General features: G+C 42.9%; 2 protein-coding genes across 7 annotated transcripts; one reads left to right on the top strand and one right to left on the bottom strand.

Annotated features, from left to right (window-relative positions):
- Nucleotides 1-43,625: 43,625 nt before the first annotated feature.
- Nucleotides 43,626-119,363, bottom strand: LOC140464453 (uncharacterized). 4 transcript variants are annotated; one of them, XM_072559517.1, is made up of 12 exons: nt 119,271-119,363; nt 113,655-113,730; nt 98,325-98,789; nt 70,633-70,764; nt 67,092-67,242; nt 66,533-66,678; nt 65,375-65,523; nt 59,718-59,865; nt 58,701-58,791; nt 57,634-57,712; nt 57,212-57,288; nt 43,626-45,242 (listed from the first exon to the last, which is right to left on the bottom strand). In XM_072559517.1, the coding sequence occupies exons 4-12, from the start codon at nt 70,688-70,690 to the stop codon at nt 44,198-44,200; spliced, it is 1,944 nt and encodes a 647-aa protein (XP_072415618.1). In that variant the 5' UTR covers nt 70,691-70,764; nt 98,325-98,789; nt 113,655-113,730; nt 119,271-119,363; the 3' UTR covers nt 43,626-44,197. The 4 variants fall into 4 exon arrangements, with proteins under 4 accessions (XP_072415618.1, XP_072415617.1, XP_072415619.1 ...); XM_072559516.1 differs by lacking the exon at nt 98,325-98,789; XM_072559518.1 differs by lacking the exons at nt 98,325-98,789; nt 113,655-113,730; nt 119,271-119,363 and adding an exon at nt 100,220-100,296.
- nsmce1 (NSE1 homolog, SMC5-SMC6 complex component) lies at nt 119,277-143,379 on the top strand. Of its 3 annotated transcripts, none has more exons than XM_072559522.1 (8): nt 119,277-119,391; nt 121,178-121,312; nt 135,890-136,011; nt 138,101-138,178; nt 140,048-140,194; nt 140,306-140,422; nt 141,835-141,955; nt 143,185-143,379. In XM_072559522.1, the coding sequence occupies exons 2-8, from the start codon at nt 121,195-121,197 to the stop codon at nt 143,244-143,246; spliced, it is 765 nt and encodes a 254-aa protein (XP_072415623.1). In that variant the 5' UTR covers nt 119,277-119,391; nt 121,178-121,194; the 3' UTR covers nt 143,247-143,379. The 3 variants fall into 3 exon arrangements, with proteins under 3 accessions (XP_072415623.1, XP_072415622.1, XP_072415620.1); XM_072559521.1 differs by having other exon boundaries at nt 119,378-119,471; XM_072559519.1 differs by lacking the exon at nt 119,277-119,391 and adding an exon at nt 120,821-120,996.
- The last annotated feature ends 800 nt before the right edge of the window (nt 143,380-144,179 follow it).

Genomic DNA, 144,179 nt, shown 5'->3' with positions numbered 1-144,179 from the left:
AATGGTAGGGCCCTGGGAAGTGTAATAGAACACAGAGATCTAGGGGTGTGGGTTCATAACTCCTTAAAAGTGGAGTCACAGATAGACAGGACGGTGAAGAAGGCTTTCAGCATGCTAGCTTTCATTGACCACAGCATTGAGTATAGGAGTTGGGACATATTGTTGCAGCTGCACAAGACGTTGGTAAGGCCACATTTGGAGTACAGTGTGCAGTTCTGGTTGCCCTACTATAGAAAGGGTATTATTAAAATAGAAAACATACAGAAAGGATTTACTAGCATGCTACCAGGATTGGAAGGTTTGAGTTATAAGGAGAGGCTGGATAGGCTGAGTCTTTTGTCCCTGGAGCATAGGAGGTTGAGGGGTGACCTTATAAAGGTCTATAAAATCATGAGAAGCATAGATAAGGTAGATAGACAACAGCTTTTCCCCATGGTAGGGGAGCCTAAAACTAGAGGGCAGAGATTTAAGGTGAGAGAGGAGAGATACAAAAGGGTCCAGAGGGGCAATCTTTCACATAGAACTTGGAACATAGAATATAGGACAACACAGCGCAGAACAGGCCCTTCGGCCCTCAATGTTGCGCCGACCTGTGAACTATTTTTAGCTTGACCCTTACACTATCCCAAAATCAACCATGCGCTTATCTATGGATTGTTTAAATCTCCCTAATGTGGCTGAGTTGACTACATTAGCAGGTAGGGCATTCCACGCCCTTACCATTCTCTGCGTAAAAAAGGGGGGTGAGTGCCTGGAATGGGTTGCTGGAGATACTGGTAGACCCGAGTACAATTTCAATATTTAAATATATTTAAGAAACATTTGGACAGGTACATGGATTGAATGAGTATGGAGGGATGACCAAACACAGGCAATTGGGACTATATTAATTGTGAAAACTGGGTGAATGGACAAGTTGGGCCAAAGGGTCTGTTTCCATGCTGTAAACCTCTGAGAGTAAACTTGAGGCATAGTAAGGCAGCTTGGCTGGGTGCAATACCCATTCTACGGCTTTTGATGAGTTGTGGCTGCTTCACATGGCCTAGAGAAAAACACATACCAGCTGCAGAAACTTGAACTTCAGGTTTCGGAATTCGAGCAATGGCCTGAGTCATTGTGGTGCATCCACATAGCTGGCAACTGTTTAAGAAAGTGGTCACATCACAGGATTAGGAACATGCAGGCAGGGAGCAAATGGGTGACTGCCAGGCTAGCGAGGCAGGAGCCCTCTGAGTGCATCCCAGTCACTTATCGGTTTTCCATTTTGGATTGTGATAAGGGTTGATGGTTCCTCGGAAGAATGTAACCACAGCCAGATTAATGAGACCCTCAGCTATGGGTGGAAGGGGGCTGGGGAAGAGTAGAAGGGCAATAATATTAGGAGATCTGATAGTTAGGAGAACAGATTAGTACTGATTTGGTTGTAGATCTGACTGAGGCATGTTATGTTACTTTCCTGATGTAGCAGGTGGAAGTGGGCACTGCAGCTGCTGGAGATTAGAGTCAAGATTAGAGTGGTGCTGGAAAAGCACAGCAGGTCAGGCAGCTTCCGAGGAGCAGAAAAATCAACGTTTCGCGCAAATGCCCTTCATCAGAGATTCCTGTTGTGCTTTTCCAGCACTACTCAAATCTTGACTCTTTCCTGACGTCAATGTCAAGGATATCACCAAAGAGCTGCAGAATAGTCATTTAGGAGACAGTGAACAGTCAGAGTTTAAAGTCCACACTATTACAACATGGATAGAATGAGGGATGAGTTCCTAAAGGAAAAGTTCAGAGAGTTGGAAAGACATTGAAAAGCATGACCCCCTAATATAACTCCAAAGTGTTTCCATCACCACGTGCTCATGGATATAGAAATAAGAAGATTGAATGAATGAACAACTGACTGAAAAAATGATGTAGGAGGAAAGATTTAGATAGATGGGTCATTGGGACTGGTCCTGAAGTAAATAGGACCTATAAAAACAAGGCAAGTTATATTTTAGCGGGACTGGGACTAATAACAGGACCTGGTGAGAGAAATAGTGTTCATCCATCGTACATAAACATACACAGACACAGAAACACAAAACATATCCATGAACACACAGACACATGAAACAGACATGAACATACAGCTACACAGACACATTAAAATCTATAGGCTGGAGACCTGGACAGAGAAATGGCAGAAAGAGTGTAATCTGGACAAATGCAGGGTGTTGCATTTGGGAGATCTAATGCAGGAGGGAAATATATGGTGAATAGCAGAAACGTAGTAGCATCAACATACAGAGGAGTCTAGGCATACTGGTTCGCAATTTGCTGAAAGTGGCAACACAAGCAGATAAGGTGATCAAGAAAGCACGTGGTATACTGTACATGCCTTCATCAGTGGGGCACAGTATGAACATGGGCAAGTCATATTGCATCTGTATAGAACTTCAGTTAGGCTACATTTGGAATATTGTGTATAGTTCTGTTTGCTGCACTATTTGAAGGATGTGGAGGCTTTGGAGAGGATGCAGAGAGGGTTGACCAGGATGTTGCCCGGTTTGGAGGGTATTAGCTATGAGGAGAGATTGGACAAACTTGGTTTATTTCCACTTGAACGTTGAAGGATGAAGTTCAAGGTAAAAGGGGGTAAGTTTAAAGGAGATGTGAGAAGCAAGTTTTCTGGGTGGTAAATGTCTGGAATGCACTGCCAGAAGATGTGGTGGAGGCAGATACATTGGAAACGTTAAAGAGGTATCTTGGCAGATGTATGAATAGGCAGGAAACGGGGATACCGACCATCGAGGAAAAATGTCTTTAGAAAGGCTACAAGGCGTGTTCTGTGCTGCACTGTTTTTTATACACAGGAATACACACGGACAAAACACGAATCGTTACACAACAAGGACTCGGGTCAACGACTAGTCTGACTTTGAATTCACAAAGTAAAGCTTACTGAGTGCCCTCATCTGAAGTAAATGGGTTAGATCCATCTGCTCTGTGGACACACATTACAGCGCGCCTTTGTATTTGGGAAATATCGAATGTTTGTTGAAAGATTAATCGGGCTGGTGAATCAGCTCAGACCTTTCAGTGTTTTTTGTATATCTGTGCGTGGGCAACTGTTCAAACTGAGTCACACTCAGAGTCCCTGCCTCCGCGCTTCACACCCGCACTGACGCTGTTCAATGGCTACGCATCGCCTTCCCTCGGCACTGGAAGGGGGTTTCTTGCGGTGCAGAATACCAACCCGAGACGGTTAGGACACTGTTTCCGAAACTGCAACACAACCCAACTCTAAAACACGGAACAGAGTGGCGACACCAGAACTCCGGTATGCGCGTGTGCGAGCGCTTCCTTTGAACATAGAACATAGAACATAGAACAATAAAGCACAGAACAGGCCCTTCGGTCCACGATGTTGTGCCGAACTTCTATCCTAGATTAAGCACCCATCCATGTACCTATCCAAATGCCGCTTAAAGGTCGCCAATGATTCTGACTCTACCACTCCCACGGGCAGCACATTCCATGCCTCCACCACTCTCTGGGTAAAGAACCCACCCCTGACATCTCCCCTATACCTTCCACCCTTCACCTTAAATTTATGTCCCCTTGTAACACGCTGTTGTACCCGGGGAAAAAGTTTCTGACTGTCTACACTATCTATTCCTCTGATCATCTTATAAACCTCTATCAAGTCACCCCTCATCCTTCGCCGTTCCAACGAGAAAAGGCCGAGAACTCTCAACCTATCCTCGTACGACCTATTCTCCATTCCAGGCAACATCCTGGTAAATCTTCTCTGCACCCTCTCCAAAGCTTCCACATCTTTCCTAAAGTGAGACGACCAGAACTGCACACAGTACTCCAAATGTGGCCTAACCAAAGTCCTGTACAGCTGCAACATCACTTCACGACTCTTGAATTCAATCCCTCTGCTAATGAACGATAATACACCATAGGCCTTCTTACAAACTCTATCCACCTGAGTGGCAACTTTTAAAGATCTATGTACATAGACCCCAAGATCCCTCTGTTCCTCCACCTGACTAAGAACCCTACCATTAACCCTGTATTCCGCATTCTTATTTGTTCTTCCAAAATGGACAACCTCACACTTGGCAGGGTTGAACTCCATCTGCCACTCCTCAGCCCAGCTCTGCATCATATCTAAATCCCTTTGCAAACGACAAATGCCCTCCCCACTGTCCACAACTCCACCTATCTTCGTATCATCTGCAAATTTACTGACCCACCCTTCGACTCCCTCATCCAAGTCATTAATAAAAATTACAAACAGCAGAGGACCCAGAACTGATCCCTGCGGAACTCCACTTGTAACCGGGCTCCAGGCTGAATATTTACCATCTACCACTACTCTCTGACTTTGACCGGTTAGCCAGTTTTCTATCCAATTGGCCAAATTTCCCTCTATCCCATGCCTCCTGACTTTCCGCATAAGCCTACCATGGGGAACCTTATCAAATGCCTTACTAAAATCCATGTACACTACATCCACTGCTCTACCCTCATCCACATGCTTGGTCACCTCCTTGAAGAATTCAATAAGACTTGTAAGGCAAGACCTACCCTTCACAAATCCGTGCTTTTCTCGGCCTTTGGAAATACACTATACAATACGGGCAAAGTTACAACTCACACAACACCAGGTTATAGTCCAACAGGTTTAATTGGAAGCACTAGCTTTCCAAGCGCTGCTCCTTCATCGGGTGGTTCATCAGGTGACAACCACCTGGTGAAGGAGCAGCGCTCTGAAAGCTAGTGCTTCCAATTAAACTTGTTGGACTATAACTTGGTGTTTTGTAATTTGAAACTTTGTACACCCCAGTTCAACACTGGCATCTCCAAATCATTACAATACGGGCACAGTTGTGTTCCCTGAAATGGGTGCTGCCCCTTGGCTGAGTTATCTCAAAATCAAACTACCATTGTCCCTCCCCACACCAGGGCCTGCGCAAGGACATGCCGCAGGGCTGCGGATAACACTGGACTATTAATTAATGCAGTGGTCCAGACTGATCTTCCAAATCTAGGGGTGCGGGTCACAATCCATCATGGTAACTGAGGCAACTTGAATTCAATTAATTAAATCTGGAATTAAACATCATGTTTCAGTGACAGTGCCATGAAGTTATCATTTATAAAACACTTGCAATTCACTGACATCCTTTAGGAAAGGAAACCTGCAGTCATTCTCTGGAGATCAGCTCACTGCTTAAAAATGTGTCGCTGGAAAAGCGCAGCAGGTCAGGCAGCATCCAAGGAGCAGGAGAATCGACGTTTCGGGCATAAGCCCTTCTTCAGGAATGAGGAGGGTGTGCCAAGCAGCCTAAGATAAAAGATAGGGAGGAGGGACTTGAGGTGGAAGGAGGTTAAGGTGAGGGTGATAGGCCGGAGAGGGGGTGGGGGCGGAGAGGTCGGGAAGAAGATTGCAGGTCAAGAAGGCAGTGCTGATGACCTAGGGGGTGCAGTGAGAGAGGGACTCACTGAGATCTTTGTAGAGGTAGGAGGAGAGCTTCTTCAAGGAAGGCATCCTTGCAAGAGGATTCACAGTAGGTTAAGATCAACTAGGAGAAAGTGAGGACTGCAGATGCTGGCGATTCTCCTTCTCCTTTGATGCTCTGGCCTCCAGCATCTGCAGTCCTCACTTTCTCCTAGTTGATCTTAACCTACTGTGAATCCTCTTGCAAGGATGCCTTCCTTGAAGAAGCTCTCCTCCTACCTCTACAAAGATCTCAGTGAGTCCCTCTCTCACTGCACCCCCTAGGTCATCAGCACTGCCTTCTTGACCTGCAATCTTCTTCCCGACATCTCCGCCCCCACCCCCTCTCCGGCCTATCACCCTCACCTTAACCTCCTTCCACCTCAAGTCCCTCCTCCCTATCTTTTATCTTAGGCTGCTTGGCTAGGAGAATCAACTAGGAGAAAGTGAGGACTGCAGATGCTGGAGGCCAGAGCATCAAAGGAGAATGAGAATCACCAGCATCTGCAGTCCTCACTTTCTCCTAGTTGATTTTAACCTACTGCGAATTCTCTTGCAAGGATTCCCAAGTATTCCCAATGCTCCTTCCCCAAGTCCCTCCTCCCTACCTTTTATCTTAGCCTGTTTGGCACACCCTCCTCATTCCTGAAGAAGGGCTTTTGCCCAAAATGTCGATTCTCCTTCTCCTTTGATGTTGCCTGACCTGCTGCGCTTTTCCAGCAACACATTTTTAAGCTCTGATCTCCAGATCAGCTCACTCTCAAACTCAGCTCACTGAATCCGGTGCTCCCGATGTGACCTTCACAACACTAGTGAGACACAATGTAGACTAGGTGACCATCTTCGCCGGGCCCGAAACAGCCAGTTTGACTTCCCGGTCACCACCCATTTCAATTCCCCCTCTGACATGTCCATCCTTGGCTTCCTCCCTTGCCACAGAGAATCAGACTGCAAATTGGAGGGACAACACCTCATCTGCCTGGGCAGGCTACAGCCCAGAGAATTCAACAGTGAGGTCTCCAATTTCAAATAACCTCCACTTCCCTTCCCTGACCCCCTTTCCAGCCCTGTCTCCTCCCTTCCCTTCCATTCCACTAACTAACAGTTCCTTCTAGCTACCAATCGGATTCATCCCTGCCATTGGCCAACAAGGTTGTATCCACCATCTGTGTTCACCTATCACTATCTCATCCTTCTGCTATTTTCCCCAATCCACACCCTCTCTCTCTCTTGATCTGTAGCTCCCTCACCCCTACATCTAGTCCCGAAGAAGGTTTATATCTAAAACATTGACTTCTCCACTTACTGATACTGCCTGGCTAGCTGTGTTCTTCCAGCCTCCTGTTTGTCTACACTCTGGGGTCAGCTCACTCTCTCTAGAGGTCAGTTTACTTTCTGGAGGTCAGCTCTTTTGTCCATGTTTAGACCAAGACTGTAGTGATGTCTAAAGCCAAATGATCGTGGCGGAACAAAAATTGAGAATCAGGGAGCAAATTTTTCCTGGAGTTACTGTTTAATATCTTCCATCACTCAAACTTTAGATGGGGCAGTACTTGGCCAGATCAATTTTTGGATGGAATATCTGGATGATTTTTCACATTGCTGAGTAGATGTCAGTGTTGTAATTGTACAGCAGCAACATGTCTAGAGGCCTGTCTGGTTCTGGAGCCCAAGTCTTGAGTATCACTTCTTGAGTATCAGTAGACTTTTGAAAGGGCCCATGGCATTTGCTGTGTTCAGTGCCTTCCACCACTTCTTGATATTGTGTGCTGTGAATCAAGTTGGCTGAAAGCTGGCATCTGTAATGTTGGGGAATTCAGGGAATACTCAGGAACATCTGGCTGAAAGTGGTTATAAATGCTTAAGCTTGGCTTTTGCACCGATGTGCATTATTGAGCATGGGGATGTTTGTGGAACTGCCTCCATCAATTAGTTGCTTAAACTTACCACTAGTATTCACAGCTGATTGCGGCAAGACTGCAAACCATAGATCTGATTTGTTGGTTGTGAGATCACTTAGCTCTGCCTATAGCATGCTGCTTCTGCTATTTTGCACGCACATCGACCTGTGTTGCAGGCTTGCCAGATTGGCACCTCATATGCTTGGTGCTAGTTCTGGTAAGTTTTCCTATAAACTCCTCAACAAACTAGCATTGATCCCCAAGTTTGACAATAATGGTAGTGTGAGGGATATGTCTGGTCATAAGGTTACAAATTGTGGTTGAATACATTTCTACAGCTGCTGATAGCTAATAACCCCTTGTGCACATTCAGCTTTGAACTGATAGACCTATTTTGAATCTATCCCTATGTATAAACAAGTGGCTAGATTACACAACACAATGGTATGTGATTTCAGTGTGAAGCTGGGACCCTGCTTCCATGTACGTTGTAGGATGGTCACTCCAAGCAGTACTATATTATATAAATGCCTCTTTGATAGGTAGATTGCTGAGGATCAGTCAAGTTGTTTTTTACCCAATTGCTGATCCTCTCACTGCCTGCCAGTTGCTCAGTCTGGCCATTATGCCCTTCAACTCAGTTAGCTTGGCCATGGTGTTATCAAAGTGCAGCAGGTCAGGTAGCATCCAAGGAGCAGGAGAATCGACGTTTCAGGCATAAGCCCTTCCTCAGGAATGAGGAGGGTGTGCCAAGCAGGCTAAGACAAAAGATAGGGAGGAGGGACTTGGGGGAGGGGTGTTGGGAATGCGATAGGTGGAAGGAGGTTAAGGTGAGGGTGATAGGCCAGAGTGGGGGTGGGGGCGGAGAGGTTGGGAAGAAGATTGCAGGTCAAGAAGGCAGTGCTGATGACCTAGGGGGTGCAGTGAGAGAGGGACTCACTGAGATCTTTGTAGAGGTAGGAGGAGAGCTTCTTCAAGGAAGGCATCCTTGCAAGAGGATTCACAGTAGGTTAAGATCAACTAGGAGAAAGTGAGGACTGCAGATGCTGGAGGCCAGAGCATCAAAGGAGAAGGAGAATCGCCAGCATCTGCAGTCCTCACTTTCTCCTAGTTGATTTTAACCTACTGCGAATTCTCTTGCAAGGATTCCCAAGCATTCCCAATGCTCCTTCCTCAAGTCCCTTCTCCCTACCTTTTATCTTAGCCTGCTTGGCACACCCTCCTCATTCCTGAAGAAGGGCTTTTGCCCGAAATGTCAATTCTCCTTCTCCTTTGATGTTGCCTGACCTGCTGCGCTCTTCCAGCAACACATTTTTAAGCTCTGATCTCCAGATCAGCTCACTCTCAAACTCAGCTCACTGAATCCGGTGCTCCCGATGTGATCTTCTCAACACCAGTGAGACACAATGAAGACTAGGTGACCATCTTCGCCGGGCCCGAAACAGCCAGTTTGACTTCCCGGTCACCACCCATTTCAATTCCCCCTCTGACATGTCCATCCTTGGCTTCCTCCCTTGCCACAGAGAATTAGACTGCAAATTGGAGGAACAACACTCTTCTGCCTGGGCAGGCTACAGCCCAGAGAATTCAACAGTGAGGTCTCCAATTTCAAATAACCTCCACTTCCCTTCCCTGACCCCCTTTCCAGCCCTGTCTCCTCCCTTCCCTTCCATTCCACTAACTAACAGTTCCTTCTAGCTACCAATCGGATTCATCCCTGCCATTGGCCAACAAGGTTGTATCCACCATCTGTGTTCACCTATCACTATCTCATCCTTCTGCTATTTTCCCCAATCCACACCCTCTCTCTCTCTTGATCTGTAGCTCCCTCACCCCTACATCTAGTCCCGAAGAAGGTTTATATCTAAAACATTGACTTCTCCACTTACTGATACTGCCTGGCTAGCTGTGTTCTTCCAGCCTCCTGTTTGTCTACTCTCTGGGGTCAGCTCACTCTCTCTAGAGGTCAGTTTACTTTCTGGAGGTCAGCTCTTTTGTCCATGTTTAGACCAAGACTGTAGTGATGTCTAAAGCCAAATGATCATGGCGGAACAAAAATTGAGAATCAGGGAGCAAATTTTTCCTGGAGTTACTGTTTAATATCTTCCATCACTCAAACTTTAGATGGGGCAGTACTTGGCCAGATCAATTTTTGGATGGAATATCTGGATGATTTTTCACATTGCTGAGTAGATGTCAGTGTTGTAATTGTACAGCAGCAACATGTCTAGAGGCCTGTCTGGTTCTGGAGCCCAAGTCTTGAGTATCACTTCTTGAGTATCAGTAGACTTTTGAAAGGGCCCATGGCATTTGCTGTGTTCAGTGCCTTCCACCACTTCTTGATATTGTGTGCTGTGAATCAAGTTGGCTGAAAGCTGGCATCTGTAATGTTGGGGAATTCAGGGAATACTCAGGAACATCTGGCTGAAAGTGGTTATAAATGCTTAAGCTTGGCTTTTGCACTGATGTGCATTATTGAGCATGGGGATGTTTGTGGAACTGCCTCCATCAATTAGTTGCTTAAACTTACCACTAGTATTCACAGCTGATTGCGGCAAGACTGCAAACCATAGATCTGATTTGTTGGTTGTGAGATCACTTAGCTCTGCCTATAGCATGCTGCTTCTGCTATTTTGCACGCACATCGACCTGTGTTGCAGGCTTGCCAGATTGGCACCTCATATGCTTGGTGCTAGTTCTGGTAAGTTTTCCTATAAACTCCTCAACAAACTAGCATTGATCCCCAAGTTTGACAATAATGGTAGTGTGAGGGATATGTCTGGTCATAAGGTTACAAATTGTGGTTGAATACAATTCTACAGCTGCTGATAGCTAATAACCCCTTGTGCACATTCAGCTTTGAACTGATAGACCTATTTTGAATCTATCCCTATGTATAAGCAAGTGGCTAGATTACACAACACAATGGTATGTGATTTCAGTGTGAAGCTGGGACCCTGCTTCCATGTACGTTGTAGGATGGTCACTCCAAGCAGTACTATATTATATAAATGCCTCTCTGATAGGTAGATTGCTGAGGATCAGTCAAGTTGTTTTTTTACCCAATTGCTGATCCTCTCACTGCCTGCCAGTTGCTCAGTCTGGCCATTATGCCCTTCAACTCAGTTAGCTTGGCCATGGTGTTATCAAAGTGCAGCAGGTCAGGTAGCATCCAAGGAGCAGGAGAATCGACGTTTCGGGCATGAGCCCTTCTTCAGGAAGGGCTCCTGCCCGAAACCTCGATTTTCCTGCTCCTTGGATGCTGCCTGACCTGCTGCATGTTTCCAGCAACACATTTTCTCCTCTGATCTCCAGCATCTGCAGTCCTCACTTTCTCCATGGTATCAAGCCAGTGCTGGTACTGAACACTGAAATCCCCCAAACAGAGACCATCTCTGTCCTTGACCCTCTCAATATTTCTTCCAAATGGTGTTCAACATGGCTGAGGGCTGATTCATCAGCTAGAAGAGTGGTATATGGTTTTCGTTTCTTTGCATTTAATTTGATGTCATTAAACTTCATGAGATCTGGAGTTAATGTTGAGGAATCGCAAACAGAAACAGAAATTGCTGGAAAAGCTCAGCAAATCTAGCAGCATCTGTGGAGAGAAATCAGAGTTAATGCTTCAGGTCGAGTGACCCTTTCTTAGCTCTGAATGAAGGGTCATTTGACTTGAAACGTTAACTCTGATTTTTCTCCATAGATGCTACCAGACCTGCTTAGCTTTTCCAGCAATTTCTGTTTTTGTTTCCAACTTATGTCATCCACAGTTCTTTTGGTTTTCATTGAGGAATCTCAAAGCCATTTCCAACCAACTGTATCCACTGCACCACCACCTCTGTTGAGTCAGTGCTGATGGTGAGATGGCACATAACCATGGATGGTGATGAAGAAGCCTGATATGGTATGAAGAAAGATTGTTTAGACTGGGTTTGTTTTCACTGGAATGCAGGAGATTGAGGGGCGCCCTAATAGAAGTTTATAAGATTCTCTGAATGGCATGGATAAAATGGAAAGCATGAGTCTTTTTCCCAGGGTGAAGGGGTCAATTACTAGGGGACACAGGTTTAAGGTGCAAGGGGGGATGTTTAAAGGAGATGTGTGAGACTTGTTTTTCACACAAAGGGTAGTGAGTGTCTGGAAAGTGCTGCCAGAGGAAGTGGTGCAAGTAGCAGCATTCAAGATACACCTGGATGAATACATGAATTGGAAGGGAATAGAGGGATATGGATCCTGTAAGTGAAGACAGTTCTAGTGTGGGAGGAAAACAATGTGTTGACGGAGGGCTTGGAGGGCTGAAGGGCCTGTTCCTGTACTATATTGTTCTTTGTTCCTTGGGTTTGAGACTGCAACCAGAGCAGTTGGGATCTTCTCTAAATGGTGGACCAGACTTGTTCAGCTGAATGCCTGACTCCTATTCCTAAGTTCAATGATCCAATGCTCAGCTTGTTACCTCAGCCACTGATAATCTCTTCTTTTTGACTTTACATTTAAACTAAGCTTTCTTTCAAGAATCCTTCTTGTTGTAGTTCATATGTATCATTTGACCATGTAAAAGAAGCCAGATTTTGACTTTCTACGTGACTGACCAAAGAATGGTTGCTTAGTAATCTGTGGGGTAGTCCAGTAACCAAATGAGTTTACTTCCTATCGGTAAAACAGTCAAACTACATTCAATGAACCTGGTGATCCGTGAGATGGCACCAGAAGCAATGAAATTGATCGCTGTTGGATTGGTGTTAAAACCCACTCAGTTCATTAGTGTCCTTGAGGAGAGGAAAGCTGCCAGTTTTATGTAGTCTGGTCTGCCTGTCCTTGTACATGATTGACACTTATTGCCTTTAGGCACACCAAGTATGGACAATATATTTTGCTTTACAAGTGTTACCCACAGTGGAACAATTTTTTTCAAAGTCATTTATTTCACGACGCTTGATGCAGTGTTGTGAAACTTGTTTAGTTCCTCATTTACACTCAGATCCAACAAGTTGAGGGAGAGTAAGATTTGAAGTATTGAAGCAAAATAACACTGGTAATTTCACCAATACAGAATTACAACGTTTACTTTTTCTTTTAACATAAAACTTTTACATTGCACTGAAACCAGTTCAACGGGTGAATAGAGGAAAACTAAAAAAGATTGGAATAGAATGATACGAAGCCAAGCTAGTGCTAAAAACAATCCCTAAATCTCATGTAGCAGTGGCCCTTTCACCCATACAAAACCAGCGAAGAAAACAGTACGTTTTCCTTCAGACGAGTATTCTAGAAACAATGTGTAAATATTTATGCAGAGAATAGTTCTGTCTAAACCTGCTTGGGATTACTGAGAAACATTTGTGGTTTTCTACATCTGGTAATTGTCCAACTATAAACCAAACACACACAGAAGTGGACATCATGAGACTTACAGAAATAGTCAGGCCAGTTATGTCCTCCACAAACCCATAATGAAGAGTGATGGAAAAAATCACCAAATTCGAATAGTTTATCTCTTTGAGTGGAACCAACTGAGGCAGTCAGCAGGTGGCTCACATTAACGGTAACAGCACAGGGTTCAACTAATGTTGTGGCTGAGACAGATTCAGGGCTTGCCTCTTCACTGTACACAATAAAACATCATGGCATGTCATGTGGTTAGGCAAATAGTCATCAAACAGTCTTCCTTTGAATAGAGAACTCAAGAGAGCAGAAGTAGAATTAGTTGGTGATGGCGTTCCCTTGCATTTGCAGCCTTTGTCCTTTTTGTTAGTAGTGATTACAAAGAGGGGAGTTAAGGTGACCTGATCTTGGGGAGTTGCTGCAATCCGTTCTGTGGATTGTAAACTCTGAAACTGTGGTGTGTCAGTGTGGGAGGGCAATACAGATTAGGCTGAATCTTATTTTTTATGGCTAATTGTCTGTTGTGTCAAGTTTTGTAGAGGGTTTAACGCTGCAAGGCCCAGTGAGATTTCTCACCATATCTTGTCAGACCCACCTCATTAACTACCAAACCCAACCCTCGAATTCAATTCTAGCCCCATCTGACCACATACTAATCCCAGAACAACTCAGCGAGTATCTGTCGAAAGAACAGCATCCCTGGTATCCGTTCCTCATTTAAAAGGTTGCTGTGCACCAGGACAAGCACTGGCATTCCAAAGCTGTTGTGCTCAGTGAGGAACATTCATTCAGAAGATGTCTAAGAAGGGGAAGATAGCAATATAATTCTCTGACAGTGACGCGTGTGGGAAATCATGTCTCACAAACCTGATTGAGTTTTTTGAAGAAGTAACAAAGAAGATTGATGAGGGCAGAGTGGTAGATGTGATTTATATGGACTTCAGTAAGGTGTTCAACAAGGTTTCCCATGGGAGAGTGGTTAGCAAGGTTAGATCTCATGGAATAAAGGGAGAACTAGCCATGTGGCTACAGAACTGGCTCAAAGGTGACAGAGGGTGGTGGTGGAGGGTTGTTTTTCAGACTGGAGGCCTGTGACCAGTGGAGTGCAGCAAGGATCAGTGCTGGGTCCTCTACTTTTTGTCATTTACATAAATGATTTGGCTACAATCGTAAGAGGTACAGTTAGTAAGTTTGCAGATGACACCAAAATTGGAGGTGTAGTGTACAGCGAAGAAGGTTACCTCAGATTTCAACAGGATCTTGATCTGATGGGCCAATGGGCCGAGAAGTGGCAGATGGAGTTTAATTCAGATAAATGTGTGGTGCTGCATTTTGAGAAAGCAAATCTTAGCAGGACTTATACACTTAATGGTAAGGTCCTAAAGAGTGTTGCTGAACAAAGAGACCTTGGAGTGCAGGTTCTAGCTCCTTGAAAGTGGACTCGCAGGTAGATAGGATAGTGAAGAAGGTAGGCTTTCTTTTATTGGTCAGAGTATTGAGTTCAGGAGTTGGGACGTCATGTTGCGGCTGTAGAGGACATTGGATAGGCCACTGTTGAAATATTGTGTGCAATTCTGATCTCCTTCCTATCGGAAAGATGTTGTGAAAATTGAAAGGGTTCAGAAAAGATTTACAAGGATGTTGCCAGGGTTGGAGGATTTGAGCTATGGGGAGAGGCTGAACAGGCTGGGGCTGTTTTCCCTGGAGCGTCGGAGGCTGAGGGGTGACCTTCTAGAGGTTTACAAAATTATGAGGGGCAGGAATAGGATAAATAGGCAAAGTTTTTTTCTCTGGAGTGGGGGACTCCAGAACTAGAGGGTGTAGGTTTAGGGTGAGAGGGGAAAGATATAAAAGGGACCAAAGGGGCAACTTTTTCACACAGAGGGTGGTACGTGTATGGAATGAGCTGTCAGAGGATGTGGTGGAGGCTGGTACAGTTGCAACATTTAAAAGGCATTTGGATGGGTATATGAATAGGAAGGGTTTGGAGGGATATGGGCTGGGTGCTGGCAGGTGGAACTAGATTGGGTTGGGATATCTGGTCAGCATGGATGGGTTGGACCGAAGGGTCTGTTTCCATGCTGTACATCTCTATGACTCTATGACCTGGAGGTTCTGGTTGAGGTGAATACATAGGAAGGCCGCCCCCTTTCTGGCAGAGGACTGACAGAGGAGCCCATGATACTAGATTTGGGCAGCCACCTGGATCAGTGCAGTCTCCACAGAGAAGAGGAAGGGGCTGCGGTGTCACAAGAAGGTGATGGACCTTCTGCACTCTCCCAAGGTAAGTGCCATACTCTTCTCTCTGCTACCACTCACTCACTCTGTTCCTGCACCCACCTCTCACTGAGCCACATGCTCTGCAACTCTCACTAACACTCACAATATCTTCGTTCATTCACTGTCAGTCGAGCCTTTTCACCCCAGCATCCCTCACCACTAACCCTGCACTGCCTACTCAGTCACTCAGAACCTCACTCCAACAGCAATAGCATTACCAGCTATAACACCCACTTCCAGCTTACTCAATCCTTTCCTTTTGCTCATTCAAGAAGAAGCCATCCCACAATAGGGCTGACAGGGTCCAGACACATGCAAGGTTGCCAACATCAGTATCCTCACCCTCTTTGAGGAGAGACTGCTGTCCCTCACAGGACAAGACCAGAATCACTCCTTTAGGGATGCCAAGACACCCAGGTCCCATTAACTGACATAGCACTGTTCTTCATTCCATTGCAACTCTCAAAGTGACCCTGCTGTCAGTGTGATTCATTGCACACCATCTATAGCCATTAGTCTCGTTGCCTCCTCTCCCTGTGTCGTGCAGGTACCAGTGGAATGCCCACACTCTTGGTGGCCCTGCCAGAAACCACCTCCTCCACCACTGAGGTCAGGAATACTGAGGTTACGCTGCCTCCTGCATCCCCACCCAATCAGATACTGGCACCGCGGTGAGAATGTCAGGCTGGAACAATTTAGGAGCACCTCACTATGACGGCTTCTCAGGTGGCTAATGTCCCAGGCCGGTGGCACTCAGAAAACTGCAGGAGACAAGGCACCTGCTCAGCCCTGACAGAAGAGGATCCTGGTGTATTGCCAATGTGTTCACATCAACAGGGCAAACAGGAGCAGCAGATAGGATGTGGGATACAATGGCCCTCCTTGCCCAGAGGTTGCAGGAGTGCAGCTACACTACACAACTTTGCAATCACCTGGCTATCTCCATGGACAGGCTGGCAGCTCCAGTACCTTTAGGTCTGCTGGAGAGGACCATCCACCTGCACTCCATTACTCTAGCCACTCCCGGTGTCCTTCCACACCAGGAATCAAGGTGGTGGCCTGAGATACCCAGCCAGACGAAGAGCGACACACAGCCCCCTCAAAAGTCTCCTCTCAGGCTACTTGAAAGATGGCTGGGTCCTGCACCTCCACATTTCCTCCACCCCTTCTGAACCTTGCAAGCTGAAACCAAGAGGGTCCACTTGCCTCTGGAAGAAGAACCTCAGTATGTCAAACCTGTCCAGGCACTAATGCCTCCAGGGTCGCTAACCAAACCTTCAGGCCCAATGAGCTTCTAGCCTCAGGCAGGCTCCCTCTAACCCAGCTGCAGAACCTGGGGCAACATTGAAACCTAATGAGAGGGAAAGGAAGAAAAAAAAACCTTTTGAGGATGTTTTATGGCACAGGTGACAGTATGTTATACATAAAGTTTCATATTTGTATAAGTTTGATTGGGTTTGTACTGCATCTGTTTTTTGTTTTTGTGTAGCTTTGTGTGCCAGCATGATGCCTAACTTCATGTCCATGCAGGATAAAGCATGGATCGATGTTTGTGTTGAGATCCTGCTCAAGCATGTGGAAACAAGGCATATACAAGGCATGGTTCTACTGACACCATTGTCTCTCATGTTCAAACATCCTTATTATTTCCCTGAACTTTGTGTCCAAAAGTGGGGTTGTGTGAATAAAGTTGTCAGCTATGTCAGGATCATGGAAATGCAGACAAAGAGCCAATTTCTGAGGATCACCAGGGATTAGGGACCCTGTAGGTCTGTATCTAGTCCAATGCTGTATCTGTGAGTAATGTTCATACAATGCCAACAATGTGGAAACATGCCCTGCGGCCCAACAAGTCCACACCAACCTTCCGAAGAGTAAATCCACCTAAACACAATCCCCTACCTTATTATCCTGTATTTACCCCTGACTAATACACCTATCTTACACATTCCTGAACACAATGGGCAATTTAGCATGGCCAATCCACCTAACCTTCTCAAATGTGAATTGTGGGAGGAAACCGGAGCATCCAGATGAAACTCACACAGACCCGGAGAGAATGTGCAAACTCCACACAAACAGTTGCCCAAGGCTGGAATCAAACTTGGGTCCCTGGTGCTATGAGGCAGCAGTGCTAATCACTGAGCTACCACCATGCCATGGTTGTTATCCCTAAAGGGCTTCACATCCATAGGTCTTGCAGCGCCTTCCCTCACAGTTCAAGTCACTGACTCTGTCCTCTCTGGCTGTACCTGCAGCCATTTGCTTCCCCCCTTGTGTACTTTCAATTTCCAACACAATGAAAACTGATAGTGAACGACCTTCAGATAGTTGAATCTAGCTTCTGCATTGGTGACGCCCTAAACATTCAGATCCCTTTCTCGATAACCTCCAATCCCTGTCACGTGAGGTGATTATACCAAATGTCACCCCCATTCACCCTCTGGAGTTAAAGTCCTCCTGACTATACAGGAATCCCACCTCCTGCATTACACTGTAGCACTCATGCTTTTCCATATCCCCTCTGAACAAATACAGTGCCCCCCCCCCCCCCAAACTCACACACACACTTCATAACTGGGAGAAAGTGAGGACTGCAGATGCTGGAGATCAGAGTCAAAAGTGTGCCGCTGGAAAAGAACAGGGGTCAGGCAACACCCAAGGAGCAAGAGAGTCGATATTTCAAGCATAAGCTCTTCATTCCTGATGAAGGGCTTAGGCTTGAACCGTCGACTGTCCTGCTCCTCGGATGCTGCTTGACTGGCTGTGCTTTTCCAGTGCCAGACTTTCTGACTGCACTTCATAGCTGCCAACCCGACAGGCTACAGCTCCCAATCACTATGAGTAGTATTACTGTCACATGTACTCACGTGAGTACAGTGAAAAACAAGTTACCACTTATGGCCCCATCATAGGTACAAGGTACCCTGGTACAGATTCTTAAACATAAATTCTTAGGAAAAATTAGAAAAATAAAGTAATAAAAAGTCCTGCATTACAGACCTTTGTGTCATTTTTGTACAAAGTCACAGGAATAAATTGGCTCAGGGATGGACAGGATGGCAGCTTAATGTTCCAGGATACAAATGAGACAGAAAGGACAGAAAGGGAGGCAAGAGAGGAGGGGGAGTGGCATTTTTTTAGATTAGATTAGATTAGATTAGATTAGATTAGATTACTTACAGTGTGGAAATAGGCCCTTCGGCCCAACAAGTCCACACCGCCCCGCCGAAGCGCAACCCACCCATACCCCTACGTCTATCCCTTACCTACACTACGGGCTACGTTTTGATAAGGGGTAGCACTACAGCTGTACTGAGGGAGGATATTCTTGGAAATACATCCAGGGACGTTATTTGGGTAGAACTGAGAAATAAGAAAGGGATGATCACCTTATTGGTTGTATTATAGACACCCTAGTAGTCAGAGGGTAATTGAGAAACAAATTTGTAAGGAGATCTCAGTTACCTGTAAGAAGAATAGGGTGGTTATGGTCGGGGATTTTAAACTTCCAAACATAGACTGGGACTGCCATAAGGGTTTAGATGGAAAGGAATTTGTTAAGTGTGTACAAGACAATTTTCTGATTCGGTGTGTGGATGCACCTACTAGAGAAGGTTCTTGCTAATATCATCAAAATTGGCCTTTCTCCAATTTAAAACTTCACCTTTTAGATCTGGTCTATCCTTTTCCATCACTACTTTAAAACTAATAGAATTATGGTCACTCACCCCAAAGTGCTCCCCCACTGATACTTCAGTCACTTGCCCTGCCTTATTTTCCAAGAGTAGGTCAAGTATCCGTGGGGGAGCATTTTGGGGTGAGTGACCATAATTCTATTAGTTTTAAAGTAGTGATGGAAAAGGATAGACCAGATCTAAAAGTTGAAGTTCTAAATTGGAGAAAGGCCAATTTTGATGATATTAGCAAGAACATTCAAAAACTGATTGGGGGAAGATGTTTGCAGGTAAAGGGACGGCTGGAAAATGGGAAGCCTTCAGAAATGGGATAACGAGAGTCCAGAGAAAGTATATTCCTGTCAGGGTGAAAGGAAAGGCTGGTAGGTGTAGGGAATGCTGGATGACTAAAGAAATTGCGGTTTTGGTTAAAAAAAAGAAGGAAGCGTATGCTAGGTATAGACAGGATAGATCGAGTGATTCCTTAGAAGAGTATAAAGGCAGGAGGAGTACTTAAAAGGGAAATCAGGAGGGCAAAAAGGGGACATGAGATAGCTTTGGAAAATAGAGTTATGGAGAATCCAAAGGGTTTTTACAAATACATCAAGGACAAGAGGGTAACTAGGGAGAGAATAGGGTCCCTCAAAGATCAGCAAGGCGGCCTTTGTGTGGAACCACAGAAGATGGGGGTGGTACTGAACAAGTATTTTACATCTGTATTTACTGTGGAAAATGACATGAAAGACGTAGAATGTGCGAAAATGGATGGTGACATCTTGAACAATATCCATATCACAGAAGAGGAAGTGCTGGATATCTTGAAACACATAAAAGTGGATAAATCCCCAGGACCTGATCAGGTGCACCCTAGAATTCTGTGGAAAGCTACGGAAGTGATTGCTGGGCCTCTTGCTTAGATATTTGTATCATTGATAGTCACAGGTGAGGTGCTGGAAGACTGGAGGGTGGCTAACGTGGTGCCACTGTTTAAGAAGGGTGATAAAGACAAGCCAGGGAACTATAGACCAGTGAGCCTGATGTCGGTGGTGAGCAAATCATTGGAGGGAATCCTGAGGGACAGGATGTACATGTATTTGGAAAGGCAAGGACAGATTAAGAACAGTCAACATGGCTTTGTGTGTGAGAAATCGTGTCTTTTGAAAAGGTAACAAAGAGGATTGATAAGGGCAGAGCAGTAGATGTGATCTATATGGACTTCAGTAAGGCTTTCAACAAGGTTCCCCATGGGAGACTGGTTAGCAAGGTTAGATCTCATGGAATACAGGGAGAACTAGCCATTTGGATACAGAACTGGCTCAAACGTAGAAGACAGAGGGTGGTGTTGGAGGATTATTTTTTAGACTGGAGGCCTGTGACCAGTGGAGTGCAGCAAGGATCGGTGTTGGGTCCTCTACTTTTCATCATTTATATAAAGGATTTGGATGTGAGAATAAGAGGTATAGTTAGTAAGTTACCAAAATTGGAGGTGTAGTGGCGGGCGAAGAAGGTTATCTTAGATTATGATGGGATCTTGATCTGATGGGCCATTAGACTGAGAAGTGGCAGATGGAGTTTAATTTAGATAAATGTGAGGTGCTGCATTTTGGGACAGCAAATCTTAGCAGGACTTATACACTTAATGGTAAGGTCCTAGGGAGTGTTACTGAATAAAGAGACCTTGGAGTGCAGGTTCATAGTTCCTTGAACGTGGAGTCACAGGTAGATAGGATAGTGAAGTAGGTATTTGGTATGCTTTCCTTTATTGGCCAGAGTATTGAGTACAAGAGTTGGGAGGTCGTGTTGTGGCTGTACAGGACATTGGTTAGGCCACTGTTGGAAGACTGCATTCAGTTCTCATCTCCCTGCTATCAGAAGGATGTTGTGAAACTTGAAAGGGTTCAGAAAAGATTTACAAGGATGTTGCCAGGATTAGAGGATTTGAGCTTTAGGGAGAGGCTGAATACGCTGAGGCTGTTTTCCCTGGAGCATTGGGTGCTAAGGAGTCACCTTATAGAAGTTTACAAAATCATGAGGGGCATGGATAGGATGAATAGACAAAGTCTTTTCCCTGGTGTGGGGGAGTCCTGAACTAGAGGGCATAGGTTTAGGGTGAGAGGGGAAAGATATAAAAGACCAAAGGAGCAACTTTATCATGCAGAGGGTGGTACGTGTGTGGAGTGAGCTGCCAGAGGAAATGGTGGATGCTGGTACAATTGCAACATTTAAAAGGCATCTGGATGGGTATGTGAATAGGAAAGGTTTGGAGGGATATGGGCTGGGTACTGGCAGGTGGGATTTGATTAGGTTAGGATAACTGGTCAGCACGGACAAGTCGGACCGAATGGTCTGTTTCCATGCTGTACATCTCTATGACTCTATAATAAGAGAAATAAAGAAATAAAAAGTTCAGAATAGGCTCCTTTGTCTCCCTCCTGAAGCAGTAGCCCCACCTTATCATCGCCAGCCCTCTTTCCCCTTAGTTTCTGTGGAGTGACCTGATGGACTGACCGTGTCCCACCTCCTTGAGCGAACTAACTAGTCAGCCCTGAGTGAAAAGTTCCCAGACCCCCAAATGATGCCTATACATCTCCTGAGCTCTATAAAACCTACCCCACTGCCTCCCCACCAACCACACCCCCGCAACCCCCTCCACTACCACCACCACGCAACTGGTCAGTAGGGACCTACAGGACTGACCATGACCCATACTTGTTTGATAGCACACAGAGGCACACAGACTGTGGCAATTCCCCTGGAAGCATTTAGGGATTTGACTGATTGAACCAAGATCCCTGACTGATGGATGCCTTTGTGAACTTTGGTGATGACTACTCCCCTAAGAACATGAGACATGGCTGCTTGCTTGCTGCACATGCAGTGTGTTTGCACATAAGCTGATGTCTGGAGAAAGTGAGGACTGCAGATGCTGGAGATCAGAGTCGAAAAGTGTGGCACTGAAAAAGCACAGCAGGTCAGGTAGCATCTGAGAAGCAGAAGAGTTGATGTTTTGGGCATAAGCCCTTTTTCAGAAATTCCTTGGATGCTGCCTGACCTGCTGAGCTTTTCCAGCACCACACTTTTCAACATAAGCTGATGGCTCATGGTGCAGGAGTGAGTTTGACATAGCATAGTGCCATGCAGTGAGATGTGCCCCCGCTAACCGCTTCCCCTAACTCCCAACTGATTAGCAAGATGCCTGGATGTTTAACTGTCCTATCTAGTAAAGCAGGGCAAGGTATGGACACTGAGAGCATGCAGGTAGGCATTAAGGCCGCCAGTGTGTGGAATCGCAGAAGATAGGGGATGTACTAAATGAGTATTTTGCATCTGTGTTTATTATGGGGAAGGATATGGAAGTTAGAGAACTTGGGGAAATAAATAGCGACACTTTGAAAAGTGTCCATATTACAGAGGTACTGGTGCTGGGTGGCTTAAAATGCTTGAAGGTAGATAAATCCACAGGACCTGATTGTATAATTGTGGGAAGTTAGGGAAGTTATTGCTGAGTCCCTTGCTAAGATATTTGTATCATTGATCACCACGGATGAGGTGCTGGAAGACTGGAGGTTGGCTAATGTGCTACCACTATTTAAGAAAGCTGGCAAGAAATCCCAGGAAACCATAGAGTGGTGAGCCTGACATCGGTATTGGACAAGTTTTTGGAGGGGATCCTGAGGGACAGGATTTATATGCATTTGGAAAGGCAAGGACTGATCAAGGATAGTCACCATGGTATTGTGTGTCAGAAATCTGTCAGACTAACTTAATTGAGTTTTTTGAAGAAGTATCAAAAAGGATTGATGAAGCAGACTGGTTGATGTGATCTATATGGGCTTCAGTAAGGCATTTGACAAGGTTTCCCATGGGAGACGGGTTAGCAAGGTCAGATATCGTGGATTACAAAGAGAACTAGCCATTTAAATACAGAACTGGCTCGTAGGTAGAAGACAGAGGGTGGTGGTGGAGGGTTGCTTTTCAGACTGGAGGCCTGTGACCAGCGATGTGCCACAAGGATCGGTGCTGGGTCCACTGCTTTTCATCATTTATATAAATGATTTGGATGTGAGCATAAGAGGTATGGTTAGTAAGTTTGCAGATGACACTGAAATTGGAGGTGTATTGGACAGCAAAGGAGGTTACCTCAGATTACAAGGGACCTTGAACAGGTGGGCCAATGGGCTGAGGAGTGGCAAATGGAATTTAATTTAGAAAAGTGTGTGGTGCTGCATTTTTGAAAGGCAAATCAGGGCAGGACTTTTACACTTAATGATCAGGTCCTGGGGAGTGTTGCCGAACAAAGAGACCTTGAAGTGCAGGTCACAGTTTCTTGAAAGTGGAGTCACAGGTAGACAGGATAGTGTAGAAGGCATTTGGTATGCTTGCCTTTATTGTTCAGTGCATTGAGTATAGGAGTTGGGAGGTCATGTTGTAGCTGTAGGACATTGGTTATACCACTTTTGGAATACTGCATTCAATTCTGGTCTCCCTGCTATCAGAAGGATGTTGTGAAACTTCAAAGTGTTCAGAAAAGATTTACAAGGATATTGCCAAAGTTGGAGGGTTTAAGCTGTAGGGAGAGACTGAATAGGCTGGGGCTATTTTCCCTGGAGCATCAGAGGCTGAGGGGTGACCTTATAACAGTTTGTAAAATCATGAGGGGCATGGAGAGGGTGAATAGCCAATGTCTTTCCTCCAGGGTAGTGGAGGGTGGTATAATTGCAGCATTTAAAAGGCATCTGGATAGGTATATGAATAGGAAGGGTTTAAAGGAATATGAGCCAAATGCTGGCAAATAGGACTAGATTAATTCAGGATACAGTAAGGACTGCAGATGCTGGAAGTCAGAGTCGATAAAATGTGGAGCTGCAAAGGCACAGCAGGTCAGGCAGCATCGGAGGAGCAGTGTTTTTATAAATGACCTGGATGAGGGTGTAGAAGGATGGGTTAGTAAATTTTCGGATGACACTAAGTTCAGTAGAGTTGTGGATAGTGCAGAATGATGTTGCAGGTTACAGAACTGCAGAGCTGGGAGGTGGCAAATGGAGTTTAATGTGGAAAAGTGTAAGGTGATTCACTTTGGAAGGAGTAACAGGAATACAGAGTACTGGACCAATGGTAAGATCTTTGGTAGTGTAGATGAGCAGAGAGATCTTGGTGTCCATCTGCATAGATCCCTGAAAGTTTCCACTTAGGTTGATTTACGGTTGTTAAAAGGGGGTATGGTGTGTTAGCTTTTATTGGTAGAGGGATTAAAGTTTGGAGCCAAGAGGTCATGTTTCAGCTGTACAAAACTTTGGTGTGGCCGCACTTGGAGTATAGCATATAGTTCTGGTTGCCGCATTATAGGAAGGATGAGGAAACATTGGAAAGGGTGCAGAGGAGATTGACCAGGATGTTGCCTGGTATGGAGGGAAGGTCTTATGAGGAAAGGCTGAGGCTGTTTTTGTTAAAAAGAAGATAAAGAGGTGATTTAATAGAGGCATACAGGATGATCAGAGGATTAGATAGGGTAGACAGTGAGAGCCTTTTTCCTTGGATGATGATGGCTGGCATGAGGAGACATAACTTTAAATTGAGAAATGATATATATAGGACAGATTTTTTTACTCAGAGAGTAGTAAGGGTGTGGAATGACCTGCCTGCAACAGTAGTGGATTCGCCAACATTAAGGGCATTTAAATGGTCATTGGATAAACATATAGATGATAAAGGAATAGTGTGGGTTACATGGGCTTTGGTTTGGTTTCACAGTTTGGTGCAACATCAACAGCCAAAGTGCCTGTACTGCACTGTAATGTTCTATGTTCTATGAAAGTCGATGTTTCATGTCAGGACCCTTCATCAGGATAATTTAGGATATCTGATTGGCATGGATGAGTTGGACATAAAGGGTCTGTTCTGTTTTGTACAGCTCAATGACTCTATGACTGTAAGTGACCACGAACTAAGAGAGTAAGCAAGCAGCCCAGTGCTGCAGCCTGAGGTGGGTCTGTTTCAACAGGTTTTTAATGCTAATTGCCAGTATGCCTTGCAATGCATATCTCTCTCACACACACACACACACGCACACACGCACACACACACAGACACACACACACACAATGAGGTTTACAACATTGCACACATGTCAGGGGCAGGTTGGTTTTTATATTCCATTCTCTCTTCAAACCTGCTGTTGGGGAATATAAAATCCAGTCCATTTTGAGTTTTTGTCTTTGAGTGTAATAATTCTTTGTGTGTGTGTGTGTGTGTGTGTGTGTGTGTATGTATTTCAGAGTCAGTCAGTCTTAGGACAGTACATTACCCCAATATTTCTCCAGTGCAGACAATGATCTCCTCTTATCAATAATAAAACATTCACTTTGAAACTCATTTCTTTTGTGTAGATGAAGAAATCATTTTAAATAAATTGATGCTGGGAAGTGATACAAACAGCCAATTTATGTCTAGGCAGAAGTTCTTGGGAACTTGGAGTTCCCCCGTGAGCTGAACTCGTACGCTGAGTGCAGTAAACAGGGGATAGATAGGTACACACCAAACTGGCCATACCTCCATTGTCTAACAGCTGAATTGTCGGGATAAAAGTTTTGTCACCACTTTATAATATCTGCATTGCCAACTTTAAAAATATTTTAAAAGTTTTGAGTTGCGTTGGTAGTTACAGGGAGAGAATTTTCTTTATGAATACTATAGTTTGTAGGAGGAATAGAGAAGAGGGAGGCACAGTTGTAAGGTCACAGGAAAAAATGAGTTAAATAGAGACAGAGTCATGAGTCAATTCCAACCCAGTCAGGATACAGTGAGGGGAGCATGTGTAGGAACGAGGGACGAGACGTATAGAAGAGTTGTGGCCACATAAGTAATGTAGAAAAAGACAATTGCTGCAACAGTGCCTGAGAAACAGTAGACTGTATGCAACTGCAGACAGTGAGACAAATGTATTTGTGTAGTTGTTAAACAATTGGCTGTGGTATAATTGTGCTTTCCACAGTCTAAGTAATGCATTCGGTTGATGACCGGTTTGTGTTATAATGCAGCACGCAGTTATCAAGCCATACAGAAGCAGGGGATTTCCAGTTGCACCAGGCAAGCAATTTCAAATCCTGGGGACCGTGTGGTGCTAGATAATTAAACCCCAGATCTTGCTCTGCGTAAAAAAGAGAACCATTTTTTGGATGATTCTTGGAACAGGTCAAGGAAAATCCCCATTCAATAGAAGCTGTACCAGCAGAGGAAGTGCTGACCCTATCAAAATGAAGCCAGTTAATTTTAATATTGATGATGAGTGTATTTTGCTGGAGAGATAGGTGTTTGGGAAGAAAATGAGAAATTTGACATCTGAAAGGTTTATCTAAAATACACCAGAATGTGCACTGGAAGTCTTTTATTAATTGCTCCTCAAGTTTAAAACTCCTCTTAGCTTGCTTTTATGCTGAGGAAATTTATACTGAGCACCAAGAGCCTAGACTTGTGTGTGAGGGTTAATTGCCTTCCAGGGTCTCCATCCTAGCCATCAGTACCCCATTGTTCTTCCCAGACTCAATGATATTCTCAGAGTAAAGCTTAGGGCAAGTAAAAACGTAAATGATTCTCCACTCCCTTTTAACAGCTCCACAACAAACTTCACCTTGGTTTGAGTCAGCTGGGGCATTGTAAGGTTGAGTATCTGTTGAAATCACTTTGTCTGCATGCATTTATCGTTCAATCTGTGTTTGACTGTAGATGTCTCATTCTCTCTCATTCTCTGAATGACTGTCTCTTTGTCCCTGTGTTTCTCCTAATGACTTCCTTAATAGGTTGATTCAGATATGACTGTATGCCTCCAAAATGTATTATTCTTTCCATGTGGGTGTGCATCTGACCCTCACCTGCTGGGTTGTATTTGCATTTTGCTGAGAGAGTAACTCTAATGGCTGTGACAGCTTTTGCACCCAGCTTCTTTCCTATGCTAAGTGACAGGGCACACTGTGGAATGCAGACATTCACTCACAGAATGAGGGCTTCTCTGGCTCGGTCAGCATTTATTGCTCATCCCTAATTGCTCAGAGAGCAGGTATGAGCCAACCACGTTGCTGTGGGTCTGGAGTCACATGTAGGCCAGACCAAGTAAGGATGGCAAATTTCCTCCTGAAAGGACATTAGTGAACCAGATGCAGTTTTCATTACACTTTTAATTCCATATTCTTTATTGAAAATTGTTTATTGAGTCTCCAGAGTACGCTGAAGCTACCTCTACACTGTCCTATCAAATATTTTCTCAAACAAACCATAGACCTTGTAATTCTTTTGCTTTTAATCAGAGTGCAATGATTTCAGGGGTGATGCCTATGGTGATTAAAGATCTTGACTTTGAAACCGAAGGAAATAAAAATGTGGGGGTTCAAAACAAGCTGCCAACACACTGCTGCCTATTTTACACTATTGCAAAAACCAAAACATCTTAATATAAATCCTCAATTTCTACTCCTTAATTTGACCATGAGTTGAATGATCTAAACATGAGTTGCTATCTTGCTTTGGAAAATTTGTAATGAAGTATATGAACAATTTGGTGATCTTTGCTTCATTTAGCTTACTGGTTACATAACAACAAAGTGTTTTTTGGAAATTTGGGGAATTTTAGGTGATGAACAGAAATAGAGGAGTGATTCCCCCTTGTGGTGGAATAGAAATCTTTATCATTGCCTTTAGTCTGTATATAGTATGACTATGGTCCTGGCAGTATGTGAAATGGCAGTACAGAGACATGATGTACACACTTTTCATAATAGTATGGGGATCACAGCATTACAGATAAATATACTCAAATTTATTAAGTATTTGATAACTATTATGGATTATAAATTTTCATGCACTTAGCAGCATTTACATGTTTTAAACCAGTTAACATATGAACTGGGAAAAGATCAACTGATCACACTTCATTGAACTCCAAAGGCTTGGTGCCCACAATAATGAACATGATTTAATCGAGGTGAGTCAAGGCAGATTTGTTAAGGGAAGGTTGTGTCTCTAGTAATTGTAACCAGGTGGATCTTGTTGACTACAAGGTCCTTGAATGGGATTGTTCACATGGGCCAATCAAGAATGCCAGGCTGATCAATACCAAAGAGGTGATTGGCTGCATTCGAGCCCGGATGTCCCTGGAGAAGGAACATGTGGTGTCTACCAACACCCTCGAGCTGTTCAGGTAGAGGTGAACACCGCAGGGAGTGGAGTGTTTTATTTTGATTTAACCCCTGCTCTCCCCTTCACTGTTTGATCACACAGCATTGCCTTTTGATGTGAAGGGCACTGCTTATCACTGGCCACTTGGGTGTTTCTTTTCTTCCTGGTGGTGGAAATTGAATAAAGATTTGTGCACCTTGAGTCTTTCACTGTGTCTCACACCTGCACACACACACCATGGGTGTGGGGGAAAAAATAAGCACTACCGCAGTTAGGCGGTAGTGTGGGGGGAAAGAATGAAGAAATTTTTAAAAATACAAACAGGTGATTTTTTTTTCTTATATCTCCTCCCCACACTACTGCCAAATAGCAGTCGTGCTTATTTCTCCCCAGTATCCATTATGTCTGCATGTCGGTGTAGGACACAGTGAAGAAATATTAAATGCAGAAAGCTTTATTTGTAAACCACTGCCAGGAAGAAGAAGGAAAAAAAACCCAAAAAATATAAAGAGGGGATTTAGAATCTCCTCAGTTCATGGGACTGATTCTGAGGTGGCTAACCACAAGTAAATAAAGGGTGACTTGGTGATGTGATACCAACTTCTGTGCAGTTATTTCAGTGTCTAATGAACCTTTTTGAAGATGTAAAAGAAGAAAAAGAATAGCTACAGAGAGAATAGGACTCCTCAAGTACAAAAGTGGACATGTATGTGTAGGACCACAGGAGATGGGCGAGGTCCTCAATAAATATTTCTCCTCTGTGTTTACCATGGAGAAAGACATGAAGAGGGGAACTTGGGGAAGTTAGTGGTCACGTGTTAGGGCCAGTAGAGGAGGTGTTGGATGTATTAGAATGTATGAAGGTGGATAAATCTCCTGGACCTGACCAAATATGTCCAAGTGGCTAGAGAAGGAATTGCAGGGGCCCTGGCTGATATTTTTGTATCATCATTAGCCACGGCTGAGGTCCCTGAAGACTGGAGGGCAGCGAATGTTGTGCCCTTATTCAAGAAGGGCTGCAAAGAGAAACCTAGGGACTATAGACCTGTAAGCCTAACATCTGTGGTAGATAAGAGATAAATTATACATGCATTTTGAAAGGTAGGGTTTGATTAGAAATAGGAGAAAGTGAGTACTGCAGATACTGGAGATCAGAGCTGAAAAATGTGTTGCTGGAAAAGCTGAAGAAGGGCTTATGCCCGAAACGTTGATTCTCCTGCTCCTTGGATGCTGCCTGACCTGCTGCGCTTTTCCAGCAACACATTTTTCAGCTTTGATTAGAAATAGCATGGCTTTGTGAATGAGAGAACATGCCTCACAAGCTTATTAGAATTCTTTGATGAAGTGACCAGGAAGGTTAACGAGGGCCGGGCAGTAGACATAGTCTGTATGGATTTCAGTAAAGCCTTTGATAAGGTTCCACATTGTAGGCTGCTCTGGAAGATTAGAGTGCAAGGAATCCAGGGGGAGCTGGCAAATTGAATACACAATTGGCTTGGTGGTAGGAAGCAGAGGGTAATAGTGGAAGGATGCTTGTTGGACTGGAGACCTGTCACTAGTGGAGTCGGTGCTGGGCCCATTCCTTTTTGTTGTCTACATTAATTATTTGGATGAGAGTGTCCAAGGCATGATTAATAAGTTTGCAGTTGACACTAAAATAAGAGGTATCGTGGATAGTGAGGAAGGTTGTCAGAAATTGCAGCTGGATCTTGGTCAGCTGGGGAAGTGGGCCACGAAATGGCAAATGGAGTTTAATATAGACAAGTGGAGTTTAATATAGACCTTGCGTTTATAAAGTCAAATCAAGTTAGGAGTTTTGTGGTGAATTGTACGGCCTTAAGGAGTGCAGTGGAACAGACGGACCTTGGAATGCAGGTTCACAGTTCTCTGAAAGTGGAGTCACAGGTAAACAGGGCAGTGAAGAAGACTTTTAACATACTGGCCTTCATCAGTCAGGGCGCTGAGTATAAAAGTTGGGAAGTTATGTTGCAACTGTACAGGATGTTGGTGATGCTGCATTTGGAGTATTTTGGAAGGATGTTTTTAAACTGGAAAGAATGCAGAAGAAATTTACAAGGATGTTGCCTGGACTCAGTGGTGTGAATTATAGGGAGAAGTTGGACAAGTTAGAACTTCCTTCTTGACAGTGTAGGAGACTGAGGGGTGACCTTATAGAGGTGTATAAGATCATGAGAGGCATGGACAGGGTGAATGCACTCAGTCTTTTCCCAGGGTTGGGGATTCAAGGATTAGAGGGCATCAGTTTAAGGTTAGAGGGGAAAGAATAAAAGGGATCCTGACGGGCAAGTTTTTTTACACAGAGGGCATATGCAATGAGCTGCCAGTGGAAGTGGTTGAAGCGGATGCATTAACAACATTTAAAAGACATTTGGACAAATACATGGATAGGAAAGGTTTGGAAGTATATTGGCCAAGTGCAGGGAAATGGACATTTTGGTCAGCATGGATCAGTTTAGGCCATAGGGCCTACCTCTGTGCTGTAGGACTCTATGATGCTTAGATTAGATTACTTACAGTGTGGAAACAGGCCCTTCGGCCCAACAAGTCCACACCGCCCCGCCGAAGCGCAACCCACCCATACCCTTACATCTACCCCTTACCTAACACTACAGGCAATTTAGCATGGCCAATTCACCTGACCTGCACATCTTTGGAGTGTGGGAGGAAACCCACGCAGACACGGGGAGAACGTGCAAACTCCACACAGAGAGTCGCCTGAGGCGGGAATTGAACCCGGATCTCTGGCGCTGTGAGGCAGCAGTGCTAACCACTGTGCCACCGTGCCGCCCACAATGCTATGACTGTATGACTCTAAGCAAGGAAAGTTAATGAAGGTAGTGTGTTTGATTCTGTTATGATTGCAGCTGATATTATTACTGGATAAATCAGATCATAAAATTTGACGGTAGATCATATTTTGTTTCGAAAAAGCAAACGATGAACTGCAGATGCTGGAAATCAGAAATGAAAATAGAAATTGTTGGAGAACCTCAGCAGGTCTGGCAGCATCTGTGGAGAGGAAGCAGAGTTAACATTTCGGGTCCAGTGACCCTTCTTCAGAATTATTTTGTTTTGATCAGGTTTAAACGAGATGGTATCTCACTGAGACAGAACCATCCAATGTTGCAATTATTGTGTTAAAAAGGCATAAGTTTATTCAACAAGCAATGAGATAAAATAGAACAAACCAATCTATTCATTTATCACATAAATTCAAAGAGCTTTAAATGCATGTCGTAAGTATAAATCTATTAATCCTAAAACACTCCATTACTTGATTGAAAAGAACCCAAAAAAACTTATAAAAGAACTGTTATACAGTACCAGAGTCACTTTCTTTAGAAGCTAGCCTTGAAATTCTCCACCATAGGGAGTTATTTAGACCATAAGACCGTGAGACATAGGAGTAGAAATTAGGCCATTCACCTTATGATTTTATAAACCTCTGTAAGGTCACCTCTCAACCTCCTATGCTGTAGTGAAAGAAGTCCCGGCCTATCCAGCGTCTCCTTATAACTCAAGCCCATCATTCCTGGAAACAACCTGGTAAGTCTCTTCTGAACCCTCTCCAGCTTAACATTATCCTTCCTGTAATAGGGCAATCAGAGCTGGACACAGTACTCCAGAAGATGCCTCACCAATGCCCTGTACAACCTCAACATGATGTCGCAACGTCTATTCTTAAAGGTTAGAGCAATGAAGGCAAGTGTGCCCTTTCTATATGTGATGCAAACTTCAAAGAATTATGTACCTGAACCCCTAGGTCTCTCTGTTCTACAACAAGGCCCTACCAAAATGCAGCACCTTGCATTTATCCATTGGGTCAATGGGCTGAGGACTGGCAGGTGGAGTTTAATTTGGACAAGTACATGAAAGGGAAAGGTTTGGAGGGATATGTGGGCAAGTGGGACGAGTTTGGGAACATGGTCAGCATGGACTAGTTAGACCAAACGGTCTGTTTCCATTATATAAATCAGACAGTTTACATCAGACAGTCTACATGGATTTTATTGATACTTTAGACAAGGTCCCACATGATAGACTGACCAGAAATTTTGTGTTCATGAAGCTGGGTAAAAGTAGCAAGTTGGATCTAAAATTGACTGAATGGTAGGAAGTAAAGATTGATGGACAGAATGAGAAATCGAAGAGAGAGAAGTATCGGCACAGCAGTTGTTTAGACCATAAGACCGTGAGACAGGAGTAGAAATTAGGCCATTCAGCCCATTGAGTTTGCTCTGCCATTCAATCATGGCTGATAGGTTTCTCAGCCCCATTCTCCTGTTTTCTCCCTGTAACCCTTGATCCCTTTGATACTCAACAGCCCCTCTCTCTCTATCTCTCTCTCTGTCATAAATATACTCAATGACCTGGCCTCCACAGCCTTTTGTGGTAATGATTCCATAGATTCACCACTCTCTGGCTGAAGAAGTTTCTCCTTACCTCTGTTCCAAAAGGTCTTCCTTTTACTCTAAGGCTGTGCCCTTGGGTCCTAATCTTTCCTACCAATGGAAACATCTTCCCAACATCCACTCTGTCCAGGCCAATCAGTATTCTGTATGTTTCAATTAGATCCCTCCTCGTCCTTCTAAATTCCATCAAGTATAGACCCAGAGTCCTCAAACATTTTGTCATATGTTAAGCTTTTCATTCTTGGGACCATTCTCGTGAATCTCCTCTGAACACACTCCAAGGCCAGTACATCCTTCCTGAGATATGGGGCCCAAAACTGCACACAATACTTCAAATATGGTCTGATCAGAGCATTATAGAGCTTAAGAAGTATATCCCTGCTTTTATTTTCAAACCCTCTCAAAATAAATGCCATCATCGTATTTGCCTTCCTAACTACTGACTCAACCTGCAAGCTTACCTGGAGAGAATCCTGGACTAGAACTCCCAAGTCTGTTTGCACTTCAGATTTCTGAATTTTCACCCTATTTAGATATAATTCATGCCTCTATTCTTCCTAGCAAACTGCATGACCGTCCCACGTTGTACTCTATCTGCCACTTTTTTGCCCACTCTCCTAACCTGTCTAAATCCTTCTGCAGCCTCCCCGCCTCCTCAATGCTACCTGTCCCTCTACCTATCTTTGTCTCATCTGCAAACCTAGCCAGAAAATCCTCAGTTCCTTCATCTGGATCAGAAACATATAAAGTGAGAAGTTGTGATCCCAACACTGAGCATTGTGGAACACCACTTGTCACCAGCTGCTATCCTGAGAAGGGTCCTTTTATCCCCACTCTTTGTTTTCTGCCAGACAGCCAAGCTTCTGTCCATGCTAGCACCTTGCCTCTGACATCATGGATCTTTATCTACTCAGTTGCTTCCTGGACAGCACCATGTCAAAGGTCTTCTTGAAGTCCAGGAAGATAACATCCATTGGCTCTCCTCGGTCTAATCTGCTTGCTACTTCCTCAAAGAATTCTAGCAGCTTTGTCAGGTATGAGCTCCCCTTGATGAAATCATGCTGACTTTGCCCTATTTTACCATATACTCCCAAGTATTCAATAGACTCCAAAATATTACATACGACTGAGCTTAGGCTAATCGGTCTTAGATTAGATTCCCTACAGTTTGGAAGCAGGCCCTTCGGCTCAACAATGTCACACTGCTCCTCCAAAGAGTAAGCCACCCAGATCCATTTCCCTCTGACTTATGCAACTAACACTGTGGGCAATTTAGCATGGCCAATTTACCTGACCTGTACATCTTTGGACTATGGAGGAAACTTGAGCACCTGGAGGAAACCCATGCAGACACGGGGAGAATGTGCAAACTCCATCCTGACATTCACCTGAGGCTGGAATCGAACCTGGGTCCCTTGTGCTGTGAGGCAGCAGTGCTAACCACCAAGCCACTGTGCCACCCTACAATCTATAATTTTCTATCTTTTGCCATTCTCCCTCTTTAAACTGGGGTATCATGGTAGTGATTTTTAGTCCTCTGGGACCCTTCCTAATTCTAGTGATTCCTGAAAGATCACCACTAACGCCTCCACTATCTCTTCAGCTATCTCCCTTGGAACTCTGGAGTGTAGTCCATCTGGTCCAGGAGATTTATCCACCTTCAGGTTATTTGGTTTTTTCAGCACTTTCTTCTTGGTGCCAGCTAACAGATTCAGCTCTGTCCCCTCACTTCCTTGAATTTTTGGGATATTACTTGTGTCTTCCACCCAAGACTGACGCAAAGTAATTATTCAGTTTCCCAGCCATTTCCTTGTTCCCCACTACAATCTCTCCAGCATCATTTTCCAGCAGCCCAATGTCTGCTTTTGCCCCTCTTTTGCCCTTTATGTATCTAAAGAAACTTTACAGTCTTCCTTTATATTACTGGCTAGCTTACTCTTAAATTTAATCTTTTCCCTCCTTATTTCTTTCTTCATTGCCATCTGTTGATCTTTGTAAGCTTCCCAATGTCCTTTCTCTTTTGCTTTTATGCTATCCCTGACTTATCTATCAGCAATGGTTGCCTCATCCTCTCTGTACCAAGCTTCTTTCCCCTCAGGATGAATCTCTGCTGTGTCTCCTGAATTACTCCCAGAAAGTCCTACCATTGGTGGTCCATTGTCTTTCCTGCTAGGCTCCTCTCCCAGTCAATTCTACCCAGCTCCTCCCTCATGTCTCTGTAGTTGCCTTTATTTAGCTGTAATACTATTACCTCTGATTCTATCTTCTCCATCTCAAATTGCATAGAAAATTCAATCATTTTATGATCACTGCCTCATTGCACAACACTAAATCCAGTATTGCCTGTTCACTAGTGGTCTCCCCACAGACTCCAAAAAGCCATCTTTAGGCATTCCATAAATTCCTTTTCTTGCAATCTGATTTTCCCAGTCCACTGCGTATTGAAATCCCCCATGATCACTGTAACTTTGCCTTTGCTACATATCTTTTCTATCTCCTAGTGTATCTTGCGCCCCAGGGACTGATGACTGTTTGGAAGCCTGTACATAACTCCAACTATGGCTTTGTTTCCCTTTGCTCCTCAATTCTACCCACACAGATTCTACACCATCTGACCCTACTTTGTTTCTTACTATTGATTTAGTTTCATTTCTTATTAATAAGACAACCCCATCCTCTCTGCCCACCTATTTGGGTGATTTTACAACAAAAGAGTTGCAGTCTCACTGCAAGGCTGGGATTATTATTTACTCTTCCAACAGTACTTTGATTTAGCTCCCTCCCTTGTTTCCCCACATTAATGGAGTTTTGTTATTGTCACAGTGCCATGGGTGGGCTGTGTTTGCAATTTCAGTGTCTTTGTTAATTTGATGGTGGGTTAGTAAATCAAAGAGGAGCTGTGTTCAATGTTTGTAATGGTTATTTGTAAATTTGGTGTTTATTATACAATGGAGCTGGTTTCTTTCCCAGTAGGGAGCTGGCTTCTGGACAGGAAGGGATTCAGAATGGAAAGGTTGAAGCTGGTTCTTTGTGCTAAACTACAAATTTATGACAAAACACTTGTAATCTCTGAGTCTTTTGCTGCCCAATTCAATGTGCAGATATCAGACTGTTAAACATGGTCATGGAGGTTTAACCATGATCTCTTCAGATGACAAAAAAGCAGAAGGAACTTCCTGTTTGACCAGTATTTTAGCTCACAGTTTGTTTTTAAGATTAAATGGCTGAGTCATCCAGCAGGATTACAAATTATGATTCCTCGCCCATGTTTTGTAATTGGGACATACAAACAAAGGACGAATGAGGGGGAGATGTGGACTTGGCTCATTTCTCTAACCAAGAAGAAACAAAGTTTGGTTTCAGCTTTACCTTTACCAGGAAACAGTAAGATTAGAAATAAAATATTTTGGAACAGAATGTTACAAACTTGGATAATAAAGAGGGATTGTAGATTCTAAAATGAAACAAAGAACTGCAGATGCTGGAAATCTGAAACAAAAAGAGAAATTGCTGTAGAAACTCAGCAGTTCTGAAGCATCTGTGAAGGGAGAGCAAACTTTAAACTTCAGGCCCAGTGACTTCTTCAGAACTGATGGTAGCTAGGAAAATGTAGTAAAAATGCTAAAGACAGGAGTTGGGGTAAAGGAGTAAGTGATAGGTGGTGACAAAGCCCAGAGGGAGAGTAACACAGTTAGGTAGACAAAGGAGTAGATCATGGTAAACCAGGGAGAAAGAGGTGCTGCTAACAGGGATCATTATTAGGTGAAAATGAGTTGGTTGTGCTGTAAGCAGTTGAGAGTGTGGTGCTGGAAAAGCACAGCAGGTCAGGCAGCATCTGAGAAGCAGGAGAATCGACGTTTCGGACAAAAGCCCAAAAGCCTCACTTTTGCCCTGTGCATAAGCAGCCCATGTGATGACAGGGCCTGTGGTGTGGAGGTGGTAAAGGACATGGAAGGGGGTCTTCAGGCTCTAAAATTATTGAACTCGACATTGAGTCCTGAAAGTTGTAAGGTCCCCAAGCAGAAGTTGACATGCTGTTTCAGCATATGCTGAACTTTGCTGGAGCTCTGCAACAGGCCCAAGATGGAAATGTTCGCTGGGGAGCATGGTGGTGTGTTGAAGTAGAAGGCAATCAGAAGCTTGGAGTCATTTTTACAGATGCAATGTAGGATTTCCACAAAGCGGTCACCCAGTCTGCATTTTGTTTCTGTGTTTTGTCAATGTGGAGGAGACCACATTGTGAGCAGTGAATACAGTAATCCTGATTGAGTGAAGTGCAGGTAAATCATTGCTTCTACTTCTCCTGGAAGGTGTATGTCTGGGGCCTTGGATTGTGAGGAAGGAGGAAGAGGTAAATGGGCAGGTTTTGCACTTTCTGGGATTTCAGGGAGGGTGCTGTGGCAAGGATTTGAGCATGAAGGAGGAGTGAACCAGAGTGTCTCAAAGGGCACAATCCATGCAAAATGCTGACAAGGGAGGAATGGGGAATATGTGTGGTAGTGGCATCCCATTGGAGAAGATGGAAATGGTCATTCATGATCCTTCAGATGCAGATGCTTGTGGGGTGGGAGGTGGGGACCTGGGTTATGCAATTTGTGTTGTGGGACGGAAGCGGAGGGGTGAAAATACATTTGGACATGGAGAATGATAAAACATTTGTACTCAGTAAAGTGATTTGCAATTTGCGGGATCAGGGCATTATTGCATTCTGTTGAGGGAAATGGTCGAAGAAGTATTATTGGCTGTTGCAGATAGGAGTCTGATTAAAAGAGGATTATATGGAAACTGCTGAATACTCCTCTAAATAATTAAAGCTGCTTTTAATGGATGCTGGTGACATGGATAAAGAATATGAACCCCTTGTTGTAGAGTCATGATGTTCTACACCATGGAAGCAGGCCCTTTGGTCCAACTTGTCCATGCCACCCATTTGCCAGTGTTTGGTCCATCTACCTCCATTCCAATCCCAGCAATGTTCCTGTCCAAATGTTTTTTAAATAACAAAATTTTACTTGCCTGCACTACTACCTCTAGCAGGCTGTTCCAGACACTCACCACCTTCTGTGTGAAAAAACGGCCTCTCTGGATCCTTTTGTATCTCTCCTCCCTCACCTTAAACCTATGATTTTTAGTTTTAGACTCCCCTACCATAGGGAAAAGCTGTTAGGCAAAAGTGAGGAATCCAGATGCTGGAAACCAGGGTCTAGATTAGAGTGGTGCTGGAAAAGCACAGCAGTTCAGGCAGCATCCGAGGTGCAGGAAAATCAACGTTTTGGGCAAAAGCCCTTCATCAGGAATCGAGGCAGGGAGCGTCCAGGGGGGAGAGATAAAAGGGGGAGGGCGGGGCTTGGGAGAAGGTAGCAAAGAGTACAATAGGTGAATGGGGGTGGGGATGGAGGTGATAGGTCAGAGAGGAGGGTGGGGGAAGATAGCAAAGACTATAATGGGTGGATGGAGGTGGGGATGAAGGTGATAGGTCAGAGAGGAGGGTGGAGCGGGTAGGTGGGAAGGGAGATTGGCAGGTAGGACAGGTCATGAGGGCGGTGCTGAGCTGGAAGTTAGGAACTGGGGTGAGGTGGGGGAAGGGGAAATGAGGAAACTGGTGAAGTCTACACCAATGCCCTGGGGTTGAAGTGTTCTGAGGCGGAAGATGAGGCGTTCTTCCTCCAGGCATCGGGTGGTGAGAGACCGGTGATGGAGGAGGCCCAGGACCTGCATGTCCTCGGCAGAGTGGGAGGGGGAATTGAACTGTTGGGCCACGGGATGGTGGGGTTGATTGGTGCGGGTGTCCTGGAGATGTTCCCTAAAGCACTCTGTGAGGAGGCATCCGGTCTCCCCAATGTAGAGGAGTCTGCAATGGGAGCAATGGATACAATAAATGACATTGGTGAATGTGCTATGAATCTATGACCCAATGTAAATTGTAATGAGCATTTAAAAGTCAACCACATTGCTGTGGGACTGGAATTACATATAGGCCAGACCAGGTAAGGGTGGGGGTTTCCTTCTTTAAAGGACATTAGTGAACCAAATGGGTTTTTCTTCTAACAATCAACTATGGTTTTGTGGTCACCATTAGGCTCTTAATTCCAGATTATTTTTCAATTGATTTCAAATTCCACTATCTATCATGGCAGGATTTGAACCAGAGTACCCAGAACATTACCTGGGTCTCTGGGTTGATAGTCAAAGAATAATATTACTAGGCCATTGCCTCCTCTTTTTGCCATCATTGCAATTTATGTATCCCTCAGTTATAGCATCATAGATTTCCAGCATGGAAAAAGGCCCTTCCACCCATTGTTCTTTCCATCCCCATGTGTCCTTCATGTAGCTGGGAAGGCTATCTTGACAAAGTCCCCTGACTCTGTAGGCAGAACACCACAGTACTCTTACAGTTGTCATGTCTGATATGGATTTTGATACAGCAGGGTATTTTTCTTGATGTGGTAATGCTTCTGTAACATAAAAAACTAGGTGTGTATATTGTGACAATGAAGCATCCAGCAGATGTTTATTACAGCTAGCCAATATGTAAAGGAATATTACATATTCAAGCAACATCAGTGTCTAGGCTAATACTAAACTATTAGATTACAACCAAGGAAAATGCTCCAAGTAATGCATCATGCTTCAAGTGAGCCAAATTAAATGGGAGTCAGAGGTTTTATACCTTTAAGTTACATGCTGTGATGCAGCAATGATGCAATGAGCATGATTATTAAAAGCATACTGACATACCGACTATAACACAACAATGACCACCTGGCCTGTCCATCACATGGATGGTCTGTCAATAGATTGCTTGTGAAGGCCTCTTTTTAATTTGTATGTTTCAAGTCAAAGTAGAGCAGAAACCAGATTTTGTTTAAAGTTTAAAGATTAGTTTATTAAAATAAATTATGATTGAAGGTTCCTCATAGATAAAGAAATAAAGCAATGGAAAATAAATTGCAGATACTAAGTTTCAAACAGTTACAAATAAGATACTATTAAGGCCAGTAGCTTGAATTTCTTGTTGCTGAAGTGAAGAGGTTAACATTACAAATTAGAACAAGCAGAACTGTTGGTTTCAATAATTCAATTGGTGGTATTTTCTGGTACAGGTATGTTTCTCATAACAGCAGATTTTGGGGGAGAGAGAGAGAGAAGTTTCCTCATTCTTCAATAGTTTGTGGTTTTGAGGCTTTCTGGTTGACTTCCCTGTCCTGACTTGGATTTCTGTAAATCCTTTAGCTTTGTTCACTCTTTTTGGTCAGAACTGCTTCCTCTGAAAGATGTTTACCTCAGGGCCTTCTTCTCAAAGTCCTAAACCCTAAGAAAGTGATGCAGATTTGGCCTACAAAAATGTCTCATTCAAACTGATGAGTAACCCTTTCAAATGTGAAGAGTTGATTTTTCCACAGTTGGGACCGGACTCATGTATTGCTTTTTAGCAGAAGCAAGCAGGATTGCAAATGATATAGTTATTAATTTAAATGGTTTCCATTTTGATATCAGTTTGTGCAGGAATCACTGTTTTGCATCTCAGAAAGAACAATGTTACTCTGACTGAGGTGCATTGTAATTGTCTCCTTTTCGTGATTGAAGACTCAGACATGGCTCAATAGGCTTTGAAATGTTGCACTGTAATAGACATGACCTGCTGTGGCCTTCACCTTGAAGAAACTTTAAAACTTAATTTCCAACTTATAAATCTTTTAAAGCTGAAATGTTCTTTTAACATGCTTTCCTTGGATGGCAGGTCTATAATACAAGTCAGATGTGTCGTCACAGCCTTCCATTGACCATTATATGTATACACTATATTATTATTTGTTGTATGATTAGGTGGTGTGTATGATAAACAGAAGTGCACAACATTGTAGCAGCAGTAATAGAGATGTGTGAAGGTTTAACAGATATGTACAAGCCTCAATATTTTCACATGCAATAGTGGAATAATGCGAAAGTTTAGGGGGAGGTGGTGACATAGTGGTAATGTCACTAATGTCCAGAAGCCCAGGCTATAGTATAAGGGAGACAGGTTTGAATGGTGAAATTTGAATTCAATAAAAGCTAAATCGAATAGGAACCATATTAATTGTCATAAACATCCATCTGGTTCACTGATGCTCTTTCGGGAAGGAAATCTGCCTGGTTTAGCCTACACGTGACTCCATTCCCACAGAAATCTGGTCGACTCTAGCCAGCAAGCACCAAGTCCAAGTTAGATTGTTGAAAACTGGGCAAACGTGACAGTTTAAATCTATCTATTGCTAAGACTTGTGCAGAAACACCTACCATATAACCATCTCTAGAGGACTGACCGTGGTGGCAAAGCTCTACAGACAGAACAATCCATTGGTGCTGCAGGCCTTATCTTCAGGAGGTTGGATGAGGATGATAAGCACTTTGGACTAGGCTAAAAAAGATTCCATCCAGTGACAGCTCCCAAATGGTCCTGACAGTTTGTAGAAGACTGTGGGACCTCAATTATTCAAATGATTTATTAACAACTTGCAAAACGGCATTGAAAATCAAATATCCAAATTTACTGATGACACTTCAAAGGCATTGTAGATGATAGCATAAAATTACAAAGAGATGTGGACAGAATAGGTAGGTGGGCAAAACTGTGGTAGATAGATTTCAATGTAAGTAAGTATGAGATTATCCACTGAAAAATACTGGATTCCTAAGGGGCTTGACTGGGTGAATGATGAGAGGATGTTTCCCCTCATGGGAGTGTCTATGACCAGAGGTCACAGTCTCAGAATAAAGGGGGTGGCAATTTAAAACTGAGATAAGGAGGAATTTCTTCCCTCAGAGAAGTGAAAGTCTTTGGAACTCTTTGCCACAGAGAGCGGCACAGTGGCACAGTGGTTAGTACTGCTGCCTTACAGCGCCAGAGACCCGGGTTCAATTCCCGCCTTAGGTGACTAACTGTGTTACGTTTGCACGTTCTCCATGTGTCTGCGTGGGTTTTCTCCGGGTGCTCCGGTTTCCGTCCACAGATGTGCAGGTCAGGTGAATTGGCCATGCTAAAATTGCCCGTAGGGGTGGGTTGCGGGTCGGTGTGGACCTGTTGGGTTGAAGGGCCTGTTTCCACGCTGTAAGAGAGCTAAGGGGATAGACACTTTGTGTATATTTATGGCTGAGAATGGATAGATTCTTCTTAAGTAGGGGAATCAAGGAATTGCATGGAAAAGACAGGAATATGGACATGAGCAATGACAGATCAGCCATGATTCTATTGAATGGTGGAACAGGCTTGAGGGGCTGAACAGCCTCCTGCTGTCCCTATTTCTTATGGTCTCATCTATCTCCACAGGAGCATTCCAAGGAGACAACTTGGGCCATCCAAAGTTTACAGCATTAAACAAACCTCGGGTTAAAATAAAGTAGGGTCTATTTCTACATTAAAAAGGGATAGTTTGCAACATATTTATACACATTTGTGTCTCAGAAGGAAGGAAAAGAATAAGGAGAGAAGTTACAAATTACAGATTGCTTAAAATAAAAAATATTGCAATCAGTCCAAGTGAATTTGAGTTCAGTAAGTCAATGTCCACTGGAGGTTTGTTCAGTTGGTTGTGCACAGAAGTCCCTTTTGCAGGAGAGCAGATGAGGTCAAATGCTGCTGAAGGTACTGTTATAAGCTATGAATTGGTTTACTTTGCAGCTGAAATACAGGTTTCTTTCCATACATCATAATTTAAAGAATTTGAATTCAAAGGCAGGCATAAGCTTGGACTTGTGGACTCTGTTCTATTCTGCTCTTATGAGCAGACTAATTTAAGAAGTCAAATCTCTATAATTAAAGGGATTTTTAAAAAATCAGTAATTTCAGTCATCTTACTGATGGTTCTTCTGACTTAGCCACTGAGCTAAGAAGGTGTCATTTGATGTCCTGCCCAAAACATATTGTGTTTTGTACAGATAACCATGGAGTCATTAGTACTAAGTCAAGTAATGATGGTTTCTTATGGCCTCCTGTTTACAGAAGTCCAAGGTAGACATCTCATCTATCGTTCCTTTGTTTTAGGATGTCTACCCATTGCAAGGAGTCTCACATTCCAGGAAGTGATTCACTTGTTTTTATTCTGTAATCCTCCCCCCACATTCCTGATGAAGGCCTTATGCCCGAAACGTCGATTCTCTTATTCTTCGGTGTGCTGACCTAGTGTGCTTTTCCAGTGCCACACTTTTCAACATTTTTAAAAGCAGTCAACTTGATCATTTTGCGCTCATTAGCAGCCATTTTAAAATCCAGCAAAAGTCCATTCAAAAGAAAATAATTTGAACAAGATGTTTTTTCTAAAAAAAAACCTCTCCTTTCCTACCCTCTGGGCATTCTATATGTATAGTTATATCCTCAAAGAAAGCACCACATTATTGTTTCATCAGTCCTTGTTGTATGATTGTCTCAAAGTAAGTCTAGATGGTTCTTCTGAATCATAGACTGACAATGATTTGATCAGACAAAGAAAAATTATTACACGGTCAAGAGAAAATGGAAATCACTGGAACAAACATTTGCTTCTCTGCAATTCGGCAGAAAGTCAGAATAAACACTTCACAAAGTGAGGATATGGGTTCTTTGTGGAAGTGTGAAAGATCTTTAATGAGCTGTTGTCATGAGAGGCTTACCCATAACAGAATCAGAAATCACACAACACCTGAAGTCACCTGATGAAGGAGCAATGCTCTGAAAGCTTGTGATTTCAAATAAACCTGTTCGACTATAACCTGGTTTTGTGTGACTTCTGACTTTGTCCAACACCGACACCTCCATATCATGGCTATCATAACAGAATAACCTTAAGGGGGAAAAGATGTCAACTGTAAGCATCGGATCTAATACCCCTGAAGCACCACTAGAAGTGCATGTTCAAGTCCTGAAAGTGAAGTTAAGGACGGTGCCACACATAACACTCAAATGAAGATCATTGTCAATCTATACCCATGAATTAAGATAAAAGTTATTTTTTCTTCTTTATTCTTTCACGGAAGGTGGGCTTTTCTGGCAATGCCATCATTTGTTGTTCATCCTATTTGCCCATGAATTGGTTAGCTAGACTATTTCAAAGTGTGCTTAACAGTCAACCATGCTGCCAAGCGTTGCTCTACACGTAGACCAGATTGGGTAAGTATGACATATTTTCTTTTGTTAAGTGAATCAGATGGATTTTTACAACAATTAGCAATAGTTTCATGATTTACCAGGTCAGGTCAAATCAGCAGAATAATTGTTAATACATACTTTTCAAATTATGTACATATCTTATAATTTGTGTTTTCTAATTTAAAGAAAAAACACTTATTGCATTTAGAACATATATTTCAATATACCAACTAACATACCATTGAAAATGTAAATGGTGTGGTACACTTCATTACATTAAGTGAAGTAAGATAACATTAAAAAGTAATCACAGCAGTGTTGATCAGCATATTTGTGTATGAACAGCTCTCCTGGAATTCTATTACTCTTCAATAAAGGACCCTTCATTGGATTACTAATCATTATAATAATGTTTGGACGTGTATATTAAGAGCAAATAACACACCAATATTCAGCACTTTTTCCTTTCTCATTGAGCTAGATGTACAGCACTAATCAAGACATTTTCCTGTACATATTTGAGGAACTCTTCACATCACCTTGCCTTTAACTCTATTCCCTAATCTTCTTGTTTTTATTAGTGTATTTTCTGCAAAGTATGTATTGTCCTGTGTTGTATTTGCCTTTTTGAAACTTTGAGATATTTGATGAATAAAGTAAAAAGAATTGAAGCATGCTACTATTACTGCTATACTTTGTCCGTAGATGTGTGTCTTTATCTTTCTCAAGATTTAGAAGTGTTCAGTAAAGCCCAACTATTCATCCTTTCAACCCTCGAGTATGTTGTCCCTTTGTATAACTGTGACATTATCATTAACATATGCATGCTTGGTTAGGGGATGGATTGACTCCACTCCCTGTATCTTATCTTTTGCTTGCACATTTAGTAACGACAGTTTCATATAGGGTGTCAACTCATTCAGAGCCAGCTCAGAGTCCTCTGGGACCACAATGTATTTCATCTGGGTCTTTTCCAATGTATTTCCTGGATAGACTGACTCTGCTTGACCAACATCCCCCTGGTTCATTGTGCCCAAGACTGGCTCCTGTTTCAGGCAGCAGTCCTGTGAGGTCATGAGATGTGGGTTGAAGTCAGACTCCGTTGTGCTGGACATCCTGTGAATTGAGACTGGATGCCACCACTGTGTCTGTGCATTCAAATGCAAGGCTGAAGACTGGAGGCTTTCAGGGAACATCGGGAAGGGGTCTATTGGGAAGTGAGTCCCAGCATCCAGTGTGAAATCACATGATGTGTTGTGAACTTTATCCCATTCGCAATCTGGCATCATGTTGTTGCTTGACTTGAATGTAAGTTTATCAGAAGACAGATAGTCAGATGACTCAATTTCACCAGACTCCAGTTGGGTCTCTGAGTTCTGTTTCTCTCCAGTTTGTGTTACTTTGGTCCAGGGTGCAGAGACACAATTGCTGAAAGATTTATAACCAACTTCATCAGAAGATCCAGTTGCCATACTGTCAGCATCTGGGCAAACTGAGTAGGTACTTAGTTTGAGTGGGGAGTCTCTGTCTTCATTTACAGTGAAGGGGTGGTACTTGTCTTCTTCTTGGTCTTTCGTGACACTTTTGAACAAGGAGTAATCCGGACCTTCGGAGGTAGAAAAAGGCAAATCCTCAAAGGGCAACGAGAAAGAGGTCAAGGGGCTTTTCAGGACTGGGAAATTGAAACCTGGAAAATGAGGGAAGGGGAATTTTTCATTGGAATCAGAGACCTCCATCAAGGGTTGAAAGACTGGGATGTTCATGGTGCAAAGCTTGACATCAACACTTTCAATCCTGTTCTTCTCTCCAAAACTAGATCAAGGAAAAAACAAAGATGTAAAATTTCTAACACAAAAGTGTATTTTGACATTAAACTATTTGATTAATTTCCTAGATTATGAGATATAGTTCTCTCCCTTACCTGGCAGGTACAGGAATGATTGTATAACTCCAAGCTCTCCAAACCTTTCCAACTAGGTATAGGAATTGAACTGCTCACTAATCCAGCACCTCACTGAATCAACATCTGTACTTCTCCTAATTTGACAAATCACTTTGCCAAAGTTATTGTTGAAGCCTTTTTAAAAATTCTTTCATGGGATATGGATGTCACTGCAAGGCTATCAACTATTGTCCATTTCTAATTGCCCCCAACAAAGTGACGAGCTATCTGCTGTGGATATTCCACATGATATTAGTAAGAGACTTCCAGGAATTTGAGTCAGTGCCACTGAAGTGATGATACATGACTTGCAATGGAAATTGCAGGGCATGATGTTCCTATATCTCAGCCAATTCTACAAGGTGGAGATCACAGGTTTAGATTAGATTAGATTATATTCCCTCCACTATCGAAACAGGCCCTTCGGCCTAACAAGTCCACGCCATCCCTCCAAAGAGTAACCCAACCAGACCCATTCCCCTAACTAATACAACTAACACTATGGGTAATTTAGCATGGCCAATTCACCTAATCTGCACATCTTTGGATTGTGGGAGGAAACCGGAGCACCCAGAGGAAACCCACACAGACATGGGGAGAATGTGCAAACTCCACACAGACAGTCGCCCAAGGGAGAAATGAACACATGTCTCTGGCTCTGAGGCAACAATGCTAACTACTGAGCTACCGTGCCGCCCCTTTGCTGTTGATGGACCCTTGGTGAGTAGTTACAGAACATTTGCATATAGAAGCATACTGGGTGTTGCTGTGCATCAGTGGTGGAGAGAATGAATTTGTAGATAAGTGGATGGTATGTCAATCGAGCATTGCCCTGGATGCTATTGAGCATTTGAGTGTTATTGTTGAGACTAAACTCTTTCAAATAAAGGAGAAAGTTCCATTACACTCCTGACTTGTGCATTGCAGATGGTGAACAGACTTTGGGGAGACAGGAAATTAGTTACTCATGAAAGGATTCGTAGCCTTTGACCCAATATTTATTTAAGCTATGGTACTTATATGGCTCATGTAGTTGAGTTTTTGGTCAATGGTAATCCCCAGCGTGTTGATAAATGAGGAACTCAGCTACAGCACTGACTATCAAGGGGCTGTGGCTATGTTTACTGTTGTTGGAGGAGACCATTGCTTGTTCCTTGCATGGTATGAATGTACCTTGCTACTTTTCAGCCTAAGTTTGGGTTTAGCACAAGTCTTGCAGCACGTGGACACACAATGCTTCAGTATGCGAGGAGCTGCAAATTTATTTATTTTTATTCATTAATGGAATTTGGGTATTGCAGGCTGGCCAGCATTTATTGCCCATCCCTAGTTTCCAATGAGAAGATGGAACTAAGCTGCTTTCATGAACTGCTGGAGTTCATTTGCTATTAGTAGACCCATAATACCATTACAAAGTTCTAGCATTCTGACCCAGGCACAGTGAAGGATTGGTGATATATTTCCAGAGTAGAATGGTGAGTGGCTTGGAGGGGAACTTGCAGTTGGTGGTGTTCCAATGTATTTGCTGCCCTTGTCCTTCTAAATGTTTGTGGTTCTGAACTTTGTTCAATCTTCAGCCAACAACCAAACTTCTGACCATATGATGCAAGAAAGGTATTGATGAAGTAGATGAAGATGGTTGGGTGTAGGACATTCCTGTGAGGAACTCTTGCAATGATGTCATGTGATCAAGGGGAGTAATCTCTAACAACCACAAAATTTTTATTTGTGCTAGGTATGACTCCAACTAGTGGAGAATCTTTGCCCTGTTGGAGTAAAGACCTCTTCCAGGTTGCGTTGGTAAGGTGCTCCAAATAAAGATCAATTTATGCTGCTGAACACAGGACTCAGACTTCTCTTTAAAATCTCTCTCCAACAATCCAATTCACATTGACTTCACTTTTGCCAAGACTGCTTGATACGAGCAAAGAACAAGAATGGGCCATTCAGCCCTTTGAGCCTGCTCCACCATTCAAGCTGATATGATTTCAACCTCAACTTTACGTTCCTACATATCCCCAAGAAGTTTTCCTCCCCTTGGTATCAGAATCTACCTACTTCTGTGTATTGATTGTAATGAGGTCAGCCAGCTGGACTGCATAACACTTCAGATCCCTGATTGGACCAGATTAACTGCCCAATCAGGGAGTCCTGACTGAGAGATAACAAGAGGAGTGTTGGGAGGCAATGGCCTAGTGGTATTATCATTGGACTGTTGATCCAGAGACCCATGTTCGAATCCTGCCTCAGCAGGTGCTGAATTTTGAATTCAATAAATAACTTGAGCTAAGGGCATAATGGTGACCGTGAATCAGGAAAAGTCCATTTGGATCACTAATGTCTTTTAAAAGCAGGGAGTGGAGTGTATTATTTACCCCTCCAATTCTATTTTGATTGAACCCCTTCCCTCCCCTTCACTGTTTGATCATGCAGCATTGCCCTTTGATGTGAAGGGCACTGCTTGTCACTGGCTACTTGGCTGTTTCTTTTCTTCCTGGTGGTGGAAACTGAATAAAGATTTGTACACCTTGTGTCTTTCACTGTGTCCCACACGTGCACACACACAACATGGGTGCGGGGGAAAAATAAGCACTACCGCAGTTAGGTGGTAGTGTGGGGGTGTAAAAGAAGGAAAAGACAAAAAGAAAAAAAACCAAGAGTGTCAGACATCCTGCTCACTCAGCGAGCTGGCTCTGAGGGAACTGGATCAGTGCCAAAGACTTTCTGCGACTTGGTGACAGAATGCCAGTCTCTGTGGAGTTATTTCAGTGGCAACAAGACTAAAGCATGCTCCTGAAGAAATTTGCTGGTAACAGTTGTCTTTGAGTTGGGGTGAGCATTTCTGGCATCATGCTGTTATTTGGGAAGCTTGACTCATTCAATCTGGCCATTGAGGAATGGTCTCAGTATGTGGAAAGGACGCATTACTTTTTCTGGGCAAATGGCATTGGGGCAGATGAAAAGCAGTTAGCAATTCTCATTGTGGACCCACAGATTTTTCAGTTATTAGGAGGCCAACATTCTCTGAAGTACCAAATACTAAAGCTTAAATTCATGTATAGTGCCATCAGGTTCAAGAACAGCTTGAATGGACCTGTCAAATTTCAAATATAATGTTGATCTTGCTTTTCTCTTTCCAGCTGTAACTTTCTATTCCTTGCTGTGTTCCATCAACCTATGATCTTTGTACGTTATGATCTGCCTATACTGTACACAAAATGAAAAACTTTCACTGTACCTAAGTATATGTGACAATAATAAATCAAATCAAAAAAACCTTTCAAGAGTTGACAGACTTAGTTAAGGAATATTATGACCTCAAGACTCCTCTAATGCTGAGATGCCATTGGTTTTACTTGGAAATCCAAAATCCATATTGGGATTTTTGACTAGATTAAGAGGACTGGCAGACACGTGTGACTTTAGTTTAATCCTTAATCAGATGCTGTGAAACCGTTTGGTATGTGGAATTAATGATGTAACCATGCAAAAGTGCTGACAAGTTGAAGCCCAACTGGACTTCAAACTGGCACTACAATTGTTTTTATCATTGGAAAATAGAGCAAGTGGAGCGTATGAGTTGCAGGGAATTCTGATCGAAGTGGATATCATTGCCAGTCCAACTGAGCTTTGGGAACACCACTTGAGTGAAGACACTTGCATAGCCTCACTCCAGACATATCCTGAACAGAGGGACTCTATCAGCCAACAGCAACATAAAATCCCAAAACAAAACCAAGCCTTAGCCAAATGATTAAAAGTTTCTTCAGGATCCAGGCCAGTAAGCCATTGTAGTTGCTGCTGGTATGCGGTCTTGAGACAGCAAAACAGTCCCACTAGACCTAAATTTGAGTAAGGGAACTTATAAGCCAGTATCAAGGGAATGTCCACCCTGGAAAATGTGTGGTTTGGAACAGTTATATTGCTTAGCAACATCCAAATCAGAATTAATCAAAATAAACGTCTGGTTAAATGGTCATCCAGTTCTAATCGAGGTTGATACTGGCATGGCAATTCCAGTGATTGCAGACCAGTCTTTAACAAAATTCACTCATGACTCTAACCCTTAGGTTTGCACAAGATCCCGGTTAGACTGTGAACCTATACTGGGGAATCTTTACAGATTAAGGGTATATCTTCAATTCTGGTCCCTTATGAGAAGCAGTTACCACTCATTGTCGTAAAAGGGCCAGGCACAAGTTTGATGGGGTGAAATTGGTTGAGAAAGATTCACCGAGATTGGTTCAACATTTGTCAATTAGGAAATGGTTGTCTGAGTGAAGTCCTAATTAAATACCTGGATGTTCTCCAGGAAGGTCTGGGGACTATCAAAAGAACGGAAACCACTTTGCATGTTGACCAAGCATTTCCACAATTCTGCAAGGCCCACTCAGTGCCATTTTCCCTATTGTCAGAAGTAGAGACAGACATCAGAAGGTTGGAAGATGAAGGAATCGTCAAACCAGTCCAGTTTGTGGAATGGACAGCACTTATTTGTCTGAACTTGTTCGACTAGTTCATCTGTTTTGTTTTGAATGCTATCTGCATTCAAATACTGCGGCTTAGATTTTATTCTTTTATTAATTTTTTAACCTCTGGTCTGCTGATTTGTTCTTATATTCCCTGTAAGCTTTGAGTGCTTATCTTAAGCTTAAAAAAGATCTCCCTAAGAAGAGAAAGGATATGAGGGGTAACGTTTTTAAAGAGTGGGTTGCATGTGAAATGGTCTGCCAGAGGAAGTGGTAGATGCAGGTACGGTTACAACGTTTGGATAAGTCAATGAATAGGAAAGGTTTGGATATGGGCCAAACGCAGGCAAACAAGACTAGTTTAGTTTGGAATGGTCGTTGTGGACTAGTTGGACCAAAGGATCTATTCCCATACTGTATGATTCTATGACTATTTGCATTCGGTTGTGATTGTTTATCATTTCTCACATTAATTCCTTCCTCTGTTGCATTTTCCCTACTCTTTGTTTCATCACAACTTCCCAAATTTGGGCCCTTCTCCCATATCAGTCTTTCAGCCACGCATTTCTCTCTCTAATCTTGTTTACCCTATGCCAGTTTGCACATGGTTCAGGAAGTAATTAAGAGATTATTACCTTAAAGGTACCACTTCTTGATTGGGCACCTCACTCCTTATACTGATGATACAGAACAACTTCCCTGTTCTACCTACGTCATTGCTGTCCATATTTGATCCTGACAACTGGATCCTCCTCCTCCCCCCCCCCCCCCCCCCCCCCACTGCAACGGCTTCTCCAGCACAGAGAAGATATCCTGAACCCTGGCACTGGGCAGAAATGTAGCTATCTGGACTCACAATGCCTCTTGCTGAGATAATTGTATCATTGATAGCCATGGATGAGGCGCTGGAAGACTGGAGGGTTGCTAATATGATGCCATTATTTAAGACAGGTGGTAAGAAAAAGCCAGGGAACTATAGACCAGTGAGCTTGATGTCAATGGTGAATAAACTGTAGGAGAGGATTCTGAGGGACAGGACTTACATGCATTTGGAAGGCAAGGACTGATTAGGGACTGTCAACATGGTTTTGTGTGTGGGAAATCATGTTTCATGTAACTTGATTGAGTTTTTTGAAGAAGTGACGAAGAAGATTGGTGAAAGCAGAGCAGTGGATGTTGTCTATATGGACTTCAGTAAGAAGTTTTGCCATCTATTCCAATTGTGTGATGATATCAAGGGATGTTACTTCCACTTTCACACTCAGTTGTTTTCTCAATGTTGGACCAAGAATGTAATCTGATCAGGAAAAAGCAGTCCTTGCTAAACACAAGCCCTGCATCAATGAGCAGATTACTGCTGTGTAGGCACAACTTAATACCACTATCAACGTATCCTTCCATCACTTTACTGATGATTGGCAGAAGACTGATGGGTAGATAATTGACCAGATTAGATTCCTTCTGTATTTCTGTGAAATGGCCATAACAATGCACTTTCCACATTGTTTGGTAGATGCCAGTGTTGAAGCTGTATTAGAACAGCTTGGTTAGGGGTGTGGCTAGTTCTAGAGCATAAGTCTTCAGTAAAACTGATGGAATGTTGTCAAGGTCTATAGCCTTTGCATTGCTTGTGCTATCAGCCATTCCTTGATATCATGAGAACTGAATCAAATTGGCTGTAATGTTGGGAACCTCAGGAAGAGTCCAAAGTGGATTATTCACCAGCACGTCTGGCTGAAGATGGTTGCAATTGTTTCAGCCTTGACTCTTGCACAAGTCTGCCAGGTACTGTCTTCATTGAGGACGAGGATGTTTGTGGAGTCTTCTCCTCCTGCAAATTGTTTCATTTGCCCACCATCATTCACAGAATATGTGGCAAGATTTCAGAGCTCTAAGCTCATCCTTTACTTATGGAAATGTTTAGCTCTGCAGATTGTAATTTGTTTCCACCATTTGGCAAACAAATAGTCTTGTTCTATAGCTTTATTAGGTTGATCCCTCCTTCTTAAGTATGCTAATGATACTCCTGGCACACCCTCCATTGAACCTGTATTTGATCATAATGATAAAGTGAGGGATATGCTGGGGCATGAGGTTACAGATTATGGCTGGTTATACATACTGAGTGTTTGCACCTAACATGATTTATTTCAATTAGAGTGCTTCAGTCTAGAAAGGAAGGAATTATTCATCCTTAGTTGGATTGAACCCAAAGGTGAAAGGACAAAAAGGTGAAAGAACTAGACCAATTTGCGATTAGAGCTGAAGGTCTAAACTTTTTATGGGTTGTTCTCATTTGCTGACAAACAGATTGATTCATATCTACAGAACCTGCCAAATGCAGGACCTCTACCAGAAAGACAAGAGCAGAACGTGTATTGGGAAGACCACTATTCTCAGGCCCACCTGCATGTCACACTCCATTTTGACTTGGAACTATATTGCCTATTGCCTTCATTTACTATCATGGGTCAAAATACTGGAATTTCTTCCCTAACGACGTTATATGTGTACCTACAGTTCATGGACTGCAGCAGTTCAAGAAGGCTGTTCACTATCTCACTACCACCTTCTGAAGGGCGACCAGGTATGGGCAATACATGCTGGCCTGGCTGTAGCATACACATTACAGGAATGAAGATGAAAGAATAGCACATGAGAGATGTAAAGCTCTAACCTTCAGCTCTGTTCTTCCCCCACAGCTCCTGAACAAAGTTTTAGCAGAAAACATTTGCATGCAGACAATGTCTCTATATTTATCGAGGAACTGTTATGCAAAGCTTATGATGCTTGTGTACACTCAGTGTCATAGTCAAATAATATCCACAAGATTAGGTGATAGCTATCCAAAAATAGATGCACCCCACAGACTGAAGTCTAATGAAATGGAAATAAGACCTCAGCTTCTAATTGTTACTTTTTCACAAACTGAGGATAAAGAACAAAGAACAAAGACAATTACAGCACAGGAACAGGCCCTTCAGCCCTCCAAGCCAGTGTTGATCCAGATCCTTTGACTAAACATGCTGCCTATTTTCTAAAGATCTGTATCTCTTTGCTCCCTGCGCATTCATGTATCTGTCTAGGTACATCTTAAATGACGCTATTGTTCCCGCCTCTGCCACCTCCGCTGGCAACGCATTCCAGGTCCCCACCACACTCTGTGTAAAGAGCTTTCCACACATATCTCCCCTAAACCTCTCTTACTTTGAACTCATGATCCCTAGTAATTAAGTTCTGCAGTCAGGGAATAAGCTGTAGACCTCAATCAGGTCCCCCCTCCACCTTCGTCTTTCTAATGAAACTAATCCTAATCTATTCAACCTCTCTTCATAGCTTGAGCCCTCCATACCAGGCAACATCCTGGTGAACCTCCTCTGCACCTTCTCCAAAGCATCCACATTCTTCTGGCAATGTGCTGACCAGAACTGTACACAGTATTCCAAATGGGGCTGAACCAAAGTCCTATACAACTATAACATGACCTGCCAACTCCTGTACTCAATACCTATCTGATGAAAGAAAGCATGCCGTATGTCTTCTTGACCATTTTACTGACCTGCATTGCCACCTTCAATGGACCTGAAAACCCAGATCTCTCTGTACATCAATTTTCCCCAGGACTTTTCCATTTACTGTATAGTTCACTCTTGAATTGCATCTTCCAAAATGCATCACGTCGCATTTGCCTGAATTGAAGTCCCTCTGCCATTTCTCTGCCCATCTCTCCAATCTATTTATACTCTGTTGTATTCTCAGATAGTTCCCTTCTCTATATGTTACACCACCAATCTTAGTGTTATCTGCAAATTTCTTAATCAGGCAACTGATGCCTTCCTCCAAGTCATTTATATATATCACAAACAGCAGAGTTCCCAGCACGGATCCCTGTGGAACACCACTGGTCAAAGTCTCCATTTTGAGAAACTCTCTTCCACTATTACTCTCTGTCTCCTGTTGCCCAGCCAGTTCTCTATCCATCTAGCTAGAACACCCTGCACCCCATGAAACTTCACCTTCTCCATCAGCCTGCCATGGGGAACCTTGTGAAATGCCTTACTAAAGTCCATGTATATGACATCTACAAGTCTTCCCTCATCAATCAACTTTGTCACCTCTTCAAAGAGTTCTATTAGGTTTATAAGACACGACATTCCCCTAACAAAACCATGCTGCCCATTACTGATAAGCCCATTTTCTCCTAAATGGAAATAAATCCTATCCCACAGTATCTTCTCCAGTAGTTTCCCAACCACTGACACCAGGCTCACTGATCTGTAATTACCTGGTGTATCCCTGCTGCCCTTCTTGAACAAGGGGACAACATTAGCAATTCTCCAGTCCTCCGGGACTTCACCTTGTTCAAGGATGCTGCAAAGATATCTGTTAAAGCCCCAGCTATTTCCTCTCTCACTTCCCTCAGCAACCTGGGGTAGATCACATCTGGACCTGGGGACTTGTCCACCTTAATGCCTTTTAGAAGACGTAAAGCTTCCTCCCTCTTTATGCTGACTTGACCTAGAGTACTCAAAGATCTATCCCTAACCTCAACATCCGTCACGTCCCTCTCCTCAGTGAATACCAATGCAAAGTACTCGTTAGGAATCTCACCCATTTGCTCTGACTCCATGCATACCTTTCCTCCTTTGTCCTTGAGTGGGCCAACCCTTTCTCTAGTTACCCTTTGCTCCTTCTATATGAAAAAAAGCTTTGGGATTTTCCTTAACCCTATTTGCTAAAGATATCTCATGACCCCTTTTAGCCCTCTTAATTCCGCACTTCAGATTGGTCCTACATTCCCGATATTCTTCCAAAGCTTTGTCTGTCTTCAGTTGCCTAGACCTTATGTATGCATCCTTTTTTCCTCTTAGCCAGTCTCCCAATTTCACCTGTCATCCATGGTTCCTTAACCTTGCCATTTCGATCCCTCATTTTCACAGGAACATATCTCTCCTGAACTCTAATCAACCTCTCTTTAAAAGCCTCCCACATATCAAATGTGAATTTACCTTCAAACAGCTGCTCCCAATCTACATTCCCCAGCTCCTGCTGAATGTTGGTATCATTGGCCTTCCCCCAATTTAGCACTCTTCCTTTAGGACCACTCTCAACTTTGTCCAAAGGTATTCTAAAACTCATGGAATTGTGATCACTATTCCCAAAGTAATCCCCTATTGAAACATTAACCACCTGGCCAGGCTCATTTCCCAACATAAGGTCCAGTATGACCCCTTCCCAAGTTGGTCTATATACATACTCCTCTAGAAAACCCTTCTGGATACTCCTTACAAATTCTGCTCCATCTCGACCTCTAACACTGAGTGAATCCCAGTCAATGTTAGGAAAATTAAGATCTCCTATCACTGCCACCCTGCTGCTCCTACATCCTTCCATGATCTGTTTACATGTTTGCACCTCTACCTCATGTTCACTGTTGGGAGGCCTGTAGTACAGCCCCAACACTGTTACCGCACCCTTCCTATTTCTGAACTCTGCCCGTATTGCCTCACTACTCAAGTCTTCCATAATGCCCTCCTTCAGCACAGCTGTGATATCCTCTCTGACCAGGAGTGCAACTCCTCCACCCCTCTTAGCTCCCACTCTTTCCCGCCTGAAACATCGATATCCTGGGACATTAGTTGCCAATTATGCCCTTCCCTCAACCAAGTGTCAGTAATAGCAATAACATCATGCTCCCAGGTACTGGTCCAAGCCCTAAGTTCATTCGCCTTACCTACTATACTTCCTGCATTAAAACAAATACACCCTAGACCACTATCCCTTTGAATTCATCATCAGCTCCCTGCCTCCTCTTCCCCTTAGTCACGCTGACTTTACTATCTAGTTCCTTATGGGCTTTAGTTACTGCTTCCTTTCTGTCTTCTAACCTCATTTGGTACCCAACCCCTGCCACGTTAGTTTAAACCCTCCCCAACAGTGTTAGCGAAAGCACCCCCGAAGGACATCTTTAAGTGCTTTATCACTGGTGAGGTAGTTCTGAAAATGTTATCATTGTTTTAATGTAGGAGACACAGTAGCAGATGGCTAGATCTTACAAACAGGTAAAGTCATCATAGTCTTACCAAACTATATATATAGAGAGAGAGATGATTGCTGCTGGTTTAACCTAATGGTCACCGTACCTCCATCAAGGGGAGAGGCTAATAGAATCATGGACTCCCTGCTGCGCAGATAGAGGCCATTCAGCACATCATGTCTGCCCCAACTCTCTGAAGAGCATCCCACCCAGACTGCACTCTATCCCCATATTTACCATGACTAAGCCACCTAACCTGCTTATCTTTGGACTGTGGAAGGAAACTGGAGCACCTGGTGGAAACCCATGCAGACATGGGGAGAAACTCCACACAGGCAGTCACCCAATGCTGGAATCAAACCTGGTTCCCTGGTAGTCTGAGGCAGTAGTGCTAACCACCCAAGGACATTCCTTCATGGTCACCTCAGCCAATGCAAGAATTGAACTCATGACGTTGCATCCCTTTGCCGTGCAAACCAGCCATTCAGCCAACTGGGCTAACTGCCCAGCTGTTTGACAATGACCAGGTACTCTGTTTTAGTGATGTTGCTCAAGGGACAAATATTTGACTAGGACTGTAGGAGAACTCTGTGGCTCTTGTATGATAACATGGATTCCTTTGCATCCCTCATGAAAGAGCAGACATGTCCTCGGTTTGTCAGTTCAGCAAAAAAAAAGCATCTCCAATAGTGCATACTTCCCAAATACTGCTAAGTATTATCAGTCCAGATTATATAGTCAAATCTGCAACATGGGTTGTTACCCTATAGCTTTCTAACTCAGGGCTGAGTGTTACCATTGAAAGACAGCTGACACCAACAACAAGGGAAAAATAAGTTTGTAAAGAGTACGAGGGAAGGCTAAGTAAATCAGTGATCTTGATGTTAAGAGTCTGTGGATTGAACTTCGAAGAAATGATTGAAAGAGGAGAAGGCATTTGTAATTCTGAGATTCAGAATAAAATTAATTTAAACAGCAGGTAACGTGATGAATCTTGATTTCAATGCAGGGAAAAAGGATAGTGTGTCAAACAGGAAAACTTACACCCAAAAAAAATGCTCTAAAGAGGATTTCAGAGGGATGCTATCAATAGCAAGATCAATAAGAATGACGGTGATGGCAAGTGTGAAATTAGAAGTGCCAAACAGATCACTAACTGGACAAGCCTTTAATGCTTCCTGGGATAATCCAACTCAAAGCCATTTTGATGAGTTAAGTGATGTACATCAGATACCAATTTATAAGAATCTTCATGTGATTCTATTAAGGTAATTTGAATAGATTGCAAACTCAACAGCAGTTTGATTAATCACATAAAGCTAACCCTACTCACCATGGGAGTTCATTGGTGCACGAAACCTTCTCCACTTTGCAGTCATCAAGCATGTTATCGCTGAAAACATGTCCATTCTTCAGTTTTAGAAAAGAAAATCTGTTTAATCTCAAAGATTGCAATAATTGGAGAAGATACAAATTCAAACTATACTGCATTTATCTCTTATCATTTAACAGCAAATACATTATTTTGTTATTAATCTCATTATTTCGTTATTAAATTATGGCCGAGAGTACACAGAATGTTCCTCTCATTGATTCTAAGCTCTAAAGAGCTGTTCTTTAATTCTTCCTCACTAATGCATTCAAAGTAATGTTAGTGAAGGAAGGGTTGGAGGTGTTGTATGTATAGTGATTGTGTGTCTAATGAGAAGAACTGGCATTTCATAGTAAGAAAACGTAAATATATTATTTTAATACCTGCAACATGTCAAAGTTTTCTTTAGATAGAGCACTCTTTTGAGGTCTGGGAATATTCTCCCACCAATTCTTCTTTACACTGTGGAAAACAGAAAAGACATTTATCAGGAAATCTCTGTGCAACAGCCACGATCTCATACTTCATTGCACAGTGCATAGTTTGTCTCATCCAGTACCCACAGACAAAACCGAATGTCATAATGATGTCCAACATGAAAGGACATGGAGAATGAGGATGAACCAATGATATCCTGCCCTTTAGCACTTCTTGGTACCCATGGCTGAAGTGGCATTAGTGAAAGCCAATTTGCATAACAGTGAACTGAAATCAACACTTACAAACTAATGCTTTAAACATTTCCACACAGATAAAGCAATTTCCGTTGGGGATAGTGAGCACAAGGATTGGGAGGCAAACTGATTTGTCCACATTTGCCAAGCAATCCATCAGGGCTAATGGTAATTTCCCCTGACTTAGATCAGTTCATGGAGAAAGTGAGTACTGCAGATACTGGAGATCAGAATCAAAATGTGTTGTGCTGGAAAAGCACAGCCAGTCAGGCAGCATCCGAGGAGCATCCGAGGAGCAGAAGAGTCGACATTTCAAGCCTAAGCTCTTCATAAGGAATGTGACGAAGAGCTTATGCTCGAAACATTGACTGTCTTGCACATTGGATGCTGCCTGACCTGCTGTGTTTTTCCAGCACTGCACTTTTTGACTTAGATCAGTTTGTGCTGTAGTCAGAATCTGCCAGATCCAGTGGACATTGTGAAGGACTAATCTATCTTATATCTGCTGTGGGGTGGTTGAAAGGACAGTGTAGAGGGTTACTCTGTATCTAATGTTTGACGTCGCTGTTCTATGATTGTTTGACAGGGGCGGTGTAGAGCAAGATTTACTCTGTATTTAACCCCATCATGTGTCTGCATGGGAGTCTTTCATGGGACAATATGGAGAGAATTTTATTCTGGATCTAAGCCCTTCTATAGTTGCTCTGGGAGTGTTTGTTGGGACCGTGTAGAGACAACATTATTTTGTATACTTAGTTTGAAAAAGGTGGACTTACAATTTGAAACCGAAGAAGCAGATAGCCGCAGGTAGAAGGACGATGATACACACGAAGACAATTAATGCAGTTGAAATTAAGTCAGAGGAATCTGAATGGTAAAGAAAATAACTAAAATGTAGTCAAAAAATTCACTGTGAAGGATTTGGTTCTGAAAAATACTGAGAAAATGAAAATAAAACCGACTTGTAACCTGGCTTTCTCACACCACCTAACTCCACTGCTGTACAAAAGAGAGTCTTGTTCTTTCTTATTTGCCTTGACAAGTCAGGAAATGCATTATCTCGACTGTTTTCAAGGAATTGATAGCAGTTATTGGAAATTGTTTAACATTTTCCTCTGTGACTCACAGCCTGCATTTTCAAACAGGTTTGCGCAGGTCTGAAAATTTCTCCGATTACAACTGAAAACATTATTCCTTGATAATGCCCTGGAACAAGAAGGTGGTGCTGCTGACGTTGTTGTGTACCCCCATGGGATTGGAGTAGCATGTTTGTGCTGCTGAGGTGTGCTAATCCCTTACTGTCCCTTTCACAACCTTCTGCTCAACTTGTTCTGAAATGTCAAAACATGCCCAGGATATGCTGTGCTCTTCATTTGCAGGTGGATTTGTGATCCTGTCAAAATTGACCTCTGATTCCACCTTGAAGGAAAATTTTGCAATTTACTAGGAAAAGGATAACTTGGCAAGTTTAATCCTGTTGGTGGCTGAGGCCTGCACAAATTTCTCAAACTGATATACATCCGCCAACGAGTCAACAGTTCAAGTGCTAAGCTATTTCCTGCACCATGAGACAGAGAGGGGAAAAAATCAGTCATGATACCTGCTCCTGAGTTTGAATCAGTGAATGGAACTTTCTGCAAAATACTATATCTTAAAAGAAGATGAATATGGGTTTCTGTGTAGCCTTAGAGGCAGAATATATGAGGGTTAATCGATATCCCTTTTAGCAGAAACAGAGAATGGGCACAAATGGACAGAAAGTAAAATCTGTATATCTTATTTTTACCACTTACCATAAGGCCACTCATACTCAGAGCTCCAGTCACTCCATGCCCCATTATATCCTGCTATTGGTTTGGAGCGAACCTTCATACGGTAGGTGTATCCAGGATCCAACACCGATTGGACGGCCAGCATTTTCTGATTTGTTACATTAATCATCTATATCAAATCCAAGAATAGCAAAAACTAAGTAAAACTCAAACTTCCTACACGGTTCAAAGTAAGGCCTATTTTATCCTCAACTTCAGCATGTCAATCCAATTACACTAATTACCTTTCTTTCCCCTTTCATAGAGTCATAGAGATATACAGCACGGAAACAGACCCTTCAGTTCAACCTGTCCATACCGACCAGATATCCCAACCCAATCTAGTCCCATCTGCCCGCACATGTCCTAACTTCCCCAGGATCTCAACCCAGTGAAGTTCCTCGCCTCCCTCAATCTTCCTTACCTTATACAATCAAAATTATAACATTACAATCCAATTTAGACTTCCAAACTTGGAGCTCCAAACCACCGCTCATAAATTTACCTTTGGACAGTGAATTTCCTAGTCATCACATCAGTCTATGTTAATTTCACCAAGATGCAGTAACAAATGGGAGGACACTTGAGGAAATTCACTGTGCATCTTTCTTTTAAGGGTGATGCTATGGTTCACTTATGCTGGTCTACTCCTGCTCCTATTTTGTATGTTCAACCCTATTGCTGGCCCAGAGCAAAGGGAAAAAAAGGACACAGATATATTTGGATTACTTCTACTCTAGATATTCCAGAATAGGAGCCTTCTGTTATGAAACAGTGAGACCAGTTCAGGAATCTTTACAACCAGCAGGAGGAAAGATCATCATTCAACCCATGATCCCTTTAGCAACAGTAACACTGTGCTCTTCAATTTAACTTTGATAATTACCATGAAAGGGTAAATATGCAAGATAGGTGTGGGGCTAGGATGACAGTGAGTGGGGACAGATGGTGGAGGACCATGTGGGTAAGTGGATAGGGTGCAAAGTGAGTGAGGAGGTAGGAATAGGATATTAAGTTGGGTCCAGGTTGCTGTTGAAATGGCTATCTCGCCATCAGAATGTCTGGACCATTGTCTATCATAGCATTGTAATTTGTAAATGGTTGCTATTATGCAATAAACTGTATCTTGCTTAAGACAAGGTGTCTTCTTATTAAACTACAAAGTGGTTTACTTTTACCATACTAGATCAAGCAGGCAATATACCTGCCAATTCCTGCCAGGAAAGAGGATAGTGGCAGCAAATCTACCAAATAGTTCCATGTCATGATGAACAGTGGTGAGAATTCATCTTACAACAGGGTTTTTAAAAATGTGGGCATCATTAGCATTTATTGGCCATTTCTTGTTGCCCTCAGGAAGGAGGTGGTGAGTTGTCTTCTAGAACCACTGCAATCCATTTGATGTAGGAAAATTGCCAATGCCATTAAGGAGGGTGTTCCAGGATTTAAACTGAGCGAAACCAAGGAATAACAACGTATTTCAAAGTCAGGATGGTGAGTGGCTTGGAGGGGAGCTTGCAAGAGGTAGTGTTTCCATGTATTTGCTGCTCTTATCCTTCTAGCCAGTAGTGACTATGGGTTTAGAATGTGCTGTCTCAGGACCCTTGCATTTTGTCAGTGGTACATATTGCTGCTACTGAGCATCACTGATGGGGAAAGTAAATGTTTATTGTGGGGTGCCAATCAAGCAGGCTGCTTTGTCTTGGATTGTATCAAATTTCTTGAGTGCCATTGGAGATGCACATAATCAAAACAAATTCCATCACATTCCTGACTTGTTCCTTGTAAAGCATGGATAGGCTTTGAAGAGTCAGGTGGTGATTTACTCACTGCAAAATTCTTCACCTTTGTAACCACAGTCTTTTCAGGCTAGTCTACTTCAGTTTCTAGTCAACCATAACCCCCAGAATGTTAATAGTGTGGCATTCATTGTCAAGAGATGATGGTTTTGTTGAAGATGGTCATTGCCTGGCACTTGTGTGGCATGAATTTACTTGCCATTTTTCAGCCCAAGCCTGAATATTGTCTAGGCCTTGTTGCATTTGGACACGGACTGCTTCAGTATCTAAGGAGTCATGAATGATGCTGAACATTGTGCAATCATCAGTGAATATCTCCACTTCTGACTCTATTATGGACAGAAGTTCCTGGATGCAGCAGCTGAAGATACTTGGGGCTAGCACATTCCCCTGAGAAACCCTACATAGATATCCTAGAACTGAGATGAATGACGTCTAACAATCATAACCATCTTTGTTTGTGTCAGATATGACTCTAATCAGTGCAGAGTTTGCCCCACTTCCCAGTTTTGCCAGGGATTCTTGATACCACACTCAGTCAAATGTGACCTAATGATGTCAAAGGCAATCGCTTTTATCTTATCTTTGATTAAGGTGCTCACCGGGATACATTCCACTAACAATTACATGTTTCATTTCAGATAGTTGTCAGAAAGTATACCCTCCTCCCTCGATCACAGAATTACTCTTTTAACCTTTTCAACTGTTGACATTTTACACTTCATTTGAGTTTCAAAAAATAAAAAGCAGCAGGGAAGGCATCTGTCCTTTGGGATTTTTTATGGGTTCAAAACTCTCCTTATTGATATCAGTAGTTTGTGTGGGCACACAGATTGAATAACAATCCTCCCTATAACCCATTTACTCCATGCTGGCTATATCACATTTCAGTTATATCCTACAACTTTGGAGGTCTTAATCCCTAAAGATAACCATGGGCTCAGATGGAAAGTAGAGTTAACTTTGACGGAACAGAATACCTGCAATGGCAGGATATCCATGGAAATTCACCTCCAATACTCAAAACTTTCAAAGGATTGACTAACGACCAATACAACCTCAATTATTAAAAATACAAAATCATAACTGGAGCCGATACAAAGGGTTGAATATAAATCTTACAAGATAGATTGGCTGCCTTATCTATATTTCACTGATTGTGAAAGATAGACTACTGCTTGGAACAAGATGAGCTAAAAAATTATTTTTAATAGCATACACCATGAAACTGAAATTCAGCTGCTAATTAGAGTTATAGAGCCAAAGAGATATACAGCACAAAAACAGACACTTCCGACCAACTCGTCCATGCTAATCAGACACCCTAACCTAATCGACTCCCTTGTGCCAGCACTTGGCCCAGACCCTCTAAATTATTCATATACCTACCCAGATGCCTTTTAAATGTTAAAAGTCCTCGAACTCTGTGGGAAGCTAGGGAAGTGATTGCTGCACCCCTTGCTGAGATATTTGGGTCATTGATAGTCACAGGTGAGGTGCTGGAAGACTGGATGTTGGTTAACGTTGTGCCACTTTTTAAGAAGGGTGGTAAGGACAAGCCAGGGAACTATAGACCAGTGAGCCTGATGTCGATGGTGGGCAAGTTGTTGGAGGGGATCCTGAGAGACAGGGTATACATGTATTTAGAAAGCCAAGGACTGATTAGGGAGAGTCAACATGGCTTTGTGCGTGGGAAATCAAGTCTCACAAACTTGATTGAGTTTTTTTGAAGACATAACAAAGAGGATTGATGAGGGCAGAGCGGTGGACAAGATCTATATGGACTTCAGTAAGGCGTTCAACAAGGTTCCCCATGGGAGACTGGTGAGCAAGGTTAGATCTCATGGAATACAGGGGGAACTCACCATTTGGATACAGAACTGGCTCAAAGGTAGAAGACCGAGGGTGGTGGTGGAGGGTTGTTTTTCAGACTGGAGGCCTGTGACCAGTGGAGTGCCACAAGGATCGGTGTTGGGTCACTACTTTTTGTCATTTATATAAATGATTTGGATGTGAGCAAAAGAGGTATAGTGAGTAAGTTTGCAGATGACACCAAAATTGGAGGTGTAGTGGACAGCGCAGGAGGTTACGTCAGATTACAACGGGATCTTGATTAGATGGGCCAATGGGCTGAGAAGTGGCAGATGAAGTTAATTTAGACAAATGCGAGGTGCTGCATTTTGGGGAAAGCAAATCTTAGCAGGACTTATACAAGTAATGGTAAGGTTCTAGGGAGTGTTGCTGAACAAAACGACTTTGGAGTGTAGGTTCATAGCTCCTTGAAAGTGGAGTCGCAAGTATAGGATAATGAAGGCAGGGTTTGGTATGCTTACCTTTACTGGTCAGAGTACTGAGTACAGGAGTTGGGAGGTCATGTTGCGGCTGTACAGGAAGTTAGTTAGGCTGCTTTTGGAACATTGCATGCAATTCTGGTCTCCTTCCTATTGGAAGGATGTTGTGAAACTTGAAAGAGTTCAGAAAAGATTTACGAAGATGTTCCCAGGGTTGGAGGGTTTGAGCTATAGGGAGAGGTTGAATAGGCTGGTGTTGTTTCCCCTGGAGCGTCAGAGGCTAAGGGGTGACCTTATAGAGGTTTATCAAATCATGAGAAGCATGGATAGGATAACTGGACAAGGTCAATCCTGGGGTGGGGGAGTCCAGAACTTGAGAACATAGGTTTAGGGTGAAAGGGGATAGATATAAAAGAGACCTAAGTGGCAACTTTTTCACGCGGATGGTGGTGAGTGTATGGAATGAGCTGCCAGAGCAACTGGTGGAGGCTGGTACAATTGCAACATTTAAAATGTCTCTGGATGGGTATATGAATAGGAAGGGTTTGGAGGGATATGGGCCGGGCGTTGGCACGTGGGACTAGGTTGGGTTGGAATATCTGGTTGGCATGGACGTAGGGTCAGTTTCCATGTTGTACATCTCTATGAGTCTATGACCAGGTTATAGTCCAACAGGTTTATTTGGAAGTACTAGCTTTCAGAGTGCTGCTTCCTTCATCAGATACCTGTTGAAGGAGCAGCACTCCATAAGCTAGTGCTTCCAAATAAATCAGTTCGACTATAACCTGGTGTTGTGTGATTTTTAATATTGTCCACCCCAATCCAACACCGACACCGTGATATCACGGCCTTTAAAATATTGTGATTGTACTAGTCTCCATCACTTTCTCTGGCCACTCATTCTATTCATGCACCACTCTCTGTGTGAAAAAGTTGCTCCTTAAGACCTTTTAAATCTTTCTCCTCTCATCAAGCCTATGCCCTCTAGTTTTGGACTCCCCCATCCTGGGGAAAAGACCTTGTGTATTTACCCTGTGCATGACCCTCATGATTTTATTAACCTCTGTAAGGTCAATCCTCAGCCTTTGATACTCGAGGGAAAATAGCCAAGTTTATTCAGCCTCTCCCTGTAGCTCAAATGCTCCAACCCTGGCAACACCTTTGCAAATCTTTTCTGAGCCTTTCAAGTTTCCTTCCTATAGGGAGACCTGAATTGCACCTAATATTTCAATAGTGGCCTAATCAATGTCCTGCACAGCTGCAACATGACCTCCCAACTCCTATATTCAATGCATTACACATGAAGCTTTCAATTTAGCAAGGGTTTAAAACAAGCAAATTGTCTGTCAATTTTGTTCTGTTCTCGTAGAAGATTTGTAAAATGCTCAGAGGAGGGGCAATACCTTAATATTGAGCTCAAAGCTCTTCAATTATATGAAAGACTGAGAAACTGGTTGAAATGTAAGCATTTAAGAAATTTGATTATGATGATCAGTGAACAAAGTTAAAACATTTCAAAAAAAGGTAGGTCTAAATTTGGGATGCATACCTTCCAGTTTCCTCCTGTCTTCATGTAAGCGATTTGATACTCCAGATTCTTTTCGATAAATGTGTTGTTGTAATCATCATCCCAGACTAGGAAATGCTCTTTGTTTGCTGAAATGTTTATCATGAGGTTGTGTGGAGCCAATGGCTTTACTGGAAGAAATGATTCTGTAGTTTAGGAAATGCCATACAAGAAAATCATTGAAAGAGAAAATATCATTTATCCAACAATCTGTCTGCAACAAGCACTGGTTCTACCCGTAAACTCTGAGGAACTTTGTTTTTATTTAATTCATGGGATTATGGCTGGACCTGCATTTATTGCTCGCCTCTAATGCGTGATTAAGATTCATCCACATACCTGGGAGCCTGGAGTCACATGTAGGCCATACCAGGTAAGGACAGCAGTTTCCTTGACTAGAGGACATTAGTGAACCAGATGGGTTTTTCTCCTCACAATGGCTTTGTGACTCTCAATTCCAGACTTCTATTGATTTCAAATTTCACCATCTGCAATTTTTGAACCCTGTGTCTCTGGATTAATAGTCTAGTGATAATACCAAGGCTGTCACCTCCCCTCATTTCAAAGGTAAAGTCACCGTAGACTTACCAGATCACAGGCCTGCTCTCTCATTACAGAGGGATAGCTGGTGGTCACTGCACTTTAGGCAAAGGGAAAGGTTGAGAAGGAGAGTCCTTCATGATAGTGTGGGAATTTAAACTAAGGACTCTATTCATAATTCCGGTCTTCTCATATAATGAGAGGACTCTTGTCTACCCGCTCAACCCCACAGATCCTAAAACCTGATATCTCAGCAGTGCTTAGTCCTCTGGATTTGGAATGGAAAGTCAGCTAAGGTGGCTGTATTTGTTTAGTTTTCACTGACCGCCTCATGGCAGTTTAAATTATATTTGATCATCAAGTGAAGATAACAGTTCTGAAGCATCTCCTCATACTAAATCGATGAGGTGACATATTGGAAGATGCCCAGAACTGCACCCCACTAAAGGAAGCAATACCTTGAGCAGAACAAACATGGAAGGAGACAGAAATGGGGAGAAACAAATGGAGTAACAAATCTCACCAATAGAACAGATATTTACACATCAAACATTTGTTTAAAGCTATTGCCAAGAAACAGTGGCCCAGAAATCCACTTACTGGTTTGTGATGGCGTAATGAGTTTGGAGAGAACCACATTTCCTTTGAAAAGGATCTCAATTTCATAATCAGCAGCAAATACCAAAGTCGGCTTCGTGATACTGCATTGGCAGATTGATCCTGGGAGTGTTTTAATATCTGTTATCCTGAAAAACATAATAAGAGAGGCACTGACTTGAATTCTTCAACTGGTTTTGATTCCAGATCTTACTAATGCTAGGTTCTGAGAATTGGACCTACTTCCAATCATGTATCATTATGTTAATTCTTTAGTGCTTTGAACATGCTATTGGTGACTGATTTGTGGGAGAGACTTATAGGATGTGGATATTATATTCAATGTGAGAGGTCTTAAATATTCCTCAGTAATGTGCACTGTGTAAGTTGTTATTAAAGCTTCAACATCTAGTCTATTCCCTCATTTATTGGTGGTACCATCCTTCCATATTGGATTCCTTTCATGTTATTTTTGCTTGTCAATTGTTGCTGCCCGGTCTCTTTTCATTTTCATGAAAATAACAAAGTTTAATAATGTGCAAATAAAAATACCATTACTTACTTATTTAGTTTTGATGAAATATACAACAACTTGTACTGTAGACTGTAATCAGTTGAACAGTTTGTGTTCTGGCCTACATTCCAGGTGCAGGTAATTTCCTTGAGATAGTCACTGTAACACTCAAGAACCTTCGGTTGACCATCATCACTGGCTATAAAGTGGTAACATGAGTCAGTCACACATTATACCCATTTGGTTTCAAAAGTTAAAAATCAAAAAGAATGCTAACTTATATTAAATGATGTGACAGGGTGGGTGTGAAACAAAGGCCAAAACTAACTGGAGTATCACATTTTGTCAACAAGTGAAGGCACAGTAGGAGTTGGCTTTAGTTTACAGATCTTTCTGTCATGATTCTTACTTAGCAGGTGCACTATTCAGTCCATTCAGCAATACATTAGCTGATCCTTCTCAGAACAAATGTTTAGGCTGCTGTTTTTAAATGTACTTTGATATGAAGTCAACTGGAGCAGAGTTAGGGTTGAGGGAGTGAGCCAGAGAATGGGAATGGACTGGTGGGATCTTGAAGGGAATGTGAATGAGTAGGAGATTTGTATTAGCCTGGGTGGCTTATATGGAGGATAACATCACTATGGACTTGATGGGCTGAAAGACCTATTTCGCTATGAGATTGTGCCACAGATTAGTGATTGTTAGTCACTATCTAATTACACCTGTTAGAAAATGCCTGCATAGGTGGTTGTGTTGCCTCCATTGGTGCAATACCCTGATAACACTCACCATCATTGGATACTTGATTGAGGTATACAAAAAATAAATTGTACCAAAGCAAAGAGTCAATAAATTTAGTGTGAAGTGGCAGGAAGTTGCAACCTCCACTTCACAAAACCAGAAAACTGAGGCAATTGGGAAATTCAATAGATCTGATACTGTGGGATTAAAGGAGTTAAAGAAAGTAAAATCAGAGATAGGGTGATGAATCTTGGTGCAAAGCAGTGAGGATATACTAAATTAGAGAAATGCAGGTAGGAAATTCTCTGTTGAATGGAACCTTGCATGACGTATCAAAAGCACAAAATAGTTCTCTTGCTTTTTGACGCAAGCTAATAGATCTTGAGCCCCATGTTATGGGTTATTGTTATCTCTCAGATCTCCTTGCTTATTGGGATTGGAGGAATGTTCCAATATATGCGAGCTCCATACATTATAGAAAATTAGAATTTTGGTCTTACCATTGTTTGCTCAAAGGGAGTAATTTGGGAGTTATGCCACCTGTTCCCTGTACATCCTACCTAGCTTCACAAGGTAAACTGGAAAGGAGACCTTGGCCATAGTGTACACTGCTACATTTGCTCACTTGGAATTTGGTGTTGGGTGCTTGAGAATAGAAGGGCAGGGCTATGCAGGAAATGAAAATGTTTGATTCTTATTGGTGTACAATGGCCCTTATAAGGAAACTACATTTGTGAAAGGTGCTTCATAAACTGTTTTGGGGCAGAGAAAAGTAATGGTTTACTTCATTATGGTGGTCTGTTGTAATTGACTTGATTTGATTTGATTTATTGTAGTCACATGTAGCTAAGTACAGTGAAAAGTTTTGTTTTGTGAGCAGTACAGGTAGATTATAGCAAACAAGGACATACAGGTCATAAAGTGCTTAGATAGAGTGAGGCATACAAGGTTACAGCCGCATAGGAAGTGCACAAAGCAAGATCAACAATATTTGAACGTAGAGAAGTCCATTCAGAAATCTAATAACAGCCTGGAAGAAGCTGTTCTTGAACCTGTTGTTGCGTATTTTCTGCCTGATGGAAGAGAGCATTACCGTGATGGGAAGGGTGATGTTTGATGATGTTAGCAGCCTTTTTGTGACAATGAGAAATATAAATGGAGTCCATGGATGGGCTTCTGTGATGGTCTGGGCTTTATATACAACTTTCAATTGCTTCTTACAGTGCTGGGCAGAGCAGTTGATATACCAGGCCATTATGCACTCAGATGGAATGTCTTCTATGGTGTATCTGTAAAAGTTAGTGATGGTTCTTATGGACATGCCAAATTTCCTAGGCAACCTGAAGAAGAAGAGGCATTGTTGTGCCTTCTTGACCATTGCATCTTCATGGGAGGTCCAAGACAGATTGTTGGTTATTGTCACTCCTAGGAACTTGACACTGTTGACTCTCTCCTTTGATGTAGGTATGGGTGTATGTGCAGCTAAACTGGTCTGCACCTCACCATTGTGTTGAAAGGCATGTAACGTATCAATATTATTTCTGAAATTGTTTCAAAAAGATAGGCAGGTGGAATTTGGTTACTGCTGTGATACTTTTTAAGTAGGTCAGCAAGCCATCATAGAAAGCATGCCACTGTAGATCCCTGTGGTGTTAATGTTTATACTTTTGAGTTTCTGACAGACAATGTAACACGGCAAAACCATTAGTCTTGTGTTAAGTTCAATTCAGAAGAATCGGGGATTGAGTTCAGAAACAAGTTTTTGAGTTCAGTTGATACAACACCACATTTGAATTCAGAAGCAAGTTTAGTTTTTCTCCTAGTAGTAGTTTTTCAGTTCAGTTCAAGCAAAGCCAGTCACCCAAGTAGAGAATATAGTTCAAGGAGCTTCCAGGAGAGTTTGTATAGAAAGCTGCAAATTATTTAAACTGAGAAAGATTAGGCTCTCAGGTTTGTGAAGAGTTCATGCCAGCAGACTTCGAAACGACTTACCAAGATGTCCCCACAGACCTTGGGAAGGAACTGAAAGAATCAGATAAGTAGAAACCTAAAGAGTTGAGATAGTGATATAATTTCTCTGGACTTCAATCTCTGTAATGGATGTTATTAGGAAACAGGTTGAAACTTTGCTGTTTGTGTTAAGATCTTCCTAACTGTAGTATGGAGCTATATATATGGCTTGATATGCTTGTTTTCTTTTATTTCTGTAATAAATATATGGTTTCTAATTAGACAACAATTAAAACCTTGTATGAAGATGTTTCAATGATTAACCCCCACATTACATAACAAAAGAAAATAACAGATAATCTATCAGGTCAGGTTTCATTCTGTGACTGATTTGACCAGTAGTACCATCAGTTGGGATCATAACACTATATGATAGGCCACCATCCTCTTCATGGGAGAAGATCTATGGGGCCTACTTGATCTAGAGTGGTACAGGAAAACCATTTACTGTTCTAACTTGAAGATGTCTTATAATGAACAATAAGCAGTTTAGTGCATGTTAGCCACTAGGCATGGGTTACATTGATGTATCAGACATTGTTACATGGACCTTAGAATCAGGTGTTTGGTCACATTCCTTCAAGATCTCATTTGTACTGCTGACAAGTCCATATAACATCATAACCGAGGGTGCTGCTTACGGCACTCCTCAGTATTAATCCTTGCAGATTCAAATTCAAGGTCCGATACAAAAAAAGTATTGATATGTTTATTTATTGTACTGATCAATCATTAAAAGTTTTGTCAAACACTAGGTACTCTTAAGTCATGCAGGCACTTTAGTGATTTTTTTTAATATGTGTTACCAATCATATGGTATATAAATACAGTCACTCACCTGGACAAAGCTGAAAGCCAAATATAAACAGACACCATATTGCTGAAACAAAGCTCATTTTGCAGCCACTCCTGATCTCCCACCTAACTTGGAATGAAAATAACTTGGGCGATTTTCAGGTAACCAATCATTCTGTAAAGAAGAGTTCATTGTGTAAATGACCGGCCACTCTCATAAGAATGCAGACAATACCTGTTTATAAGTTACACCACAATAGAATACACCACAATATGCTCTGAGGATGCGAATCCAAATTTCACCATTACGGATGATGGAATCTGACTCCAATACAAAATTAGCATTAAATGTCTCTTGGTGATCATGAAACCATGATTGATTGTCATAAAAACCCATCTGGTTCACTAAGGTCCTTTGTGTAGAAAACTGTTGTAATTACATGGTGTGGCCTACATGTGACTCCAGAGCCATATCAATATGGTTGGCTCTTAACTGCCCTCTGAAATTGCTGAGCAAGCCATTTAGTTGAACCAATCACTAAATTGGAAAAACAGACCATCTGGCATCAATTAGGGCATCAAAAACAATAATGATAAATGCATCCCTGCAACAGCATCCTCACAGTTGAGGATGAGTTTCAAATTATACCTTACAAGCAATGTCCTAGATAACACCTTCACAGTCCCTGGGTATGCCCTGTCCCAGCAGAGAACAGACCCAGCAGAAGTGACAACATAGTGGTATAGTCAGGAGGGAACTGCCCTAGGAGTACGCAATATTGGCTCTGGAATACATGGTATCAAGTCAAACATGGTCAAGGAAACCTCCTGCTGATTACCATGTAACATGCACATTCTGTAAACCCAGCTGATGAATAAGTACTCCTCCAGATTGAATATGACTTTGAGAAAGCACTGAGGGTGGCAAGGGCACAGAATGTGTTCTGGATAGGGGACTTCAATGTCCATCGCTAAGAGTGATTCAGTAGCACCATGACTGACTGAGCCTATTGGGTCTTAAAAGACTTTGCTGCAAGCCTGGATCTGCAGCAGGTGGTACAGAAACCGAAAAAAAGGGAAAATCACACTTGGCCTTATCCTCACCAATATGTCTGTCTTTTTGTGGAGACAAAATCCCACTTTCACACTGACAATACCTTCCGTCATGTTGTGTGGCACTATCACCATGTTAAATGGGATACATTTTGAACAAGACTTGGCTTCTATGCTGGCCATCAGCAGCACCAGGATTATATTCCAATATAACTGTAATCTCATGGCTAGCATATCGTCAACTCTACCATTAAAGACACCTAAGAGGCAACTTTTTCACTCAGAGGGTGGTACGTGTATGGAATGAAATGCCAGAGGAAGTGGTGGAGGTTGGTACAATTGCAACATTTAAAAGGCATTTGGATGGGTATATGAACAGGAAGGGTTTGGAGGGATTTAGGCCGGGTGCTGGTAGGTGGGACAAGGTTGGGTTGGGATATCTGGTCAGCATGGACGGATTGGACCGAAGGGTCTGTTTCTGTGCTGTACATGCCTATGATGCCATGACTCTTAAGTCAAGGGATCAACCCTGGTTCAATGAAGAGCACAGGAGAATAATGCCAGGAGCAGCACCAGGCAAACCTAAAAATAAGGTCTCAATCTGGTGAAGCTACAAAACAGCACTTCTTACATGCCAAACAGCATAAGCAGAGAGAAAGTGAGGTCTACAGATGCTGGAGATCAGAGCTGAAAAATGTGTTGCTGGAAAAGCGCAGCAGGTCAGGCAGCATCCAAGGAGCAGGAGAATTGACGTTTCGGGCATAAGCCCTTCTTCAGGATTTCCTGTAGAAGGGCTTATGCCCGAAATGTCGATTCTCCTGCTCCTTGGATGCTCCCTGACCTGCTGCACTTTTCCAGCAACACATTCTTCAGCAAACAGCATAAGCAGCAAGTGATAGGCATCGCTAAGCAATTCCACAACCAGTGAATCAGATTGGTTGTGGAACCAGTGGACCGAAGGCTCTGCAGTCCAGTAACATGGTGGTGGACTCTGGGAGTCTGAGTAAAATTGGAGTTAATCTGAATCAGGAGGAAAACTTTCTGCTGAAGTCATATCTGACACAAAGGAAGATAGTTGACGTTGTTAGAGTTAGTTATCTCAGCTCTAGGACTTCTCTGAAAGAGTTACTCAGTGTAGTATCCTAGGTCCAAACATTTTCAACTGTTTCGTCAATGACCTTCTTCCGTCATAAGGTCAGAAGTGGGGATGTCCACTGGTGTTTGCACAATGCTCAGCACCATCCACCATTCCCAGATCCTGAAGCATATCCAAATGCAGCAAAACCTGGACAATATCCAGGTAACATTCATGCCACACAAGTATCAGGCAATGACCATCTACAACAAATGAGAATCTAACCATTGCCCCTTCATGTTCAGTGGCATAACCATCAAAGAATCCCCCACTATCAACATCTTGGAGGCTACCATTGACTAGAAATTTAACTGGGCTCGCCATATAAATACAGCGGCTACAAAAGCAGGTCACAGGCTAGGAATCCTCCTTACTCTAAAAAGCCTGTTCACCAACTGCAAAGCACAAGTCAGGAATGTGATGGAGTATTCCCTAAATTGACTGAATGAGTGTATTTCTAACAAAAGTTAGAAGCTTGACACAATTCAGGACAAAGCAGCCTATTTGATTAACACAACATCCATAAACATTTCCTCCCTCCAGAACCGATGCTCAGGAGCTGCAGTGCAGAACCTCACCAAGGCTCCCGTGACATCACCTTCTGAACCTATGACCATATTATCTAGAAGGACAAAGGCAACAGATAGAATCATATTGTAGAGAGGAGGCCCTTCAGCTCATCATGTCTATACCACCAAAAGCTATGCTAAATCTACACTAATCTAACTTTCTGGCACTTGGCCCATAATCTTGAATGTTATGACATTTCAAGGGCACATCTGACGACTTTTAAAGTTTCTAAGCTTATCTGCCTCACCTACCCTCCCAAAAAGATCCCTACCAAACTTTGGTGAAAAAAGAATTCTTCAACTCCCCTCTAAACTTTCATCTTAAATGTGTGCACCCTTGTTATTGACCCTTCAACTAAGGGTAACAGCTGCTTTCCATCCACCCTCTCCTTGCCCCTTATAATCTTACATACTTGTTTCAAATCCCCCTTAAACCTTTGCTGCTGCAAAGAAAACAACCCAAGTTTATCCAGCCTCCCTTCACAGCTAAACTGCTTCACACTGAGCAACATTCTGGTGACTCTCCTCTGTGCCCCTTCCAGTGCGATCATATCCTTCCAATAGTGTGGTGATCAGAACTGCACGTTGCACTCCCGTGAACTAAAGTTCTGTTCGGCTCCCACACAACCTTATAATCTTATAATCTATGCCTCACCTGATAAAGGCAAATGTCCTATATGTCTTCTTAACTACTTTATCAACTGATCCTGCTGTTTAGGGATTTGTGAACAAACACCCCAAGATTTCTCTGTTCCTCTGAACTTCCTGGTTCCTACCATTCATTGAATACTCCCTTCTCTTGTTAATTCTTTCAAAGTTCCTCACCTCAAACTTATCAGGCTTAAATTCTATCTGACCAATCCATTTATATTCTCCTGTAACCAAAGACCTTCCTGACTGTCAACCACCCAGTCAATCTTCATGTCAGCTGCAAACTTACTTATCATCAATCACACATTCTCATCTACATCATTCATATATATCATGAACAATTAGGGACCTAACAATTAGGTCCTATGGTTACCACTGGATACTGGCCTCCAGGCACACAAACAGCAGCTCGGTTAGCTGATTTGACTGGTTGGCTTGTTTGTGATGCTTACAGCGTGGGTACAATCTCTGCACCAGGTGAAATTACCATGAAGGGCTCTCCTTCTTAACCTCACCACTCACCTGAGGCATGGTGACTCTCAGATTAATCCACCACCAGATGTCTCTCTCTATCAAATGAGAAAGCAACCCAATGTTTGGTAAGGTCTTACATTCAACCACTACCCTCTCCTGTTAATAAGCCAGTTTTGACCCAATTTGCCAAGTTAACCTTGATCCCATGTGATAGTACCTTCATAATCAAAACTTCGCTGACATTCTTATAAAATCCACAAACTGCACTACCCTCAGCTGCCTACTTGCTCAGTTCCTTCAAAAACTCACCAGATTTGTTAGGTATGACCTCCCTCTGATAAAGTTTTGCTGACTATCACTGGTCAAACCTTGCCTCCCTAAATGGAGATTAATTCTCCCTTCAGAACTTTCTCCAATAGTTTCCCTACCACTATGTGAAACTCACTGGTCTACAATTCTCTTGTTTATCTCACAACCATTCTTGAAAAATGGAACCAAATTTGCTGTCCTCCCATCCTCGGGCATGTGCCCTGTGGCCAGACAGGAATAAAAGGTTAGGGTCAGGGAACCTGTTATACCCTCTCTCATCTCTCACAGCAGCCTTGAATACAACTCATCCAGACCGGGAATGTATCCACTTCAAGCCCACCAAAAACCTCCAATACCATCTTCTCTTGCCCCCATTTCAACCTGCTCAACATCCTCACAGTCCTTCTTCTTGAATGCAGCACCTAAATCCAATTTCTCCCAACTGAAGAGAGACGTGAAATACTCATTTAACACTCTACCAATGCATGGGAGCAACACTTCATGCATTTCCCTTTCAAGCCACTTGGCATCCTGACTTGGAAATATTTCATCATTTCTTCAGTGTCACTGAATTGAAATCCTAGAACTCTCTCTCTAATGGCAGTGTGGATGTGCCTACACCAAATAGATTGCAGTGGTTCAAGAAGGCAACTCACCACCACCTTCAAGGGTAACTAAGGATGGGCAATAATTACTGGCCCAAACATTCATACCCACATCCCATGAATAAATTTTTTAAAATGTATCTGGAGAGAGACCAGAGATTCAAATTGAGGTGCTTGATTACGGTGGACGAGATCTATATGGACTTCAGTAAGGCATTTGACAGGGTTCCCCATGGGAGACAGGTTATCAAGATTAGATCTCACGGAATACAGGAAGAACTAGCCATTTGGATACAGAAATGGCTCAAAGGTAGAAGACAGAGGGTGGTGGTGGCGGGTTGTTTTTCAGACTAGAGGCCTGTGACCAGTGGTGTGCCACAAGGATCGGTGCTAGGTCCACTACTTTTTATCATTTTATATAAATGATTTGGATGTGAGCATAAGGGGTAAAGGTAATAAGTTTGCAGATGACACCAAAATTGGGGTTGTAGTGGACAACAAAGAAGGTTACCTCAGATTACAACAGGATCTTGATCAGATGAGCCAATGGGCTGAGAAGTGGCAGATGGAGTTTAATTTAGATAAATGTGAAGAGCTGCATTTTGGGAAAGCAAATTTTATACACTTAACAGTAAGGTCCTAGGGAGTGTTGCTGAACAAAGAGACCTTGGAGTGCAGGTTCATAGTTCCTTGAAAGTGGAGTCGCAGGTGGATAGGATAGTGAAGAAGGCGTTTGGTATGCTTTCCTTTATTGGTTAGAGTATTGAGTACAGGAGTTGGGAGGTCATGTTGCGGCTGTACAGGACATTGGTTAGGCCACTTTTGGAATATTGTATGCAATTTTGGTCTCCTTCCTATCGGAGGGATGTTGTGAAACTTGAAAGGGTTCAGAAAAGATTTACAAGGAGGTTGCCAGAGTTGGAGGATTTGAGCTCTCGGGAGAGGTTGAATAGGCTGGGGCTGTTTTCGGAGGCTGAGGGGTGACCTTATAGAGGTTTATAAGATCATGAGGGGCATGGATAGAATAAATAGACAAAGTCTCTTCCCTGGATTGGGGGAGTCCAGAACTAGAGGGGACAGGTTTAGGGTGAGAGGGGAAAGATATAAAAGAGACCTAAGGGGCAACTTTTCACACAGAAGGTGGTACATGTATTGAATGATCTGCCAGAGGAAGTGGTGGAGGCTAGTACGATTACAACATTTAAAAGACATCTGGATGGGTATACGAATAGCAAGGGTTTGGAGGGGTATGGGCCAGGTGCTTGCAGGTGGGACTAGATTAAGTTGGGATATCTGGTTGGCATGGACGGGTTGGACTGAAATGTTTGTTTCTGTGCTGTACATTTCTATGACTTTATATTCACAGGCTTTTATGCAAGTACGAAAGGCACTACTGGAATAATATTATATGGCCCTTCAAGCCTTCAAGTCTTCTTTTATTGAATAAGATCACAGCTGATATTCAATCATAATTCTATTCTTTTGATTCCCTTGAGATATGAAGAATGCAAAATGCATTCATCAGTTCATTTAGCTGGAGCTAATAGGCTGAATTATTGCCTCTAATAAATGTAAGTAAGGACCAAAGGAAGATCCTTCAATCCCCTCTTCATAGCCATCTGAGGACTGGTGGAGATAAAGAGTCAGTGAGAATGTACCAACAACTAGATCTCTCTGTGTCATTTCTGATTGACATTGATCTCATTGGGGGAACCCAACAAATTCCCCATTGTGCCACTAGGAGGAGATCAAGACTCTTGAGAATCTTCAGCTGAAACATCTGTTTCAATGTGGGTCTTTAATTGGCAACTCATTCACAGGGTTAACTGTTGATTTCTTTCTCTTTCATTCATAAATGTTTATGTTCCAGAGGCAGGCATCTATTGCTCATCCGTAATGCCATGGAGAGGGTGATGTTGGGCCATCTTCCCAAAGTGCAGCAGTGCACAGGACAAGGTGCACCCACAGTGCTGTTAGGAATGAAACACCAGTGACAATGAAGTGAACCTAACATTTTTCCTTGTTAGATAGTGTAGGACTTGGATAACTACAAATCAGAACATCACCCATTACTCACTTCGCCCCAACTTTTGAAATTCCTGAAACAAAAACACAAATTGCTGGATAAACTCAGTAGGTCTGCCAGCATCTGTGGAGAGTGAAACAGATTTAATATTTTTGGTTCAGATACCGTTCTTCAGAACACTCTTTTTCCAGCAATTTGTGTTTTGGTTTCAGATTTCCAGCATCCAAAGTTCCCTGTTTCTGATATGGCTAGTTATAGTTTGTAGCATGTCTTTAGTATCCATGTCACCTGATTTTCTGACTTTGGGAAGTTTCACAGCCTACTCTGTATTTTTCCAACCCACAGAATGGCCGTGTCCTGGCAGAAGCACAGCAGGTATGCTAAGTCCCCAGAGCCTGGTTATTACTCACTGATAAGAGTACATATTATCCTGCATACAAAGAACAGAGCACACTATCAGGAACCAATCCCAATATGTATGAAGCACAGGGAACAGTCTCTAATGACTGGAGTACAGGGAACAGTCCATAATGACTTGAGTACAGGAAACAGCCCACCTTGACCTGCGTACAAGGAGCAGTCTGAAGACTGGAGAACAGGGAACTGTCCATAATGACCAGAATACAGAGAACATTCTGTGCTGACCCAATAAAAGGGACCAGTTTCTAATGACTGGAAGGATCAGTGCTGCGTCCTCTACTTTTTGTCATTTACATAAATGATTTGGATGCGAGCATAAGAGGTACAGTTAGTAAGTTTGCAGATGACACCAAAATTGAAGGTGTAGTGGACAGTGAAGAGGGTTATATCAGATTACAACAAGATCTGGACCAGATGGGCCAATAGGCTGAGAAGTGGCAGATGGAGTTTAATTCAGATAAATGCGAGGTGCTGCATTTTGGGAAAGCAAATCTTAGCAGGACTTATACACTTAATGATAAAGTCCGAGGGAGTGTTGCTGAACAAAGAGACCTTGGAGTGCAGGTTCATAGCTCTTTGAAACTGGAGTCGCAGGTAGATAGGATAGTGAAGAAGGCGTTTGGTTTGAATATTTAAGAGGCATTTGGATGGGTATATGAATAGGAAGGGTTTTGAGGGATATGGGCCGGGTGCTGGCAGGTGGGACTAGATTGGGTTGGGACATCTGGTTGGCATGGACGAGTTGGACTGAAGAGTCTGTTTCCATGCTGTACATCTCTGTAACTCTATGACTGGATTACAGGGAGCAGGCTCTTATGACCAGAGTACAGGGAATTGTATCTAATGACCAGAGAACACAGAACGATCTATAATTGCTGGTGTACAGGAAACAATTTCCTAATAATCAGTGTAGAGGGGACAGTCCATAATGACCAGAGTCCAGGGAACAGTCACAGAGTCATACAGCACAGAAACAAACCTTCAGTCTGACTAGTTCATGCCGATTGTAATTCCAGACTAAACTAGTTTCATTGGACTGCGCTTGGCTATTATCATTCCAAACCTTTCCTAGTCATGTACTTATCCAAGTGTCTTCTAAATGTTGCAACTGTACCTGCATTCACTACCTCCTCTGCAAGTTCATTCCACAAATGAACTACTCTCTTGCCTAAAAAAGTTGCCCCTCACGTCCTTTATAAATCTTTCTCCTCTCACCTTAAAAATGCCCCTTAGTCCTGAAAGCCCCACCATAGGGTAAAGAGACATGCCATTCACCTTATTTATATCCCTCACGATTTTAGAAACCTCTATCAGGTCACCCCTCAACCTTCAAGGCTCCAGTGAAAAATGTCCCAGCCTATACAGCCTTTCCCGATAACCTAAACCTTCCATTAGTGGGAACATCCTGGTAAATCTTTTCTGAACACTCTCCAGCTTGATAATATCCTTCCCATATCAAGGCAACCAGAACTGGAAATATGCCTCCAGAAAAAGGCCTCACTAGCAATAATGATGAAAATAGAGTGAACAAACCATAATGACCAGAATACAGGAAAAAGTCTATAATAACCCAATAGCAGAGACCATTGGATTGCAGGGAACAGTCCCTAATGACCATAGTACAGGGGAATACACCAAATTGAAAACAGTACAGGAAACAGTCTCTAATGATTATAGAATAGTAAACAGTCTCCAATGACCAGAATACAGGGAGCTGTCCATAATGATCACAGTCCAGGGAACGGTCGCAAGTGACCACAGTCCAAGAAATAGCCTCCAGTGACCACAGTCCAGCAAACAGTCCCTAATGGCCACAGTCCAGGGAACAGTCCGAGAGGATCACAGTCCAGGGAACAATCCCTAATGACCACAGTAAAGGGAAAAGTCCCTAATGACCACAGTCCAGGGAACAGTCCTGAATGATCACATTCCAGGGAACAGTCTCTAATGATCACAGTGCAGGGAACAGTCCCCAAGGACAAGAGTACATGGAACTGTCCCTAATGACCAGAGTACAGGGAACAGTCCCTAATGATCACAGTGCAGGAAACAGTTTCTAATGACCACAGTCCAGGGAAGAGTCCCTAATGACCACAGTGCAGGGAACAATCCTTAATGACTACAGTACAGGGAACAGCCCCTAATGATCAGAGTCCAGGGAACAGGCCCTAATGTTCACAGTGCAGGGAACAGTCCCCAATGACCACAGTGCAGGGAACAGTCCGTAATGACCAGAATACAAGGAACAGTCCCTAATGATCACAGTGCAGGGAACAATCCCGAATGACCACAGTGCAGAGAACAGTCCCTAATGACCACAGTGCGGGGAACAATCCCTAATGACCATAGTGCAGAGAACAGTCCCTAATGATCACAGTGCAGGGAACAGTCCCGAATAATCACAGTGCAGGAAACAGTCCCTAATGACCACAGTGCAAGGAACAGTCCCTAATGACCAGAGTACAGGGAACAGTTCCTAATGAGGTAAAAACAATGACTGCAGATGCTGGAAACCAGATTCTGGATTAGTGGTGCTGGAAGAGCACAGCAGTTCAAGCAGCATCCGAGGAGGTTCGAAATCGACGTTTCGGGCAAAAGCCCTTCATCAGGAATAAAGGCAGTGAGCCTGAAACATGGAGAGATAAGCTAGAGGAGGGTGGGGGTGGGGAGAGAGTAACATAGAGTACAATGGGTGAGTGGGGGAGGGGATGAAGGTGATAGGTCATGGGGGAGAGGGTGGAGTGGATAGGTGGAAAAGGAGATAGGCAGGTAGGACAAGTCCGGACAAGTCATGGGGACAGTACTGAGCTGGAAGTTTAGAACTAGGGTGAGGTGGGGGAAGGGGTAATGAGGAAACTGTTGAAGTCCACATTGATGCCCTGGGGGTGAAGTGTTCTGAGGCAGAAGATGAGGCGTTCTTCCTCCAGGCATCTGGTGGTGAGGGAGCGGCGGTGAAGGAGGCCCAGGACCTCCATGTCCTCGGCAGAGTGGGAGGGGGAGTTGAAATGTTGGGCCAGGGGGCGGTGTGGTTGGTGCGGGTGTCCCGGAGATGTTCCCTAAAGCGCTCTGCTAGGAGGCGCCCAGTCTCCCCAATGTAGAGGAGACCACATCGGGAACAATGGATACAATAAATGATATTAGTGGATGTGCAAGTAAAACTTTGATGGATGTGGATGGCCTTTAGGGCCTTGGATAGAGGTAAGGGAGGAAGTGTGGGCGTAGGTTTTACAGTTCCTGCAGTGGCAGGGGAAAGTGCCAGGATGGGAGGGTGGGTTGTAGGGGGGGCGTGGAACTGACCAGGTAGTCACGGAGGGAACGGTCTTTGCGGAAGGCGGAAAGGGGTGGGGAGGGAAATATATACCTGGTGGTGGGGTGTGTTTGGAGGTGGTGGAAATGTCGGTGGATTATTTGGTTTATGCGAAGGTTGGTAGGGTGGAAGGTGAGCACCAGGGGGCGTTCTGTCCTTGTTACGGTTGGAGGGGTGGGGTCTGAGGACGGAGGTGCGGGATGTAGACGAGATGCATTGGAGGGCATCTTTAACCATGTGGGAAGGGAAATTGCAGTCTCTAAAGAAGGAGGGCATCTGGTATGTTCTGTGGTGGAACTGGTCCTCCTGGGAGCAGATCCGGCGGAGGCGGAGGAATTGGGAATACAGGATGGCATTTTTGCAAGAGGTAGGGTGGGAAGAGGTGTAATCCAGGTAGCTGTGGGAGTCGGTGGGTTGGTAAAAAATTTCAGTGTCAAGTCAGTCGTCATTAATGGAGATGGAGAGGTCCAGGAAGGGGAGGGAGGTGTCAGAGATGGTCCAGGTAAATTTAAGGTCAGGGTGGAATGTGTTGGTGAAGTTGATGAATTGCTCAACCTCCTCGCGGGAGCATGAGGTGGCGCCAATGCAGTCATTAATGTAGCAGAGGAAGAGGTGGGGAATGGTGCCGGTGTAATTACGGAAGATCAACTGCTCTATGTAGCCGACAAAGAGGCAGGCATAGCTGGGGCCCATACGTGTGCCCATGGCTACCCTTTTGGTCTGGAGGAAGTGGGAGGATTCAAAGGAGAAATTGTTAAGGGTGAGGACGAGTTCGGAGAAACGAATGAGATTGTCGGTGGAAGGGTACAGTTGGGGACGTCTGGAGAGGAAAGAACGGAGGACTTGGAGGCCCTGGTCATGGTGGATGGAGGTGTAGAGGGATTTGATATCCATGGTGAAGATGAGGCGTTGGGGGCCAGGGAAACGGAAGTCTTGGAGGACAGTTCCTCATGACCAGAGTGCAGGAAACAGTCCTTAATGATCACAGTGCAGGGAACAGTCCCTAATGATCACAGTGCAGGGAGCAGTCCCTAATGACCACAGTGCAGGGAACAGTCCCTAATGACCAAAGTACATGGAACAGTCCCTAATGATCACAGTCCACGGAAGAGTCCCTGAGGATCACAGTCCAGGAAACACAGTCTTTCATGAACAGAGTACAGGAAACACAGTCTCTAATGATCACGGTAAAGGGAACAGTCCCTAATGATCACAGTGCAGGGAACAGTCTCTAATGACCACAGTGCAGGGAACAGTACTAATGACCAGAGTACAGAGAACAGTCATTAATGATCACAGTGCAGGGAACAGTCCCTAATGTTCACAGTGCAGGGAACAATACCTAATGATCACAGTGCAGGAAACAGTTTCTAATGACCACAGTCCAGGGAACAGTCCCTAATGACTAGAGCACATGGAACAGTCCCTAAAGATCACAATACAGGGAAGAGACTTGAATGACCACAGTATCGGCAACAATCTGTAATGATCACAGTACTGTAAAGGGAACAGTCTCTAATGATCACAGTATTGGAAACACTCACAGATGCTGCCTGACCTGCTGTGCTTTTCCAGCACTACACTCTCAACTCACTAATGACCAGAATACAGGGAACAGTCCCCAATAACCACAATACAGGGAACAGTGCCTAAAGATCACAGTACAGGGAACAGTTGCTAATGGCCACAGTCCAGGGAAGAATCACTGAGGATCACAGTCCAGGAAACACACAGTCTCTAATGAAGACAGTACAGGAAACACAGTCTCTCATGAACACAGTACAGGAAACACAGTCTCTAATGATCACAGTAAAGGGAACAGTCCCTAACGAACAGAGTAAAAGGTATAGTCCCTAATGGCCACACTGCAGGGAAGATTCCCTAATGATCACAGTGCAGGGAACAGTCGCTAATTATCACAGTGCAGGGAACAGTCCCTAATGATCACAGTGCAGGGAACAATCCCTCAAGACCACAGTCCAGGGAACAATCCCTAATGACCACAGTGCAGGGAACAAGTCTTTAATGATCACAGTGCAGGAAACAGTCCCTAATGACCAAAGTGCAGGGAACAGTCCCTAATGACCAGAGTACAGGGAACAATTCCTAATGACCAGAGGGCAGGGAACAGTTCCTAATGTCCAGATTACAGGGAATAGTCCCTAATGATGACAGTGCAGGGAACAGTTCCTAATGACCAAAGTGCAGGGAACAGTCCCTAATGACTAGAGCACAGGGAACAGTCCCTAAAGATCACAATACAGGGAAGAGACTCTAATGACCACAGTACAGGCAACAATCTATAATGATCACAGTACTGCAAAGGGAACAGTCTCTAATGATCACAGTATTGGGAACACTCCCAGATGCTACCTGACCTGCTGTGCTTTTCCAGCATGACACTCTCAACTCTGCAATGACCAGAATACAGGGAACAATTCCAAATAACCACAATACAGGGAACAGTGCCTAAAGATCACAGTACAGGAAACAGTTGCTAATGACCACAGTCCAAGGAAGAGTCCCTGAGGATCACAGTCCAGGAAACACACAGACTTTAATGACCACAGTCCAGGGAACAGTCATTAATGGTCACAGTCCAGGGAATAGTCCCTAATGTCCACAGTCCAGGGAAGAGTCCCTGAGGATCACAGTCCAGGAAACACACAGTCTCTAATGAACACAGTACAGGAAACACAGTCTCTCATGAACAAAGTACAGGAAACACAGTCTCTAATGATCACAGTGCAGGGAACAGTATCTAATGAACACAGACCAGGGAACAGTCCCTAATGACCACAGTAAAGGGAACAGTCCCGAATGATCACAGTACAGGGAACAGTCCCTAATGTTCACAGTGCAGGGAACAGCCCCTAATGATCACAGTGCAGGGAACAGTCCCCAATGACCACAGTGCAGGGAACAGTCCCTAATGACCAAAGTACATGGAACAGTCCCTAATGATCACAGTGTAGGGAACATTCCCGAGTGACCACAGTGCAGGGAACAGTCCCCAATGACCACAGTGCAGGGAACAGTCCCTAACGACCAGATTACAGGGAACAGTCCCTAATGACCAGAGTACAGGGAACAGTCCCTAATGACCACAGTGCAGAGAGCAGTCCCTAATGACCACAGTCCAGGGATCATTCCCTAATGACCACAGTGCAGGGAACATTACCTAATGATCACAGTGCAGGGAACAGTCCTTAATGATCACAGTGCAGGGAACAGTCCTTAATGACCAGAATGCAGGGATCAGTCCTTAATGATCACAGTGCAGGGAACAATCCCTCAAGACCACAGTCCAGGGAACAGTCCTTAATGATCACAGTGCAGGGAACAGTCCTTAATGACTAGAGCACAGGGAACAGTCCGTAAAGATCACAATACAGGGAAGAGACTCGAATAACCACAGTACGGGCAACAATCTGTAATGATTACAGTACTGTAAAAGGAACAGTCTCTAATGATCACACTATTGGGAACACTCTTAGATGCTGTGCTTTTCCAGCACTACATACTCAACTCTCGAATGACCAGAATACAGAGAACAGTCCACAATAACCACAATACAGGGAACAGTGCCTAAAGATCACAGTACAAGGAATAGTTGCTAATGACCACAGTCCAGGGGAGAGTCCCTGAGAATCATAGTCCAGGAAACACACAGTCTCTAATGACCACAGTCCAGGGAACAGTCATTAATGGTCACAGTCCAGGGAACAGTCCCTAATGACCAGAGTCCAGGGAAAAGTCCCTGAGGTTCACAGTCCAGGAAACACACAGTCTCTAATGAACACAATACAGGAAACTCATTCTCTAATGATCACAGTAAAGGGAACAGCCCCTAATGACCACAATCCAGGGAACATTCCCTAATGATCACAATCCAGGGAACATTCCCTAATGACCACAATCCAGGGAACATTCCCTAATGATCACAGTGCAGCGAACAGCCCCTAATGACCACCGTGCAGGGAACAATACCTAATAATCACAGTCCAGGGAACAGTCCCTAATGTTCACAGTCCAGGGAACAGTCCCTAATGACCACAGTCCAGGGAAGAGTCCCTGAGGATCAGTCCAGGAAACACACAGTCCCTAATGATCACAATAAAGGGAACACAGTGTCTAATGACCACAGTCCAGGGAACATTCCCTAATGATCACAGTGCCAGGAACAGTCCCTAATGATCATAGTGCAGGGAACAGCAACTAATGACCACAGTAAAAGGAACAGTCCCTAATGATCACAGTGCAGGAAACAGTCCCTAATGACCAGAGTACAGGGAACAGTTCCTAATGACCAGAGTGCAGGGAACAGTCCCTAATGACCACAGTGCAGGGAACAGTCCCTAATGACCACAGTCCAGGGAACATTCCCTAATGAACACAGCACGGGGAACAGTCCCTAATGACCACGGTGCAGGGAACTATACCTAATGATCACAGTAAAGGGAACAGTCCCTAATGACCAGAGTACATGGAACAGACGCTAATGTCCAGATTACAGGAAACATGCCTATTGATCACAGTGCAGGGAACAGTCCCTAATGACTAGAGCATAGGGACCAGTCCGTAAAGATCACAATACAGGGAAGAGACTCGAATAACCACAGTACAGGCAACAATCTGTAATGATTACAGTGCTGTAAAGGGAACAGTCTCTAATGATCACAGTATTGGGAACACTCCTAGAGGCTGCCTGACCTGCTGTGCTTTTCCAGCACTACACTCTCAACTCTTTAATGACAAGAATACAGGGAACAGTCCCCAATAACCATAATACAGGGAACAGTGCCTAAAGATCACAGTACAGTGAGCTGTTGCTAATGATCACAGCCCAGGGAACAGTCCCTAATGACCACAGTCCAGGGAACAGTCATTAATGGTCACAGTCCAGGGAACAGTCCCTAATGACCACATTCCAGGGAAGACTCCCTGAGGATCAGTCCAGGAAACACACAGTCCCTAATGATCACAGTAAAGGGAACACAGCGGCTAATAATCACAGTAAAGGGAACAGTCCCTAATGACCACAGTACAGGGAACATTCCCTAATGACCAGAATACAGGAAACAGTCCCTAATGACCACAGTCTAAGAATCAGTCCTTAATGGCCACAGTCCAGGGAACAGTCCCTAATGAACACAGTACAGGAAACACAGTCTCTCATGAACACAGTACAGGAAACACAGTCCCTAATGATCACAGTGCAGGGAACAGTATCGAATGACCACAATCCAGGGAACAGTCCCCAGTGACCACAGTAAAGGGAACAGTCCCGAATGATCACAGTCCAGGGAACATTCCCTCATGATCACAGTGCAGGGAACAGCCCCTAATGACCACCGTGCCGGGAACAATACCTAATGATCACAGTCCAGGGAACAGTTATTAATGGTCACAGTCTAGGGAACAGTCCCTAATGACCACAGTCCAGGGAAGTGTCCCTGAGGATCAGTCCAGGAAACACACAATCCCTCATGATCACAGTAAAGGGAACACAGCGTCTAATGATCACAGTAAAGGGAACTGTTCCTAATGACCACAGTCCAAGGAACATTCCCTAATGACCAGAATACAGGGAACAGTCCCTAATGACCACAGTCTAAGGATCAGTCCTTAATGGCCACAGTCCAGGGAACAGTCCCTAATGACCACAGTCCAGGGAACATTCCTTAATGATCACAGTGCAGGGAACAGTCCCTAATGACCAGAGTACATGGAACAGTCCCTAATGTCCAGATTACATGGAACAGTCCCTAATGATCACAGTGCAGGGAAGAGTCCCTAATGATCACAGTGCAGGGAACAGTCCCTAATGACTAGAGCATAGGGAACAGTCCGTAAAGATCACAATACAGGGAAGAGACTCGAATGACCACAGTACGGGCAACAATCTGTAATGATTACAGTGCTGTAAAGGGAACAGTCTCTAATGATCACAGCATTGGGAACACTCCTAGAGGCTGCCTGACCTGCTGTGCTTTTCCAGCACTACACTCTCAACTCTCTAATGACCAGAATACAGGGAACAGTCCCCAATAGCCACAATACAGGGAACAGTGCCTAAAGATCACAGTACAGGGAACAGTTGCTAATGACCACAGTCCAGGGAACAGTCCCTGAGGATCACAGTCCAGGAAACACACAGTCCCTAATGTCCACAGTCCAGGGAAGAGTCCCTGAGGTTCACAGTCCAGGAAACACACAGTCTCTCATGAACACAGTACAGGAAACACAGTCTCTCATGAACACAGTATAGGAAACACAGTCTATAATGATCACAGTAAAGGGAACAGTCCCTAATGTCCACAGTCCAGGGAACATTCCCTAATGACCACAGTGCAGGGAACAGTCCCTGATGATCACAGTCCAGAGAACAGTCCCTAATGACCACAGTGCAGGGAACAGTCCCTAATGACCACATACCTAACATACCCTTTCACATACCTAAAACAGCTCTTACTGTCCTCCTTTATACTTTTGGCCAGTTTACCTTTGTACCTCATTTTTTCTCTGCGTATTTCCTTATTAGTAATCCTCTGTTGTTCTTTAAAAGCTTCCCAATCCTCTGTTTTCCCACTCATCTTTGCTTTGTTGTACTTTTTCTCTTTTGACTTTATGTTTCTTAACTTCCCTCGTCAGCCATGGCCACCCATGCCTCCTCATAGGATCTTTCTTCCTTTTTGGAATGAACTGATCCTGCGTCTTCTGCATTATACCCAGAAATATCTGCCATTGTTCCTCCACTGTCATCCCTGCTAAGCTATTGCACCGTTGAACTTTGGCCAGCTCCACCCTCATAGCTCCATAGTTCCTTTTATTCAACTGAAATATTGTCACTACTGATTGTACCCTCTCCCACTCAAATTGCAGATTGAAGCTTATTGTATTATGGTCACTACTTCCCAATGGCTCCTTCACTTCGAGGTCCCTGATCAATTCTGGTTCGTTGCACAATACCAGATCCAGAATTGCCTTCTCCCTGGTAGACTCCAACACCAGCTGTTCTAAGAATCCATCTCTGAAGCACTCCACAAAGTCTCTTTCTTGAGGTTCAAAACCATCCTGATTCTCCCAGTCTACCTGCATGTAGTAACATCTTTGCAACAGGCCAATTTTAGCTCCTTATTCAACTTACACCCTACATCCATACTACTGTTTGGGGGCCTGTAGATAACTCCCAAGAGGGTCTTTCTACCCTTAGAATTTTTCAGCTCTATCCACACTGACTCTATATCCCCTGACTCTAGGTCCCCCCGCACAAAGGACTGAATATCCTCCCTTACCAACAAGGCCACCCCACCCCCTCTGCCCGTCAGTCTGTCCTTACGATAGCACGTATAGCCTTGAATATTCATTTCCCAGGCCCTGTCCACTTGAAGCCACGTCTCTGTTATCCCCAAAATATTGTATCTGCCAAATTCCAAACGAGCCTCAAGCTCATCCATCTTATTTCTAATACTTCGTGCATTCATATATAGTATTTTTAATTTGTTACTGCCCTCACCCTTTCTATCAACCCCTATTTCACTCAACCTGAGGGCATTATTCCTTTTTTGAGTTTTCTGCTTCATTGATACGTTGTCTTTCTTGACTTCCCTTGTTCTAACTTTCCCTTCAATTTCCTTCTTAAACTTCCAGTTTTTCCCCTCCCCCCGCTATTTAGTTTAAACGCAGCTGTGTTGCAGTAGCAAACCTGCCTGCCAGAATGCTGGTCCCCAATCTATTAAGGTGCAAACTGTCTATTTTGTATAATTTATGCTTACCACAAAACATACCCCAGTGGTCCAAGAATTTAAATCCTTGCTTCCTGCACCAGTTCCCCAGCCTCACATTCAAATCCATTATCTCCCTCTTCCTGGCCTCTCCAGCCCGAGGAACTGGAACCACGCTGGACGTCCTGCTTTTCAGCCTTCTTCCTAGTTCTCTGAAGTCCTGCTGTAGTATGTTCCTCCTCTTCTTCCCGACATCATTTGTGCCGACATGTACCACCACCTCTGGCTCTTCACATTCCCCCTTGAGGATTTCCTGCACTCTGTCCGAGATGTCCTTAATCCTGGCACCAGGAAGGCAACACACCATCCTTAAATCCCACCTGTTGCCACAGAAACCCCATTCAGTACCTCTCACTATGGAGTTCCCTATCACTATGGCTCTGTGTGATGTCTGACTCCTCGGCTCTGCCTCCACGCCAACGTTTGATTGACAGACCTGACCGCCTCGCGGACTGGCATTGTCATCTGTCTCTGTTTCCAAAAGATTCAACTTGTTCCTGACAGGTACCTCCCCCGTGGTCTCTTGCACCTGTCTCCTCTCTGCCTTCCTCATCGTCTTCTCTCTTCAGCTCTGGTCGGTGTAATAACCTCGCTGAAGGTCTTGTCCAGAAAGATCTCGTTCTCTCAGATGAGCCTAAGGTTCCCAAGTTCTTTCTTCAGTGCTGCAATATGCTCTGTCAGTGGCTGAACATGCACACACTGTCCACAGATATATGAGCCAGATACACCAGAGTTGTTGACCTCCCATATCATGCACGTAGCACACTGAACCAGCTGGTCAGTCATGTCTTCATGCTCTTCAACTGTGGTGTAATCACTTCACTCAACCTCCTTGTCGATGACTCCTGAGCTAAAGACTCTCTCTTCTCTCAACAGGAACTTCCCTGGACTCTCTTTTTGAGGCACGTCTTGGAACTTTAAAGTCAATGACCACTATGCAGGGGCCAGTATCTAATGGACACAGTCCAGGGAACAGTCCCTAATAACCACAGTGCAGGGAACAGTCCCTAATGGCCACAGTCCAAGGAACAGTCCCTAATGATCACAGGGCAGGGAACAGTCCCTAATGACCACAGTGCAAGGAACAGTACCTAATGATCACAATACAGCGAACAGTCCCTAATGGTCACAGTGCAGGGAACAGTCCCTAATGATCACAGTGCAGGGAACAGTCCCTAATGATCACAGTCCAGTGAACTGTCCTGAATGACGACAGTGCAGGGAACAGTTACTAATGACTAGAGTACAGGGAACAGTCCCTAAAGATCACAGTCCAGGGAAGAGACTCTAATGACTACAGCACAGGGAACAATCTGTAATGATCACAGTACTGTAAAGGGAACAGTCTCTAATGATCACAGTATTGGGAACACTCCCAGATGCCACCTAACCTGCTGTGCTTTTCCAGCACTACACTCTCAACTCTCTAATGACCAGAATACAGGGAACAGTCCCCAATAACCACAATACAGGGAACAGTGCCTAAAAATCACAGTACAGGGAAGAATTGCTAATGACCACAGTCCAGGGAAGAGTCCCTGAGGATCACAGTCCAGGAAACACACAGTCTCTAATGAAGACAGTGTAGGAAACACAGTCTCTAATGATCACCGTAAAGGGAACAGTCCCTAATGACCAGAGTACAGGGAACAGTCCCTAATGATCACAGTGCAGGAAACATTCCCTAATGACCACAGTAAAGGGTACAGTCCCTAATGACCACAGTCCAGAGAACAATCCCAAATGACCAGAGTCCAGGGAACAATCCCTAATGATCTCAGTCCAGGGAACAGTCCCTAATGGAATCTGCAGTCATTGTTTTTACCTTGTTGATTTTAACCCTGCTGCGAATCCTCTTGCAAGGAACTTGCCATGAAGAAGTTTCCCTCCTCTCTCTACAAGAATCTCAGGGAGTCCCTCTCCCACTGCAACTACTCTATGCTACTCTCTCCCCACCCCCACCCTCCTCTAGCTTATCTCTCCATGCTTCAGGCTCACTGCCTTTATTCCTGATGAAGGGCTTTTGCCCGAAACGTCGATTTCGCTGCTCGTTGGATGCTGCCTGAACTGCTGTGCTCTCCAGCACCACTAATCCAGTATTTGGTTTTCAGCATCTGCAGTCATTGTTTTTACCTAATGGCCACAGTCCAGGGAACAGTCCCTAATGATTACAGTGCAGGGAACAGTCCCTAATGATTACAGTGCAGGGAACAGTCCCTAATGACCACAGTGCAGGGAACAGTCTCTAATGACCAGAGTACAGGGAACAGTCCCTAATGATCACAGTGCAGGGAACAGTCCCTAATGACCAGAGTGCAGGGAACAGTCCCTAATGATCACAGTGCAGGAACAGTCATTAATGGTCACAGTCAAGTGAACAGTCCCTAATGACCACATTACAGGGAAAAGTCACTAATGACTAGAGCATAGTGAACAGTCCCTAAAGATCACAGTACAGGGAAGAGATTCTAATGACCACAGTACAGGCAACAATCTGTAATGATCACAGTACTGCAAAGGGAACAGTCTCTAATGTTCACAGTAATGGGATCACTCCCAGATGCTGCCTGAGCTGCTGTGCTTTTCGAGCACTACACTCTCAACTCTCTAATGACCAGAATACAGGGAACAGTCCCCAATAGCCACTGTACAGGGAACAGTCTCTAATGACCACAGTGCAGGGAACAGTCCATAATGATCACAGTGCAGGGAACAGGAATAAATGATCACAGTGCAGGGAACAGTCCCTAATGACCAGAGTACATAGAACAGTCCCTAATTACCATAGTGCAGGGAACAGTCCCTCATGACCACAGTGCAGGGAACAATCGCTAATGATCACAGTGCAGGGAACAGTCCCTAATGTCCAGAGTACAGGGAACAGTTCCTAATGATCACAGTCCAGGGAACAGTCATTAATGGTCACAGTCCAGGGAACAGTCCCTAATGACCACTGTCCAGGGAAGAGTCCCTGAGGATCACAGTCCAGGAAACACACAGGAAACACTTTGATATGGGTGGCACAGTGGTTAGCACTGTTGCCTCACAACTCCAGAGACCTGGGTTCAATTCCCGCCTCAGACAACTGTCTGTGTGGAGTTTGCACATTCTCCCTGTGTCAGCGTGGGTTTCCTCCGGGTGCTCTGGTTTCCTTCCATAGTCCAAAAATGTGCAGGTTAGGTGAATTGGCCATGCTAAATTGTCCGTAGTGATAGGTGAAGGGGTGAAATGTAGGGGAATGTGTCTAGGTGGGTTGCGCTTCAGCGGGTCGGTGTGGACTTGTTGGGCTGAAGGGCCTGTTTCCACACTGTAAGTAATCTAAGATAATCTCTAATGAACACAATCCAGGAAACACAGTCTCTAATGATCACAGTAAAGGGAACAGTCCCTAATAAGCACAGTGCAGTGAACAGTACCTAATGGCCAGAGTACAGGGAACATTCCCTAATGATCACAGTCCAAGGAACAGTATCAAATGACCAGAGTACTTGGAACAGTCCCTAAAGATCATAGTGCAGGGAACAGTCCCTAATGATTGCAGTGCAGGGAATAGCCCCTAATGACTAGAGTACAGGGAACAGTCCCTAAAGATCACAGTCCAGGGAAGAGACTCTAATGACTACAGTACAGGGAACAATCTGTAATGATCACAGTACTGCAAAGAAAACAGTCTCTAATGATCACAGTATTGGGAACACTCCCAGATGCCACCTGACCTGCTATGCTTTTCCAGCACTACACTCTCAACTCTCTAATGACCAGAATACAGGGAAAAGTCCCCAATAACCACAATACAGGGAACAGTGCCTAAAGATCACAGTTCTGGGAACAGTTGCTAATGACCACAGTCCAGGGAAGAGTCCCTGAGGATCACAGTCCAGGAAACACACTGTCTCTAATGAAGACAGTACAGGAAACACAGTCCCTAATGATCATAGTAAAGGGAACAGTCCCTAATGACCAGAGTACAGGGAACAGTCCCTAATGACCACAGTGTAGAGAACAGTCACTAATAATCACAGTGCAGGGAACAGTCCCTAATGATCACAGTACAGGGAACACTCCCTAATGACCCCAGTCCAGGGAACAGTCATTAATGGTCACAGTCCAGGGAACAGTCATTAATGGTCACAGTCCAGGGAACAGTCCCTAATGACCACTGTCCAGGAAACACACAGTCTCTAATGAACACAGTCCAGGAAACACCCAGGAAACACTTTAATCTGGATGGCACGGTGGCACAGTGGTTAGCACTGTTGCCTCACAACTCCAGAGACCTGGGTTCAATTCCCACCTCAGACAACTGACTGTGTGGAGTTTGCATATTCTCCCCGTGTCTGCGTGGGGTTCCTCCAGGTGCTCCGGTTTCCTTCCACAGTCCAAAAGTGTGCAGGTTAGGTAATTGGCCATGCTAAATTGTCCGTAGTGTTAGGTGAAGGGGTGTAATGTAGGGAAAAAGGGCTAGGTGGGTTGCGCTTTGACGGGTCGGTGTGGACTTGTTGGGCTGAAGGGCCTGTTTCCACACTGTAAGTTATCGAAGGTAATCTCTAATGAACACAGTCCAGGAAACACAGTCTCTAATGATCACAGTGCAGGGAACAGTACCTAATGACCACAGTCCACGGAACATTCGCTAATGATCACAGTCCAGGGAACAGTATCTAATGACCAGAGTACTTGGAACAGTCCCTAATGATCGCAGTGCAGGCAACAGTCCCTAATGACCACAGTGCGGGGAACAATCCCTAATGACTAGTGCACAGGGAACAGTAAGGTAAAAACAATGACTGCAGATGCTGAAAACCAAATACTGGATTAGTGGTGCTGGAAGAGGGGCTTTTCCTGATGAAGGGCTTTTGCCCGAAACGTCGATTTCGCTGCTCGTTGGATGCTGCCTGAACTGCTGTGCTCTTCCAGCACCACTAATCCAGCACAGGGAACAGTCCCTAAAGATCACAGTCCAGGGAAGAGACTCTAATGACTACAGTACAGGCAACAATATGTAATGATCACAGTACTGTAAAGGGAACAATCTCTAATGATCACAGTATTGGGAACATTCCCAGATGCTGCCTGACCTGTTGTGTTTTTCCAGCACTACACTCTAAACTCTCTAATGACCAGAATACAGGGAACAGTCCCCAACAACCACAATACAGGGAACAGTGCCTAAAGATCACAGTACAGGGAACAGTTGCTAATGACCAGAGTACATGGAACAGTCCCTAATGTCCAGATTACAGGGAACAGTCCCTAATGACCACAGTAATGGAAATAATCCCTAATGATCACAGTGCAGGGAACTGTGCCTAATGATCACAGTAAAGGGAACAGTATCTAACGGCCACAGTCCAGGGAACAGTCCCAAATGATCACAGTGCAGGGAACAGTCCCTAATGGCCACAGTCCAGGGAACAGTCCCAAATGATCACAGTAAAGGGAATGGTCCCTAATGATCACAGTGCAGGGAACAGTCTCTAATGATCTCAGTCCAGAGAACAGTCCCTAATGATCACAGTGCTGGGAATAGTCCCTGATGACCAGAATACATGGAACAGTCCCTAATGACCAGAGTACAGGGAACAGTCCCCAATGATTGCAGTGCAGGGAACAGTCCCTAATGACCAGAGTACAGGGAACAGTCGCTAATGACCACAGGGCAGGAAACAGTCCTGAATGATCACAGTGCAGGGAACAGTCCCTAATGATCACAGTGCAGGGAACAGTCCCTAATGACCACAGTGCAGGGAACAGTCCCTAATGATCACAGTGCAGGGAACAGTCCCTAATGACTACAGTGCAGGGAACAGTCCCTAATGACCACAGTGCAGGTAACAGTCCCAAATGATCACAGTGCAGGGAACAGTCCCTAATGATCACAGTGCAGGGAACAGTCCCTAATGACCACATGTGCAGGGAACAGTCCCTAATGATCACAGTGCAGGGAACAGTCCCTAATGACCACAATGCAGGTAACAGTCCCTAATGATCACAGTGCAGGGAACAGTCCCTAATGACCACAGTGCAGGGAACAGTCCCTAATGATCACAGTGCAGGGAACAGTCCCCAATGACCACAGTGCAGGTAACAGTCCCTAATGATCACAGTGCAGGGAACATTCCCTAATGACCACGGTGCAGGGAACAGTCCCTAATGACCACAGTCCAGTGAACAGTCATTAATGGTCACAGTCCAGGGAACATTCCCTAATGACCACCGTCCAGGAAACAGTCCCTGAGGATCACAGACCAGGAAACACACAGTCTCTAATGAACACAGTCCAGGAAACACCCAGGAAACACTTTGCTCTGTGTGGCACGGTGGCACAGTGGTTAGCACTGTTGCCTCACAACTCCAGAGACCTGGGTTCAATTCCCACCTCAGACAACTGACTGTGTGGAGTTTGCATATTCTCCCCGTGTCTGCGTGGGTTTCCTCCAGGTGCTCCGGTTTCCTTCCACAGTCCAAAAGTGTGCAGGTTAGGTAATTGGCCATGCTAAATTGTCCGTAGTGTTAGGTGAAGGGGTAAAATGTCGGGGAATGGGTCTAGGTGGGTTGCGCTTCGACGGGTCGGTGTGGACCTGTTGGGCTGAAGGGCCTGTTTCCACACTGTAAGTAATCTAAGGTAATCTCTAATGAACACAATCCAGGAAACACAGTCTCTAACGAACACAATCCAGGAAACACAGTCTCTAACGAACTCAATACAGGAAACACAGTCTCTAATGATCGCAGTGCAGGGAACAGTCCCTAATGACCACAGTGCGGGGAACAGTCCCTAATGATCGCAGTGCAGGGAACAGTCCCTAATGACCACAGTGCGGGGAACAGTCCCTAATGACTAGTGCACAGGGAACAGTCCCTAAAGATCACAGTCCAGGGAAGAGACTCTAATGACTACAGTACAGGGAACAATCTGTAATGATCACAGTACTGTAAAGGGAACAGTCTCTAATGATCACAGTATTGGGAACACTCCCAGATGCTACCTGACCTGCTGTGCTTTTCCAGCACTACACTCTCAACTCTCTAATGACCAGAATACAGGGAACAGTCCCCAATAACCACAATACAGGGAACAGTGCCTAAAAATCACAGTACAGGGAAGAATTGCTAATGACCACAGTCCAGGGAAGAGTCCCTGAGGATCACAGTCCAGGAAACACACAGTCTCTAATGGCCAGAGTCCAGGGAACAGTCATTAATGGTCACAGTCCAGGGAACAGTCCCTAATGTCCACAGTCCAGGGAAGAGTCCCTGAGGATCACAGTCCAGGAAACACAGTCTCTTATGAACACAGTCTCTCATGAACACAGTGCAGGAAACACTGTCTCTCATGAATACAGAACAGGAAACACAGTCTCTCATGAACACAGTACAAGAAACAGTGCCTAATAACTACAGTACAGGGAACAGTTCCTATTGACCAGAATACAGGGAAGAGTTTCTAATGACCAGAACTAGCGCGCATAGGTTTCAGGTGGGAGGGGAAAGATATAAACAGAACCGAAGGGGCAACATTTTCACACAGAGGGTGGTGCGTGCATGGAACGAGCTGCCAGAGGAAGTGGTGGAGGCTGTTACAATTGCGATATTTAAAAGGCATCTGGATGGGTATATGAATGGCTTTGGAGGGATATGTGCTAAGTGCTGGCAAATGGGGCTAGATTAGGTTGGGATATCTGGTCCGCATGGATGAGTTGGACTGAAGGGTCTGTTTCTGTGCTTTACATCTCTATGACTAGGCTACAAGGAACAGTCTTTAATGACCAGAATACAGGGAACAGCCCCTAAATGACAAGAGTACATGGAACAGTCCCTAGTAACCAAAATTTAGGGATCAGTCCATAGTGAGCCAATTATAAGGAAAAGTCCCTAATGACCAGAATACAGAATTGAGCCAAAATGAGCTTAGTTCCAGGGAACTGTCCATAACAACCAGAGTAGTGGGATGAGTCCATAATAACCTTATTAGAGGGACCATCCCTAATGACTGGAGTGCAGGGAACAGTCCATAATGACCCAAGTACAGGGACACTCTCTGATGACCACAGTTCATAGAACAGTCTTTAATGTCCAATTACAGGGGACAGTCCCTAATCACCCAATTACAGGGTATAGTCCATAATGACCAATTACAGGGGACAGTCTCTAATAGCCAGATGACAGGGACAGTCTGTAATGGTCAGAATACAGGGGACAGTCTATTGTGACAAGATTACAGAGAATAGTCCATAATGACCAGAATACACATAACAGTCCATAATAACCAGAGTTCTGGCAACAGTACATAAGAACCAGAGTAAAATGAACATCCCATAAGAACTAGAGTTCAAGGAACTGCCCGGAGTAACCAGAGTTCTGGTGATCATCCAGAATAAACAGAGTTCTAGGAACAGCCCATAAGAACTCGTGTCCAGGGAACAGTCTGTAATAATCAGAGTTCTGGGAACAATCCATAACAGATTTCTGGGAACAGTCTATAGGAACTAGAGTACAGGGAACAGCCCATAATAACCATAGCATCTGAAACAGAACATATTAATTTGAGTATTATGAACAATCAATAATAACCAGAGTACCCGAGAAACCCCCATATTGGTACATGGAACAGTTCTTAATGACTGGAGTACCTGAAAATGTTTAATTATCTTGAAAAGCCTACATAGGGTCCAGAATACAGGGTACTGTGCTTAATGACCAGACATAGGCAACTGTCTTTAATTATCATTGTACATTACAGAGGACAGTTCATAGTGACCTGAATACAGACAACAGCCCATAATGACCAGAGTGCAGGGCAATAGCCACGGAACAGAGCAAAATAATGGAAGAACCACAAACTGAATAAAAGTTCAGAATTCACAACTGGTCTGTTGGTTTTGAGCTATAACTGGTATATGTGATCATGGAATTCCCTGTAATCAGAAAGGAAGTCATCAGGATTGTTGCTGGGGTTGGATAGCAATAAGCTGAAAATGTGTTGCTGGAAAAGCGCAGCAGGTCAGGCAGCATCCAAGGAGCAGGAGAATCGACGTTTCGGGCATCAGCCCTTCATCAGGAAGCTGCCTGACCTGCTGCGCTTTTCCAGCAACACATTTTCAGCTCTGATCTCCAGCATCTGCAGTCCTCACTTTCTCCTTGGATAGCAATAAAACCTGCTTCAAGTTTCTTCAGTCCAGCAAAGGAATATCAGCGAATTCTTATTCCTCATCCAACCCGCACCTCCCACCCTCTCGTTTTAGGAGATCTTTTAATATCCACGCAAACAGCCTTTCTTTAATCTCCATTTCTAAAGTCGGCACTCGCAGACTGTGACACACATTCAGTACTGCCACCCCGTCAATGCAGAATTCCCTCCGTGACCCTCTGACATTATAGCCCTCCCTCAATACTGACCCTCAGACAGTGTAGCCCTCTTCCACTACTGTTCATTCAATAATAAACACTTTCTCAGCATCCTCCAGCAAGTTGTGCCTCTCCAAGTGCAGCATTCCTTTAATGCAGTCCTTCCCATAGTGTAGCATATCCGTAATGTCGTCCCTCCAGTCTGTGAAGAAGTCGGTGTTGGACTGGGGTGGAGCAGAGTTCCGAAAGCTAGTGCTTCCAAATGAATCTGTTGGGCTGTAACCTGGTATTGTGTGGTTTTTAACTTTGTCCCTCCAGTAGTTTAAGGTTCCCTCTCACCGTACTGCACTCATTCTTTTTTTGTATCGATTTCACGTCACTTGAGGCCACAATCTTCTGATAACAGATATTATTCACACAACTGAATTGTGTTTGGGAGAAAGTGGATTTCACAAATGTAACGAGAGCCCGAAAAGTGCAAATCTGTTATCGAACTAGAAAATGGACAGGACGCTCCTGAATGAAGAACAAAGGGTTAAATTTAGACTTGTTCTGCCTTCGCGCAGAACTTATTAATCTTTTGCGACTCTAATACTAAGATCCATTATTTTGGCCCTTTCCCATCTGTTTAAAATTTCAGAATAGGTGAAGGGTAAAACGGAATCAAACACTGTTTCCTTCAATAACTTTCAGCAAACCCCTCCCACAACACTCACAATTAGACTTTGAAACCAGAGGTACAATACCTAAGGGAATCTTTGGATCCTTCAGTCTCCAGGTATGTCTGTACGCAGTCTGTTCTCGTTCGAGGAAGTTTAAACATTTATAAAAAAAGTTCCAGTTGAACAGGCGAGATTTGCATACTGACTTCCTCCAGCAGTGGCTTTATCCTGTTCCAAGCTCGTCCTGACGACTGACTCATTATTCTCTCTGCCTGCCAAGTAATTTAATACCCTGAATTGTTCTTCTTTGTGAAACTGCCTGACAGTCTGTTAGTTAGATTTGGAACAGTTCAGTTTAGACTAGGAGGGCACCAGTCCACAGACAAGAAATGGGGGTAGTTCCCCAGAGTCTGTGGGTGGGTTTCGAAATTCACTCCTGTTCTGACAGTTCAGTGACTAATTTTCTGATTGCGTAAATACAGCAAACATTGACAGGAATCTGGAGCTGCATGCTATATCTAACTATTACCATAAGGCAGCTGATTCACTGCACAGCAAGATTTTCTGGTTTAACTGAGTTGTTAAAAATAGTTTAAAAGAATCATTCCTAAGATGGTTGTGAGTTTTGTTTAGTCGTAACATTAGGAATGTGAGGCAAGATGGAAGGGTTACCCTAACTGAGTGGGAGGCCAAAATTCTGTTTCCCAATAGCTAGTTGACAGCAAGGAATTACGTTCTGGGAAATGAAAACAGCGTTTGCTGAAGAAACTCAGCGACACGAGCAACATCTGTGGGGACAGAAACAGAGTTCAATTCAATTACAGTATTCGTCAGAATTGAAGAGTTTGGAAACGAATCATTTTTATACGGTTGACAAAGGGGGAGGCGGAGTGAGTAAACCAGATAGTGGGAGAGCAATCGACAAAGAGAATGCTAATGGTGGTCCCAGTAAACACATCTTCCCCTTCTCAGCCAACGTCAGCATTCTGCAGGCAACACCCCTGATCTACTTCTCCTTAACTTCTAAGACATTGCCAACCTCGTGGCACCTTACCGTGTAGCCACAGAAGGTATAATACTTCCCCTTTAATTTCCTCCCACCTTACTGTCCAAGGTCCCTGAATCACTTTACAGGTGAAGTACTTCTTTCAATCTAGTCTACTGCATTTTCTACTCAAAATGCGGTTTCCTTTTTAATAATGAGACCAAACGCAGACCTGGTGATGACTTTGCAGAACACCTCTGCTCTGTCTGTAGGAATGCCCCGTCTTTCCAGTTGCTTACCAATATCAGCTTGCTCCCATGAGCACATGCCATTCTTAGGCCCGTTGTGTTGTTTCAATGAAGTCCAATGCAAACTCGGGGAAGAGCATCCCTGTTTCAGTTTAGGCAAGTAATAGCCTCACAAGTCAACAGTGCTTTCAACAACTTCAGAATCTGAACACTGTTTCTAATTTTGACAACACCCCTCACCCGCCCCTCTTGTTTATATGTAGTTAAAAATTACACAACACCAGGTTACAGTTCAACAGGTTTAATTGGAAGCACTAGCTTTCCGAGCGCTGCTCCTTCAACAGGTGGTTGTGGAGTACAAGATCGTAATACGCAGAACTTATAGCAAAAGTTTACAGTGTAATGTAACTGAAATTATATATTAAAAAAGACCTGGATTGTTTGTTAAGTCTCTCATATTTTAGAAGGACTATGTTGGTTTCAGTTCTTTCATATGTAAATCGCAGAACATTTAAAAGTTACTTTCTCAAGCTCACACGTTAAATACATGACACCAATTGTTAAAAGTTAAAAATCACACAACACCAGGCTATAGTCAAACAGATTTAACTGGAAGCACTAGTTTTCAGAACGCTGCTCCTTCATCAAGTGGTTGTGTGATTTTTAACTTTGTACACCCCAGTCCAACATCAGCATCTCCAAATCATGACCAATTGTCAAAGTTCACTTAAGAATGTAACTTTTAAATGTTGTCCGATTTACATATGAAAGAACTGAAATCAACATGTTCATTCTAAAAGATGAGAGACTTAACAAACAATATATAATTTTTTAATATATAATTTCAGTTACATCACACTGTAAACTTTTGCTATAAATTCTGTGTCTTACGATCTGATACTCCACAACCACCTGATGAAGGAGCAACGCTCTGAAAGCTCGTGTTTCCAAATAAACCTGTTGGATTATAACCTGGTGTTGGATGATTTTTAACTTTGTACACCCCAGTCTAACATTGGCATCTCTAAATCTTGTTTATATATTGTTGGCTTTGCACTCAGCAGAGCAGATGAAACTTTATTTTCTACTATTCGAACCTATCATTAGCACTGATTTTACTTCTCAGTTGCTCCTTTGTTATCTTTAGCACTCATTTGTCAATTGCTCTGGGCACTCTCAAGATCTATTCCACTTGCTGCTCCTTCCCCTTTAACAATAGCAGTAAAACCATAATTTTCCAGCCCTTTTCATTTCCAAAGAAGAATAATTTCGGACCTGAAATATGAAGGTTGTTTCTCTGTCCACAGATGCATCAAAACCTGCTGAGTTTCTCCAGCATTTTCTGTTTTTATTTCAAATTTTTAGCATTCACAGATGTTTTATTTATTCTTTGGAACATTTACAGCTGAGTTAATCTTCAGAATGAGAAATACTAGGAAGACCTTTTGTGTATTTTTGTGGTCATGCATACTCAGTAAAAGGCATTCTCACCAGAATGTAGTTCCCCTTTTCAATTAATTTTCTGCAAGTGAATGATGTATAACTTTAGAGAGGATCAGGTGGAAGTAGTTGGAGCATGTGGTAGGGAAGGTGATGAGGAAGAGATGGAGTCTAGGGCAGGGGCTTGGAGGTCTAGGTCAAGTAAAGAAAGGTGTCTTGGGCAGAGAGGAAATGGAGGCTCTGGAATGGGTTGGGGAGGGGTTTTCCAGGCAGGGATGCTGTATGACAGATGGTCTCAAAAGGCAGGGTGGGTACTATCAATGTCAGAAACCTGGGGTTGAATTGATCATCCTGGATAGTGGAGGGAACAATGATAGAATAGGGAGCAAGATGCAGTAAGGTGGCAGGAGGTCCAGGGTTGTGTTCAAATAGCAGATAGTCTTACTGTGGAAGGGGCATGTTTGAAATAAAGGAAACAGATGACAGGGTAAAGGGGTGGGCGTGGAATCCAAAGGTACTAGAGAGGAGAGAAATGCTTTCATTCAGTGTCTCACGAGTAATGTCAGGAGGTTTATGGGCTATGGTTGGTGGTGGTGGTGGGGGGGGGGGGGGGGGGGTGGTGTGGGAGGGTGTAGAATAGAACATTACAGATAAAGCAATATGTATTATTGTTGTACTTTCCATGAAGCTACTGCGAAAATGCAAACTCCGAAATAGGAATAGCTCATTTTTGGGTGGTGGAGTTAAAGGTGAGCACAGTTAGCCAACCAACTGGTCATCCTAATAATACATTAGTTAGATGAGAACCATGGTCCAGATGTGTTCTCTTCTCAATGGTTGTTCTTCAAACACAGTAGCATTGTTAAGGTTTTGAGTCCAGTGACCCTGATGAAAGGTTACTGGACTCAAAACATTAACTGTTTTCTCTCTATAGATGGTGTGTTTACTCCAGCACTCTCTGTTTTTGTTTCAGGTTTCCAGTACGGTATCTGCAGTATTTTGTGTTTATATTACATTAGCATTGTTATCTGACCCATGGGTCTCCTTCAGCGAGATCCTGAAAACATTGGGTGAAGGAGGCGAATGTGCACTAAAGGGAAACTTCTGCTAACTAAGGCATGGGAAAAGAGAGGGAGGGAATGAGTTTGCATCATGAATAATCAAGCATGGGAAGCATGGGAAGTCTGAGTTAAACTGCATTTAATTCAATGCAAGAGGCCTGAGAGGTAAGGCAAATGAACTTGGGCATAATAGGAATGGGATATTATAGAAGCATGGTTGAGGGACAGGACTGGCAACTCAATGTTCCAGGGTACAGATGCTACAGGGGGAAGCAAGAGAGGAAGAGGAGTTGTGGGTTTGATTAGGGAGAACATCACGGCATTACTGAGGGAGGATATTCTTGAGGGTTTGTCTACTGAGTCTATATGGTAGCCATGATGTGGATGAGTCGGTGTTGGATTGGGTGGACAAAGTTAAAAATCACACAATACCAGGTTATAGTCCTACAGGTTTATTTGGAAACACTAGCTTTCTGAGCTAGTTTTCAGTAGCTGTCCTGATGAAAGAGCAGCAATCCAAAAGCTGGTGCTTCCAAATAAACCTGTTGGACTATAACCTGGAGTCGGGTGATTTTTAACTGAGTCTATATGGATAGAACTGAGAAATAAAAAGGGGGAGATAACTCTGATGGCATTGTACCATAGGACCCCAATAGTCAGTGGGAGATTGAGGAGCAAATATGTAAGGCGATTGCAGATAGCTGCAAGAATAATACAATTGTAATAGTAGGGGATTTTATCTTTCCTAACATTGACTAGGACTGCCATAGTGTTAAGGGCTTGGATGCAGAGAAATTTGTTGAGTGTGTTCAGGAAGCATTTGTCATGCAGTATGTAGATGGCTGTACTAGACAAGGCGAGAACTGTGGTTAGTAAGTTTGTGGATGACACCAAGTCTGGTGGTATAGTGGACAGTGGGGAAGGTTATCTGGGAATACAGTGAAATCTTGATCAACTGTGCCAGTGGGCTGAGGAATGGCAGATGGAGTTTAATTTAGATAAATACAAGGTGTATTTTAGTAGACCAAACCAGGGCAGGACTTACACAGTCAATCGTAAGACCCTGGAGAGTGTTACAGAACACAGAGATCTAGGGTAAAGGTTCTAGCTCCTTGAAAGTGGAGTCACAGGTAGGCGGGGTGGTGAAGAAAGCTTTTAGTAAGTTTGCTTTCATCAGTCAGGGCAATGAAAATAGGAGTTGTTAATAAGTTGTTATTAAGGCCACATTTGGAGTACTGCATACAGTTCTGCTTATCGTACTACAGAAAGGGATATTATAAAATGAGAAAGAGTGCAGAAAAGATTTATTAGGATGCTACTAGGACTTGAAGGTTTGAGCTATAAGGAGAGGCTGGGTAGGATAGAACTTTTTTTCCTGCTGCATAGGAGACTGAGGGGTAACATTTTTGAGGTCTATAAGATCATGGCAGGCACAGATAAGGTTGATAGCCAACAGCTTTTCCCATGTAGGGGAGTCTAAAACTAGAAGGCATAGGTTTAAGGTGAGAAGGAATAGATACAAAAGGATCCAGAGAGGCAGTTTTTTCACCACTGAGTGTGGTGAGTGTCTGGAACGGATAGCCAGAGGTACTGGTGGAGGCAAGTACAATTTTATCATTTAAGAAACATCTGGACAGGTACATGAATAGAATAGGTATGGAGGGACATGAACCAAACACAGGACTAGATTAATTGTAAAAACTGGGCGGCACAGACAAGTTGGGTCGAAGGGCCTGTTTTCACGCTGTAAACCTCTATGACTGTATAGAAATCAAAACAATGGACAACAGCAAAAAATGCATTGACAGCTATGAACGAGGTGTTTGTTAGTTGTGGCTCAGTGATTGGGTACTGTCAGTCAAGATGTGATGGGTTCACTCACACTCAAGAGACCTCAGCACATAACTAAGGTTGATACTTCATTACAGTGCGGATGGGACATTGCAGTGATGGAGGTGCTGTGTTTCAGATGATACTCTGTATACAAGAAGCTTGTTGTGTGTAAATTGGCTGTCAGGTTTCCAACATTATAACAATGACTAATTTCAAAAGTGCATCATTAGCTAGAAGGAACTTTTGATGTTGTGAAAAGTACTGTAGGAATGCAATTCTTTATTTTTAATTTACATCAGTAGAATTTTTTTAAATTGATTTCTGCATACATTACATGATTTATTTAGATAAAGATGGGGTGAACATTAAATTGGTCGGTGGTGAAACTCCACATCAATGGATTGGAGAGAATTGGTGAAGAGTAAGATTAATTTTAAATAATGACTTGGCTTAATTAAAGTCTCTTTCAGTTATATTTTAAATATATAACAGAAAAGTTATATTAGATTAATGAGCTGATAAACAAAAGCTACATCAAAGTAACACAGCAGACTAATGGAGAAACAGACCAATGGCAATAGGAGCCATTTCAATGCAGAGATTTAAAAGGTGCAGAACCTTTCCATAGTTAAAAAAAACTTGTCACTATGTCCAGGCATTGGCTGTGAGTGCCATCAACTTCGCATGCAATTCTACACATACACACAAAAACCTTTTGGGACATTTTGGAGGGACTCAAAAAAGGAAGTCTTGCATCTATTACCTGGCTTTCCACAAGGCCAGAAATTCCCAAAATGTTTTTCAGCCAATGATGAACTTTGGAAATTTAGTCAAACTGAAAAAAACTGTGGATGCTGGAGATCAGTTCCGTGGAATGGTCACTTGACCTGAAACATTTGCTCTGATTTTTCTCCACAGATGCTGCGAGACCTGCTGAGATTTTCCAGCAAATTCCATTTTGAAATTTAGTCATTGATATTATGTGAGAAATTTAATCCAAAGATTTGATTGACATTGTCTTTTTCTTGACATAGTGCTTAAGCTTTCCCAAGTTTGGTCTCCAGATCCAGCACTGTACCTGCAGAAGCTCACATCCTTCAGCTGTTGGCTCTGCTTCTGATAGTCATTCAAAGTAGGCAGGTCTGCCAGGTACTGCATTGTATTCTGCGTTCAGCAGAATCAACAAACAAAAAACATTGTGAAGTCTGCCATCTGTGAAGTGTGTTTATGAGCCTGTGAAAGAGAGACTACTCAGCACATCTCTTGCAAATTATATATCTGCCAGATAAATATATATAGGATAAACAGGCATTAGGATTGTTCCACATAGAACCTTTGTAGAACTGCATTATCTAGTAAAATTTGAAGGTTTATCAGTAAACCGAGGATCACGAGTAGAGAATATGGAGTTTTGACAAATCTCAAAGAGGTCTGAATGAGTGCTGCACTGTCAAGAGATGGCTCCCTCAAGCAGATGTGACAAATCCCATGGCAATATTTCAAAGAACAGCAGGGGAGTTATCTTGATGTCCTCATAAACATCCCTCAAAATACATCATATAAAAACATAAGGAATAGGAGAAGAAAAAGAATATGCTGGCTCATCAAGACTGCTCTGTCGTTTAATATGATCATGGCAGTTCTTCGGCTTCTCCATCTTCTGTCTACTCCCTTCATTCTCAGAAAGACCAAAAATCCAAACCTTAAATAAATCCAATTATGGCACACATAAGTGATGTGTGTTTAATGGCTGCCATAGACTGGCTACTAATGCACTTATGGCAGAATCTACAGAGGGATATAGGCAAGTCAAGTCAACGGGTATAAACTTGGCAGGTGGATTATGACGTGGGAAAACGTGAGTTATGCACTTTAGAGACAAGAATAGAAGAGTGAATATTAACTTAAATGGGGAAAGACTTAAGAAAACTGCAGCACATAGCAATTTGGTGACCTTTTGCATAAATCACAAGTTGTGAGCATTCCTCATTGGGAGTACTGCTCTGGATAGCAGGTAATAGGAAAGGCAAATGGAGCATTGGGTTTTATTTCAAAATAAATGAGTATAAAAATATAGAAGGCTTTTTAAAACTATATAGAGAACTAGTTAGACCACAGATAAAGTGAGGACTCCAGATACTGGAGATCAGAGTAGAGAGTGTAGTGCTGGAAAAGCACAGCAGGTCAGGCAGCATCCGAGGAGCAGGTGAATCAACATTTCAGGCATAAGCCTGATGCATCAGGAAAGTCCTTCATCAGCCCTAACTTTTGACTCATTAGACCACACCTGAAATACAGTGAAGATTTTGTTTCCTTATTGAAAGGAGGATGTGCTGGCATTATAGGCAGTATAGAGAAGGTTCACTAAGTTAATACAGGGTATGGAAGGATTTCAACTGAGGAGAGATTAAGTACGTTGGACCAGTATGCATTAGAGTTTAGAAAAAGACAGTAGACTTTAATGAAACATAAGCCAAGGCATATAACATTATGGGGCAAGTGCTGGAAAATTAGATTAAAGTACTTAGATGCCTGTTTTTGATTGGTGTAGACTCAATGGGTCAAAGGGCCTTTTTCTGTACTGTAAACGTTTATATATAGGATTCTTAAGAGGCTTGACAAGCTAGATGCAGAGAGGTTCTTTCACCCTATGCAAGAGTCTCAAACCAGTGTTTGTAATTTTAGAGTAAGGGGTTGCCCATTTAAGACAGAAACGAGGAGGATTTTTTTCTCTGAGGATACTGAGTCTGTGGAATTCTTTACCATAGAAGGTTATTTGAAGTTGGGTCATTAAATGTATTCAAGGCTCTGATCGACAGCTTTTTAATCTGGAAGGGGATCAAGGGTTATGCGATAAGGCAGGAAATGAAATTGCCATGATCTCATTGAATGGCAGAGCAGACTCAGTGGGCTGATTGGCCTACTTCTGCTATAGAACATAGAACATAGAACAATATAGCACAGAACAGGCCCTTCGGCCCACGATGTTGTGCCGAACTTCTAACCTAGATTAAGCACCCATCCATGTACCTATCCAAATGCCGCTTAAAGGTCGCCAATGATTCTGACTCTACCACTCCCACGGGCAGCGCATTCCATGCCCCCACCACTCTCTGGGTAAAGAAAAGAATCCTATGTCTTATGATTACTCTCTTCTTTACCAGCTCTCTTATCTTGTCTTTTATGGCTGGATTTGAGGAAAGATAGGACTCCTCTTCACAAATTATGAATTAGTTAGAGCTTATTTTGTGGAGGTTTTCACCTCTATCTTATCCATTTGGCTTTTGCTGGAATTTTCAGCTAGTTTTTCTCTTTCTGATGTCACGTTACTCACTCCCCATTGGACAGCCTTTATCACCAGGCCCAAATGGGGAGTAGCAGCAATAGGAAGGAACCCCTGCAAGTTTGGTCCTACATGGCATCAGAAGCCATTAGTTAGGGTGAAATCCATCAAGTCTTCCTCAGAAAGACCAAACCACCCAGTGAGAATTCAAACACATGGCCTGAGCATGATTGCCAGACAATGGAAGCAAGCCCAAATACTGTCATCGACTTCAAGGTGATATTCACCAACAAAGACATCTGAGACAAATAAAGATGTCTTTCTGATTTTTTAAGATCTGTTCAGCAGTAAATAACTTAGTGCCTTCTGAAACACTGAAAATCTTTCATCATATTTAGCTTTACCAGTCCAAGGTTTCAACTTGCATCAGTTGAGATGAGTGGATTTTACTTTAATGTCCAGTATTTGGAACTCCAGATCCTCACTTTCCCATTGCATTGGGCTTTCAACTTTATAGTGTCCTCTTGGCATGAAATTCATTCCGTTATGTGACCTCTACCTTACTTCAAGGAGGTCAGTTTTGGATCACCATTTTGAGCAACATTGCACAAGTCTGTGAGGTTCATGATGCTGCATGATGTGCAGGTGTCTCCTGTTCACGTTCCCTTGATACTTTTCTTTTGCAGTCATCAGTCTAACAACCATAAACCATTTATCACTTTTAGACCTGATAATACTAACCTTGTTCTAGAGTAATTCAATAGAATCTTTGGCTGATAACAGTCCAGCAGCCATCTGTATATGCTTGTTCTGATACTTTCTAGCTAAATACTTGCACGCAAAATGATTCAGCTACACGCAGTTACACACTAGACATGCTTCTTTTGCTTTTCCGGCCTTGATTTTCCTGCTACCTCTTCTGTACAAGTTTCTTCCCTTCTTCAAATATATTGTTTTCATTTGGCCTGGAATGTCTCTCAGTATAAGGCTAAGACTTTGTGTGTCTCCCATTACTCTGGTCTAGCTCATGATTGACGACTTTAGAGCTTCTGTTTTCTTGAGAGCAATTTTCTCCTTTCTCAGCAAATGTGCTGTCACTGCAGGACCTCTCATGCCTAAAGCAACCCTATCTCTGATAAGATCATCTTCCAGTTATCCAAACTAAATGGATTTAGCTAAACATATCAATGCAGTCACATACTGATTAAGTCTCCCTCTCTCTTTGAGCTCTGATGCCAAACACATGTCGTTCATAATTAACAATATGATAGGTTCAAAATGTACATTGAAAGCCTTCAAAATCTTGCAGTTTAACATTTCTGGTCCTCAGAGAGGTCTAAGCTGCAATGCAGCTTGTAGCTCTCTTTCTCCAGAACTGTAGGGTTACTACACTTATTTTCTCAGATTTTTAAAAACTATTTCATAGGCTTTTCACTAAGAGTTGGAAAAAAAAATCAATGCTAGGGAAAATGTTAGGGCCCCTTCCACGCCTGAGGGTGGAATTCCAGCAGGGTTCCTGTCACTGTGGGGCAGCAGTGTTAACCACTGAGCCACGATGCCATCCTTAAAATCCTGGAATTCCCTCTCTAAGGGCATTTTGGATCTACCTACAGCACATGGACTGCAGTTGTTCTAGTAGGTGGCTCACCATCACATTCTCAAGGGGGTTACTAGGGACACACATAAGATCTTAGCCAGCCAGTGATGCTCACATCCCATTAGTGAATTAAGAAATTGTTTTGCTGCAATTGTACAGAGAGAGTGATAGAGAGAGTGTGCATGGGTCAAGGCCCAACAGAGACACAAGGAAGACAAACAGTTAGCATTTACATTGTACCCAGCCCAGGATTCCCAAAGACTAAATGGGGTTTGAATTATAAGGAAGGGCTGACTAGGTTGGAGCATCAGAGGCTGATTGATGTCCTTGTAGAGATTTATAAAATCATGAGGGGTAGAGATATGGTGAATAGCCAAGGTCTTTTCCCAGGGTAAGGAGTCCAAAACTAGGGGGCGTAGGTTTAAGGTGAGGGGGAAAGATTTAAAAGGATCTATGTGAGCTTTTTCACAGAGGGCGGTACAAGTATGCAATAAGCTGCCAGAGGAAGTGGTAGAGGCGGGTACAATTACAATATTCAAAAGACATTTGGACAGGCACATGGATAGAAAAGGTTTAGAGAGATATGGACCAAATGCAGGCAGTTGGGACTAGATCAGTTTGGGAAACCTAGTCGGCCTGGATGAATTGGGCCAAATGGTCTGTTTCTATGTTGTCTGACTCTATGATTCTCTGACCTATTTGCATTTCCACAGCATTGTGGCATGGAAAACGTACTGCTATTTTGACACCCAGAAATTCAAAGTTGCAGACTACTGCAGTTTTTAACTTCTTTCTTGCTGTTTCTTTCACACATTTTCAGCTGCAACATTCCTAACTCCATGTTTCAAACGATTTGTGCCTAATGGCTTACAAAGACATTTACTGCAGAAGTGGAGGTCATGTGATTATGGCAAGCAAGCCAGTGCAGTGAAAATACAATTGCATTTCTCTAAACATACAAATCGGTTTGTGATAGAGAATACCAAAGAATCACAATCCTTTGAGCCAAGAAATTTCTTACAACTCAGTCCTAGACTATCAGCCCTTATATGAAACTATGGTGTCTTGTTCAGATTCCCCAGTCATGGGAAACAACATCTTAATATCTACTCTATCAAGCAACTTCAAAATTGTGAATGTTTCAATGAGATTACCTATCATTGCTCCAAACACTGGAGAATATAAATGTAATTTACTGAGCCTCTTACCATAGGACAACCTTCTCACCCTCAGGACTAATTTAGTGAACATTTGCTGTACTGCCTTCAATGCAAGTACATTTTTTTCTTAAAGGAGGAATTACTTCACCCAAAGGATTGTGAATCTGTGGAATTCACTACCTCAGAGTGTCGTGTACACAGAGACACTGAACAAACCTAAGGAAGAGATAGACAGATTTCTAACTAGTCATGGATTGAAGGTTTATGGAGAGTGGGTAGGAAAATGGAGTTGAAGTGAGATGGGATGAGATCAGGCATGATTGCATAAATGACAGGGCAGCCTCAAGGGGCTGGATTGCCTGCTCCCAGTTCTAATTGTCTTAAAAATGGATGCCAGAATTGCACACAATGCAATGAGACTGGGTGTGTTCTCACCAAAGCTCTGTAGCAAGTCTTCTTTATTTTTGTATTCAAATCCCTTTACACCAAAAGGCATCATATCATTTTTTTAATTGCTTGCTTTGACTTATGATAGCTTTTTGTGTTCCTTCTTTGGCTAAGTCTCTCTGACTGTAAGCACTTACAAGTTCCACACTTTTCAAAAGAAAACTGCTTCTCTATTCTTATAAGAGGGAATCCTGAGGGACAGGATGTATATATATTTGGAAAGGCAAAGACTGATTAGGGATAGTCAACATGGCTTTGTGCATGGGAAATCATGTCTCACAAACTTGATTGAGTTTTTTTGAAGAAGTAACAAAGAAGATTGATGAGGGCAAAGCAGTAGATGTGATCTATATGGACTTCAGTAAGGCGTTCGACAAGGTTCCCCATGGGAGACTGATTAGCAAGGTTAGATCTCATGGAATACAGGGAGAATTAGCCATTTGGATACAAAACTGGCTCAAAGGTAGAAGACAGAGGGTGGTGGTGGAGGGTTGTTTTTCAGACTGGAGGTCTGGGACCAGTGGAGTGCCACAAGGATCGGTGCTGGGTCCTCTGCTTTTCATCATTTACATAAATGATTTGGATGCGAGCATATGAGGTACAGTTAGTAAGTTTGCAGCTGACACCAAAATTGGAGGTGTAGTGGACAGCGAAGAGGGTTACCTCAGATTACAACAGGATCTGGACCAAATGGGTCAATGGGCTGAGAAGTGGCAGATGGAGTTTAATTCAGATAAATGCGAGGTGCTGCATTTTGGGAAAGCAAATCTTAGCAGGACTTTTACACTTAATGGTAAGGTCCTAGGGAGTGCTGCTGAACAAAGAGACCTTGGAGTGCAGGTTCATAGTTCCTTGAAAGTGGAGTCGCAGGTAGATAAGATAGTGAAGAAGGCGTTTAGTATACTTTCCTTTATTGGTCAGAGTATTGGGTACAGGAGTTGGGAGGTCATGTTGCGGTTGTACAGGACATTGGTTAGGCCACCGTTGAAATATTGCGTGCAATTCTGGTCTCCTTCCTATCGGAAAGATGTTGTGAAACTTGAAAGGGTTCAGAAAGGATTTACAAGGATGCTGCCAGGGTTGGAGGATTTAAGCTATAGGAAGAGGCTGAACAGGCTGGGGCTGTTTTCCCTGGAGCGTTGGAGGCTAAGGGGTGACCTTATAGATAGGATAAATAGACAAAGTCTTTTCCCTGGGGTCGGGGAGTCCAGAACTAGAGGGCATAGGTTTAGGGTGAGAGGGGAAAGATATAAAAGAGACCTAAGGGGCAACATTTTCACGCAGAGGGTGGTACATGTATGGAATGAACTGCCAGAGGATGTGGTGGAGGCTGGTACAATTGCAACATTTAAGAGGCATTTGGATGGGTATATGAATAGGAAGGGTTTGGAGGGATATGGGCCGGGTGCTGGCAGGTAGGACTAGATTGGGTTGGGATATCTGGTCAGCATGGACGGGTTGGACCGAAGGGTCTGTTTCCATGCTGTACATCTCTATGACTCTATGCCTCTATAACCAAATTGAATAATCTCACCACTAGATTATACTCCATGTTGCCCATTCACTTGTCTTTGTGTCCTCCTCACAGATTGCATTCCCACTAGGTTTTGTAACATCATAAACTTGAATACATTACTCACTGTCTCTTAGACTAAATTTCTAATATAGATCATAAAAAGCAGAAGTCTCTGATGATCCTTGTGGCACTCTACTAGCCACAGCTTGCAAATTAAAAAGGTCCCATTTATCCCTACTGTCTTTCCTCTCCATTAACCAACCTTATATCCATGCTAATATGTCACCACCAACTCCAAGGATTCTTACTTTTGCATTAAACTTTTATTTGACACCTTACCAAATATCTTTTGGAAATCTAAGAATACTGCTTTTACTGGTTTCCTGTATCCTCAAAATCTCGACGAAATTTGTTGAACAGAACTTCCCTTTTGTAAAGCTGGGATGACTTGTTTGAATCATACTATGCTTTTTTCTAAGATTATAAGACGTAATAATGATGATTTTTTAGTACTTTCCCAATGACTGATGTTAGGTTAACATAAAAACAAATGATCTCATCATTAATACATTGTTGCTTGTGACTTCTTGGTGTATGCAAACTTGCTGCCACATTTCCTACATTATAATAATGACAACACTTACAAAAGCTCTTGGTTTTAAAACCTGTGGTTGTGAAGGGTCTATATAAATACAAATCTTAACTTAGTGATGCGGAGGTTTCTGTGGGAGCACTTCAGTTCATATCTGAGAGTAAAGATTCCAGTCTTTTTATCAAAATCAATTAATTAAGAATATAGTGGATTCTATAAAGGTTAGATTTTCTGTGTCAGATTTCTATCTAGGTTTTGAAGATGAAACTTTTTCTCAATATTCTTTCCAAGCCTAATGGTGTCTGTAAACAAGAAGAGTTTAGATGCTGCCCACTGCTCATTGTAAACTGGTGCACATACACTGCCATAACCCAATCACCACACCCGGACAATTTTCTACTTCCAAGCTGCAAGCCCTGATTCTAAAAGGTCAGAGTCAAATCAGTCCCCTCACCCCAGCATCGACCGTGCCCCGTGTCCCACCACCACCAAAACCAGGGTTAATAATAATTTAACCATGACTGAATAGACTGTCACTCAAAATTATAGCTACTCACCTTTTTCAGGCTTTGTTTCCTTCTAATGGCCTCCCAGTCTACATATGGTTTGTGTGTATGTGTTGTGTACACGTATCTGTTAAGAAGAACGAAGGTTAGGAGGAAATGGAACCTTGGCGCAGTAGTTAATTATTTACTCTTGAAAACCAGCTGAATGTAACTACAGATAAGGCTTTACTTTCAGTTCTTGGATAATCAAAGTGCAAAACAAGTAACAGCAAATATAAGGCCTTAAAGGGACAATGCCTTACTGAAACACTTTTATAATAGTTTATATTTATATTGTGCCTTTAATGTTATAAAACATACTAAAGTACCCAATATAAAACAAATATTATTACAAATGTTATGAACAAAATATAACACGAAGGAAATTTTGGGCAGATGAATAAAACTTATGCCAAGAGATAGACTTAAAGCATATCTTAAAGGAGGAAACAGAGGTAGAAATATCTATTGTTTAATTGTTCTATCTTTGATTATGCGACTCCAGTAAATGATCTATGTTCCCTGTGTTTGATTGCTTAATTGGTCTTGACTCAGAGCTAGAGCAAACAAATAAAGAGCTAGAAGCTAGAGCTGGGGTAAGTATTAGTGCCGATAAAAGTGTGATGTAGAATGTGGTAAACTAGCTAGGCGTGTTTTAGAATAGACATGTCTGGAGGTAATGAGTGTATGAATGAGGTTTTCAGCAGAAGAACTGAGGCAAGGGAAGATAAAAACTGTGCTATAGAAAGTGAAAATATGTGGTCTTGATGATGGTGCCGATACGTGGTTGAAGGCTCATCCTGGAGTCAAACAGGTTACAAAAAACCTGATTCTTTTTATAAAGCTTTATTGTAAATAATTCATCGAGTAGGGGTGGCAAAAAGATGAAAAAGTTAGAACCTGGAAATTATTTTTGAAGCAGTCTCCTTTAAAAGTGCTATCAATAAGTGGATTTTGGAGCCAAAGCAGGAATATTTTAGGGATTTAGACTAATGCTGGGATATTCATTAGTCTTGCATTCATCTAACTGAAACCTGAAGGAGATACAATATTAGATTGTCAACGTCATCAAATGAAAAACCTTGCAAAAGTGCCGGAAGGACACAACAATTAAAATTTAAATCATAAAAAAAATCTTAAATCACCATGTTATTTTGGTCTCTTTCACCTCAGCCATGTGCCCTTTCCAATCAGTGAAGTAAATCTAATGAATCATCCTCACAAATTCTTTGGCATGGAGTACAACTGATTTTGAAAGATTTCAATTCATTTATTTGGCTTCTGTGTTTCCCTTTATATACTATTATGATCTAAGCTGATGGCAATATTGGACAACTCAGGTCCCCGAATGAAACCCAGATTGGTAGATTATTTATTCTTAACTTTCCAATATCCTTTTAACAGGTCAGTTTTGATTATGAGTGGATATACATTTTTTTTCTAGTATGGAATCAGATGGGCAGCCCGGTGGTTCAATGGTTAGCACTGCGGGAACCGGGTTGATTCCAGCCTTGGGCGACTGTCTGTGTGGAGTTTGCACATTCCCCCTGTGTCTCCATGGGTTTCCTCCCACAATCCAAAGATGTGCAGATTAGGTGAATTGACCATGTTAAATTGCCCATAGTGTTCAGGGATGTGTAGGTAATGTGCATCAGTCAGGGGTAAATATAGGATAATAGGGAAAGGGAATGGATCTTTATAGGGTCGCTATGGACTTGTTGGGAAGAAGGGCCTGTTTCCACACTGCAGGGATTCTATAGGTTCTATGAGATGGGAACATTCCTTAATATGAAGACTGTGCAATAAACACTGCATTGTCTTTATTACCCACTTGGTTTCAACACCATTAGGACAGGTGGGCTCCAGCTGCTATGACTTAGTTCAATAATGTAAACTTTTGTCATGAGCTTAACCATACAGTCATAGTGTCATTGAGATATACACCATGGAAACAGATCCTTCAGTCCAACTGACTAGATATCCTAAACTAATCTAGACCAATTTGCCAGCACTTGGCCCATCTCTGAAACTTGAAACATAGGCTGCAGGCATAGGACAAAACTTTTTGAGTTTGTGTAATGTAAGCTACAGCAAGATTAGTCAAGGATTGAACAGAACTCTAGTGAGGCCCATCTCGACATCGGAAGAATCATGGTGAGTTTGTCACTCGGTGGTGGTGAGTTATCAATCAAGGAGGATTGTTGCTTGCTAAATGCTTTGTTAATGATACAGCTTGCCTCATTAATATTCAGTTATCTTACTAAAGACATGCCTTTATTGGTCAGTGCATTGAGTTGGAATGTCATATTGCAGATATACAGGACATTGTTTAGGCCACTTTTGGAATACTGTGTTCAATTCTGGGCTCCGCAATATGAAAGATGTTGTTAAACTTGAAAGGGTACAGAAAACATTTATGAGGACATTGCTGAGATTGGAGGTTTGAGCTATGGGGAGAGTCTGAATAGGCTGGGGCTAATTTCCCTGGAGTGTTGGAGGTTGAGGAATGGTCTTATAAAGGTTTATAAAATCATGCGGAGCATTGATAGGGTGAACAGTCAAGGACTTTTCTCAGGGTAGGCAAATCTAAAACTAGAGAGTATAGGTTTAAGGGGACAGGAGAAAGATTTAAAAGGGACCTAAGGGGCAACTTTTTCACACAGAGGATGGTGCGTGTATGACTGAGCAGCCAGAGGAAGTGGTGGACACTGGTACAATTACATTTAAAAGGCATCTTGATGGGTGCATGAATAGGAAGGGTTCAGAGGGGTATGGGCCAGATGCTGGCAAATGGGAGTGGATTAATTTAGGATAGCTGGTTGGCATGGATGAGTTGGATCTAAGGGTCTGTTTCCATGCTGTACAACTGTATGACTCTATAACAAGCTGGATATTGATCTTAAACCTATGCCCTGTAGTTTTGGACTCCACCACCCCTTGGAAAAGACCTTGGTTATTCATCCCCCTCATAATTTTATAAACCTCCACAACATCACCCCTCAGCCTGATGCTCCGGGGGAAATTGCCCCAACCTATTCATCCTCTCTCTACAGCTTAAACCCTCCAACCCTCGCAAGATCCTTGCAAATCTTTTCTGAACACTTTCAAATTTCACAACATCCTTCCTAAATGAGGGAGACCAGAACTGAATGCGGTATTCCAGAAATGGCCTAACACTTATGGTCTTTTCTTTTGAGGCTGATCCCCTTTTATTTAAGCTGCATTCAAACAGTGTAATGAAAACTGGTGGGAAACGGAGGTGTTTATGCTAATAATAGAAGTGGGCTTAGGTAGTGGGACTGAATTGGATTGCTGGAGATAGTGCCCAGAGGAAAGAAAAGCAAAGTGACTTCTAATTGTAAATACAGACAGAAGTGATGCTGAATGAGCGCTAACAGGATGTGTCAATAGTCTAAAATGGGTTAGCTGTCATGGGAGTAGAAAAGTGTGGCACTGGAAAAGCACAGTAAGTCAGGCAGCATCCGAGGAACAAGAGAATCGACGTTTCGGGCATAAGCCCTTAATAAGGAATGTGTACTGGGAACCCTTACAGAATAGGACCTGAGGTTGGGTAACACACATGGAGGAAGATTTACACTCTCTGATTCCATGTTAACTGCAAGGTATTTTGGTGGAAGACATGGTATAGTTCCTCCAGTTTACTTTGAACTTCCCTATAGCACTGATGCAGGCCTGAGACAGAAATGCTGATGTGAGAATAGTGGAGTGTCCAAATGGCAGGCAACCAGAAACTATGGGTTACTTTTACAGACCGACTACTCCTCCGCTCCCCCAACCTCACTTACCATCAGCTTAAATACAAATATTTCCTAGTGGCTTTTAGTTCTGACAAAAGGTCACTGGATTCCAAACATGAAGTGTTTCTCTCTCCGCAGGTGTTGCCAGACCTGCAGGGTTTCTCTAAAACTTGCTGGTTTTTTTATGATTTCCAGAATCCCGCAGCCCCTTGTTTTACTTTACAAAGAAAAATAACTGAACTCTATTTTAGATCTGGGGGGAAAAAAATCACATTCTGTTTCTAACCAGTAATATTTCACCAGTCTCTGCTATTTCCACTGAACTCACATTCTGGTTACCAAATGTTTTAACCATCCCGATTAAACTTTTTAATCCTCTTTTTGGAAAGGGGGTTTGAAGGCTTGCTCCAAAAAGATTTTGCATTTGGCATTAAACACTGAATTTAAAAATAAAAATGTCTAGCAGCAGTTTTCAAGAGAACAGCGTAAGCATGTCAGATGGATGAAGACACTTCACCAAATACAAATTATACATGTGGCTCGGTCTGCTTTAATGCACATAATGTGGAGGTGCCGGTGTTGGATTGGGATGGATAAAGTCAGAAATCACACAACACCAGATTATAGTGCAACAGGTTTAATTGAAAGTACAAATTTTCAGAGCACTGCTCTTCCTTAGGTATGATTTGGAGATGCCAGTGTTGGACTGGGACGCACAAAGTTAAAAATCACACAACACCAAGTTATAGTTCAATAGGTTTAATTGGAAGCACTAGCTTTCAAAGCGCCGCTCCTTCATCAGGTGGTTATGGAGGGCACAATTGTCAGACACAGAATTTATAGCAAAAGTTTACAGTGTGATGTAACTTAAATTATACATTGAATAATACCTTGTTTGTTTGTTGAGGCTTTCATCTGTTAGAATACTATGATAGTTTCACTTCTTTCATGTGTAAATCACAATTTTTTTTTAAAAAGTTGCATTCTCCAGTTATCTGTAACAATAGGTAATAGCTGGACAATATGTTGAAGGTGTTAGCTCCCTGTGTTCTCTGTCTTTGCCATAATGTTTAGACTGATTGTAAACTAAAAAGTGAGATAACAGAGTTTTACATTAATCATGCAATTTTTGAGCAAAGTAGAATGTAACTGTGCAAATCCAAATTCACCCCACAAACGTATATGTATATGTGTGCATGTGGGTCTTTATGTGTGTCTGGGCTGGGGGGTTGTGAGTGAGAGAGAGTGGATATGTGTGTGCATGTGAGTGTAGAGTATCTTAAATCCGTGACGGGGGTGTGTGTGTGTGTGTGTGTGTGTGCTGGGTGGGGGCTGAGAGTGTCTGTGAGACAGAGTGTATGTGTATGCGCGTGAGTGTGGAGTGATCCAAGTCTCTGAGAGGGTGAGTGTGGGAGTGTGTGTGTCTGTAAGGGTGTGTGTGGGAGTATCTGCATACGTGTCTGTGTCTGTATAGGAATGTCTGTGGGTGAACCTAAGGTTTTGTGATTTACACATGAAAGAAGTGAAACTGCCATAACATTCTAACAGATGAAAGCCTCAACAAACAATTAAGGTATTATTCAATGTATAATTTCAGTTGCATCACACTGTAAACATTTGCAATAAATTCTGTGTCTGACAATTGTGCCCTCCATAACCACCTGATGAAGGAGCGACGCTCCGAAAGCTAGTGCTTCCAATTTAACCTGTTGGACTATAATCTGGTGTTGGGTGATTTTTAAATTAATGCACATTAAAATATTTTATGAATAAAGTATATTTTTGAAATAAAAAGAATTGAACGATCTGGAAGAAGTGTCACCGAACCCGAAACGTTAACTTTGATTTCTCTTCACAGATACTGTCAGACCTGCTCATCAACCACAGCGTCCGCGCTCCTCTCGCTTGTCAGAATGTTCTGGAACTCGAACCCACAATGCACCGCGTAGGGACGGCCGCTAGGGATTGTGGGAAGCTGTGACAACGGACTGGTGAGCAGTGTCCCGGATTGGGGGAGGGGGGTGAAAACAGACCGTTTTAAATTAAATGGGCGGCGGCCGCCGCGTAACAGGTAGACGGCGTGGAAGTAGAGTCAGGGACCGATGGGGAGAATTAGAGTGTTTAGGGAGGGGTAAAGAGACAGGAGAGTCAGAGAAAAAGATGAGGGCGTTAGATTTGGAGAGGAGAGAGAGAGAGAGATGCGGGAAAGTGAGAATGAGGGAGGGGTAACGGGTAAAAGACAAGGAGGAAGGGTTCGGGTAACGGAGGAGGGGCACGGATAAAGGGGAAGGTGGAGGAGGAGGCGGGGTTCGGATAAAGCAGGAAAGGGGAGGAGGGGTATGAGGAAAGGGGAAGGGTTTGGGGCATGGGGGGGGATGGCACTAGTGGTGGGAGGGACATGGGGGAAGGGCATGGTGGAGAGGGTGAGGTGCACAGTGGCGGGGGTGAGGAGCATGGGTGGAGGGGAGTGGCAAGGCAAAGGAGAGGGAGGGGCACAGATAAGAGTGGAGGGGGAAGGGCATGGGTAAGGTATTGAGGTGGGGTCAGAATTGGAGGTGGTGAGGGGGAGGTGGACTTCGTGGGTGGGCAGGGGGAGGTGGAGGTAGTGAGGGAAGTGGGATGGGGGAAGTAGTGAGGGGGCAGAGGGGCAGGTAGGATGGGAGGGGTAAGGAAATGCAGGAGGGGAGGGGAAGGCAATGGGGGGTGGAATGAGAGGTATCGAGGGGGAATAGGGATGGGAGGGGTAAGGTCATGCAGGAGGGGATTGGCAAGGTGGGGGAGGGTAGGGCAGGGTTTGGAGAGGTGGTGGGGGAGGGTGGTGTGGGCATGGTGTGGGAGGTGTTGAGGGAGGCTGGCACAGGGAGGTGGTAAGGGAGGGTGGTGCAGTGGTGGGTGAGGTGGTGAGGGAAGGGGGCCGCAGGAGTTGGCGAGCATTGGGGGATGGTGAAAGAGGATTGGGTTGTGGTAGGTTAAAGGGAGAAGGATGGGCAAAGGGTGAGGGGAAGGGAGTAGGAGGGGCCAAGGGGACAAGAAGGAGGGCGCAAGGGAGAAGAAGGGGGGAGAGAAGGAGTGGGAAGGGAGAAGGATCGGTAAAGAGCATGGGGAAAAGGGGAAGGGGAAGAGTGAGTGAGCTAGTAGGTGGTGAGGAACAGAGAGTGTGGCTGTGGGGAAAGAGAAAGAAGTGAAAGGATTAATCAAGGAGAGTTAGAGATGGGAGAATGAAAGGGAATGCAGTAGGGGGTATGGAGCAGGGAGACAGGTGACAGAGGGAAGAGATAAGGGAAGGGGGGGAAGTGAGGAATAGTCAAGGACAGTCAGTGGGGGTGGATATGAAGGGTAAGGGAGGACAGGGAGTAGTGGTGGCAAGGATGGCAAAAAATGTGGGAAGAGGAGTAATGGGATGAGGAGGGGGGTTGGAGTTGGGGAGGCACAGCAGATGGATGATAGTGTAGATTTGAAGGGCTGTGGACAAGGAGGTGGAAGTTGGTAGCGAGAGACTGCAGTGGAGTGATGGATAAAAGTGTTGGCAAAAGTGGGATTGGGAGAATAGAATTGGGTTATGATGAGGGTGGCAACGGTTGGTGGTGGAGAATGGGGTAAGGCACCCTTGAGGAATGGGATGCAATTCATCCAAGGAGGGTGATGGAAGTACCTAAAATACTTAACTGCCCCATGGCAGCAATTAAATAATAACCAAATTGTTTGATTTGAATGTGACTGTCATACAAAATACCTTGAGGCCAAAGTTCTCTGTTTAGCCTGATTTTATTTTTCCAGGAGAGTGTAGTGTTGTAATGGCAGCAGCACTAAATGAAAGCCACCGACGATTCCTGCAGACTATGATGTCTCAAGGAATTCTAGAAGTTTCGATGGTGAGAAAATTACACAAACACTGCTGCGAAACACACAAAGGTCAGCTAACTGTTAATGTGCATTTATTTTCTGTGATCTTTCTCAGAAAAAGATCGTTTTAAAACCTGATGTTGCTCAACTTTCTGGTTTATACAAGAGAAACATGAGCTTTCATTTATTTAGCATTTGTCACATCTCAAAACATTTGAACATCACTTAGAATGAGTTACTTGCAAGTTTAGTCACTTGTTATGTAGCAAATGTGCAAAGCACTTACCTCACTAACAACAGGCTGAATGCTAGTAATCTGCTTTTGGTGGAACGTCGATTCTCGTGCTCCATGGATGCTGCCTTAATTGTTGTGCTTTTCCAGCACCACACTCTTGACTCTGATCTCCAGCATCTGCAGTCCTCACTTTCTCCTTTGGTGGTACTAATAGATCTTTCAATCTCTTGTTTGTGGCTAACCTGGCATGTGAAATAGAGTTGTTTAATTGGAGAAACTCAGCAAGTCTGGCAGTATCTATGGAACAAAATAGTGTTAATGTTTTGTGCCTGGTATGAATCATCTTCAGAATTGAAAATTTCATCGTCACGACCCTCCCCACAACATTTTCCCCAATCCTCCTGCTTTATAGCATCCTCCATCCCTTTTCCCCTTAGTTCTAAAGAAGAGACTCAATGTTACTCCATTCCACTTCACAGATGTTGTCAGAACTGTGAAGTATCACCACCTTTCTCTATATGTCGCAGAATCTGCAGTAGTTTGCTTTTATTGTTATTTAACAGCTTACCTAGTCTGCTCACATACTGCCCATAATGAAAGTGGTTTCAATAATGTCAATTCAGGTAATTGTAGGTGCGAACTGCACCAGTCGTCAATTTACAAATTTAGATAAGAAACCAATAACTTTAGATTTTGATTTTTTAAAAAATAATTGAGTGGTTATGGGCTAAAAATATGTACATGTTTTACTGAAGTAAATTGGTTGAGGAAGGTTTGTGTGGGAAAATGTCTTTTGCTGTTGTGAGATATAAATATTTCCACAGTGCTACCTGTCATCCATTCACCCTCACCTTACATTCCTCTACATACCTTTACTTTGACTACATTGGGGTTTCCATTGATTTTACTCTCTTTCAGTGCAACAGCTCAATTCACTTCCTTGAATTTGATCAGATTGTTGTTGTCAAACCACATGTGACTAAGTTGTGAGATCAATCCTTGTGTAACTGGAACTATAGAAAAATGACAAAATGACTTCTTCACAGCCCATCTGTTATAACGTAACATTTTCTTATATAAATAATATTTATTATTGAAATCCTTTGTTCAATTCAGTTTAAAAATTTATTTCTGTTTGCTCTTTCCTGAGAAACAATTAGCAATTGTGTGATCGGATTTAAGGGTTTGGAATCTACCTCTAACTGAAATGACCATTCTCTTTGAGTGCTGGTAGATAACCGCTGTTAGGCAGTATTACTTTTGTTACACATGCTGTGCTCACTCTTGGTATATGTTCCTGTTTGTACTACAGTGTCCAGCATTGATCCCTGGATATTAGGAACGAGAATCCCTGTTGATTGATTTTGAAAACTTCTTTTTCTAATCTTGAAACATGGAGGCTGTTTGTAGCACCCAGTCTGGGACCAATGTAGGAACTACTGAGGCTATCAAAGACTTGGATTAAATTGTATCTTAATAGTTACATTACTCCCTGTAATACTGAATGTTTGAACTTTGAGATGTAACCTGTCAGGACGTTCACTGACATCACTCCCACAGCTGGGATGTACCTAGAATTCAGTTCCTCCTACTACTGTTAAGGTTTTTTTTATGTGAGCACATGATTTCCCATTGACCCCGTCATCTGATTTATTTTTAATTTTGAAGCTAAGTTGATGAGAGTTTGATCACTAAACTTTATTGCAAGAATATATGGTATCACTGTTAACATAAATGTAAAACCCATTGCTAAATCACCCATTTCAATGTGCCTTTGTGCAGCTTTATTACTTTGAAGGAATAAATTTGTCAACTTTAGTTTCATCTGCATTATCTGGAAAGTAGATTATTCGTGTACCTGCATGCTATAGGAAATCCCCATTCCTACAATTATTGTTGGGCTTTTGCAGCATGGTATATTGACCACAGTCATTTACTGATGTGTTTGCTTTCTGAAATCTAGTGATACAAAATTTTATAGGAATAGGGTGTTATACCATTTAGGGAACAATATAATCTTGTTAGCTCTGGGAGCAGGGGAACAGGGTAATAGAATCTGAACCCATGGAAGAAAAATTTAATACAGGTGACTGGTACGTTGTTGGTTGCCACTAATATATGAGAAGGAGAGAGTGAATGCATTCTGACACTGAACTCATTGCTGTATCTGCCTCCGTGTGTAGCAGATTATGTAATACATAATCAGCAGATTATGTATACACTTTAATTGTGCATTGCTATATCTTTCCTCACTGTTACTGCGATACCATGGCTCTGCATTTTGATTACTGAAATGCCAATTACAGGCTTTCTGTCAGAGGGCAAAGTTCTTGCAGATTTTCTGGCATTGAGTACACAGCAGAGAGAAGACCAGGGCTGAACTCAGTCGGCACATCGTTTACGTTTTGTAAGGTGTAATAAGCCAGTTAAAGGTTAATAGTATTTGAACAGTTATTTATGTATTCTTTGAAAGACTGAAATGTAAAACTGCTACCTAAGATTCTAGTTTTTGGTAAGGCGAACTTCACTGAGATGAACAGATCGTCCACAGTAAACTGGACAAATCTGTTAAATGGGTAAGATGACAGAAGATCAATAGGAAGTGTTCAGAAAATAATTTGACGAAATACAGAATCACAAGAGGCAAGAAAGTCAAATCCTACTGGTTAAAAAAGACAGCTGTGGATGACTGAAGATTAAGAAGCTAAGAGTAAAACATATGAGACTTGAATCAAAAACCTGGCAAATGAGACAGATACAAATAAAGGAAAAAGATTACAAAACTAAAATGAAGAGCGACAGGGAGTATAAAAAGAAAGTTGAAAGGATATCAAAATCAAAAACCAGCTTTACAATTACATTAGGGAAAAAGTATAGTCAGGAACAATATAAACACCTTAGACCGATTAAATGTTACCGATGAAAATAAGTGAATACTGAGTATACTGATTAATTTGCATTTTAACATATTTAAAATAGAGAGTGAGGCCAGTGTGCTCAAGAAAATTAATATTGAATCAGGTAATCACTAGAAATTATGTAAACAAAATAAGTGAAGAAAATAATGGCACAAAAGAATGATAATCCCCAGGTACGGATGATTTTTATCCTGAGATTTTTAAGGATTTGAATGAGAAGGTACCCTCCATATTTTCCAAGGTATTCTGGTACTGTTCCTTTAGGTTGAGAAATTATTCATTTAGTTTAGCTGGGTACAGCATCTGTTGGAAAATTATTACAGTCTATAATTTAAGGTTAGGAGAACTGAAACCTTAAATTTTAAGCTGATCAGAGTCACAATGAATTGATGAAGGGATAATTTACCGTGTTTGATGAATCTGATTAAAGTTTTTTGATGAGGTAATCGTAGTATGGCAGGTCTGACCCACAGCAATCTCCTGTAAGGACACTGATCCTGAATGTATCAAGCCTGAGCAGGGATAAAAGAACAAAGAAAGTTATAGCACAGGAACAGGCCTTTCAGCCCTCCAAACCTGTGCTGATCCAGATCCTCTATCTAAACCTGTCGCCTATTTTCCATGGATCTGTATCCCTCTGCTCCTTGCCTATTCATGTATCTGTTTAAATACATCTTAAATGATGCTATTGTGCCCACCTCCTCCACCTCTGGCGATACGTTCCAGGCATCCACCAACCTGTGCATAAAGAACTTTCCATGCATATCTCCCTTGAACTTTTCCCCTTTCACTTTGAACTCGTGACCCCTAGTAATTGAGTCCCACACTCTAGGATAAAGCTTTTTGCTATCTACCATCTCGATACCTCTCACGATTTTGTAGACCTCAATCGGGTCCCTCTCAACCTCTGTCTTCGTAATGAAAATAATCCTAAACTACTCAACCTCTCTTCATAGCTAGTGCCCATCATTCCAGGCAACATCCTGGTGAACTCCTCTGCACCCTCTCCAAGGCATCAACATCTTTTTTGTAATGTGGCAACCAGAAGTGTATGCAGTATTCCAAATGTGGCCGAACCAAAGTCCACTATAAATGTAACATGAGCTGCCAAGTCTTGCACTCAAGAGCCTGTCTGATGAAGGGAAGCATGTCATATGCCTTCTTGATTGCAGGTCGATAAAGCATTGCCACCTTCAGGGTACAATGGACCTGAACACCCAGATATCTCCGTACATCAATTTTCCTCAGGGTTTTTCCATTTACCGTAGAGTTTGCTTCAGAATTGGATCTTCCAAAGTGCATCACCCCTCATTTGCCCAGATTGAACTCCATCTGCCATTTCTCTGCCCAACTCTCCAATCTATCTATATTCTGCTGCATTCTCTGACAGTCCCCTTCACTATCTGCTACTCCACCAATCTTAGTGCCACCTCCTCCTCCTCTTTCCTCCCCCCCCCCCACCTTTATTTGTAATACAAATAAAGTGCTGGAGCAGGTCTGGCAGAATCTTTGAAGAGTCATTGGATTTGAAACATTAACTCTGTTTCTCTCCACTGAGTTACTAGCTAACCATAGAATTCCATAAACATTCTTTTGGCACTAAACTTTTGGAAAGGTAGTGGTTTGGAGGGAATGCATGTAGAGTGGCAATGATCTTTTGCACTTGAGCGAGTTAGGGGGAATGGATAAGATTGCTGGTCACTATTTCTGCTTGTTAGTGAATATTGTTGGCAATTACTCATTTAAGAGTATGATTGTTCACCTAGAAAATTCTGTCACTGCTCAGGGGTTCTTGGGTGAGTCTAGGCCTAAGTAACAGAACTAAAAATTGGAGCCTCACCTTTCAAGAGTGAAATAACGGAGCATGCCAAGGATGGTAGAAAATTGCAGCTCTCCTTTGCAAGCAACAATTGGTGCTCGATCATCATTAAATATATTGCTGAGGTGATACACGTGTTAACTGAAAGTATCAAATAATGTAGAGAACAAGGGGCAATGAGATCAACAATGATCTCACTGAATGATGGAATAGGCTGAAGGTGCTAAATAGCCTACTTCTGTTTCTATGATCAGTGTCTCAGTGGCAAGAAGAATGTGTGTGGGGGAAACACGCAAGAGGATTGAGACCTTGCTTCATCTACTACACCAGAAATAGTTGCTCACTTCTGCTAACATAGGTTTAAAAAAAAACGAGTCTTTTCCCTTCAGGGTTGGGACCTGGTTGAGCCCAGTCACGTTGCATTTTGTGGTTTATTAAAAGAATGTCTGTGAGGTTCTGTGTTGTAAAGTACAAGAGCAATTTTAGTGCATAACCTGTCTCCCACCCCGTAACATTCCATGATGACTTTCCATCTCTAGGGTCTAACTCGAAACCACATAACAAAGCACTGAATACTAAATAAAATGAAGCTCCTAAATATAGTGAGTATTGCAGGTTCATAATGAAGGTATCTGTCAGTTTGTCAGCCTCCAGATCAGGTTCTTAAAGCTAATTGCAACTGCTTTTCTCCTTGTTTACATTATCTCTGCAGTTTTCCCCAACAGGACATGTGAGAGTGCTTTGAAACTCAAAACTAAATTGCAAAGTATTTATTAAACTGGCAAGATGGTGGAGAACATATTTCAGTTCAGTTGATCCGTCTGTTTCGGCTGAACTTTGTCAGTCACATTCATCCGAGACACTTGGGCAGTAACCTGGTGAACGGCCCAGCTGCCCATTGTAGAATCAACAAGGTAAACACTGGGGATGTAATATAATGGACTGCTTTATTCCCCAAGCAATTAGAGTGATATGTCCTGTGTTGTGTAGGAAATGAGCAGAACAATGTTAAGGTAAGAATTTGAAATCAGCTTAATATAAATTTTAAAAGCATGTTTGCTGGTATGCTCTTCTGTACTGTTCATTGAACCAGCGTTTATCTCCTAGCCTGTGCCAGGCTGTGAATTTACATATTATGGCCTACAGTGCCTCATGGTTATTTAGTTTTGAGTTGCTGGCTCTGTTCAAAGTGTGATTCATTTAGCATGGTATTAGTGTCAAACAATATGATGGAGGCTATCCTAAGTCTGAAGGTGGGACCCACCACACCGTCCTTGTGTGACACTCTGACCAATATTATCGTGAACATACAATTCATTTATGTAGATAGGTGCGAAGACCTCCAATACGTTTTTCCTCTTGTTGATTCCCTCACCCCTCACAATAGACTCGAGCAACCATGTCATTTAAGACTTGACCAACTCTGCCAGTAGTGATACTGCTGCTGATGCTTTCTTGGTGATGGATATTAAGGACCCCTACCAACAATACATTCTGTGCCTTTGTCACCTTCAGTGGGTGATTATCAGATGTTTTCCTGGCTCATGTTTGACCTGATGCCTTGAGGCTTCATTGTGTCAAATGGATGTGGAGGACTGCTAGGGTCACTGCTTTCTGACTCTACTACTCTGCCACCACCTCTTGGTGGGGTGGGGGTCACAAAAGGGAAAAACCTACTTCTCTTGGTTGAAATATTTTTGAACCAGGAGGTTTCTGTACCTCAATTCCTGATTTACCTTGTAGACCATGGATCCAGTTTAATTTCAATCCTAACTGAGGCCCTGTTTGGAAGAACTTGTATTGGACATTGGTTGTTAGCAAGAATTCCAGTGGACCATAACTGTTCACCAAATTCTGTCCTTTGTTTTTTAGACTGTTGGTCATTAAGAATGTTTCCTCTTGCCCTATTAAAAATGCCATCACTGCAGAGTTTTTGGTCAGTCGTAATGGAAATAGAAAATGTAGCAGCATCCGAGGAGAGAAAACCAGTCATGGTTATGAAGAAGTCTAAACTTTATGTTAACAGATGCTCCCATACCTGCCATGTTTCTACAGTGTTTTTGCATTTCAGATTTTTAGCAGGTGTGGTATTTTGCTTTTATCTTTCTTCTGTCTTTTGTCTCTCCTGTTATGGAATGAAAATGAGATATAGTTCAAAGTCCAGTTATAACTTGGATGTTAACTAGTCTTGCAACTTGTTTTAAGGAGTGTTTTATTTTCTAATAAATGGATTAGTCTGCCTTCATCAAAAAAGTCTGCTGAAAGTCTTTTATCCTTTATAGTAGTACAAAAGGGAAATAACTGGCCATTTTGCTGTTGACTAAAATATTTATACAATCAGCTCTGATAGAACGTGATAGTTACATTCTTGAGTGATCTTGCACTATAAGAAAATAGTGTGATAGCAGCACCATCTAAACCAACGGGACTGGAATTGTGTTATAGCCAACACAGGTAAGGAAAGTTTGCATTCTACAAATAACCGTATAAATGCTTCCACGTTAAAGCCAATTTGCATTGAAGAAACACTCATTACAGCAGGGTTGACTGTACTGGCTGATAATGGTATGATGCAGAGTACTGCGGCTTGATTATCAGCGTATTCCTCCCATCACAGCTGTTAACAGTTGTCACATTTTCTATGTTGAAATATTACAAATATGATAACACTTCAAGAAGTATTTCATCAGCAGTGAAGGGCTTTGTGAAAGATGCTACAAAAATGCACATTTTTCCCACTCCAGCTACAGCCCTTTACCTAGACGCTTCTCAATAAAGTAAAAATTAGAAGCTGAGATCTCCATTCCATTTCAGGGGATTTCAGTCTGTGTGACGTATTTATTTTTGGGTAGATCATCTTCACTGTGCTTGAATATAGCACCGGCATCATAAGCTTTGCATAACAGTTATAGAGTCATAGAAATGTGTAGCATGGAAACAAACCCTTCAGTCCAACTTGTCCATGCTGACCAGATATTCTAAATTAATCTAGTCCCATTTGCCAGTATTTTGCCCATTCATATACCCATCCAGATGTCTTTTAAATGCAGTAATTGGACCAACCTCCACCACTTCCTCTGGCAGCCCATTCCTTACACTGACCACCCTCTGCGTGAAAATATTGCCTCTTAGGTCCCTGTTAAACTTTTCCCTTGTCACCTTAAACCTATGCCTTCTAAATCTGGACTCCCTCACTCTATGGAGAATACTTTCTCTATTTACCTTATCCATGCACCTCATGATTTTATAAACCTCCATAAGGTTCCCCCCCCCAGCTTCTGCTCCAGGAAAAGCAGCTCCAGACTATTCAACTTCTCCCTGTAGGTCAAATCCTCCAACCCTGGCAACATCCTTGTAAATCTTTTCTGAGCCCTTTCAAGTTTCACAATATTCTTCTGATAGGAGGGAGACCAATATTCCAAAAGTGGCCTGACCAATGTCATGTACAGTCGCAACATGACCTCCCAACTCCTATACTTGATGCTCTGACCAATAAAGGTAAACATACCAAAAACCTCCTTCACTATCCTATCTACCTGTGACTTAAAGAACTATGAACCTGCACTCCAAGGTCTCCTTATTCAGCAACACTCCCATTTACCATTAACTGTATATGCCCTACCCTGATTGGCCTTTTCAAAATGCAGCACCTCATTTATCTAAATTAAACTCCGTCTGCCACTCCTCAGCCTGTTGGCCCATCTGATCAAGATCCCATTGTACTCAGGGGTAACCTTCACTGTCCACTACACCTCCAATTTTGGTGTCATATGCAAACTTACTAACCATACTCTTACGTTCTCATCCAAATAATTTATATAAATGAAGAAAAGCAACGGAGTATTTACTAACACTTTGCATATTAAAACCCACTCAAGGTTTGGGGGAGGAGCAGAGTTGGAGGTTGAATTTGATTCTTCATAATGCCAGTTTAACTTGGTCCTGGGTTCGTTGCCAAGAAAAGAGAAGTTTTTCAAATTTGTTACAGTATTTCGTGGAAATATTGAGAAACTTTTCCATAACGTAGTCAGGCAGGAAGTTAATCATAATTTATAGCAGTCTCTTTGGCAATTTTTGCTGCTTTTGCAAGTGCCAATTCATTATTAGTGTGAATCCCACTTGTTTTACACTTTTGTTTTATTTCCTGTGGCACCTACCAAAGTGGCATTAGTTACTTGAGTACTGCCAACGAATGTTCCCCATAACGGTTGAGTGAAATTTCTTAAGTGCGTAATCACGTCAATAACTCTTTTGTAATTTAAAGTGATGTGATATCACAACCTTTACAGGATTTGAGACTTTGGCTTGCTGTGGAGTTTTGGGCAGCTTGATGACTCAGTGGTTAGCACTGTTCCCTCACAGCAACAGCTGTTTGGATGACTGTCTGTCTGTGTGGAGTTTGTACATTGTCCCCATGTTTTTGTGGGTTTCCTCTGGGTGCTCCTGCAAAGGCCAATCGGGGCAGGGATATACAGTTAATGGTAAATGGGAGTGTTGCTGAATAAGGAGACCTTGGAGTGCAGGTTCTTTCCACGTTTCAAAGGTGTACCGATTTGGTGGATTGGCCATGGATTGCTTATAGTCTCCAGGGATATGCAGCATAGATGGATTAGCCATGGGAAATGCAGGGTTACAGGGATAGGATAGGGGAATGGGTCTGGGTGGGATGCTCTTTGGAGGGGCATTGTGGACTTGATGGGTCTAATGGCCTGCATCCACACTGAAGGAATTCTGTGGTTCTATGAATATTATTGTCAGGCCATTTGTAATTTATCAGGGAAAGAGTGCTCCTGGATTCGATCGGATACTCAACTGCAGATGTTGGTACAATATAAACATGATTGTAATGAGATTTAATAACCCAGACTGATTGGCTGTCTGGGCTTCTACCAAACCCCTACTTTTGAGATAAAGCTGTTTTTTCTTTCTGGAGATGAAGCCAATGTAATTGTTTGAAATGCACATCTATAAAGAAGTGAAAAAAGAATCTTTTTAAAAATTGTCTGGTATTGTTAGTAGATGTGGCATTTATTGCCTGTCCTAATTGTCTCGTAAGAGTGATGGAATGTCTTTAAGTGGCTGCGGTCTGCACTTGTAGTGGTTTATGACAACTGAATACCGTGGAATACCATCTTTGGGAGAACAGTTGAAGATTGTGTTGGTGTGGCATTGGAGCTGTACATTTCCATTGATGGGAGACCTATACTTGGCCAGTGGTGGAAATGTATTTTGTAATGTCATTCGCGGCATCAGGAAGTTCTAGTTTGCTTTCCACCAGTGAGAATGTTTTGAAGTGCAGTAGGAAACACAGCAAGCAGCAATGCAATAGTAATTAGATGATTTATTTTTTATGCTGTTGGTTTTATTTTTGTTTATGGCTTATGGACATCGCACACAAGAATAATTCAGATTCATCTTGAGAAGTTGTCTTGAACGTCCACATAATTGAAGTCCTCTTCAATCCACGTCGTTGATAGAGCAACAATAAAGGGACGGTGACAGTCTCAAATTGACAATGTGTGTCTTTGGGACAACTTAAATGTTCTCATTCTCTGCCGATATTCTTCAAGATGATCGAGGTCACAGGTTTGATAGATTCTTTAAAGAGCCCTTCAGTTTTTCTGCAGTGCATCTGGTAGATGATCTTTTATTTGAGTTACCCAGTGAGATTTTGGGGTCCTTCAGTTATCACTTCAGAGATAACACCTAGGCTGGATTGGAGTTTGAATTTACCCATGTACTAACCCACTAGGAGAAGGTGAAGACTGCAGATGCTGGAGATCAGAGTCAAAAAGTGTGATGCTGGAAAAGCACAGTCAGACAAGCAGCATTCAAGAAGCTGCTGACATTCCTGATGAAGAGCTAATGCTCGAAATGTCGACTTTTGGGCGGCACGGTGGCTCAGTGGTTAGCACTGTTGCCTCACAGCACCAGGGACCCAGGTTTGATTCCAGCCTCGGGTGACTGTATAGAGTTTGCACATACTACCCGTGTCTGCGTGGGTTCCTCTGGGTGCTCCGGTTTCCTCCCACAGTCCAAAGATGTGCAGGCTAGGTGAATTGGCCATGCTAAATTACCCACAGTGTGAGATGCGTTAGTTAGAGGGGAACGGGTCTGGGTGCTACTCTTCGGAGGGTTGGTGTGGACTGGTTGGGCCGAAGGGCCTGTTTTCACACTGTAGGGAATCTAATCTAATCTTTCCTGTTCCTCTGATGCTGCCTGACCAGCTCTGCTTTTCCAGTACCACACTTTTTGACCCATGCACTAACCCATCTATTTTTGAAAACTCATTTGTGGGATGTGGGCATTGCTGGCTGACCAGCATTTATTGCCTGTCTCTAACTGCCCTTGTGAAGGTGGTAGTGAATTGACTTCTTGAACTATTGCAATCCATATGCTGTAGGTTGACCCAGATGAGATCCATGTTCTGAGCACTCAAGAAACAAGTTACTATGCCATTGCTGACATGTCATTTGAGTTCAGTGTTCCACCTTCCTCCCAAAGCCTCACTAATAACAGCTAGGTTTAAATCACTGCAACCAAGGCTTGGATAAGATCCTGTAAAATATCAGGAAAATATAGCTGCTGTCGGAAATCTGGACTTAGTCTGTATGGTCTGGGAGATGATGGTTTGGTGATGGGGGGTGGGGTCATGGTTGAGGGGGCGGTAGGAAGAGGTGTCCTCGAGTTGGCGTCTGCCTTTAGTGGTGTAGAGGTCAGTGCGCCAGACTACCACTGCGCCCCCTTTATCTGCTGGTTTGATGGTGAGGTCGGGATTGGAGGGCTGCACGTTGAGGGTGAGAGGTTGGAGTGGGGGAGGGGGGTAGACAGGTTGAGGTGGTTAATGTCCTGGCGGCAGTTGGAAATGAAGAGGTCGAAGGCAGGTAATATGCCTCCCAGACCATACAGAACCTCATCACCTCAGGAAATCTCCCACCCACAGCTTCCAACCTCATAGTCCGGGAACTCCGCACTGCCCGGTTCTACCTCATTCCCAAGATCCACAAGCCTGGCCACCCTGGCCGACCCATTGTCTCAGCCTGCTCCTGCTCCACTGAACTCATTTCTACCTACCTCGGCACTGTCCTATCTCCTCTAGTCCAGGAACTCCCCACATACGTTCGAGACACCGTCCATGCCCTCCACCTCCTCCAAGACTTCCGTTTCTCCAGCCCCCAATGCCTCATCTTCACCATGGATATCCAAACACTCTACACCTCCATCCGCCATGAGCAAGGCCTTCAAGCCCTCCTTTTCTTCCTCTCCCGACATCCGTAACAGCACCCTTTCACCGACACTCTCATTCGTTTGGCCGAACTGGTCCTCACCCTTAACAATTTCTCCTTTGAATCCTCCCACTTCCTCCAGACCAAAGGGGTAGCCATGGGCACATGTATGGGCCCCAGCTATGCCTGTCTCTTTGGCTACGTAGAACAGTCCATCTTCCGTAATTACACCGGCACCACTCCCTACCTCTTCCTCCGATACATTGATGACTGCATTGGCGCCACCTCATGCTCCTGCGAGGAGGTTGAGCAATTCATCAACTTCGCCAACACATTCCACCCTAACCTTAAATTTACCTGGACCATCTCTGACACCTCCCTCCCCTTCCTGGATCTCTCCATCTCCATTAATGATGACCGACTTGACACCGACATTTTTTACAAACCCACCAACTCCCACAGCTACCTGGATTATACCTCTTCTCACCCTACCTCCTGCAAAAATATCACCCCATATTCCCAATTCCTCCACCTCCGCCGTATCTGCTCCCAGGAGGACCAGTTCCACCACAGAACACACCGGATGGCCTCCTTCTTTAGAGACCGCAATTTCCCTTCCCACGTGGTTAAAGATGCCCTCCAATGCATCTCGTTCACATCCTGCACCTCTGCCCTCAGACCCCACCCCTCCAACCATAACAAGGACAGAACACCCCTGGTGCTCACCTTCCACCCTACCAACCTTCGCATAAACCAAATCATCCGCTGACATTTCCGCCACCTCCAAACGGACCGTACCTCCAGGGATATATTTCCCTTTCCACGCCTTTCTGCCTTCGCAAAGACGGTTTCCTCCGTGACTACCTGGTTATGTCCACACCCCCCAACAACCCACTCTCCTGTCCTGGCACCTTCCCCTGCCACTGCAGGAATTGCAAAACCTGCAGCCACACCATCTCCCTCACCTCCTAAAGGAGCCTTCCACATCCATCAAAGTTTTATCTGCATATTCACCACTATCACTTACTGCATCTGTTGTTCCCGATACGGTCTCCTCTGCATTGGGGAGACAGGACGCCTCCTAGCAGAGTGCTTAAGGGAACATTTCTGAGACACCTGCACCAATCAACCACACCACCCTGTCGCCCAACATTTCAATTCCCCCTCCCACTCTGCTGAGGACATGGAGGTCCTGGGCCTCCTTCACTGCCACTCCCTCACCGCCAGACGCCTGGAGGAAGAACGCCTCATCTTCCGCATCGGAACACTTCAACCCCAGGTCATCAATGTGGACTTCAACAGTCTCCTCATTTCCCCTTTCCGCCATCTCTCCCCAGCTCCAAACTTCCAGCTCAGCACTGTCACCATGACTTGTCCTACCTGCCTATCTTCTTTTCCACATATCCACTCCACCCTCCTCCCTCACCTATCACCTTCATCCCCTCTCCCACTCACCTATTGTATTCTGCTACTTTCTCCCCACCTCCACCTCCACCTCTCACTTATCTCTCCACTCTTCAGGCTCCCTGCCTGTATTCCTGATGAAGGGCTTTTGCCCGAAACGTTGATTTTTACTGCTTCTCGGATGCTGCCTGAACTGCTGTGTTATCCAGCACCACACTAATCTAGACTCTGGTTTCCAGCATCTGCAGTCATTGTTTTTACCTAACATCTTCAGTGAACCTCATGTGAAGCAATGCTGAAAATTCCTGTTTTCTGTTTATATGTTTGGGTTTCTTTGGGTTGGTGATGTTAGTTCCTGTGGTGAAGTCACTTCCTGTTCCTTTTTTCAGGGGGTGGTAGATGGGGTCTAACTTGATGTGTTTGTTGATAGAGTTCTGGTTGGAATACCATGCTTCTAGGAATTCTTGTGCGTGTCTTTGTTTGGCTTGTCCTAGGATGGATGTATTGTCCCAGTCGATGTGGTGTCCTTCCTCATCCGTATGTGATGATACTAGTGTTTGCTTTCTGTAATATATTCCATGACCTGCATCACTGCTTCCAATATAGAGTTATTTAGGAATGAATTTAGGTTTGGAAACAGTTGTAGAAATTTCTTGCTGTTACTATACACCTTCCTGTTTCTCTGAAAGATTGTTTTGAATGGAACAAAACATAAAGTTTTTTCTGTTAAAGTGCTCCATCTTTGGACCCAATTTCAATGGCAGATCATAACTTTTGTCCAAAACATTTACCCTGCAGTTTCCAAAGACTCGGCCTTCGACCTTGAGTAATGCGCTTTTCAAGCAGCCTCCCAATGACCGGAGGCAGTGGCAATGTGCTAGAAATATACTGAATTCTTCTTATAAAGTAGGGGACTTCTCAAAACTCTGGTTACTTGGCATGGAGGTAGAGAGACATTGTAAGAACATTCTTTGGAAGTGAATTCTCTTCTGTCAAATGCATATCAGTGTTCTGTAACAATTATTAATTCTCCTCAATCTCCAGTGCATTACAAACATGACCAGTTGGATGAGTTTATCAAAAATATCAACACCCATCTACAGCCTCTCTTCATGGAGATCAGGAAGGGGATGAGTGAGGATGATGGACAACAGTATTATGCTCTGGTGAGAGAGAAATGTAATGTCTTTGTGGTTTTCGCTATGGTTGTTAGGGGGAAGTTCAGGCAGTTACCTTGTGATGAAATAACCACATGCCCAGTACATACCGTGAGAAAAAAAAACTAATTTCATAAATGCAATGAGCGTTCTATAAAATCAAAGTCTGTGAACTAATCCAGAAATGCACTGACATCTTTAGATCTTTCTATCACATTTTAAAGGAGAGGAACTGAGAGGAGCAAGGACATTCAGCCACACACACGTTTTATTACTTTCTACTTTCTAGTACTGAGTTCCTGAATTTCCCTGTAGGTGCTGTATAAATTTTGCATTTCTTTTTCCTGTAGAATGAGTTCCGTGTTGGTCAGCGCTGTTTCTCTACCAAATTCAATCTCAGATTTTATGGTCTTTATCTTGGTATTTTTGTGTCTTCACCCCTTTGTCAGTATGTGGGTATAAGTACCACTGGCAGCAACAGACAACTATTACAGGTATCCTTGGGGGTGGGGGAGTCATATCTCTTTACATATAGCATCTTCAGTCTTTATTCAGGACTCCAATTGTCTTGGATGTGCTTTCTTTTTTTTTTACAATTGAGCCCTGCATACCCTGTGTCATTGATTAGAACAAGAACAAAGAAAATTTACAGCCCAGGAACAGGCCCTTCAAGCCTGAGCCAATCCAAATGTACTGTCTAAACCTGTCGGTCAATTCCTAAGCATTTGTATCCCTCTGCTCCCCACCTACTCATGCATCTGTCCAGATGCATCTTAAATGAATCTACTGTGCCTGCCTCTACCACCTCTGCTGGCAACGCGTTCCAAACGCCCGCCACCCTCTGTGTGAAGTACTTGCCGCGTGTATCCCCCTTAAACTTTCCACCTCTCACTTTGCAAGCATGACCTCTAGTTATTGAATCCTTCACCCTGGGAAAAAGCTTGACTCTATTCACCCTGTCTATACCTTTCATGATTTTGTAAACCTCAATCAGGTCCCCCCTCAACCTCCTTTTTTCTAGTGAAAATAAACCTAACCTACTCAACCTGTCTTCACAGCTAGCACCTTCCATACCAGACAATATCCTTGTAAACCTTCTTTGCACCCTCTCCAAAGCGTCCACATCCTTTTGGTAATGTGGCGACCAGAACTGTACACAATATGCTAAATGCGGCCGAACCAATGCCTTGCACAATTTTAACATGACTTGCCAGCTCTTATACCCAATACCCTGTCCAATGAAGGCAATGCCTTCTTGACACTTTAACCACTTGTGCAGCAACCTTTAGGGTACAATGGACCTGCACTCCCAGATCTCTGCCTATCAACTTTTCCCAAGGCTCTTCGCTCTATTGTATAATTCGCTCTAGAATTAGACTTGCCTAAATGCATCACCTCACATTTGTCTGGATTGAAAGCCATCTGCCACTTTTCTGCCCAACTCTCCAGTCTATCTATATCCTCCTATATTCTCTGACAGTCTCTTATGCTTTCTGCTACTCCGCCAATCTTTGTGTCATCTGCAAACTTGCTGATCATACCAACAGTGCCCTTTTCTAGATCATTTATGTATATTACAAACAACAGTGGCCCCAATACTGACCCCTGTGGAACACCACTGGTCACCTTTCTCCATTTCGAGAAACTCCCTTCAACTACTACTCTCTGTCTCCTGTTGCTCAACCAGTTCTTTATCCACCTAGCTAGAACACCCTGCACACCATGCAACTTCACTTTCTCCATTAATCTACAATGGGGAACCTTATCAAACGCCTTACTAAAGTCCATGTATATGACATCAACAGCCCTTCCTTCATCTAACAACTTGGTCACTCATTTGATTAAACTGGGTTGTTTTGGAAGAAAGAGGGTTGAAATCGAAGGAAACTCAGCCTCTGCTAACTAGTTAGAGAACAATATTGGAAGCACCTGTGGAAATATCTCTGGTCACGAATTCCCTAATTTTGTTATGGTGAGGGGCAAGAATCTGGAGAATCCACTTGTTTTGAAAATGGATGTTTTGTATTAACACAAAATAGGTGCTCTATGCACCTGCGCTTGTAATGTGCTATTAATCTCCCTTTCGCACTATGTCCAGATTAACCTCGCAGAGACAGAGATCACCAGGATGGCATTTGATTACACAGAAACTGAGTTGGAACTGTTCAAGAAAACTGTGAGTTTGACAGTCTTTTTAACGCCTTAGATTACAAATGCAGAATTTGTCTTTTGAAATTTTACAGTCCTGGGTGAAATTTTCTTGTACAACCTATTTAATGTTAATTAAAATTTATGACTGTAAAAGTAATAATGTGTTGGTAATTAAGACCACTACTCCCAAGTCTCGCCATTAATATTAATTTTCAATTTGTCATCAAAATTGACAATTGTTTCCCTTTTGTATTGCTATCCAGAAGAAAATGAACTTTCACGTGACAACTTGAAATAGTGCATAATAAAACATTTTATCATAAAACTTATTTTTTTCCACTTGGTTTCAAAATTTGATTAACATCCAGTTATAATTCAGAATTGGATAAGTAAACACTTATTAGGGTTTACAAGATAATCCACATAGAGATGTGGAAATTTTCAGGTTCTCGAGTATTTCAAACAAGATAAGGGCAGAGGTCGTCTTGCAATTATCTGCTGCTTTGAAGTTTTTTGTTCATCTGGTCAGACTTCCTTGGTTTATGTAACCTAGTCCAAGTGCAGAAAAGGTTGTTAGGCAATCATCAACACAGGGAAACTGAACCCTGCCCTAATAGTCTCTTCCAAAATCACACTTTGCCACCTCCTAATTCCCTAAAAGTTTTGCTTGACCGTTTTCCAAAGTAATTTGACTTTTAGTAATGAGATCATGGCCCACATTAAACTGATCTTATTTATAAAAAACTGCATGAATTTCATTTGAACCCTTGGTAACAACCCTTTTTAATCCAGAAAGTGTCCAAACGGTTCAATATTTTTCATGCCGTCTATCAATATTGATGTTTTCCCAACAGACTGAGCATCTTTAAATCCAGAGTAGATTTCTCAATCATTTGATTTGTGGTGAATTATAGAAGAAACAATGTTGTGAAACTCAGTTGCTTCAGAACTAAAAAATGGCTGGCACAGAACAATGTTTTGTTCTGGATATTTGATCTTTTCAGATCTTCCCACTTGGATACCTTGCACTGTTGCAGCAGTTTGTGTGCAAATTACTCGAACTCTGAACATGAGCCACAATTTCTGCTGTAACTGGCAAAAAACCACCTATCTTGGACAAAATAAATGGAACCAATCAATTAGTGTGTTGTGGATATTTTAACAGCATCTAAGAAAATATAAATGTACCTTGCATTTTTGTTTATTGAAAATTTTCATAAACCAGGATTGACTATATTTTTGCAAGTACAGTAGAACCCCTGAATCTGTGAATTCTGTTTCTGCGGTTTTTCCGTGGCCTTAAAATATTACATGGAACATTCCAGAAATAATTTTGGGGGCTGAAGAGGAGATAAGTTTCCCATTTAAATGATAGAGTTTCCTACTGTGCGGTTTTGGGGATCCACGGTAGGTCTTGGACCATATCCATGGATACAGGGGGCGGGGGTGGGGGGGGGGAAGGAAACACCTGTAATGTGTTGATAATGTGCCATAGTGCTGGCTATTCAGAATCATACTTCTCTTAAGCCAGGAATTTAAATCAACTCCTTTAATTAACTTGGTGCATGTTGATCAACTCGTCACTGCACCTGAGTGACCTCTCTGTCCGCACTGCTGATGTGGCATTTCACATTCCTGCTTGCTTCGGTTGATGGGAGAAGAATGTGTGTGTCTGAGTCCTTGACACGCTTGGTTCCTTTCGAAGTCAGATTGATGGGGTGTTACACATCTGATTTCTGTACCTGCATGTTGGATGTGGGGGTAGTAAAGGACTGAAAATGACTAGGAGAAAACCCCATCAGAACTTGCCAGTTGATGATTAGTTACATTTAGCTGATTGATTGGAAGTAGTTTCACGTCACTCAAAGTTGTACTTAAAACCTTTTGTTTTCAGATGGACTTAGTTTTGGAGTCAGAAAATGGTATGGTCTCTTCTACAGACATTCTAAATCTGGCTGATCAACTACAACCCAAAAAAATGAAGAAGAAAGAAGTGGAACAAGTGCTGCAACGATTTGTGCAGGAAAAGTGGCTTTGTGAGGCAGGTGACATTGAAAACTCTGCCATCTAATCAAAGTTAAGTCTTGCATGGAGGGATTTTTTTCTGTGCTAAATAATCTGGTGAGTTAACTGTTTGCTTTTTCCTCATTAGAATGATGGTGAGTACATTCTGAGCACTCGCTGCATTATGGAACTGGAACAATACATTCGCAATATGTATCAGGACCTAGTGAAGGAGTGCAACATCTGTCACAACATTACTATTCAGGTATTGTTGTCTCCCTTACTCATGTTCTAGCAGAAATGGTGATTGTGGGTGAGGAAGAGGTGGAGAAGTGTTCCATGCTGATGCTTTGTCCTTGCTCTTGAGGTAGACGGGGTGAATCAGAATTTTCATTCTGCTCGAATCTGTTCCCCGTTTGTACCAATTTAATTTAGGATAGCTTTTGGAGAGGGTAGTTGTACAACAGTAACCAAAAAAGCAGCAATTCTCAAACATTCAATTGTTACCTGAACTGCTGCTCTGCGGCAGTAGGGGCAACTCCAGAGAAAAGGTTGGTGGGATAGCCTTGGACCTTTTGGATTGATGCTGCTGAACAGCAGCTGGTGGTCCAATATTCTGTCAGTTATCAAACATTTATAGTAGTGAAAGCTGTGTACACCCAGGATATCTGTGCACTAATTTGGTGCAGACAAACATAACATTCTGGTTCTTCTTGAGTTAGTTGTGTTTGAGCTGGAAGTTTCACACTTAAACTGCATTTCTGCTCATTTGCCAGTTGTGCAAGTTTCTTGTTCTAGGTTGGCAACTGTGATTCATGTGTATCAGCAGCTAGACCAAATGAGGTAACAACAATGAAAGAAGTGAAAGTGGTGCTTTGTAAAAGAGGCTAATTAATGTGGAACATAAACAGAAAATTCTGGAGAAACTCTAATCTGGCAACATCTGTGAGGAAATGGGTATTATCTTTCTGACTCTAATATAACCCTTTTAAAATTCCATATTAATAAAGCAACATATATTAATTTGAAAGTCTTTTAAACCACTTGTATGTGCTTGCTGGTTTCAGCCAAGTTGTTCATTTTCCCTGATGACAGAACACTTAGTGAACTCTTTCCCCCAGACCAAACATTGCATAGAAAGCACTGGAGAAACTCAATGTCTGTCTGGCAGTATCTCTGGATAGAGAGACTGTTACATTTTGAAGCTAATGTGACCTTTCTTCAAAGAACTGGTGTTACTAAGTCTTCTGTGATTAGGGAAAATGGAGAACTTGGCTGAAATCTACTTGAGCTGAAAATGTGTTGCTGGAAAAGCGCAGCAGGTCAGGCAGCATCCAAGGAGGAGAATCGACGTTTTGGGCGTGAGCCCTTCTTCAGGAATGAAATCTACTTGAGTATTTTTAATATTATTATGAAGAGATTTAAAATGCTTCCAAATCTACATACATCTGTTGCTCTATAAAAACAAAATTTCAATGGTAAACTGAATAGTACTGTTGTCTTTGTTTTGTGTGGTTTTTTTGCTGATGTTTGGATTCAGATTAACATTAATGAGTTAAAATGGGTCATATTAGAAAACTGTTTAAGAAACACTCATCCTTTCTATTGTGGGCTTTCATTCTGTGTTTCTACCACCTGTTGGATTACATTTACTCTTAAATTATGTTTTGCTTCCAGGGGCAAACATGTGAGGTCTGTGGAGCCAAAATTCATTTTCCCTGTGCTGCAAAATACTTCCGAGGTCGGGATGACCCTTGCTGTCCAAACTGTAGGAGGTTCTGGCCTCATGAAATCCCAGGTAATAAGTGTTTAAACAACATCTTTTTTTATATATGATTTACTTCATCCTGATAATGGCCCACATCTAATCTATTCATACTCACAATATAGTTAGTTTGATGCTGCCTCTTGCTTCAACCTTTACAGATGTTTGGAAACAGAAATTAATGAGTGGGATGATATTTACAAAAAGCAGATATTAAATTTATGCTAAATTGCCTACAGTGTTCAGGGATGTGTAAGTTGGGTGCATTAGTCGGGGTAAATGTAGAGTAATGGGGAATGGGTCTGGGTGGGTTACTCTTCAGAGGATCGATTGGGCTGAAGGGCCTGCTTCCACACTAGGGATTCTAAGATTTTAAAATTCGGCAGGGTACAGAATCATATAATCATTGGAACTCAACAAACTGAAAGCTGTAGTTTGTTCAAGCAATGGATTTGTATTATTAATAGAACCACCTGTTTCTGTTCTACATTGGGTTACTGTCTGGAATCCGGGGCAAACTTAATGCAATTCTAGTCTTTTGCTGGCAGCACTTTAAAATGGTTAATTTATTGTAAACATGGTTAAAATTCTTTCAAGCCAGTAACTGAGAGTACTTCTAAGAATTACTTCTCCTATTGACCCCTAACAATAAGCCGTGGAGTTTGTGTTGACTTGTACCACAGTGATTGAAACATTGATCAGTTGTCTCTTTGGCATCCCTCGTTTCACTAAACCGTTGGGCCAAACTTCAAGTTTCTGCTGCCTTATATTATTTCTTTTAGTGTTTTTACTTGTCAGTACTCATGCTGTACTTGAACTATTGACACCCACAAACCCTTTTCTCTCCACTGTCTCTTTTGGTCTCCTTCATAGCTGGTTGTTAACAGTTGTGTCTCCAGTTTTCTTCCATTAGCATCATAGTATTAAAGAAAAATGACACTGCTGTTCCATCTCCAATTTCCCTTTCAAGTCCTTGAGCATGTGGTTGCCTACTAAACCATATGCAGTTTTCCCTTGAGCTTGATGTTTTAGTCCCTCCACTGCAATTACTCTATTTCCACCATGCCATAGTATTGAAACAGCTCTTATCAATTTAGATATGAATCCTGTGTGATTGTAACAGAAATTAGCTTTACCATCTTGTTCTAGTCTGCGACCTTGGCAGAGGAATTACAACTCTTACACTTTCTAACTTCTTTTAGAAAGTGTATATACGATTCTCAGGGCTGCTCACTTAACTTTTGGCTTTTCTCTTCACCTAGATGTCAGCAGGTCTGAACAATCCATGCCACCTCCATCCTCCACACCAAAGATGCGACGCTGATATCAGGAATGAGACACTAAGAGACTTAAAGAAGCGAAGTGAAATGTCATGTCTGTGGGAAGTGTGGTATGGGAGTTCTAAGACGATTGTGTTATGAGATGAAGTATACTTTATAAATTGGTGTAAAAGATGACACTACTGGTATTTTTCAAGCTTGTACTTATTGCTGCACAGCCACCGATTTAGACCACTTGCATAGAGAGTATACTCTAAACTTCAGCTTGAGATTAAAATCACTATTGTGGTCCATCTTAGAGTGATCAGTTCAGTAGAATATTAAGTTGAAATCATGTTTCCATCAAGGATACTATGCAATGGAAAAAGGAATAATTATTTGTTCAAAGTAAAGTAATTACATTTAAACCAGTGTTTTATCCTCATCCTACTGAGATGATACTTTGAGCAACCCAAAGTGCTAATACTAATAAATATGAGAACAATTCTAATTAACTTGCAACTGGAATTTGGGTTACTTAGAACTAAAGCTTACAAACACAGAACAGTGTGATCAAGATGCAGTGACCTTGATCAATGTTTTCAAGGTACTTAAGATGTTAAACAGAATCCTAACTAATAAGGATGGGGAAAAGAGGTGGGAGATTTCGGGTAATAAGCTCAACATTTCCCTTGCTGCTTTTGAATTTGAGAACCAGAATGGTTAAGGGAAGTATAGTAAGGAAACAAAGGGGATTAGGGTTTTGTGGTTTGGAACTATGACCCAGCAATACTAATGTGGGAGATAAAATCCTGTAACTTGCTCTCTTCACAGTACTGTGGGTATGCTTAGCAGTTCATGGGGGAAGCTTATGTCCAAGGGTAACTAGGTTTGGGCAATAAATACTGGCCTTGTCAGTGATACTCTCATCCCATGAATTTAAAAAAAAAAGTGGGCACCTAAATTGATTTGACAGACAAAAAGACAAAATAATATTA

Source organism: Chiloscyllium punctatum, chromosome 40, assembly GCF_047496795.1.
Source record: "Chiloscyllium punctatum isolate Juve2018m chromosome 40, sChiPun1.3, whole genome shotgun sequence".
Lineage (NCBI taxonomy): Eukaryota > Metazoa > Chordata > Chondrichthyes > Orectolobiformes > Hemiscylliidae > Chiloscyllium > Chiloscyllium punctatum.
This window is presented reverse-complemented; position numbering and strand designations above follow the sequence as displayed.

Coding starts and splice junctions, on each gene's coding strand:
- LOC140464453 (XM_072559517.1), bottom strand. CDS start 70,690: ATGAGCTTTGTTTCAGCAATATGGTGTCTGTTTATATTTGGCTTTCAG. Junction 65,524..66,532: donor CATTACGCCATCACAAACCA/GTAAGTGGATTT, acceptor CATTTCTTCCAG/TAAAGCCATTGGCTCCACAC. Junction 45,243..57,211: donor TGCACCAATGAACTCCCATG/GTGAGTAGGGTT, acceptor TCCTTGATCTAG/TTTTGGAGAGAAGAACAGGA.
- nsmce1 (XM_072559519.1), top strand. CDS start 120,960: ATGATGAGGGTGGCAACGGTTGGTGGTGGAGAATGGG. Junction 121,313..135,889: donor CTGCTGCGAAACACACAAAG/GTCAGCTAACTG, acceptor CTCAATCTCCAG/TGCATTACAAACATGACCAG. Junction 136,012..138,100: donor GACAACAGTATTATGCTCTG/GTGAGAGAGAAA, acceptor CACTATGTCCAG/ATTAACCTCGCAGAGACAGA.